This window comes from Dama dama, chromosome 5 (assembly GCF_033118175.1).
Source record: "Dama dama isolate Ldn47 chromosome 5, ASM3311817v1, whole genome shotgun sequence".
Taxonomy (NCBI): domain Eukaryota; kingdom Metazoa; phylum Chordata; class Mammalia; order Artiodactyla; family Cervidae; genus Dama; species Dama dama.
The window spans coordinates 88,010,720-88,145,579 of NC_083685.1; the positions used below are offsets into that span (position 1 = coordinate 88,010,720).

Here is a 134,860-nt window from a genome sequence, read left to right on the forward strand (position 1 = left end):
TTAATTTTATTGTTTATTCATCAAATATTTATGGAGCTCATATTATGGATCTCAAACCTGGGATCTTAGTTTCCCAGCCAGGAATTGAACCTGTGCACTCTTCAGTGGAAATATGGAATCTTAACTACTGGACTGCCAGGGAAGTCCCATGAATTGCTAATAAAAGCAATAATATTAACAAAAAATTCAAATAAATTGTGTGCTGTGTGCCAGATATTGTACAAGGTGTTTCACATTTAGTATTTCACTTCATCCCATTTTAAAGCTGAGAAAACTCAGGCTTAGAGGTTGAGTAACTTGCCCAAGTTCACAGAGCTAGGATCTAGTGCTATAGCTAGAACTCCAATTTGTTCCAGAGCCCAAAATCCTAACCAGTATGCATATTGCCTGTGGTAAGGCAGCCAACACACAAAAAGCATTATCATCATACAAGGTCAAAAGTGAAAAAGGAAAAAGGAACTCTAGATAATAAAAGACATTCAAGAGGACATTTCTTCCAAGTGGTTGAGTAAGGAATGGCTTTGTGAAGCAAGTGATATTTACACAAATTTTTATGGATAGAATCTGGCTGTACAGAAAAAGGCTATGAAGGATAAGATGTAAAAAGCATGGGTGGTGGAAGGCATGTTGCACTGGGAATTGGAAAATCAGGTTCAAGTTTACTCCTTTTCTTAACTGTGTAACAAGAAGTGAGCCACTTACCTCTCTAGGCTTCATGTTATTCTTATATAAAATGTCCAGTTTGGCTCCTTAAAAAAAAAATACACATGCTATATGCAGGAAGATAGTCACACAGTAGAGTCATTTATAAAAGTAAAACCTAGAAAACAACTTGTCAAGAAACAGATAAATAGCCTAAAATTATTATGCAGCCTTTCTGACAAAAATTGTGGATAGTGCAGCAGCACAGAAAAATGTTACAAACAGCAAATTGTAAAAATTCTTACATAATTGCTCTATTACAAACATACATGTGAACAAAGACTAAGGCATAATATACAGAAATAAAATTTGAAATATAAAAATACACATGCAAACCTGTTCCCCAGACCTCTTGAAGTAAAAAACTCTAGGGATAAGACTTGAAAATATGTATTCTTAAAAACTTTCCAAGTGATTGTGATGTATGCCCAGGATTGGGAGTCATTGATAGGACACTCAATATTTCTTTCACCTTTAACATTCTAATTCTTTAAGTGCATTTCATGCACCATTGGCAAAGTAGACAAATGCCAAGAAAAGATTATATAAGTGTACAGGGAATAAAACTTAGTTTGGGGTAACTGTACCATAGGATATATCAAACAGCATGAAGGAGCATGAAGGCCATCATAGGCTAAGGAGGGGTTTGGACATCATGCTGTAGGCCATACGAGGTTATTTACAGCGTCTGAGCTAAGTAAAATAATGAGAGCAGCACCAGCTCTCTGGAGTCTGGACTCAGCACTCTTAGGGTTTCTGCTGCATCACTGGATTTAAAGAGCTCTCATTGATCTCCAACAATGTTCCTAAGTTTCTCTGAGGATGATCTAAGATAGCTCTCAGAGACAGCAGGGAGGTGAGTTACCTGGCATATTAGATATTACTATACTCTCCCTCTTTTCGGACATCCGTCTGGTCAAAGTTATGGTTTTTCCACTAGTCATGTATGGATGTGAGAGTTGGACCAGAAGGCAAGCTGAGCGCCAAAGAATTGATCCTTTTGAACTGCAGTGTTGGAGAAGACTCTTGAGAGTCCTTTGGATTGCAAGGAGATCAAACCAGTCAATCCTAAAGAAAATCAGTCCTGAATATTCATTGGAAGGACTGAAACTCCCAATACTTTCGTCATCTGATGGAAAGAACAGACTCATTGGAAAGACCCTGATGCTGGGAAAGATTGAAGGCAGGAAGAGAAGGGGACGACAGAGGATGAAATGGTTGGATGGCATCACTGACTCGATGGACATGAGTTTGAGCAAGCTCCAGGAACTGGTGATTGGGAGGCCTGGCGTACTGCAGTCCATAGGGCTGCAAAGAGTCGGACGTGACTGAGTGACTGAACTGAACTGAACTGAATACTCGCCCTAATCAGTCACAGTTCAGTTCAGTCGCTCAGTCACGTCTGACTTAATCACAGTACTCTCCCAATAAAACTAGCTAGACTCAAAATAATTCTGAATACTTCTCATAGCACTCCAGGAAGTTAGCAGACCCTACTAATGGCAGAAAACTTTCCACTTTCCTACTGTTGAATCTTAGGACCAAGATCTACCTCTTCAATCTAGCTAAAAAGTGCTCCAAGGGGTTACTTTCCTGGTGGTACAGAGGCTAAGACTCCAAGCTCCCAATGCAGGGGACCTGGGTTCAGTCCTTGGTAAGGGAATTAAATCCCACATGCTGCAACTAAAGACCTGGTGCAGCCAAATAAATAATTTTTTTTTTTTAAGTGTGCTCCAAGGGGACTTCACTGGTGATCCAGGGGGCTAAGACACCTGTGCTTCCACTGCAGGGGGTGCAGGTTCAATCCATGGTCAGAGCCTGCATGATGCAAAGCCAAAAAACAGAAGAAAAAAAAGCTCTCCAAGGATTGGACAGGAACTCTGATAATTCTAACTTCCTTTTGTGTTAGTATGTCACGGGGGGAAAAAAGACAAACAGGAACATAGATCCTGGTTAAGGTAGTGAACTTTAAAGATTAGAAATAAATCATGTAAGTACAGATAAAAGTCAATTTAAATGATCTATAATGGAGAGGTGTAGGGGAAAAGCTGGTTTTAGTTTCCTTCTTGGGTACATCATGTCAGTAGGTACAAAACTTAGAGAATATTGATGAGAATTCTTTATCCAGACTAATTGTTGGCCATGTTTGAAGGCAACAGAAAAATGTTCTCAAATATGCAGAAAGTCGAGAAATACACCAGCTATACATTTCTGAAAAACATACCTGAACACATCATCCAGCCAACCAACTCATGAAACAAGAGAATGTGCTTTTGATTTGGAATTTGTGATATGAAAGGACTAACAGTTACTATTTGAACTCTTAAAGCTAAGTAGGAAGAAGATAAGAAATACAATTGTGGTCATTTTCTTACATTTAATAGAGTGAACCAATAAATTTTATCCTTGATGAACCAAGAAATATATGCTATTTAAAAATACAAAAAAGAGATACAGAGAAAGCATCAAGGATTTACTGTATAGCATAGGAAATTACATTTTGATATCTTATACTGATCTACAATGGAATATAATTATAGAAAAAAATAACTGAATCACTAAGCTGTATAGTCCTGAAACTAACACAATATTGTAAATCAACCATACTTCAACTAAAAAAAATGTATGAAGAAATATGCATCAAAAATATTAACATGTTGTCTCCCGGTAGTGTTAAGTTCTTTTCCCTTCTTATCCTTTAAATTATACCAGAATTCCCCATCACATGACCTTAGGACTTGCTCCTTCCACCACCTGAAACACTGTTAATCTATCTTCTTCACATGTTTAAGTCCTTCACATGTCGACTTCTCATGTCTACAGGGCTGTCTCTCTCATTATTAGATACAGCTCACATATGAATTATTTCCTCAGGAAGCTCTTCCTTGATCAATCAATCCACAGGAGTCCCATCCCCACAAACCACTATTATTTTACTGTCTTTTTGTGTTCATGGCACTTTATCAGTGTCTGAAATTTCAATTATCTTGTTATTTTTTCTTTGAATATTGTTAATCTCTCACACTAGAATGGAAGCTCCATGAGGGGAGGGGCTTGTCTTTTCTATTTCAATGCTGTATCTCCCTCTAGGACCTTGAAGCATATTTGGCACATAATATTTCTTGAATTTTGTAATCAGAACAAATATAGTTATTTACATTTGAGAAATAAAAGCAGGGAGAATTAAGTTAGTTAAAAAATGAAAAATAAGACCATATTGAGATATCATTTTATTCACACTTATTGGCAAAAAAATGAAAAAGTGTGAGAACCTTCAGTGTTAGAAAGGAAATGAATCAATGGGAACTCATATGTCACTGGTGAAGAATAAATCAATTCACTGACTTTGGAAAATGTGACATTGTCTTATGAAGTTTATCTTTGGATATCCTATTACCCAGCAATTATTCAATAAATATATAATTTCTCAATGAATAATAGGTTATACATAATTGAAACACTATTAATACTCTTCATACATATGTACCAGGAGACACAGGTTATAATGTTCACAGCAACACTGTTTGTAAAGGAGAAAGACTGGACTCCTAAATGGCCATCAGAATGAAAATGGATAAATAAATTCTGGTATATCAGACAAAAATGGATATGAAAGTAATGCAGATACACAAAACAGCATGGATGAATCTTAGTATGATTTAGCATAATTTCCATGATTCCAATTTTATAAGGCTTAGAAACAAAACTCAATGTGTTGTTTAAATATAAGTAGATGTACAATAAAATTAAAACAAAAGCAAAAATACAATAAAAACATTTCACACATTTTTTGTATGTGTCAGCTGTTATGTTGAAAAAGTTAAATAAAAAAATTGGACCTCATTTTGGAGTTGACCATATCCAGCATTCAAATATGAATACCACACTGTATGCAATTTTGGTTATAAATAATGAATTCTTTTTTAAATGTCATATTAGTTCTAAAAAGAAAAACTTTAAAAACTACATGAAGCCTCTGACTTAAAGCTAACCATATTTTACAACTATATTTCCCACATATAGCACAGTAGGTCTTCAATAAATATATAACTGCTCAATGAATGATAGGTTATACATAATCAAAACACCACTAATAAAAACAGCTAAACTTTATTGATCTAGGAACAGTTTTAAACACTTCACATAAACTATTCCATTTAATCTTCAGAACAATCTTGAAGCAAATTATTATTATTCCCACTCAGAAGTACTGTTAAGTTCCATGAGAATATAGAGGAGTGCCTGTCTCAGCCCCAGAGAGTCAAAGATTATAAAGACGTCCTAGGAGCAAACTGGAACAATCAAACTTATTTCAATAAAATTTAAGTTTCTGCATCACTTCTTTTTCTTTCACATTTTGATGTAGTTTATTAGCAATAAAATTAAGGCAAATACATTATTAGGCTGATGTAAATTTTAAAAATTCTATCTTGTTCCCTTCACAAATCTTAAATTCAAAGTACAGCACTTTCAGGAGAAGGAAATGGCAACCCGCTCTGGTATTCTGGCCAGGTAAATCCCATGGACAGAAGAGTCTGGTGGGCTACAGTCCATGGGGTTGCAAAAGAGTCAGACACTACTTAACGACTAAACAATATTTTACCACAATTTAAAAAATTAGGTTGTGGCAATGTTTGCACAATTCTGAGTATGCTACAGCTATTGAATTGTACAATTTTTATAGGTAAGTTGTATGGTACATAGATAAGGGTATTTAAAAAATTCTTTCCAAAAAAAAAAAAGTACAGCACTATTTAATTTGGAGAGGAAAAATGAAATTTCTAGATGTCATTTAGTGGCATACAAAGTTTAATTAATGAAAAATCTGAAGGTGTGTGAAGTATAATAAATTGGTTCATTTTCAGGAAGGCAGGAAACTCTTCATAAAATTCAAATGCACAAAATTTTAAGGAAAACATCTAGAATGAAAAGGGGCTTTGTGATGACAAAAAGTTTTAGAAATTTGCATTACAAATTACCAATATAAAGATGAAAAATGTCAATACCATCACGGGAACCCTCTCCTTCACTTCTGAAAGAATTTTAAATAAACAAGACCACAAAATGAGAAACATATGTATGTTTAAAAGTCAGCAAAACGTGTCATACAGTGGCAGCATTTTGAATTATTTTTCAAAGAATGCTGTTCATATGTGTTGTTTTTGTGTTTCAAACTAAATACTGGCAGTTTTGTTCCAGCTGCGATATTGTGCACACCATATGGACCATTTTAAAGAAACTTTTAAAATTGCAAATAGATTCAACAATTATATTACTTGCTTTACCTTTTTAAAGGCACTTAAAAAAAAAATCTACTTCTTGTAGGTTTTGCAGCTAGGTGGCTATTTAAAAAAATCTGTCCCCATTTGACTGACTCTTATTCTATAATCTCTATGGTAGAAAGTTCCATGTACCCAACAGAAAGTTTCTTTGATTGAAAGAACAGTATTTTGTAAAACATTTTTTTTTAAGTAAAAATTTTATGAAACTTGGTTTCTAAAAAAAAAAAAGTCAGCAAGAAAAAAAAAGTCATTAAAGAAATGGTAGCCTAAAATATATTTTTAAAGAACTAAGAAGCACTTGCAGGGACTTCCCTGGTGGTCCAGTGGTTAGGATCTGCCTCCCCATGCAGGGGACGCAGGTGCGATAGATCCCGGGTTGGGAAGCTAAGATCCCACATGCTAAGAGGCAACCAAGCTCGAGTGCCACAAAGAAGACCCAGCACAGCCAAAATAAATGAATAATTTAAAAAAAAACAACAACACTTGCTACTAATTTGGGTGGGCTACAGGTTCTAATTTGCCCCATCCTACACATACTTGAAATAGCTGCTTCAAACAGTTCATCTCTCTACACCTCTGTAAAATGATCTTTAAGGTGCCTTCTAATTCTATATCTTATGGGTCTTCAAAGACAGTACTTTTAAGCAGGATAATAAAAATAATTCCAATCTTCAAATCAGATACAGCAGTTCTGATTCCAAATGTAAAACTTCTTACCTTGCTAAGCTTAAACTAAAAGACAAGCCAAATGTGTCTCCCTTTCCCGGCAGGGAGCTGGGAAGAACCCATTCAGGTGCCTTGGGTTTCCTAGGACTAGAGCTTTCCCAGCACTGGAGTGTTTCTTAATAGTTCCTTATTGAAGAGAGAAAACACTAAGGTTGGATCAGAGAAGCAATCCAAAGAGATCATATGTGAAGAGGGTCAGGAAAAACAAGAGCAGAATAATGGCAATATGGATAAATATTCAAGTAAATTCCCTAACAAAGATTTCATTTTGTAGATATCAAAACTCTTAATATTTGTATCCCTTTTGACTACTTCCTACCCACCTTTTCTAAGTTTTCTTTAGGTGAAAACAAAACAACTCAAATTTAGCTTTTAACTGTGCAAAGGGGCTCATAAACATTTTTTAATGAAAATCAGAATTCTGTCTCTATCCCTAAAACAGAGATCATAAAAAAAAATTTTTTTTTTTCAGTAATACAAGAAGCCTGAAGGTTCTTGGTCAAGACAACATTGGTCTAGAATTTGTACTAATTTTTATCTAAAAGTATAATTAGTTTGATGAAATTTATATAAGATGATACACAGTATCTATTACAGAAGTATCTTTATCACCAACTTGATGAGGCATATTACAATACAAAAATCATATGTACACAGTATATTTCATTTCCAAATTGTGAACTGCTTTTGATAATAAGTATGTACACTGAAAACAAAATTCTAAATTTGAAAAATAAGTATCAGAGCAAAGCTTCACTACTTGCAATAATAACTAAGGTAAAAAATTATTACCTAGGTTTTCAGCCACTGAGTATGAATCCCAGAATAAGACTCTTATGTTTCATAAGAAAGAACACTTTCCAAAGAGGGGGGAAAAAAAAACAGAAAAAGACATAAAAAAAGAAAGAACACTTCCCAGCAAAAACTGTCACATTTTTTTTCCAGTCACATTTTTAATGATTGATTAAAAAAAAAACCCAGAAGATATAATAATAATGATGAGACAAGTACCAAATATTCTTTACCCAATTCTCTAACTTTACCATAATGAAATCCTCAAGGAAGTACTTGAGTATTGAAATACAAATACACATTACTGGTGTTTTTGGCATCTTATACTTTAAAAAATTAAGGATGGCCAGATGAAGTCAAGAAAAAAGTGTAATTTACTTTAAAATATTTCAGTATTTGCAATGTGGTTAAATGTATTATTTAGGTTAAGCTATAATCCAGGTGCTAATCAAGAATGCAGTCTCCGGGGGGTCTACCAGTATTCTAATTAGGAAACATAGCCAGAAGCTGCACTGGCAGGCCAAACTGACATCTTTAGTTATGCAGATCAGCTACACTTAAACACTGCTTACTCTCGCAAAAACAGGCTGGATAAGAACTTTGTGAGGCCTGTATCCTTTACTCTTAGATGTGATACTATAGGCTAAATTTCCATAGGATCCTGTATTTTAACAGTTAATTTTTGGTTGATGTTTATTGAATGCTGTCTGTAAGAGTTTTGGAAAGCTCCACCTCTGAAATTTTATAACTTCTGAATTCACTTTTCATGGTAGATGATGGTTGGATTACCTAAAAGACAGAGAGCTGTGAATTGCTTAGATCAATTTTCTTTTTTTCATTTAGACATGAGATAAATGTCTGCCACGCAAACTGTAGCCATCATATGCTGTCCTCTCTGCAATGGATTACCTTTCTCCCACTCCATCTACTGTCTGTGCAACATCCTTCAAGGCTCAGGCATCACTTCCAAACAAGTCTTCTCTCTTCAACAACCACTGCCAGGCTGAGTTAAGAAATAATCCACTTTTATTTTTACAGCCCTTTGCATACCACACTATTATACCACATTTTACATTGCTGAAAACATTGTTTTTCCCACTGGACTGTGAGCTCTATGAAAACATGTGCTATTTTCTTATAAAATATTATAAACATATATATTCACCACCTAGCTTTAGAATTCTGCTGTATTTGCTGCAGATTTTTAAGAAATAAAATACAACAGATAACAGTTGAAGCACTTTGTTTACCCCCACCCCCAACATGAGGTAATTTCTACCCTATTTTGGGTATTGACCATTCCCATGCAGGTCTCTATCCTTGTTACACATATCTATATGAAAAAATACTATAGTGTTGCATGTTTCCAACATTATTTTCCATAATATTGTGTATATATTTATACAACTTCCTCTTATCACAAATTATATTTATCCATGTTGACAGTTCATTTTAACTGTACTTTTTTTGTATTTACCTATATTCGAATGATCTGTTCCTCTATTGATGAACATTCAGTTGCTTCAAGTTTTTCGGTTACAAATAATACCACAGTATTTCTGTGCATCTCCTTGTGTATACTTTCTGCTTTCTATACGACACAGATTTAGAAGTGCAAGTGGTAGATCTAGGAATATGTACAACTTTACTGATAATTTTGCCAAATTGCTTTCCCAAGTAACTGAACTAGTTTCTCTGTGGCAACATCTGTAGAGGTCCAAAATATTCTATTCTTTCTTTAATAACAGATCCTCCAAATTTTAGATGTATACATAGCTGACGAGAATAGATATCACTTATCATTTCTTGTAACTATCTGTGGCCATGGGCCAAAGTCCTGGCCAATAACATGTAAAATAGAAGTTGGGCCACATCTTTAAAAAGATGAAACAGACCTTCCCCCTTATTAACTGGTATATGGACATGACGGCCACACTGGAGAAGCTATCATGAAACCAAAGAATAAAGGTGCCTACTAAAGTTGACAGAAAAGAGCCTGTGTTACAAATACTCTTATCAGCCCTGTACTTGGGACTCTTACGAGAGGAAAAACTCTCACTTAATTAAACCATGTTATAGTTGGATTTTTATTACACCAGAATATGTATACTAATGAAACACACACTCATTTGCAGTTCATGAGATGCTGTTCCACATCTTTGTCAACATTTTTATCATCAGACCTTGTATGTGTGCTCAGTCACGTCCTACTCTCTGCAGCCCGCCAGGCTCCTCTGTCCATGGAATTTTCCAGGCAAGTACACTGGAGTAGGTTGCCATTTGCTATGTCTGGGGATCTTCCCAACTCAGGGACCAAACCTGCGTCTCTTCCATCTCCTGCATTGGCAGGTGGATTCTTCCCATTGCGCCACCTATGAAGCCCATCAGACCCTAACTTCTGCCAAACTGATACAGGCTTTTGAAATGATATTCTATTATTTTAACTTTAATTTTTATGACTACTAGTGAAGCTGAGTCATCTTTTCATATTTATTGATCATTCCAGTCTTCTTTGTGAAGTGTCGGTTGATACCCTTTGCCCATTTTCCCAATGGATTATACTTGTCAACTAAATGCTTTAGATGTCCTAGATATATATACACAAGACATTGCAAACTACTTTTTCTGACATAATCTTACTGTTGTGGGCTTACAGTTTTCCTGTCAAAACAAAGAGGTTAACATGGCTTTACAGCACTTGTCACATGACAGGAGGCTGGGAATTCTTAATTCTAATATGAAGACATCTTTCAGAAGGCATCCAGGATTTGCAAGCAAACTTTTAAAATACTACATGATGGATTTTTCTTAGAAAAGGCACACAAGAAAAAAAACAGCAGGGGGGGATCCCAAAGGTTGACACTGTCCTCAAAAGCTAATAACCAACAGATATAATAAAGTAGACAAAGTGAGAGAGAGACACACACACAGGGAGAGACTGACTGACTCCAGGTAAAACAAAAAACTTTACTGGAAAGCAAATGTAATTTACACCTCTTGGCCTTCTGAGTAATACTTACAGTCACAAGAAATCTATTTCCAATTTTAAAATCAATCTATACACAAAACATGTTTATAAAACAAAATGCAAATATCTGAGCTTTGACACTACAGAAAAGCATACATGTAAAAAAAATGAAAGGTAGAAAAAGAACGGAAGAGTAATGATGATATACTTATGTTATTAAGGGATTGAGATACTGGGTTTTGTTTTGGTTTAAGATACTGCTTTTAATTGATGGAACAAGCAATAAAGATATTTTACAGAGGTAACAACCAGTGGAACAAAGTGATAGAACTACAAATATGAGAGAAGAGCTAAATCATTACCTATCAGTAGAAATCAACAAATGTTAACATTTATGTCAACAGCAGACGGATGTTATTCACGTATACTTGGGGGAACCCAAATGAAACACTATTAAAAGTAGTTTTTCCTTGGGACTGTGACTAGGGGTGGGGCAGGGAACCACTGCTTTTTAATTTTTGGCTACACCATGCAGCCTGTGGGATCTTCGTTCCCTGACCAGGGATTGAACCCAGGCCCACGGCAGTGAAAGCACCAAGTTCTAACAACTGGGCCACCGAGGAAACCCCCTACTACTTTTTCATTTGATCCACATTAGACTTTTTGAAAAGTGATACCCAACACTTCAAACAAAAATTTACTCTTGAAAAAAGCAATAGTAGGAACTCTGTATCAATTTCCAAGGATCAGGTAGAAAATTACATGCTGTTAATTATGAACTTGGGGAGGTGTTTTTTCACCTCACCACTATTTACTGATTGAGACAAAGAGATCTGAGGTAAAAAAATAAAATAAAAAATAAGAGTAAAAAAGGTAACAAAAGAAAAAATAAAAAAATAAATTAAAAAAAACAAAAACAAAAAGAAAGAGATCTGAGGTCCATGTGTCAATATCCTGATGGTGATCAGAGGTTTTTTTTGACGAGATCAGAGATGAACATACTCAATTTAACAAACATTTATTGCCCACTATGTGCCAGGCACTATGCATCAAAGGCATAACTTCTTTCAAACAGTAAGGTAATATACTTATCATGACTGTTTCCAAGATTTGCTTTCTTTCACCAAAACACATTCACTCTGGTTGTTCTGGTTTTACTTTTGTGTTCTCAACCCTCTTAGGGTACTGCACTGCACCCAAAACCCTTCCAGGAACTGAAATCCTGATGCTGAACACTAATTTCGGTATTTATTCCCATCTAAAATCTGCAGCTGGGTCATAGTCGCCAATTATTGGTAATTCACTTTTGTTCTGACATCACACTCCATCACGCGGACAGATCATGTGTTTCTTGGCCAAACCTTCCACTCTGGGACTGTCTGGGTTTCTTGGTATTGACAGCTGTTAAGCAGATCTCCACAAATACCAGCTTTATCCAAGAAGTCCCACACTGGTGACCCACAGAACTAGCCTGCAGGTGTGTTTGGCTCACAGTAGTTTTTATATCTTTTTGCCAAATTCAAAAATATTTCTCACTTTTCTAGGAAAATGACATCTGGCAACCCTGATCAAATATTACACATGCATAAACCTCAAGGGCCATAACTTCGACACTCTCCAATTGGCTCATCTTATTTCTACTATGTATCTGGTTCTTCTAGGCATTTTAGTTTGCAATCCCTAGTCCAGCCTCTCCTGTAAAGTAGAGCTAATCTTTCACCATGTAGGAAAGGGGAATTTTTTTATTCTGATAGACATCCCACAGGAAAAGTTACTTCTAAAAAAATTTTTCCAATCTTCCTGAAAAAAGCACAGATTAGTTTCTCAGTTTTGTCCAAGAGACCTTTACTATTGGATAGGGTTATTCTTTAGCCAATCAATAAGTACCTTCTAAAGATCCTGCTTTAAAGGAAAAAAAAAAATTCTTGCTCAAAAGAACAGGTCAGACAGATTTAAGTTGCACAATGCTCAGATAAAGGCACATGTCTATCTGGACTGCTTCTGTTCTGACAAAATGAACTAACCCACTAATGGCAAATCTAATTAAAATTAGCAATTTAGTGCCTCTCTTTTAAGTACCATGCAGCAGCATTTTAGGTTTTGGGGGTGTAATGAACAAGACACATACCTGCATTCAAGGGGGTTGCAGTCCAGTCCACATAGGCAACATTAATGGTTGAGTACTTGGTTTAATGAAAGCATATATATGAAGGTCAGGAAGGCTCGGGGATTTATAAGAGGAAATAACCTCTAAATTAAAATTTGCTAAGTGTAAAGATGAGAACATGAACCAAGACAAGAGGAAAAGGGTGTTCAGGCAGAGAGAATTTAGAGTTTGAACTGACTACCATGGGAAAAGGGAAACTAGGAAGATAAGCAAGGGTCTGCTTATGAAAATAAAACCCGAGTATCACTCTTGATGTCTATCATTTATGCCACTTTCCATCATTCAGACTTTATCCTGAGGGAAAAGAAGAGTCATTAAATGAGAACTGGGAAAAGCAGCTGCTGTTATTGTTCAGTTGCTAAGTTGTGTGTGCGACTCTTTGCCACCCCATGGCTCCCCAGGAGCATGTCAGGCTCCTGTCCTTCACTATCTTTGCTCAGGTAAGGGAGCCACTCAATTTAAAAATGGTCCAAAGACCTTAACAGTCAAAGTCCAGAACACTGATACTACCAAATGTCAAGGATGCAGAGCAAGAGGAACCTAAACACACTGCTGGTGAGAATGCTAAATGGCAGCCACTCTGGAAGTTTGGCATGCATCTAGAAAACTTTTTACTGTACAATCCACCAATTATGTCTCTTCATACTTATTCCAAAGGAGCTGAAAACGTCAGTGCAAAATCCTACACATGGATGCTTATAGCAGTTTTACTCGTAATTATCAAAGCCTGGAAGCAACCAAGATGTCCTTCAGTAAGTGAATGGATAAACTGTGGTATGTTCAACAGTGTTTTATACAGCACTAAAAAAAAAATCCACGAAGACATGGAAGAAACTTACACATTTTACTCAAACTTAAGTGTCTATATACTGTATCATTCCAATTGTATGACATTCTGGAAATGGTAAAAGTATGAAAACAAAAAGAAAGACTACTGATTGCTAGGGGTGGACGTAGAGAAGATAAATAGGCAGAGAATTTTTAGGGCAGTGAAAATATTCTATTTATTACAATGATAGATATGTCACTATACTTTTATTCCAACCCATAAAAAGTACATCTAGAATGAACCCTATGGTTAACTACAGACCTATAGACTTTGGGTGGTTATGATGTATCAGTATATCGTCATTCATGATATACACACACATATATACACCACTGTGGTGAATGATGAATGATGATGACAGGAGAGGCTTTGTTGGTATTGGGACAGAAGGCATCTGAGAAATTCCTATACCTCCCTTTCAATTACTGCAAACCTAGAACTGCTCTAAATCACACACACTTCACAGAACTCCACAGTAAAAGACGTTAGCCAAAAAGAATTGAATATGGAATACAAAATGATAGAGTACAAATACAGTTTACTTATAGATATGATATCTAAAGGGCTTCCCTGGTAGCTCAGCTGGTGAAGAATCCACCTGCAGGAGACCCCGGTTCGATTCCTGGGTCAGGAAGATCCACCGGAGAAGGGACAGGTTACCCACTTCAGTATTCTTGGGCTTCCGTCGTGGCTCAGCTGGTAGAGAATTTCCCTGCAATGTGTGACACCTGGGTTTAATCCCTGGGTTGGGAAGATCCCCTGGAGAAGAAACAGCTACCCACTCCAGTATTCTGGCCTGGAGAACTTCATGGACTGTATAGTCCATGGGGTCACAGAGAGTCCAACACAACTGAGCAACTTTCACTGACATGGTATCTAAAAGTAAAAGCTTTTTATGTCCCTCCTGAATTAGGAAGCAAAACCATGAGAAAAGTGCCTGTGTGCTAGCAGGGCAAAGAAGCTGACAAGGATTTGAAGAGATATGGAACCAATCAGTGGAAAAGGAGTTCTTACACAGAATTTCTTCACAGCATCATGGGCCCAGTGAAGGTTCAAATGGTTTTGTTACATCCACATAAGTAATATATCCATAGTATTATACACTATTAGACACCAACCTGCAAAATTGTGACTGTCTTCAGTAGTATGTCATTATAACCAATATTCTTCAAAGAATGTTTTTTCTAAGGTTTTATTTTTTATTTTTATTTAAAGCCTAAACGTTGTTAAGAGACTTTATTTTTTGGTTTTCTAAGGTTTTAAAGTTTGATGTGTCCTTGTCAAAGGACACTGACATCATTTTTGTCTTTTCACAGCTAAGCATCCACTTTTATGTAATTTAAGATCATAGTTATATATCATGCTCTTCCACATATCTCAAATACAGGTATTTCAAAGAACCAAAGCTATGAGTATTTCGACAACCAAGAAAATACTGTACCAACTCAACCGAAGTAAAAAAAAAGAAATTGTAATCCTGCTTTTCTGGGTGACAAAAATTTCAGAAAAGACAAAAAAATCAAACAAACCTCTATCTTCAAAAACAAAAAAACACTAAAAAAACAAAACAAAACCCCAAACCCTAAACAACCCAACTATTGAGCACTTACTAGTGTGCCAGACTTCAATAAAAGAGAATTTTAAGGAGTTAGTAAATCACAGGAGTAAGCCATGGAACCAATATATTTGTAAAATAATGGTTTGTTTCAGTCACTGATTCTACCTCTCAAATTCCAGGTACAGATAATCTGGAAGAATAGCACACTCAATTCTGTACCTTTACAGAAAACCAGTTATCAGAAAAGTTAAAAGTTCAGATTAAGAGTTCAGTTATACGAAATAGGATTTACATGGGCAAAAATGGCTTCCCTGGTGGCTCAGAGGGTAAAGCGTCTGCCTGCAAGGTGGGAGACCTCGGTTCGATCCCTGGGTCAGAAGATCTCCTGGAGAAGGAAATGGCAACTCACTCCAGTATCCTTGCCTGGATAATCCCATGGACAGAGGAGCCTGGAAATCACAACCCACGGGGTCGCAAAGAGTCAGACAGGACTGAGGGACTTTCACTTTCACAACAGCTTTTGAAGTGAGAGCGCAATGCCTTGCTACTTAAAACTGCTAGAAAAAACGAGGTATTTACAGGAAGATGACCAAATAAAGGTCTGAGACAGAATGTTGTCAAAACATTTTAAGCTAGCCCTGGAGAAAAGAAAGGAATTCTAGTTTTTAACTCGGTCAATAGTGGTCTGGCCCAATTATGGTTCTTCAGCCCTAGTACTCCACATCATGACAATAGCAGCAATTGGAAAAATGGTGGCAGCGTCTGGTGATCTGGGAGAAGTTGCTTCTGAGAGTAGTACAGAACCACAGCTCTCATCAGTAATGAACAAAGGCACTTCAATTCCTAGGAGAATGCATATCCCTAACATGGCATTCAGCAACCTTTGTTTATCTCAAATTACTTTATCTCATTCTCTTACATTCCTCTCCATATTGATATATATCTCAGAGGGCATTTTCACTTTGTGTTAATCATTTATCCTTAAAACCAAGACGACGGAAGTTTTCTCAATGCCTTATAAATTCTCAGTATTTCCTAAATGAAAGGTCAGGTGTGGGCTAAACCATGCTAACTATCCAATCTTAACTCTTCTGTGCTTAGGCTTGGCATAACTTCTTCAGTGATTATCCAGCCATAGCAATTCATAACTTCAGTTATCTTCAGAGTTCTGTTTAGAGGTAGGCTCTTGCCTTCTAACTAGTCCCTATAATGCCAACCCCACTCACCTTCACACACCTTAGAATGGGCTTTTAAAAGTCATATACTCCTCACCAGCTCAAAGTCTTTCAATGACTTCCACTAGACTAAAACTCAAACCATGATCTGTGATTGGCCTACCTACTTCTCCAGTCTCCACAAACACGGTCCCAGCCCACCACTCGCACTTCATTTTTTGTTCCTCCAAGAGGCTAAGCTTTCCCATCTGTTTCTGCACCTATTGTTCCTTCTGCCTGTAACACTCTCCCAAAACTTTTTTGCAAGGGCTGGCTTCCTAAACCCTAAGCTCCAAGGTCCCTTTTGGGATCTATCTCCTGTCTACCTGTATACAGGAGAGTATCCAAGAATATAATAGTCATTCCTAAGCATTCATAAGTTTTAGGTTTTCAATAACTGCCTATACCTAGACCCTAACCTTGCCATTTCCACTGGTCTGGTAGACATGGCTAAGTTCTATTACAGTAACTTTTTCTCAAAAAGCCTAGGAAAATTATTACCATCACTTTAGAGAAGTTAACTTGCTCAAGTTAGCTACTACTAAATGATGGAGATGGATGGGACTGCAAGGTTTAATTTTATGCTCATAGCCTAAACCACTATGCTACTTCTGGCTCCATCTACTTGTTCAACCTAACCACCACCAATTACTCCATACCCACAGTATTAAAACTTATTTACCATTTAAATACTTTCTTCCAATAAACATTTCATATTTAGTAACTGTGGATTCCATTTCCCAAGGCACACCAAAACCTGTTCAGGACAGATGATGTGTATAATTCATTCTCAGTATAATCTGTTCTGGATACAACTTAATAAATAGGGCTCAGACAAGTATCATTAATTAAGAAATGAAAAATTTTATTAATCTTTGTAAACAACAGACACTCAAATGTTAATGGTCAATCATTACCCTGGAATAAAAAGACACTTGCTTTTAATAATGCAGAAGCAAAAATCCTTCCACCTTTAAATGAAGATCCAACCCAAAACTTGTTTCATATCTGAAAATAAAGCACCATTTTCCAAATGGTAGTTCTGGCTTTTTCAAAGCCTTGCAAACACTTCCAGACAAACAAGAGGGGAGGAAAAAAAAAAAACAAAACCACAACTCAAGGCTTTTTGTGAGCTCCAATTATATGGTTCCACACACAAACATGTATCCGGGAACACCTCTTCCATTCAAACCCTACCAGTAGGCTAAAATTTAATATAAACACTATAAATGTGGTCATCCATTTCATTTTTCTTATGCTCTAGCTTTCAAGTGGTATGCCAAGGCAACAAATCGCACTCTTATGCAAGAAAGCTTTAATTTAAAAATACCCACCCACCTCCCCACTGCCCTGCAAATCCTAGTATTAATTGCTAGCGTCTTTCTTTTTTGATGTTTTAAAAGTCAGAAAAAATAAATAAAAGTCAGTAAAAATTCTAAGCTAGTATTTAATCACAACTTTTAAATCAGTAAGTTCATTTAGATTAAAAATTATGCTACCAGTCAAAAGTTGTTTACCTAGACCACTTAATCATATACATGGACTAGCACTTATCCTCCTTTGTTTCGTTTAGGTTCTTCTTACCATCATATCCCTTGTATGACTTGCTCTTCTTCACTTCCCAACTTGCCAGTACAGTGCTGAGTGAAGCCTGGAGACGGAATGGAGGGAACCCATCTGTTCTCCCCACCCCTTTGAGATCTTGTACCATATCACAAAATGCTACATCACTTTGGAAAGCAGACATGGTGTTCAGATGTAAATCACCTTCCCTGCTGTAGCAATTCAATGTTTTCCCTTGAACCTCCATTTACCCTCTTTTTATTAAAAGCAATGGTGTACCAGAGAGGAGAGATTCCAAAATCTCACCACCTTTCTCTCTTAATTTAAAAAACACTGCTTCCCTGAAAATCCACTGTTGCCTTAAGTAACATTTTACTATTATACAATGATTCCCACAATACTCCAGAAAGAGCACAAAGATTTCATTCCCATTTTTGATTATCTGTTGGATCTAACTGGAGCTGAAAGAACAGAAGCCTTAAGGTAAACAGAAGGTCATCACTGGGTTTTAAGATGGGGACATTTAAATAATTCTTCCTTGAAGATATTCTTTACCCGCCACTTATTTCTACTCTGAAAAAAGTGTGAAATATGAAATTAGTAAAGCACCATAAAAATAAAAACAAACGAGACAAAGAAGTAAGGTACCTTTCAATTTAATCAGTGTACACACAAATTTGTAAAAATGCTAGAGACATTAAGTCGCAAAGGATATTCAAGAATTCTTGTTCATGTCTAGATATTACCTTAAACCATGGAAATTTAGCTATTTATTCACATAACTATTACATGCATTTAAAGTTACATACTTACCGACTTTTCAGCGTCTGCTTATCCTTGCTAGGAAAGGACAGAGTTCCTTAGAAATATACTTCACTTTAAATCTTAAAGACATCAATTGAGGGTCCACACTTTGTTTAGTGCTTATCTAGAACAATACATCACCATTATCACATACTCAGATATCAATTTTCAGGTTTTAGAAGACTATCACTCTTCATACTAAATAAAAAGCAAGAGTTGCCTCTTTATTACTGACTTACAAAGATCACAGCAGGAAAAACAATCTGAAAACATCCTCAGCATACACTGACATTAGCTAGGATGTGACTAAAAGCTAAAGGGGAAAAAAAAAATCCATGTGTTACAATGATCAAACAGGGATCAAGTAATTAGAAACATACTCAGGCTAATTTCCACTGGTATACACAGTCCCAGAAATCAGTACTCCAACCAAAGCTTTTCATGCAAGGTTAGAATGATTTAAGAGTACATTTGAAATTTTCAAGCTTCACTCAGAGACTTCTGTGTAAGTGATTAGTCTGCATGACCATTTTGGGCAAACTTTCCTTAACTCTACTCTCAGTTAACTGTTCAGGAATCGCTGGACAGACAGAAATTCTGGTCTTTAAATTTTATACCTATGTAAAATGGCAATCAAAAAGCACTGAGAAAAAAATTTTCTGTCAACTACAAAAAAATCTGTAGAAGATTTTCCTTAATGTTAGTTTTGAGCAAACAAACTAACAAACATTTTTCCTATCTCACCAAAAGGAAATAATTTACATGTTAAAAGTTTCTGCAGTTATAGTCTAGTAAGTGAAGGTCAGAAAAAAAGTGAGCCCCAATTATTAGGAACTGTGAGGAAGTAAAATAATCACCTTAACACTCTTGATTCAGATAATAGTTGAAGAACACAGAAACTCAAGACACTGCCATCAAAGTGTCCAACTTTAGAAAAATAGTAATATATATAAGCATAAAATAGTAAGTACTCACCAGCAAAGCAGCTTTAAAGAGATGGTTTTAAGGAAAACCATTTCCACTGTATCTACACCATTTCTTATACAGATTAAACTGTGAAAGGCAATGAAACTTAAGCCCTTAGGCAATTTTATATATAAAAAACCAAGTGAATATCTTATAAAAAATATTATCAGTTGCTAAATCAAGGTCATTAAAACACTTAACTGAAAACATGACTTCCATATTAACATTGAGATGATCCATTTTCAGTGGCTCATCACCATCCCAGTTTAATAGGAATAAAAGATCAGCTAGTTTTATGAACACTGTCCCATTATTATACAACTTTACACTTAAGGTGAAGAGGAAGCCATAGACTGGAGAATGGTTCAGGCTTGTATAAACTAAATTGTACACTTGCTTCTTCTCTCCTCAGTATTTAAAATTTTTATCAACATAAAAGCATATTTAAAGCTTAAAGGAAATCTCTGAAGGATGGTTCAAGTCAACAATGAATCCTGGTAGAATTAATGAAACTAACAAAAACTTTAATGTAACTTTCATAAACAGATATGTGCTCACTGCCCCTCAAAAGGAATACACAAAGAAACCTGTCTAGACTTCCTGATAGTCAGCATTCATTTGGTCATTAAAATATTACTTAGTTCAAAATAAAACAAACCCACAATAGTGGTGCACCAACAGAATAGGTTATAGTGTACAAAAAAAGATGAACAAAATCAGTACTTAATTACAGCAAAAGTTGCTAAAAACATGTAAGATCAAAAAAGGTATAAAAAAACATTTTCTAGCTTATGATTGCACGCCACTATCACTGCTAGAGGTGAGGAAACGTGACTTATTGTCTGTTATTCATATTGTAAAAAGTTAAAAAAGTATGAATTCCGCCACAGAAGTGGCTTAAGTAGGAGACCCTGAAGCCAAACACCTGCACTCTATATACCAACATGAGCATACAGCCAATTGAAACTTCCATTGTCTTCCTCCTATGCACAATTTATCTATTTAGGTTCAATCATAACCAGATAATAAAGGAGCAGTATTACACCTTTATTACAACTAAGGTGAGCAAACCTAGAGCTACTCTGGCCCAAATATTGTGTGTGTGAAAGTGTTCAATGGATCTCTATTATACTCACATTTAATAACTGCACAGCTTTCTTCCTTGTGTGGGTTATATGGATATGTTTGAAAAAAATAGGAACATCAGGTACTTACAGATTAAACTAACCTGTACTGGCAGGGCTGTGGGATTTTTCTTCTCTACCAGTAAGTAGCAAATGCTGAAATTCTGCTGCTAGTTAACAAAAACACAAATTGTATTAAACTGAGGAGTTCAATTCAGTTTAAAAAGTCAATGCGCATAAAATTTCCTCAGAGTCTGACATTAATACAGTTAAAAATTTTTTTCCCTAAGTCTTAAAAAATTACCTTATGTTGGCTATTAAATTTAGAGTGATCTTACGAGAATGAGTTATTAATACTGTATATCTCTTGGCTACATCTCAATTTTAATAAACTATTTTGGTATGTGTACTACGAAAACACGGGTTACTCTAAAAGGGTAAACTTGAATATTTTAAAATTCAACTTTTAAAATACTTGATTTCATTTCCTTATACTGAAGATTTTCAATTTTAAGAACCTGGGCAGAAAAGTAAATTCTATTGTTTCTCCTACAAGTATAGTAACAAGCTAATAACTAAAAGGGAAGGCTCTGCTCAGTAACTAAAATATCCCATTTTTCTAACTCAAACGTCCAGAAACTTTAGTAACTCTTTTCTTGGTCCACTTGGGTACTTAGGCAGCCTTGTTTATTAATAGAAACTGGGAAATGATGCAGCAAATCTTGTTTATTTTCATCTTTGACTGACCACCAAACTATTTATGAATAAAATGTTAACAAGCTACATTGTAATAAATGATCTGGTGAAATCTTTCATAATGAATGTAAACCAAGGCCAGAATGCTGTCACTTTTCATTACATTTAAGGTTCTTAAAAAAGTCTAACAACACTATACAATGGCTTCTCCCAAATAATCACCACTGGTCTCTTGTGTAGTAAGCTGGGTAAACAACATTCTTCATTTTTATCCAAGCTGGGCATCAATGAATTTCATTGCCAGTTACTTATATTTAAACCAAAACTGAACATACAATTAAACCAAAACAAAACATACAATTCTTAACTATGATAATGGTTAAAAAACAAAACCCAGACACAGTAAGAATGCCACAAGGCCTAGAAAATTCCAATAAAGGACTTCCCCCTTTTTACACACAAAGCATTACAAAAACCCCTGACCCAACACAGCACATTACTGAAGCTGTGCTGTATCACAACTTTACAAAGCACTCCAGTATTTGGAATTAATGGCTGAGATCCAAGTAATCAATTGTTAGAACAGTTTACTCATATGTATTTTCTCTACAGTTAATTTGACAAAAATTACAATACACATATTTTCATAATAAAGCTGGTGGTTATTTGCCTCCTAAAGAACCTAACTATGAACCAGTCTTCATTTACAATACTTATGTTCAATTTGCATCAGAAATAAATAGTTCAAACTAGCTTCAGTGAAGATCGACTTTGGGTCTCCAATTTCTACCTTAAATTGACTTCTATATCCTGACTAGTATAATTTCCCCTGAGAATACATGAGATTAATTAAATTTAAAGAGAGAGGGTTCAATAATTTTAAACTAGTAAGAGTTTCAAGCTATTCTTTTTTGAGTTCAGAAGAAAATGAAAAGTTTTTCCTTTTATGGCCAAATTACTATGCAGAAGTATATAAAACCTAGGTCAGGAAAAACAATGCTTATAAAAAAGCAATTCTTCTCCAAGCCTTACTGAAGAATCTAGTTTCTTTTAAAAGCTGTATTTTCCAACAAAATGCCAAGTAAAAACATGAAAACACTTGGAAATATTGGAGATATTTTAACCACAAAATTGTGAATATCCAATATGCGCATAACACTATAAGTAGCTGCTTATTTTGCCAAGAAATCACACAGAAATGTTAGATGATTTATACGCTATAAAAACAAATGGTTATTTATTAAAATGATTCAGATAACAGAAAATAAAATATTGAAAAAGAAGGTTGAGAGAGGAGTAACCTACACTAGTATTCAAATCATGAGGATTGCAAGCAGAAGTATAATTGGGAGAATGTTTACTTACAAAACTCTGCCTTATAGTCAATAGTCTTATAATGAATCCTTTCTTTTAGAAGACTTCCATAAAAGAGTGAGAGAGAACCAGTTTCATTTTGGAATAACATACAAAAGTTATTCAATATGGTAGATAAATACCACCTTAAAAAAAAGACATACCTGATTTACACAAATTTTAGGTTACATGTTTCCTACTTTAAAAAATCTCATAACCAACACAAGTGTCAGTTTAAACAAAATTTTATCTCAGAAAATAAGTGACTTCAACATTTCCTTTCAGTAATTTACCAAGTTTTACCAGTGGACATGATAGACACCTGAGAGTTAAGTAATTCTTAAAATTGTTATTTGTCTGAATCACAGAACTACAGAGCTCAAAGAAACTACATCTTACCACCTTCAATAAATTATGTCACCCTTAGAAAATTCCTCCCATCCCAGCACTCAAATATACTTAAACAAGAGTATATTTCAATTATAATTATTTCAATGATCACTATTAAGAAATGGGACAAGCAACTTCACGCTTGAATACTTCAATATATTGGGGCAAGGTGGCTCTAACAGAAAGCACCTCCAACTAAGGAGTCTTAAAAGGTGCAATTATTGAGCAGGGAATAAAATATTCCAATGTAATTTTTTCGTGGTGACACATTCTTTTTTCGAACATTGTTATCTTCTTTCCATGATTCAGTTACAGAGAAAAGCATATGTTCTAGTTACAGACACGAAAATTTGGAATTCACTGAATGTGTATTTCTTTACGCTTCCAAGAATTAAAACCACATAGAAACACAAGCCTGAGTTTGCTAAACATTGTACTATACGTTAACTGTTACTGTTCAGAGGAAAATGCTATCTGCATAGAACGATGGCTTTAACACAGGAAGAACAAAAGTAATCCAAGTTAATGTTTTGGCCTCTCTTCCAGTTCCCCCTTTACTTGCCCCCTACAACATATACACATAAATACTTTTCTTAACCAAATAAAAGCAATTTTTGGTTGGAAACAAACATAGATGCTTTTCGTGTGTGCATATTGCATCAAATATTGCTCAGTAAAGATAAAAATGAAACTCAAAATTATCATTCCAAAACCACAGTTCAATATACTAACTTTACTATGTGATACAATTTCAGTTTGACTGCTTGAAAATAATCACCCATACTGTAAGTCGTTAATACCCAAACCTTTTTTATACCAAATGTGTAGTGTATACGCATACATACCACACATACACACCATCTTCCCACTTTTCACAGGGCTCTACATTAACATTTGCTCTAATGTGGTGAGATTTATATATATTAAAAATCACAAGCATTTCCAGATGGCTTTTCAACCTTCAATACGTATCTTTGCGATTAAAAAAAGCAGATTTCACTATCCAGTGGCATGTCTAATGATTAAACTTATCCTTGAGGTTAAATTTAATAGTTTGAGGAGAAAATAACCAGTCAGATTTTCCTAAAAAGTAAAAGGGAAAATTTGAATGAAACATATCAAGCCTCCAAATCAACAATGTCAAATTTTGTCAATTTACTAAAGTTCAAAACAAGTTAATACCAGCTTTACTGAGGCTGTTAAGTATTATGTAACACAAATTACATGTCAAATATTTTGTTTATTAACACCACAGTCAAACGTGAATATTAATATAGAGCCTTCTCTGCCAAGAGAGTATAAAAACCCTAAATTTAATTAAATTTAGGGGCCTTCACCAAACTTGCTGCAAGTTTGGGGACATGAATATCCAACAGCCATAAAGCTGTGAAAGCCCCTATAAGGAATAAAATAAATCCCACTTGCCTCAGACTGAACAGGGCAACACTGAGACTCAGCCTCAGCCTGTCCTATGGCAGGGCTATAGGAAGAAGAAAATTTTAATTTTAGAAAAACATTACCCAATTAATTTAAAAGACATGCATTAAAAAAAATCCCAATGATCAAGCAAGCATAGGAAAAAAGGAGTAGCTCTTTAAAAAAAAAAAAATCTATTGTCCACTGTAATTCCATTCTGAGTCCATACTTTTATTGGGACTCTCCCCCACCCCCACAAATAACTAAATTTAATTAAACTGAGTTTAAGTTCAATTATATAACTTGATCAGTGGAATAGGAGGGCTCAAAGAATATTTACCCCATTTCTAATTGGTAAATGTGTGAGAGATTGCTAAGACAGTAAGTATTCAAGTCAAATGATATTCCAGCAGTCACTCAAAAGTTGATCCTCACCTGCTGGCCTTGTTACTGTCATACAGTAGTAAAAGCTACATAATAGAAACTAGTGCCAGACAAAAATGGTGGTTCTTTTTTTTCTCAAGTGGTGACAACAGATGTATGCTAGAGCCAAAGCTGGCAGTCTCATTAATCTGACAACCTCCTAAATTATGTTAATCACAATGCCTGCTTGTATATAACTGGGTCCCCAAAGCTGTCTTCTGTGAAGGAAGATGAGGTTTACTTAAACTGAACTCCATCCATTATTTAAGAAAGTTAAGTCAAAGAGTTAAAATTACTTCAACATAATTTGTTCCACTCATTACTGAACCATAATATGGACCCCAGAAGCAGTTAGGTAAAAGGTATGTTCTAGAAGCTTATTATGCTCTGATGCATGCACAAACTATACATTAAATATACCATATGGTCACCATCTGAGCCATATACATACAAACATAAGAGATGATGTGCCTAAGTCTAAGTGCTGTGCATAACATTTTGAAATAACTTATAATTAGAGTTCTACCCCTTATTCAAAAGTAGTAATGTTTTCTCCTTATAGATCTCAGAAAGCAACCTCAATATACTGGTTCTCTTTGCATTAAATGCAAATGAAGCTTTGCAAAATTTCTGAAGTATTACTAACCCATTTTTACCCTCTTCCTGCCCCCTCTGCCCCACTGCTATCATCCATTCCTGGTTTGTTGATGACCCTGTAAATGAAATGCTTGGGAGACACTTGGTTTGGAAAAACATTTCCTATTTAATAATTCTAAATTTAAATTATGCCATCTTGACCTTAAAGATTCTCAACACAGGTCTTTGGCAGTATGACATACGTACTGCCAAATCTAAGAAGTATATGATAATTCCAAAACTATGTAGGTAGACATGTGTTTGTTAAGAAAAGGGGTAGAGAAAGAAATACTTTCCTGGTGATAAATAGCACAGGAGCTATACCACCACTGAAGCAAAACAAATGGCACTTAGCTTTGTAATTCTCAGTATTTTCTTTAAATCAATGACTTTACTTGTCACTTATATATAGGTTCTTTTATGATAATTAAAACATCCTTTAGTATTTTGTTATATGGTTAAACTTTTTTTTTAAACAAAACTTCAGATTCTGACACCTACACCTCCACATAAGGTTATAGAGAAATGTTATTTTCTTAGCTGTCTTAACTAAAGGAAAACTAAACTTGAGTTCATAATATTAATAATTATACTTTGTACAGGTCATTTGATACTTAAATAATCATAAAAGTATTCTACAGAAGATTTAAAAATAGATGCCAAAAAGTGGTCAACGAGCTATTATTATTAGACTTGCAACACAAGATACTGAATAATAGCAGTCATCTCTACAGAAAAGTTCTCCATAGAAGAGTTTTAACATTCAAATTTCCAAGGATGAAAAGGTTAACAGCAAAAAGCCATTTAGGCTTAATAACAGAAGGCAGCCATTTAATCAAAGAAATAATGAAATCTTCCAGGAACATAATAAAAATTTTCAAATCCATCTGTTAACCATTTTGAGAGGCATATTTATATTCTCATAATTACACTTAGAATACATACCAGTCATTAACAGCACAAAAGGCTATTACTGCATGCACCTAAGCTTCTAGAATTTTGCACCTGAAAAGCTTCTGAGGTCCACTCGGTACCACAGTTTCAAATATAATCTAAAGGAAATGAATGGGTCTGGCACTAGGCTCTAAACATCAGCAGCAGGAAGAAGGGAATATTAGGATTTACATTTTAAGTCTCTATATCTAACATGTACTGACAGCAAGGGGGTGGAAAGGTGACACAATATAAAGATTTCATACTCATATAATGATCCATATATATATATATATCTAAGTTTTTTGTCAACTGAAGGATTAACATACAATACCACATATACTGTCCAGTTAAAAACATGCAGCTAATGAACAACCTACAATTCAATGACAGAATCCAATGACATATCAAAACTGCATTGGTAACTACAAATTTTATTATGTGGACATCTACTCTGGCATGCATTTGTACAAACCTTTCAGGCAGTGGTCCACAGCTGGGTTATGAATAAAAAGGCATAAATTTTTCTCTCATTTTATTACAATGAAGTTTAACAGTACAGAAAAGTCACATGACCTTGGAGGGTCAGATTTCTTAAACCCTGCAACATGAGGAACTCTAAATACATTAAATATTGTTACACATTCAGACTTCCAATGTACAGGTACTTGGAGACAGTTACAGCCCTCACCAAGCTAGGTTGGGGACATGAAGTCCAACAGCATCTGAAATGCTGTGAAGGCATAACTTTACAAATAGCAATGTAAGCTTACAGAACTTGCCTTTATTAAGGTGGTATGTTCATGTAATTCCAGCGCCTTCACAATATAACGAACCAAATTTACTATACTTCACTTCTAAAAACCTAGATGAAACATGAAAAAGAAGCCATACAGTATAAATTGCAACTTCAGGAAAAGTTCCTGCTTTATTATTCCAAATAAATTTTCCCATGTAAAATAAATGTCCAATAGTTCCTGGTATGTGGGAAGATAATGTTTTTGTTAAAGTCACAATGACGCCTTATTGACGGAAGCTTGGCTATATAAACAGCACAAGTTGAGAAAAGGTTTAATCTCCAAACCTATTAGACTGGATGAAGTAAGATCAGTAACGGCCACCTTGCGACATTACAGGAGGTCTCATTCCCATCGGAGGTCGAGGAGGCCCACCTTGGTAAGGGGGCACCATTGGCGGTCCCTGCCCATATGGTGGCATAGCACCAGGAAGGTAACCCGGCATGCCTTGATGATGACCACCATACTGACCTAAAAAACACATTTAAAACACACAAAAAAAGATTCAGTCTGTGCACCATACTTTTAAATGTAATGCATTTTGCATATAAATTTGTTTTATGTGTATACTCAGAAAGCCACTAAATAAAAAAAACATAAAAAAGAGGAATACCATGAGGTGGCATGGGGGGTCTCATTCCTTGTTGCTGTGGGATGCCTGGCTGCGGTGGCATCATACCTCCAATTGGTCCAACAGGTGGATTACCAATGGGAGCCTGTCCTGGTCGAGGAAGATTACGTTGATATTTAGGTAACTGTGCTCTTCTCTCTTCCTAGGAATAAAAATATGTGAGATGTGAAACATATGAACACAGAGAGTTGTTAAGCATGAAGGCAAGAAACTAAAGTCCTTATAATCATTTTTAAATGTACTTACATTCCAATTACTTTCACAACACAAATCAATCCAACTACTTAAAGCCTTGATGCCTTAAGAAACGTCACCTAGTTTTATATTTGCAGTATGTTATGTTTGAACAACTTTCCAGGAATTATAAATTGCTTCAGCAAGAAACTGTGTAATGAAGAAGGTGTATGTACAGTAAGCAATCTGCAGATTAACTTAACTGCTTCTTCAATTCATTTACAAGTTTATGTCCAACTAAACTAATTTTTAAGAGTAAGAACCCAACTCACTACCTTCTTTTAGACATAGTGTTAGGGGAGGGGGAATGCATCTAAGATCAAAATATGCAATATTCACTTTGTTTTGTGAAGTTAGAATGGTAAAAATAAATTTGAATGGTAAAAATCACTTAGCATTCAATCAGATCATAAGACCATTGGTACACAAATTAAAACTTTTTCAAATGAACAAGTTGCTACAATAGTACTCAATCAAACTCTGCTAGTAAAAAATTGTAAACAACTTACCAGTGATATATCCTCATCTGGATGGATCAACTTACTGGTTGCACTGGTTGTGGTAAGTGTAGCAGGCTTACTTGTAATGGAAGCTGCTGGTTTAGCTGCAGTGCTATTTGTTGTACTAGTGGTTGAAGCTGTAGACTGTGTATACGCAGGGAATGTAGGCTTTGGTGGTTCTGTAGTTGTTGCAGGGGTACTATTTAAGGGCTTGAAATCTGTACCAACAGGTCCCTGGACAGCTGCCTGAGCCTGTAAAACAATCTTTCATCAATAAAACCTCAAAACTGAAATATATCTACTACCAATTTAACTTAAAAGCAATACACTAGCATTCAATAAGGGACAAAATTTTAAATGAAAACTAAGTTAACATGATCAATCCACAAAATTTAAGGTAACATAAAATATTGAAAGATGCTGAATCAAAGTACAACTAAAACACAGCAGGGGAAACAAGAAACAAGACTGCTTATGTAATTTCTCAGACAGCATATATCTCCTCACCAAAAATTAATTTACAAAGCTTTGTATTATTCCTAATTGATGAACTACTGTACTGTATCATGAAATAGAGTATGTTCAATTTTCATTACTCTAAATTACTTTTTAAAAAATTGATCTACCAAACAAAAAAATAAGAAAAAGTCAAATTATAGAATACAAAAAAATGTTTGCATAAATTTCAGTTACTAAGGCTACCTTAAACAATCATCAATGGTGACACATTAAAGACATGGCCTTCAGAAATATTCTTTATATAGTAATACAGTGTCCGCTCAATTAACAATGTCTGTATGATTATGATGGACAAAAGGGTTCAGTAGAGCTTTTAAGTATAAAGTTACCAGTAATATATTTGTTACTTTCTGTAACACTATGCATCTGAAACATGTAAACTAGGCCAATTTTTAGAACCAAATGCAGAGTACTAGATTTCCTTACGTTATATGTGATGCATTAAACAGCATAAACAGAATAGCTTAATCATGCATCAAGCTAACCATTGGCCACTATAATGCACTTACTGCTTACATGCTTTTAACCCTTTAGAGCCATAGGAGTTTGGGGTACATTTTTTTTCTATTAGTATGTGGTTCAAATTTTCAAATACCATTGATTTATAAGCCATTAATTTCTTTTTTAAAAATTAAATAATATATTTTTGGGAAAAGATTAAGTTTTTAAGTAGGGTCCAAAGGGTTAAGTTATAAAGCCATTTTAACAATTTTAAACTGCAACTTCCTGCGTACTTGTGCTGTGCTAGGAAACAGAGCTTTAGAAGATGCAGACAGACTTTCTGAATTGGATGAAGCTGTACTTGAGCTTGTTACAGGTGTCCCCATCTGTAGCATAAAAGAAAGGAAACAATGAAAAGTCTCCAAACAAATGGGTGAAAATAAGCCATGTGGTAGACTTTTTTTTCCAGTATAGATAGACTGCATTTCTGTAAATGCAAAATACAATGCAATCAAGACTGTTTTATATATAGAGGTAGGCAGTTAATGCATTTACAATAAACAGAGTGACAGTATGAGTTTCAAAAAAACTTTAATTCTATATCAATAAATCTAATTAACCATAGTTTTTTCTTCCCCCTAAACCTAAGGTGTTCTGCACTATGGTATTTCAAAACTGATACCTTAAACTGAGAATTATGATGCATTACTTAATTCTCTCAGTTAACAATATTTGCCAAAAGTTTAATAACATCCCTCAGGAAAAAGATCACCCCCAATCTCAAAAGCATAAGTTAATATGCCTTAAAAGGCACTTAAAAAGTAATGCTTGTTAATTTAGCAACTACAAATAGGAAAAAGCTGAAAAAAGAAAACATCTAATAGATCATTTTAAGGTGAACAATAAAGAACATAACATACATCCTGATCTTTTGAATTCTGAATGAATTAAATACACCTGCCTAATTCAGAATGAAACTGGGGTAACAACCATTACATACGTACTACATATAATCTTTTGCTTCCGAGTTCTGGCAAGGGGTAGAAAAAAGATGAGTAGAAATACCAGTTTGACTAGGTCAAAATCCATTAAATGATGCCCTTCCTACAACAGTGCAACATTCTTTAACAATTCTAGATTAAAGGAAGAGCCCAAAAATAATTTGCTACAGGTTTCAGGATTTTACATTTTTGTCTTTGGTTTCATTCTACCCAGAGCTCATTATGTAAAAGAGGAGTTCTTAACATTTTTACTTAAGCTCCCAGAAATTAAATTTTCATTTCTAATAAAGTGAAGAATAACCAGCATTAACTATTATGAAAAAATAACATACAACACTATTCTCTGGTTTCAGTTAATCTTTTATGAGTAGAGAAAATCAATGTGTGCAAACATGGGAGAGAATAGGCCACTCCTTAGTACAATAAATAAATTATATTAAAAAGATAAAGAACTACTTAAATAACCTATGACAAACTTAAGGATTTCAGTAAACTGCACTTTACCTTTAAATATTAATGCACTCCTTTTTCAAGAATTTCGCCTTACCTGTCCTGCACTGGGGAAAAGAGGCTTAGTAACTGGAGGCTGCGGAGCCGGAACTGTTGCTGTTGGTGCAGGTGGTCTGTTAAGAATACCTGGAGCTGAAACAGCCTGTGCCTGAGTCATTGGAGGAATTCCAGGACGTGGAACAGGAGGGGGCATACCTGCAGAGAATTAAAAAAAATTCGTAGCCAATTAAAAAACAAAACAAAAAACCCTATACTGTAAAATTACTAACTCTTGACTCCTGAACTCAAAGAGGCCCACAGAACCTAGGCATTTGCCACTTGGAACAACTCTGCCTCCAACTTTCTACATGACTTTGTTCCTCTTTAAAATTTTTAGATGTTTAAGATACCACGAGAAAACCTATATATGGGCAGAGCAACAAGTAGGCCTATTGATATTTACTAATGTAATAAAGTTTTCAAACATACAGAATTATTTCAATCATCTAAGACAGATGTTTCCAGAACTCTAATGCAAACTGCAATAAAAACTATTAATAGGTCATATACTCATAAAAATTATTCCAGAAAGGAAGTTACTCCACCTAAATACTTTAATACATACATTTTCCTAAATGCACCACTAGCCGTTCTTTCAAGTGCCTCAAAGTAACTTAAACTTTTACTGACTTCCTATTAGCAAATGAATACAGGTTATTTTTCTTTATTCCTTTAAAGGTCTAAAGTTATGTCAGATCATAATGTATGTGAAGCTGTTGCCTAAAAATTAAAGGTTGCGCTAGCTATGATTCAAATTTTGCTGCTGCTTTATTTTTCCTGCTCCTTTTATACTATCACTTGAGTACATGTGACTCTGTTATGGATTGCAAATCAAACGTGCTAGGACTAAAAAACCAGGCAACAGATCGAGTCTCATGGAAACCTGTGTGGCACACTTATTTCTTGGGCTAACCAAATCCCATCTCCTCACATTATAGACTTAGTCAAGATATTTTAATTAATTTGCAGGCTTCCTTGTACCTAGGGGGTCCATTAGACCTTTTTCTGGCAAATGATATCTAAGAGGCTAAGAGCTTCTGGGAAAGTTACTTTGCCATAAAGTAAAAGAAATAAAAGCATCCTTTCTTGCCTGAGTCATCTTGGAACTACTGAGTAACATGTCTGAGGAACAAAAGCTAAGGCTGGCAAAGTGGCAAATTTAAAAAAGTATGGGTTCTTGTTATCACCGTAGTCATCAAATCTACCACTTAGGGTTGGATTTTTCTGTTACGTGCTAAGGGTCTCCATTACTTGTCTAAAATATTCCTAATATATATAACCACTCTTTAAGTCACAAGTTCAATGACTCATTCTGGTTGCTTTGAAGACTACTTTTACTGTCTATTAAAACACACACACACACACACAAAAATAAAACCACAGTAATTTCTCACAGTAATTTTAAAAGAAGTCGCTAACCTATGGAAAATTTAAAATCACATTGTACCAATGCTCATAAATTTGTTATTCAAAATACTTAAGAATAAAACATGCCTGTCATATTAAAAAGGAAATTGTCTAACATTTCATACCTGGTGGCATACCAGGCATCAGAGGTGGTATTCCCGGTCCAGGTGGCATCATTCCACCCATTGGCATCATTCTATTAGAAAGCAAATTTCAAGAGACAACTAAAGTTAATTAACAGCATAAAACATTAGAAAATATTCTAGCTAAAAGCCTGAAACAACAATAAAGACTTGAATTTGACCTCTAATATTGAAATCTATCGAAGTGAAAGAACATACAACACACTAAAAACAATCCTATCAAAATAAATCCCCTAAAGCCCAGCAAACACTCTGGTTTACCAGAAGAGGGGGAAAAAAATTCAGTGTCTGTTAAAAGAACATTTTAATACATTTAAAGTTACTGAGAACAAATATTTTACTCTTCTTAAAAACAAGAGGCCTTATCTAAAATGTGTAACTGGAAAACAAAATCACTTTCTGTCTCACTTGGAATATATCCACAGAATATAAATTAAAAAACAAAACCAAAAAACCTCCCCCCTTAAACAGAACCCTCCATTTTAGAGCCGTCAGATTTTTTCCAAAAAGAAAAAATACTAAGTGTATTCTATGGAGTGAAAAGTTTTCTTTTTTGGGGGATGGGCACACATAAACCACCATCAAAATGAAAGATAACCAAAACTAAACTCACAGCCTCTACTTTTTATGTAGAAAGCTCCTAACACTAAACCAGGACTTAAAAGCATAACCCTTATTTTCCTTTCCTTAGAAGAGCTCACCTTCAAATATCAGTGTCCAATTCACTTAAAAAATCACAAGTTTTGTGAATTTTTGATTTAGGATTCTTAAACAGAATAACTTCTATATATAGGTTTTATTAAAGAAAATTCAATTACTTTCCATAATAGAGCATGTAATTTCACAAAAGAATATACTCTTTCTTAAATATCAACCCTCTCTACTAAGTCTCGTAACTTTTAGCAGCTCGGGGAAAACAGCTGCAAAATTAGAAAATGATTTATGTGGGTCTATTACTATTTCCTCAGATGTTTTTTAGTTCCCTCCTTTAAGAGATCTGTGTCAGTTTGCAAATTTTAGAAGTTTTAGTGAGGAAGGTTAGAAAAGTTTTGAAGTCAACTGAATAGATACCATTAAACACACAAAAAAATGACATTATGATTATACCTCCTGAATTACATTATGAATGAGATGCTTACATGTTTTCACCGCAAAATGACTGGGTGTATTTTCTCTGATGATGCAATCTGTGAAAATGTATGACAAAATCAAAATCTAACTGTGATTTTCAAAATACAGTGGGAAAGTGTATTGTATACCTTTCACATCCAACAATATTTTTAAGTAAAAGTGATGAGCACGGGCACCTCATATTCATTTTAGTTCTTGAAGACTTGACAAATCATTTACAGAGTTTGCTTCTGTCACAACTACAAAGTGTCATGGATAGTTCTGAATCTCAAAAACTCAAATCTACAACCAACTACTTTAATTACATCAGATGCAATTGAAGCAGATGGCTGCCTACATTTATCCTAAAACCCAAAAATCTATTCTCTCCAGAGGCAAATTTATATTCCTTAAATTTATTAGTAATTTCTTTATTAGATAAGTTTAATAATTAATAGAGCCCATACCTTTTAGAAGCAAAAAAAAACAAAGAAAACCCCACAAAGTAACATTTAATTGATGTAAACACCCAAGCTGAGAAAGATCACTACTAGGCACCAGCTCACAAGTTAATTAAAAGAGTTTCCTTACCCAGGTGGCATTCCTGGCATAACTGGTGGCATTCCTGGCATCAGAGGAGGAACACCTGGCATTAATGGAGGTATGCCTATAAATAAGAATTTTCACCACAAAGAAAACATACAAACAGAAGGAAAAATTAATACTTCTAATCTGTATCAATGAAGACTTGAGAATGTTAAATTGTAAGAGGCCTTAGGTGCTACCTGGAGGCATTCCTGGTGCTCCTGGAACCGGTGGTAGTCCTGGTTGTGCCATTGGGGGGATATAACCTTGCTGAGGCTGAACAGGCTGTGGTTGAAATGAAGTCGAAGCTGCAGAGTCATCATCATCATACTCATCAGAATCATCTTGCTGCTTCTTTTTTTGACTCTCTGCTAAAAAAGGTTCAATTAATTTTTCCCATAGAGTAAAAAAAAGAAAAACAAAGCAAGTCTAAGACATTCAACATTTAAAAACTTTATTTCGGTGCAACTAGCTCTTGAGATTTTTTTTTTTTTGCAAAAAAATTCGTCCAACACTGTTCTTTACTCTTTAAATGGTTTTTCAATCTGTATTAAGCAAGAAGGTTAATATCCCCTCCCTATTCTATGGCAAGCAAAAGTCATTTTCCTAAATCAGCTATACTTTACATAACAAGCTTCCTATTCCACTCTAAAAGGTAAATTATGACAAAGCTGTCTGACCTCCCTGTAATGCTTTTCAAAATAAAAAATTTCTTAGGTTATTAATAAGATTCTATCATTTGGATAGAAGAGGGCTGCAAATACCAAGTCAAATACAGTACTAAAAATTTACAACTAGTGATTTCATAAATCTAAACAAGGTACCTTCATTTTTAAAGGCCTTAACACTTGCTATATCTACCTGGAATTCAGTTATGAGCAAAAAAATAATGTATGAAATTATCCAAACAGTACCATGTATACAAAACAAAATCTATTAATTTCAAACATAAGACAAAAAAACTCAAAACTGTGGAATTCTGAATAGATCTAATGTGCGGTGCTATGCTTAGTCGCTCAGTGTGTCTGACTCTTTGCGACCCCACGGACTGTAGCCTGCCAGGCTCCTCTGTCCAAGGGGATTCTCCACACAAGAACACTGGAGTGGGTTGCCATGCCCTCCTCCAGGGGATCTTCCCTACCGAAGGATCAAACCCAGGTCTCCTGCATCACAGGCAGACTCTTTACTGTCTGAGCCACCAAGGAAGCCCGAATAGATCTAACACCGACCATTAAATTTATACTTTACAATAGTAATAATACTCTCATTAGTGAAGCTTCATTAAGAAATTTATTTATTAAGCGTATACCTTAGTATTTACCTTGTGTTTTTTGTTCAAGAAGTCGTCTTCTTTCATCCATATCTTTTTCTGGAATACCTTCCATACCATATATTTCCAACTCTATGTCTGTTCTCCCAGGTATTGCATTTGGTACTGCATCTATTGTCTCTTTATGCACCTAAAATTAAAAAACAAACAAATCCACACAAACAGAACACAAGCCTTCCATTAGATAGACAAAACTGCCTCATGAAAGTCTTTTTTAAAAAAGAATTTTAAATTACTCATAGACCATTTAGTATAAAGGTAAAGAATAACTTGTTCTATAGTGAGACTGAATTCAACCCCCCAGCTTTTCAGAGTCTGGGCAAATCATTTGACCTAAGCCTCAGTTTACTTCACCTAATTTACTACCTAACTTCTCAGGTTATTTTTAAGATAAAAAAAAAAAAAAAACTGTATATAAAAAGCACTTGGCAATGTGTAGCTTATAATCTTGTTTGAATTATTAGCAATGAAGTAACAGTACTACTCAAATCAGGGAAGTCTGAAGTCTGAATTAAGTAATGCTTATGAAGCCTTATTATATTAAATAATAAATAAATAAAGTGAAATTTCCAATGATGTACTTGACAAGCTAATAATTACAAACCACAAAGTGACATTTATAATTAGCATTACCCACAGCTAATGAGTCACCTAAGGAGCTTAACACTGCCATAGCAGAGAACCTGTCCCTATCTCTGCATGTATTTGGTTGATCACAAAAAGAAGTTCTTAAGATGTGTTACTGTATAACACTGAGGATTCAGGACCTTTTTTCACTGTACCGTCTTTGCTAGATCAAACATTTCTAACCCTCAGTGAGTAACTTCTGCCAATATGGTAAAACCCTGGTCAGTCTTGGTTCCTTCAGCAAAATGTTTTAACTTAGGTTAAAGGATGTCAAAGTAGTTTGCCTAGACCACTGGCTTCAACTGGAACCTTATCAGAAATGCAAATTCTCAGGGCACACTTGAGTCCTACTGAATCAGAAACTCTTGAGTACAACCATGAATCTAGGCCTTCAAGGTGATTCCTTTGCATGTTCAAGTTTGAGAACCGCTTTTATACGGTAAGGGTAATGACTTTGATACAGGTGTCCAAGTAACACATTTTTCTTTTCCTTTAAGACTCTTTCACAGAACAGAAGGTAAAGAAAACTTTTTTCTTCCTAGAAGAGTATCTCAAAGATTTAAAAAACTGAAATGCAAATCAAACTTAGAAATTATATTATTAAAAGATCCATGAATAAAGCTACTCAATAAATCATGTAATTATTCCCCCCCCAAGTTTTTTAGAATGTTACTTTTCTTGATGATGAACATGAAGTCATCTCTATGTTCTCTAAAGAAATATAGCTACATCCACAGACACAGTAACTAGTTTTCATTACGCTTCTAAGTGCTGAGGGGAAAAACATCTTTTATCTATAAAAACTGGAGCATGTGTCTAATTTAACTGCCATGCCTATGTCACAGGCTGCTATAAGAATATATAAATAGACTTTTTTTTTAATAAATAGACAATTTCAATTAAATACATTACTAATAGTCCTTCCAGCTTTCATTACATTTCTTTGCTCTTCTCTTATAGTACAACTCCCTGAAACAGTGCCTCTACTTTCCCTCCCATTTATCTTGCAAGCACTCCAAACAGCCTTTCATCTTCTTCATCCTAGGAAAGCACTCCTGGCAAGTAATCAATGACCTCTACTTTGATCAAACCACTCTTCGTCCTGTGCTTTCTTGACCTACCACTAGCTTTGACTTAACTCTCTCCTTAAAACACCTCATTTGGCTTCCAGGGCACTAGTCTCTTGGTTTTCCTACCTTCTCAATCTTGATAGGTTTATTTCAATCATCTGGTTTATTTTAATCAGCATTACCTCTAAATGCTGGGAGACACCCAAGGTGGAGTCCTTGCACCTCTTTTCTATCTATACTCCCTAAGGACATCTAGTATCATGGCTTAAAATAGCCATCCTTATACTGTATCCTCCCAAACTTCCATCTCTAGCTCCAACTTCTCTAAACTATAGACCTGCAGATTCAACTGCTTATATGCCATCTCCATCTGGATATTCAGTAAGACCTTCTCAACACTAAAATACTCAAAATTAACATAAGATGATTTAGTATTCTCACCTCTAAGCCTATTCTTCCCAAAGCTTTCTAGACATCAGTGATCATCCCTTGGTATCGAGGACCTGGTTCCAGGACTACCCATCTCATACCAAGGATGCTCAAGTCCCTCATATAAAATGGCACAGTACAGTCACCCTCCAGTATCTGTGGATTTCTGCACTTGAGGGTTCAATCAACTGACTCCCAACTGTGGTTGGTTGAATCCACAGTGATACCAAAATACCAAGGGCCAATTGACTATCACTGTATTCAACTCACTTTTCACAGTGCTCAAGTCAAAAACCTTCAAATCATCCTCCACCCCTCACTTTCTCACCTTTCACATCTAACCCATCAACAAATTCTTATCTCTGTCACCATCACCTCTTGCCTCCAATACTCCTAAGGCGGTCTTACTGCACTCTACAGTCTATTCTCAACCTTACAGCCAAAATGACCCAAAGTACACCAAACCATGTTACACTTCAATTAAAACCTCCCATTTAATTCAGACTTAAAGAAATACAGCAGCCAACAAGACCTCCTATATAAAGTAGCACATTGCTGCTCTTCCCTCAATATAAACTCCTGATGTAACAGTTTCTCATTTGCTGTTCCCTGGAATCTCTCCCTCACCCTCTTTGATCTCCCTTCAGATGTCAGCTTGTCATTCAGGCCTTTACTATCTTATGGCCCTTCCCTATTCCCCTCTACCTAGTTTTAGTTTTCTATCGTGTATCAGCATAAGACTAAGTAAACAATTATAGGTTGTTTTCCTCCACAGTGTTGATCTAAACTTCACAAAAATGACAATTTTATTCATTGCTATATATATGGTGCTTCAAACACTGTACAATGCTGTCTCACATAAATGGTAAAGTCCTACATCTGTACTATACAATAGTCATCCACCAGTCACATGTGACTAAGCAATGGAAATGTGGCTATAATATGACTAAGGAATTTAACTTCTCTTTTTTAAATTTCTTTTAAAATAGTCACAGGTAACTAAGTGACTGGGTTTCCCTCATGGCTCAGCAGTAAAGAATCTGCCTGCAATGCAGGAGACCTGAGTTCAAAGTGGCAACCCACTCCAGTATTTTTGCCTGAGCAATTCCAAGGACGGAGGAGCCTGGCAGGCTACAGTCCAGGAGTCAAAGAGAGTCAGACAGGATTTAGCGATTAACAACCAGTGATTGCCACAATGGAAAATTGCAGATGTAGCAGGCACTTAGATTTCTGAATGGATTTCAAATTACTGACTGGCTTGATAGAAGTGAGAAAGATCTACAAAAACTTATTTTTAAGCTTGGGGAAGCAATAATCTTGTTTTAATTTACCTCCCTGCCTCCTACCAACAGTAATTTCCAATGGGGATTCCTTCATCTCACGCCTCTCTAGGGTCCAATTACACAAAAATTCAGGCAGCTCTAGGACTGGCAAAGTAGAAGAAATGTTGAATAAAACAGATCTTCAAAAATAAAACTTGCTAGATCTTCAGAAGTATACATTACAAAGCTCCCCCTACTTAGAAATGAAAAAAACTTAAATTTTAAATGAAATACAGCGCTACCCTTCCATGGAATAAATGGTGGAACTAAACCTAGCCCCAGGCAGGCAACGGGATTGTAACAAATCCTTCAATGGCAGAGTAATGGCAGTTAATTATGTACTAATTCTTTTTTTTTTTTTTTTTCCAAAGGTTTATTCACTGAGTGACCCTTTTTTCAAAGGCTTATTGACTCAGTCATTTTCGACCCCATGGACTGTAGCCCACCAGGATCCTGTGTCCATGGAATTCTCCAGGCAAGAAGACTGGAATGGGTTGCCATTTCCTACTCCATATGTACTAATTCTTACAGGAGTAGAACTGGTCAGATTGTCTACAAAATTTAAATCACTAATCTTTGTTTTTTTGCCCAAGTATTGAGGAAATATTTTGTGATTTCAGCCTGTCACGTATCTAACTAGGATGAAGATATCAATAATTTAAAGGCAAATACTAATAAAAATTCTTTAAACATAGAAAATCAATCGTTTATCTTCTCCATGGCTAAACCACTTTTTTTTTTTTTTTTAAATTAACTGGTCATCTTATCCAATCTTTTGCAATGAACAACAAAAAACACCCTTGGGTTTCAAGAAGAAATTCAAGGTTTTTCCTCCATGTTGTTTCCAAACTACAAGAGAGCAAAAATTAAGAGAACAAAACTCCTTACCTGCATGCAATGAATAGCTAAGCCAGGTCCTGTATACAATTTCTTGTGACATATATGGCATTTAAAATGCTTTGCTTTTTGGTGCTGTATAAGGATCTTCTCATCATCAAAATCTCTATTACAATACCTGATCACTATTGTTAAGGTACAAAAATATAGCACAATAACATTACTTACAGAAAATAAATATGCAATTAAAGAGAACACTATTCACTACTTAACATTAAAAACGGAGAACAGCTAAAACCAAAAGTACTTTGTATAAACTCTGCCTTTGGTATTATATAACTCGAAATAAACCTGCCACTAATTTTGGAATTTTCAACGTCCCGGAAGCCCACAATCTCTCTTCACCAACCCTAAACACATCTCCGTAGACAGTAGGCCATATAGCTTTGTCAAATTTCAGCGTTTACCAGATTTATGTGAAATTAACTTTTGTTCAATCTCTCAACATTTTACAAACGCACGTTGTTAACTGCAAGGGATCAATGTTTATTAAAGAACAACACAGTTTATATCGACAAAACTTCAAGAATTAAGTAGAACATAAAAATAATCAGATTAAGAATTTACATTTAGAATTTAACACTAATTTGGGATCTGAAAATAAGTTCACTGCGAGTAAAAGTAACCATTTCCTATAAAAACCCATAAAGTTGCCTGCAATTCCGAATTTATGTTGCCAAAGGTTTCATTTAAACTCACATAAGAGTTATGTTACCGAGCATTAACTCACCAATTAGATTTTCCTAAAAGCACTTTAACAAAACTTGTAACCATTTTTCAACTATTACAAAAATAAATTCAGTTCTGTAGCCAAGCTTTTTTAGGTACAGGACAATAAATAAAAACAACTGGAACGTAGTTTATTAACGTTTCCGGGGGGGGGGGGGGGGGGAGACGCCACGTTTTATTCCTAAAATGCATTTTTTCACTACTAGAAAGCTAGGTATAAACATAAGTAACCCCACCCTGTTACTTCTCGAAGATTAAGGGGCCAGAGGGTGAGACGCGGAAACTAGATCTACCGCCCACCCCCGCAATAAAAAGGGGGGAAGTGGGGGGGGGGGGGCGTCGAAATCAGGGTTGACTAACAGAAGCCTTTACGAAACCACTGATTCCACCAGAAAAAGAAAGTGGGTGACAGACTCCGGAAGCTCTCTCCTAATCCTCCAGAATCAATCAGCGTATTATACTCGAAGTCCCTTTGTGGAATCGTCAACAAAACAACGGAGTGTGGCAGAAGAGTCCTCAGGGTATTCTGTCCTTGGTGATGGGGTCCGAGCCGCCTCAGGGGGTCAACGCTCGCACCAAAGCAAGAACCTCCTGAGTCACTAAGTTCCACGACCCACAACTGCCAGAGCCTCTCGCCCCAGGGCACCTACTTTCTGACGAGTCTTCACAAATCCAAGTCCAACCACCAAACCACCGACCTCGAGGCCTAAGATCCCACTCTCCGCCATAGGCCGAAACCAGGCCTCTCCTAGCCAGTCATCACTAACCGGCGCCCCCGCTTGGCCTCGACTTCAAACCGACAAAGGATACCAGCACCACGGCTTCAGCTGCTTCTTCTTCTTGCGACCCATAACTGCGCTCTACCGACAAAAAGAGGAGAAAACAAACAGGAAAAAACAACGTGAAGAATAGCTCACTCTTCCGACCCAACCGCCACCACCGCGTCCCACAGGAAACATCCACAAAATGGCCGCCGCTTTCGCTCGCCGCTCTGTCTCCCGTCAGGCTCTGCGGCCGGAGGCGGTGCCAAGCCGGGGAGGGTCACGTGACGCAGGCCTCCGCCCTAAGTGGGTGGAGACTCGCGGCCGCGTCGGGCTGGCGGCCATCTCGTCCGTGCTTGCCGTCTCGGCTTTCGTGTGCGAGCGAGTTTCTCAGAGCTTATTTTTCTTTATAAAGGATATGGTGACCCATTTACGCCGAGACGCTCGCGAATTGGAGGGGTGAGCAGGGGGTGGAAAAGCGGAAAAGAATCCCCAGCGTAATTCAGGGTAAATTACAAATAAAGGATAACTGAGACAGCACCCAGTTTTTCGTTTTGTTTCGTTACCCTGATTACTCTTTGTAGTAAGCGGTGGACGTTTTTCTACTACTGAATCAAAGAAGTCGCAACCTCAGTCTAGTAACTCACACATTGGTGATAGGTGCGTAAAGTACGCAGCGTGGTCACCGAGGTGATGGAAATACGAGGTGTTGGCAGGCCTCAAAGGAGGGGAGCCTTTTTATAGAGCCTTGGCGGTCATCAGGGTATCAAGGAAGGTTGCCGGAAGAGTGAATGGGAGCAAGCGAGGTGGAGGAGAGGGTATTTCCCTAAGGGTGCAAAAAGTGCAAGTCTTTGAGCCTGAGCACCTGAAAAAAAAGCTAGAGGTAGTAAGGTTGGAGGTGGTAGTGAGGGGGCTGATGGCAAGAAATGATGCTGGGGAGGCTGGCAAAGATGACTTCTTGAGATTCTCAAGCAGTCTGAGAAGTTGCGTTTTATGCTGAAGTCCCTGGGTAGCAACATAGGAGTTTTAAGAGGACAGTTAGAGAATAACACAAGTAAGTAAGTTGTTTTAGAGTCCAGGTGCCTGGGATCGTTTCTACCGCCTATTTGCATGACTTTGGGCAAGCCACTTAAACTTCTCTGCCTGCACTTAGAGCACAGTTTGTCATAGAGAAGTAACTAGTAATGTAAATTACATGTTCCTATTAAAAGGAAAAAATAATAGCGGATATCCATGAAGCATTTGTGTGCCAGACAAGGCGTAAGTTTCACATTACTTGTCTCAACAAACATGTGATGTAGGTGCCACTGTTATCACCCGGTTAATACAGATGAAAAAAGAGAGCTTAAGGGAGGGAGTCGTCGTCCAGTGGTTAGTGGACCCTTAAAATCTACATAGCATAAATAAATAAATAGAATTATTTTTTGTTTTAGGAAGAATGAATAAAATGCTTTTCTGCAACTAATGTCCTACTTCAGACCAGTTTGATCTCTTATCCAGGTTACTGTCACATTCTCAGTCTCCAATCCACTGTTCTCACTATTGAGCCAAAATGTTTTATAAAAAACTCAACTCTAACTCAGCTCCATACTTACTCTGTGACTTTGTGTAAATTACTTCAACTCCCCCACCCCACCCACATTTTTTTCTGGCTGCACCCTGCCTCTTGGAGTGAAAGCATGGACCACTAACTACAAAAAGGGATTTTTTTTTTTGTAAGACTCAGAGTTAGGCAAAGAAGGAAAACAATATGAGGAGATACAGAAGACAAACCACCGTAAGTCAGGGAGAGAAACTTAGAAGACTCTTTCCCCGCAGCTCTCCAAAGGAACCAACCTGGCTGACAGCTTGACTTTGGACTTAAAACTCTAGAACTGTGGGATGATAAATTCTGTTGTTTAGGGAATTCCTTGGTGGTCCAGTGGTTAGGGCTCAGCACTTTTACTGTCGGGACCCCAAGGTGCACAGCGCCCCAAAAAAATAAAATTTGTTATTTAAACCACTCAGCCTTTGGTACTTTAACTGGAACCCTAGAAAACAGAAACACCTATATATAGAAAATTCTAAGGAATACATTTTTTAAAAATCTAGAGCTAATAAGAGTTCAGCAAAGTTCACAATACAAAATCAATATACAGTATAATATTGTAAGGCAATTATCCTTCAATTAAATAAAATTTTAAAACAAAGGTCAATATACAATAATCAATTGTACTATACACAAGCAACAGCAATCTGAAAATGAAATTAAGAAAATTCCATTTTTAATAGCATCAAAAAGAACAAAAATTTAACAAAAGTTCAGAACTTATACTCTGAAAAACCAAAATATTGTGGTAAGAAGTTAAAGATCTAAAGTGAAAACAAAAAAACCCTGAGATTAACTGTCCAAATAAATGGCTTTAAGACATAATTTTAGGTCAAGTCATCTTCAATTTTGTGGTCTTGAGTTCTGGAGTCTGGGTTTGAAAGCCGACTCTGCCACTTATTAGGGCTTCGCAAGTGTCCCAGTAGTAAAGAATCTGCCTGCCAATATAGGAGATGCAAGAGACGAGAGTTCCATCCCTGGGTCAGGAAGATCCCCTGGAGTAGAAAATGACAACTACTCCAGTGTTCTTGCCTAGAAAACTCCATGGACAGAGGAGGCTGGCGGGCAACAGTCTACAGGGTGGCAAAGCATGGAACATGACAGAGCACTGCCACTTACAAGCTTATTTTACAGTGGACAAGTCCAGTAATTCTGGCCTTGGCTTACTCTTCTGTCAAATGGGATAATAAAGATATCTACCTCATGGGGTTGTGAGAATTAAATGAATAAGTATTTGTAAAGCACTTAGAAAAGTCCTCACACAGAAAACGCTCAATAAATGTTAGCTACTATTTTTCTATATAAAGTTATGGGATGTAGGTGTACTTTATTATCTTTAATATGGTGATAAGGTAAAACGTGCAAGAAAAAGATGCCTAGGCGTTACAAAAATCTTTTCTTTTTTCTGACGTTACAAAATCTTAAAACTAATTCAGCAGTTTTTGAGCCGCACAGGGCACGGGCTAGGACAGAGAATATAGCAGTGAACAAGATGACATTCTAGTAGGAGAGACAGTGAACAAATACATATTGTCGGGGTGATAACTGGGATGAAGAACTAAGCAATATAAGGGGATAGGATAGAGATTGATGCGACTGCAGTGGAGGTGCCAGGGGGATGTTTTGCATAGGGCGGTTAAGAAGTCTCTGAGGAAGTGACGTTTCTGCGCAGACCTGAATGATGTGAGAAAAAGAAGACAGAAAAATCGAGGCATTCCAGCTTTTTCGACCAAGAGCCCGGGAAACCAGCGGAACGCAGATGCGCGAGGACGGGGAGCCGGACGAGCCCAGCCACAGAGGACTGTACGGCAGCGGGGGAGCGGTTTGGCGGGAACGCAGGGCCGCTCAGAGGCCGCCGCGATGCTCCCCTCCTTGCAGGAATCGCTGGATGGGGATGAAAAGGAGCTAGAGAGCAGCGAAGAGGGCGGCTCCGCCGAGGAGCGGAGACTCGACCCGCCGCCCAGCAGCCACTACTGTCTCTACAGCTACCGCGGAAGCAGGTGCAGCGCCCGGGCGCCCTTGTGGCCCCGCCCCGGCCCCGCCGCCCGGCCCCGCAGCCCACTCCGGGTTCCGCAGCTTGGCGGCTCCCAAACGCCGTCTTCTCCCCTCCCAGCCAAGGTCTCTGGCCCTCAGGGCCCTCCTCGCCTCACGCCGTACTTCCCGGCCCCCAATCCTGGACTTTTGCGCCTGATCCTCCCATGCCTCAGCGCTGTGTCCTTGACATCTTCTCAGCCCCTTCCTGTCACCTCTGCCTTTTGTTTAGCGCAGTGCTTCGCACGGTCAATAAAGTCAATCCCCATCCCCCCTGTCCTTCCTGTCATTGTCTCCCCGTTTTCCTCCGTCCCCACCCCCCTTCCCTACCCCCATCTTCTGGTTACCGTCTGTCCTTGCTGCCTCTTTTCCCTCCGCCCGAGCCGACTTCCTGGGGCTCTTTTGGCCCTGTAAAGTCTGTTTTTGTTTTTGTTTGGGCTGCTTGTGGGATCTTAGTTCCCCCCGCAGCGAAAGTGCCTAGTCCTATGTGGACCGCCCGGGAATTCCCTGTAAAGTGTGTATTTAAGAGAAAATTTCCTTGACATTTCTTGATATTTAATTTAGGATTTCTTCTAGCATTAAGTGGCTGTTTTATGGGTTTTCCCTGTCACTGAAGCTAGGCGGAGGAGGACGGGGTTCAAGCATTTCTACCTTGCAGCATTTTTAGTGGACTGTTTGCCCCCTTCCTTGCTTGCTGGGGGAGGGAGGACATACTCCGCTGGACTTAGAGCCCATAGTTCATAACTGAATTGGTTTTGTGGCGAGCAGATTGGCACAGCAGCGAGCGGACAGCGATGATGGAAGCCCAGGTGGCACAAATGCAGAAACTCCCTCTGGTGATGATTTCAGGTAAAAACAGCTTGGCCATAAGCCGTGTATGTACTTTTCTCTTAAGGGCATCTCTGGCATGCAGATGTCAGTGGGTACCTTATCTGCCCTCAGCTTTCCCTGAATGAGACCATCAAGCCCACTTCACCCCTAGGAACCTCATCTTATTTTCCTTTATTCATTTATTCAAGGCTGGGGCAGATCCACATACCCTGGTGATTAGCACCATGTTGATTAGCCAGTTATTCTGAGTTTCTTGATTGAACTCCAGTAAATATTCAATATCATATGAGTATCAAGAAATTTAAAATCCTCCTCTCCCTACACACCCCCCCGCATTGAATACCCTTTCATAGCTCTGCTGCTGCATACTGCAATGTAAACCCCAAGCCAGCAATGATTGCTGTCTTTTGTTCTTTGATGTCTCCGTGCCTAGAACCTTGAGTGATAGGTACTTGGCATAGGGTCGACGTTTAATATATATTTACTAAGGGAAGGAATGAATGAACCTCAACACTTGATGCAAAGTAGGGTATAGTACAAAAATATTATGTTCACTGAGAGGCTGGATGATGGATGATTTAAGAAATTTTTCAGGTGCTGTAACAGTATTGTGGTTATAGATACATACATATATATTTTTTAAATCTTCATTTTTTAGAGATATGTAATGAGATGTTTAGGGATGAAATAATATGATGCCTGGAACTTGCTTCAAAATAAGTCTGGGACTTAAGAGAACAAACTTATAGTTCACCAGAGGGGAAGGACTGGGGGAAGGGATAATTAGGGAGTTTGGGATGGACATGTAATCACTGCTATATTTAAAATGTTTAACTGACAAGAACCTACTGTAGAGCACATGGAACTCTGCTCAATGTTTTTTTTTTTTTTTTTTTTTTAACTCTGCTCAATGTTATGTGGCAGCCTGGACAGGAGGGGAGTTTGGGGGCGAATGGATACATGTATGTGTGTGGCTGAGTCCCTTTGTGGTTCACCTGAAGCTATCACAATAGTGTTTGTTAATCGGTTATACCCCAATACAAAATAAAAAGTTTAAAAACAAAAAAGCCCAAAATAAGTCTGGGAGGTAGAGGGTATGGACAACATGGGGAGTGCAGATGAAAACGAAGATTTTTATAATTTTTATTGGACTATAATTGATTTACAATGTTGTATTAGTTTCAGGTGTACAACGAAGTGGCTCAGTTATGCAGATACACACATCCACTCTTTTTTAGATTCTTCTCCCATATAGGCCATTACGGAGTAGCGCTGTACGTAGGTCCTCGTTAGTTCTCTATTTTATATATAGTAGAGTGTATGTGTCAATCCCAGTCTCCCAGTTTATCCCTTTCTTCCCCCATAAGCTGATCATTGTCAAAACTGGGTGGTAGGTACATGTGGGTTCATTATACTATTCTTTCTACTTTTCAGTGTTTGGAATTTTCCTTAATATGGAACCAAAGATGTGAGGCATATTGGGTTCATATTCTCTGTTGGGAAATTTGGGGATGGAAAATCTTACATATTCAAATTACAGTTTCTGTTCATATACTAATCTCAACCAAACTGAAATGTTTGTGTTTAGGTTATAAATAATCACTGAGCTGGTGTGTTTATTCATGGGCAGTGGGTAGTGGGAGGCTTGAGGAAAGGAGAGGAGGCATGAAACAGTGATGTAGAAGAGAGTGAACCAGGAAATGGCATGAGAGCTGGGCAGCGGTAAGGGCCCACTGGTGGCTAGTAGTCGTTCATTTAAAATGAGACTAGCCGCTGTGGTTGTGGGGTTTTGTCCGGCCACATTCAGCTGCATGGGTGCAGGTGCAGGCTAGGTAGAGAACTGGACTAACCAGGGCTGAAGGTTTGCTAAGCAGATACCAGGAGGTGAAAACAAAGGGGTTGAATGAAAATGTATGCGGGGCGGTGATCATAATGACTGACCACGGAATTTAAGCTGGGCAAGAAGGGAGGTGAGGATGAGAAACTTGAGGTTACTGTGAAAAAGAGGGAAGGTCCGTGGGTTTGGGGGGGTGGTCCTACTGGAGTCATAATACTAAAGAGAATGAGCTAGAAAGATAGGACCACTTTAAACGGATGAGGCAGATTGTACTTGGTGACATACATCCCTAGAAGCCTCACCAACAGGAGTCAAATGGAAAACTCTGCTGAGTCCTTAGTGAGGGCTTTTAGCAATGTTGTGTCTGACTTACGGGGTATAAATGCAGAGTCCACTGCTAAGGAACGTGTGTCTTTCATTTGTCAAGCCTCTCCTTGGTAGATACTAGTCTACCATCTGAAGTGGAACCAGAACTACGCAGTTTCATTGCGAAGCGTCTTTCTAAGGGAGCAGTCTTTGAAGGGCTGGGTAATGTTGCAGCTGTAGAGCTGAGGTAAGTGTAAAATGTGCTGTGTCCTGAGATTTTATTTCTGAGCTAATATGGGAAGCGATGAGAAACTCCAAAAGATCAGCTCTGGCTAGACCTGCAAAGATCATCTTTGTCTCCTGGCAGCTGAGCCCTGGGCCTCACACAAACACACACACACACTTTTGAGGAATGGAATTAACTGAATGGCAGAGACCCTTCCTCCTAAGGGTACATATTTAGTCTTGTACTTGGGAGAAAAGAGCTTATTACCAAAACTGAAATTGTACAGTGTACAGTTGTGAAGTGCTTTCACAAGCTTCAATGCCTTTCTCCTTACAAAGGGGTGATAAAGCAGAGACTCTTACTTCCTATTTCAGATGAGGAAATAAACTCAGAGAAGTTAAGGTCCTAAGGCCGGTCACACTGATGGAGTTCAGGCTTAAATATAGGTGTCCTTGGTTGAATTCCAGCCATCTTTCCATTACACCCCGTGACTGTAGTTCACTTCAGACCATGATATTGGCATCAAGTCCCTTCAGGAGTATGAGGCCACATCCCAAAGGTAAGACCACAGGGTCAACACTTCTCATCTTCCTGGCGCTTCAGTGATTCATGTATGTTTATGGGAGGGAAAACACAGGTAAACCATGTCAACATGGGTAAACTGTGAACAAGAGTGAAATTTGTATGAATTTTTCACATAAGACAGAAGAATTCAAAGAAATTCCGTGTTTGTTAGGTGCTGCTTTAGCTAAAGCCCATTATGATGTATGTTCACTTTCCTCTGTTGTTATCAGTAAACCAAGGAGAAGTCTGGGAGCTTCTGAACTACAAAGCAGTCTAACGATATTGCCAGATCAGGATGACCAGGGCTCAGAGGAGCCTACAAAACTACATGAATGAGTTATCAAAAAATGCATTTTAGCTTTTTCTTTCTTTTCTAGAATTCCAGGTTGCCGAGTCGGTTGTTATTACTGCCTTTTCCAACAAGAAAAACCGCTTCCCCAAACAGCATCAATGGACTCTGAGCAGAAGTCTTCAGAGTATGTGGTCTGTTTTTTAGGAGGGTCTGAAAAAGGACTTGAGCTATATCCTTTCTTTGATCTTTGAGGATATCAGGAAGGAAATGCTGGCAAGCAAGTAGAGTATTATCACTGCCAACCTCCAAAAAGCCTTTCTACCTCTTATGCATGAACTTCAATTTCATACCTTCACATGACCAGTTTGTCTTCACTTGTTTTATCATGAATTTATTTATTTTTGGCCACTCAGCTTGTGTGATCTTAGTTCCCCTACCAGGGATTGAAACTGAGCCCTCGGGTGGTGAGAGCATGAAGTACTAACCACTGGCCTGCCAAGAAATTCCCATGACTTGGCTTGTTTTAACTAACAGTCATTTAAGAGATTTTCCTAATACCCTTTGAGAGATAAAACCCTGTCTTGATTCACCCTTTATCACTTCCTTAAGAACATACTTTCAGGCTTGAATTGGATAAGTACATTCAAGGGCTGAAAAATAACATGAACTGTGAGGTAAGATGATTGCATTAATATTTTTATTTTTTTATTTTTTGCATTAATATTTTTAAAGACCCAAATGACTAACATTATGTGACTGCTGTTCTTATCAAATCATCCAAGTGGGCACAGACACTTAAATTCTGAAAATGTGCTACTTTGTGGGCTAGTAGGAAAGTGCTTGTTAAGAGGAGCAGGGAACACAGTCCTCTAAGTTTCACAAGACTGCTTGTGATGTTTTGTATCTATGAAAAATTCAACCCATTAAATTCAAAGGTGTATGGTAACATGCCAAGCAAGGAAGAAGATGCTCCTTTCCTGATTTCTAGACACGTAAGATTTATACTCTGGGCAGAACTAATGGCCTGCGAAGCTGCTGGCACCGGAGACATGCTGTGCAACGGGATGACTGTCCTTGAACTCAACCTCAAAGATATTTAGAAACATCCCGTTTTTCAGTAATCGATCTTTTGTGAATTAGATACATCCATATCGATTCGTTTATCCATACCTTTTAGATACTATGCATTTGGTTTGTGGGAGTTAAGTCATAACTCATAAATTTTCTACCCATTACAGGTGGTAATAATTCCTTTTGCTTGTCGTGCATGTGCTTACAGTGCAGCACAGAGGGGAGTGATAGCCTCGGAGTGAGCCGGGGATACGAGCGCGTCTAGGGTAGCTGCTCTCCCAGGATGGGGCGCTCCCACCAGCCCCTAGGGAGCAGCAGAGCCGAGGAAGCTGGATGGGTCCCCGGCAGTGTGTCTGACCACAGCGGGGCGGGCTTGAGCACTTTGATGTGCTGGCCTGTGTCCTCCCCTGTTCACTTTCAAGTGTTAGTGAGCTGTCTGCTTTCCTCAGTGGTTCAACAGGCACTTTATAAGCTCATCCATGGGTGTTTCAGAAACTGTACCAGATGCTTGGGAGTTGGGGGTGAGGATTTTTTTTCCCTCCCCTTAAATGAAAGAAGTTTTATTCATTAATTTTTGGAGATAAGGATTATTAAGAGAGTATTTCCTGGAGTTCACAGCACAGTGGGAGGAGATGGACATGTAAATGCCCTAACTCCTTTCAGTGAAGAAATAGCATGGAACCCTATTAAGTCAGTCTCTTCATTTTATATAATGCATGTCTTTGTTTTTTTTTAATGCAGTACTGAATTAATCCCCTCTCTGCCTAACAAGCCCAGCAAAGTTATATCACAATTCCTTTTTTTGTTTTTTGGCTGTACTTCTCTGCTTGTGGGATCTTGGTTCCCCAACCAGGGATTTAACCCAGGCGCCTGGCAGTGAAGGGCAGAGTCCTAACCACTGAACTGCCAGGAAATTCCTACAATTCCTTTTGTTTTAATTGGTGGCATTAGCTTAAAAAAGAAGGAGGTTGTCAGTCCCCGTTTCTTTTCACTGTCAAGAGTATCATGAAGAAAATGTTAAGTCCATTAATTAAGGTGAGGGCTTAGATCAAAGCAAATGACATTCTCTCTTAATCTAGGAAAGCAGTGGGGAGAACCACATCCAGTCTTACCTGAGCAGCTGGTTTGCAGATGTTGTTTGCCCCATCCAAAGGGTGGTCCATCTCTTTCAGGAGAAGCTCACCTTTCTGCTACATGCTGTAAGTATTGCCCAAACGAAAGTATTTCCTTTATTGAGGATCACTTTGGCAGAGTTTGGTTTATTTAAAGACATACTTATTTTCTCTGAATATTATTTATTACTTCTACCTGCCCTCTGAATATTCATTGAGATTATGCTTGCAATAAGGATACACTGCACTCTATTTACACAGATTCAGAAAGTTATACTACGAAGGCAGAGTTGCGAATACTATCTTCTAATACAATAAAACATTTTAATCACTTTTTCTTTTTCTTTTTGGCTGTGCCATACGGCTTATAGAAACTCGGTTCCCTAACCAGGGATTGATCCCGGGCCACAGCAGTCAAAGTGTTGAATCCTAACCACTAGACTACCAGGGAACTCTCTAAAATAATTACTTTTTGAAGTGATATGGGAGAGATGTGATTTCTAAAACAATTTGAGAAGGAAAACGGAAATCCAAAGTAATTTTTAACTATATAAAAATGTCCAAATAAAATATTCACTAAAATATCGAGTAAATGGCTAGGTTTTTCATTTTTCATGTGTGGGTGGATGCAGCTGAGGCTGGACAGCCTCTCAAGCCCAGGTGGTAAGGCTAGGTTCCCGACCGTCAGTGAGCAGCTGAACACAGCTCTGGAGAGCTCTGGGGCGGTGCCCAGCAAACATGGTCTGGTGCGGTGCTTATTGGGGGAGGTGACGTTCAGTCACTAGCTACTCTGCAAGGAAAATTGGCATACGTGTATCAGCTGGGCATTGTTTTTCTCTCATAGGCTCTGAGTTATACTCCTGTTGAGGTTAAAGGATCAGATGAAAAAACAAAGAGAGACATTCACAGGTAAAGAACAGTTTTGCAAAGAGAGAACCTTTTCCACAGGCAGTCTGATATTTCTGTTTTTAACTCCCCTACCACGCAATGCAGAATGAATTTGCTTTCTCCCTCCCATCCTGTAATATAGTTTGTGGAAAAAGATTTTGTGTGTGTGGCAGGTTTCTGAGCGTGGCTAGTCTCCAAGGCCTCATTCACGAAGGCACCATGACGTCGTTGTGCATGGCCATGACGGAGGAGCAGCATAAGTCTGTGATCATCGACTGCAGCAGCTCCCAGCCTCAGTTCCACAATGCAGGTGAGCCGCAACCCTGGGAACAGCCTGAGAACAAATGACGCAAAGTTATCCTCCCTGCCTCGTGCAGTTTTACATGTTTGTCCCCAGATCACCAAAAACAGTAGCATTTCTAGAAACATGGAAATCATGACATGTCTAGCAATTCTACTCCTAGGTATATAGAGAAACTCTTATGTATGTACACAAGGAGACAAATACAAGATGTCCATAAGGGCACTGTTTGCAATAGTAAAGAACTGAAAGCAACTCAAGTGTCTGTCAACAGGAGAACTGATAAGCTGTTATACAATGGAATACTATACAGCTGTGACAATGAGTGAACTAGAGCTATATCTCTCCATATAGCATCCAAACATACTATATAGTGAAAGAGCCATTAAAGAAAAGTACAGTTTTAACATATGCAAATTTTTTAATACTATATAGGGCTTAGAGATAAAGTATGTGGCAAAAGTTTAAAGAAAGACATGGGCGTGATAATCCTTTCTGATGGGAAAATAGGGGGATGCAGCTGGGAAGACACACGTGGAAGCCACGACCATTTTGGTATTTCTTAGCCAGGTGGTGAGTTAAGGTTTTTTTAGACCGATACAGAAGTCTTAAATAATTCATTGTAAGCGTTTTATAAATGAGGACAGAACATTGTGATCTATACAAATATTGAGTCCTTGTGCTGTGCGCTTGAAACTAATGTTATATGGTTCAATTATACCTCAATTTAAAAAAGAAAATACAAAGAAAGGCAGAATAAATGTCTTATGATTTTACTTTTATTCATTTTTCTAAACTATTTTATAGGGAGCAACCGCTTTTGTGAGGATTGGATGCAGGCTTTCATGAATGGTGCCGAAGGAGGTAACCCTTTTCTTTTTCGACAAGTCCTGGAGAACTTTAAACTAAAGGTAACTAATTGGCTGTGTGCCAAGTGCCATATATAGTCTTTGTCTTAAAGTTTAGTTAGTACCAGTGACCAGGAAACAAATCTGCTTCACAGCTATGTCTGTTAACTAGGACACTTTCAAAACTATAATCCTCAATTTCCATTTATACCAACAGCATTGAAAGTGCCAGCTTCCCCAAACCCAGACACCACTGGGTATCTAAACTTTTCATCTTTGCTAGTCTGACAGGTGACAATGGTGTATCACAAATTTTATTTGTATATAAAAATTTCAGTTTATTTCAACCAAAACCAGAACAGTCCCCTCATTTCTCCCACTCCCTGTCTGCTGCCTCTGGTGGCCCCAGTCTGTACTCTTGAGTCCATGAGTTGTTTTTTTAATATATACATAAATATATATATATATATATATATATTTGGATTCCACATGTAGAAGAGATCATGTGGTATTCGTCTTTCTCTGTTGAATCCGTTTCACTTGGCATGAAGCCCTTGTTGCAGAGTTCATCCTTTTCACTGACTGAGTGGTATCCCGCTGTGTGTATTTACCGCAGTTTCTCTGTCCACTCACCCATCAGCTCACACTTGGGTTTCTTCCATGTCTTGGCTGTTGTTGGTGATGCTTCAGGGAACACGGCACTGCAGATATCTTTCTGAGTAGGTGCTTTGGTTTTCTTCAGAGAAATGCCCAGAAGGAGCATTGCTAGATGGTATTTTTTTCATTTGGATTATTACCTTAATGTATATTCCCAAAAGTGGGATTACCAAGTCAAAGGGTTTGAATGCTTTGGTTTCTATTACAGATTGCGAGCTTGCACTTCAAAAAAAAAATGGGAACAAATTACAGAATGTTCAGCAATGTGTATGGGTTTTCTATGCAGAACCTAATATAACAGTTTTTTATCAGTCTTATTTATTTTTATTACTTTAATATTGGCACTCCATAGCTATTCAAATCTGTCTTTAATTATTATTCAGGCTGAACATTTTTTCATGTTCGTTTACTATTAGCAAATAAACAGAAAGACATTTTGATGGAGCAAATGTATCCACTATAGTAAAGGCAATACTAATGAAAGGTATCACTTGTCATTCTTTATATATAAACAGTATCTTTATATTTTTTGATGAATTGTCAAGTAAAGTCCAAGTCTTAAACATAAATTTGCATTATTCTGTGTTTTTGCACTGTAAGCCTTATTCATAATAATTAAAATAATGTTCTAATTTTTGAAAAACAAACAAGAGCTAGAATCTTCAGAAGGCATTCATTTATATTTTTCAGTGGCCTCTGTATGTATCATTGCATTTCCAATAAATTGAATTGAATGCTTACTTATATTTTAGGGACTTCAGTCTTATAATTTATGGCATATCTTAGTTGGGAAGCACAAAAAACGTAGTTCCACGCCTAAAGGTTCAGAATTTTGTTGGGGAGGCATGTTGTCACCTTATTTAGGAGATTTGTATTTTTACTTTATGTAAAAGATTTTGTTCTATCAAGGGCAAAGCATATTAGCAATTAAAATATTTGAAATAAAAGGCAAACATTTCATTAACATATAGTTGAGTTCTCAGCTGGATAGGAGATCTTTTGCAAGCTTCATTATTATCTCACTGAACACATACTTAACTGGGTAATCTTTTTCTAGGCCATACAAGACACAAATAATTTGAAGAGATTTATCCGGCAGGCAGAAATGAATCATTATGCTTTGTTTAAATGTTACATGTTCCTAAAGAACTGTGGTAGTGGAGATATCCTTTTGAAGATTGTTAAAGTGGAACACGAAGAAATGCCGGAAGCCAAAAATGTGGTAGCTGTCCTTGAGGAATTTATGAAAGAAGCTCCTGCCCAGAGTTTTGGATGACGTATTTGGAGATGACTGTGTTGTGAAGTCATGCAAGCTGTGGTGTTTAAAACTGTGGTAGTTTTTATAACTGTCATAGGATTGCTATTTCAGATTATTTGAAAACACATTCTAGATTTTTTCATTTTGTATTTTCAAGATTAAGCCTAATTAGATGTATAAATCTGAGGCACATCTTCACAGTCATAGATAGATGTATGTTAGAATTGTGAAATTTTTACATTGCTGGTCCCGTAAGTTCTAGCTTCAGGGAATTGTTGCTTAAAACCTTCAGAGGTGATTTTGCGGCTTCTCTGAGAAGTTTGCTGCAGTATTTAGCAACTTTCCCTCACAGAAAAATCATAATACTTCTTTCTCAAGGTACTGTTGTTGTTGTTTAGTTGCTAACTCATGTCTGACTCTTTTGGTGACCCCATGGACTGCAACCCGCCAGGCTCCTCTGTCCATGGGATTTCCCAGGCAAGGATACTGAAGTGGGTTGCCATTTCCTTCTCCAGGGGATCTTCTCGACCCAGGGATCAAACCCTCATCTTCTGCTTTGGCAGGCAGATTCTTTACCACTGAGCCACAGGGAATCCCTCAATGTACTATAGCTTCTTTCAAAAAACTTATTCCTAGTTTTAGGACAGATTAACACCATGCCACCATTTCAAAGACAGATCTCTGCATCCTGTGGGTGCTTGATGGATTTTTTTTGTCCAATTGATAATGGCATGGATGATGAAGGCAGCTTTTATGTCAATATGCAAATAAATCATGTGTGTAAGAAATTAAATGAACTTTAAAAATAGGTGCACTAGCTTCAAGATAAGACATTATCTCTGATGGAAAGCTACTGCAGAAGTGGCCCGATCACTTTTCTTCATTCTTTTGTTCACAGGTATTTGCCAAGAGCCTATAATTTCTCTTTTTCTTTTATATGAAAATGCTGGAGTTTTTAAAAAGAGTGTTAAAAAAGAAACAAATTACATCAATTTTACAAGCAAACATAAAGAACTCACACGGAGATTCTTCACATTGATTTTAGTTTTCTGTACATGTGTTACAAGCCTTATATTGTTTTACTCTGAATCAACTGAAAGTGCCCTGTGTTAGAGCCATTTATAATTCCCATGGAAGCCAACTGTAGCTACACACACATGACTCCAGTTTGTTCTGCATAGCTCTTTAATAAATCCATTTGATAATGATTTTTGTTTGGAAGATCAGAAGTCTGTTCTCACTGCCCTTAGGATGCTCAGAGGAACAGAAGCCCGTAAAACTCTCCTAAACTCATCTAAATTCACATTAAGTGCTGAGTTTTAACTTTCAAGATGACTGACAACGGCCTTCTGCTTTCTCTTCTACAGAAATCTAGAGACATGACTCACTGAGCCATTTCTTTTCTTTAATGAGAAATACAATTCAGGATCCTCATAAAGGCTTTCATATAGTTTTAAACTTTAATAACTTGGATTGTAGTCAGTGTAGAAAAAAATCCAAGTACCATCTTTTTTATAGCATTCAGAATGACTATGGGAAACAAGCTATTTTATAGCACAACCCTTGAATCTGACTTTTTCTAAGGTAGGGTTGCCCACTTGGAAATCAGTTTTTTAAATAAATAACATTAGGACATCAACATTTTGAGTCTGGAAAATATGTTTTTCATTTTCAAATTCACATATCATTCAAGAGTCCATGTTGTAAATAGCATTTAAAAGCAAATTTATTACCTGCTTCAAATCATTGATGGATAGAGTCAAGGCATAATTACATATTCTTTATATGTACTTTTATATATATTTTTGGTAATGTAGGCTCATGACATCACATAGTTATATACAATACAGTCTTATTTTAAAAGTGTGTGATAAACTGTATATCACTGCTGTAGAAAAGGAAAATAGTGACATGGAGCTGACTGTCTTGTGGGCCATGAGAAGAAACTCAGAGCTCGTGACCAAAAACATGTATTATACTCAAATTTTAATAAGCTAATATATTAACTTTCAAAGTTTTAAAAAGCATTTGTTCAAGTGTGGAATACATTGTGTGTTATCTGTGTGCTATACACACAGGAAGTGTATGTTTGCCATGGATCAAAAATGGTCTCAATTTACCTATAATTATATTTATAATAATAATAATAAAACTTAGCTTCTCAGCAACACAGTCATTTTTATTCAGTGGGCTCAATTCTCCAGCCTGACATTTTTATTAATTCACAACAAGTTTTGGGGGAAATTATACTTGTTAGGCTAAGGAATTTGTTGAAAAAAATCAAATCGCCTGCTAGGAGACATCTTTCTGCAACCTACAGGAGGTATTAGGTAGAGTATATGAACAATTTCCATCACAGTGTTTTACTCATCGTCCAGTACGCTTACACCTGTCTAATTCAATGGCCTAAATTAATTCTTTTCACTCTCATTCATTATTAACCATGACAGAATGCCTGTCCTTTACCAGAGGATTACTTACACCAAATGCCAGGAAAGCCTGCAAGCGTCTCAGAAATAAGATTCAGTTACCAGGACTACCTTTCTCCTAACCATGTGTCTTCTCTGTCATGGAAACCCCACTGGCTTCAACGAAGTCTTTCCACCTGGAGGCCTAAGAGGGCAGCTCCAGTCCTATACCTGCTAAACTTCTTAAGTGTGCCTCACAGATTTCATATCACTCTAAGTTAGTGTAAATGCTACATTTCGGAAGTCAGGTTTGGTGGGGCGGTGATAGGGAGCAGTAATTAATTGATAGCTGTGAATTTTCTTGTGCACTACCTCTGGGAGGGCTGACAAAGTGGAGATCCTGTTAAGTGAACACCAAGCAAATACACCAGGGTTCATGACTGTAACCAGATGGCCCCAGGCCTGGGGCAACTAGACTGGATCTTTATTTTTTTTTTAGACTATATCTTTAAACAAACGCCCTGACGCTTCTACAAACTTAAGTGTCCTTAAAGTTCTATACAAACACCCGAGAGCTGAGCACATGAACTTTGGAACCAGGCCGTCTTGGCTGTGATCCTCCTGGCAAGTTACTGAACTTCTCTAAGCCTTCCCTTCATGTGTAGAATGGGTGTACTTATACCCACTTCAAGTAGCTGTGCAATTAAATAAGACTGAAAGTGCCTCGCCCAGTACCCTGGCACATAGTAGGTACCCACTAAGTGGTCTGTATAATTAGCCTTATTATCGGTAATTTTTAAGTTATAGGAAGAATGAGAAGCTGGTGGAAGGGAGGAAGCAAGAGTGAAGAGCGGAGTGGTAGGAGGCCAGAGGCAAAGCTGGTTTAATGACTGCTGGCTGCAAGAGAGCTTACCTTTGGGAACTGAGTCCCGGGACCACGGCTGCTGACAGGGTGCAACTTTCTGGACTCTGTTCCCCACACTCCAAACAGGTCCTAGATCTTGAGCCTGAACCATGCTCTAAAATTTGTTCTGGGATGACTTCTGCCATTCCGGAAAGCATTTAGAAATATTTGCAAATGATACACAAGAAACTGATGTGAAAACATGACAGGAAACAACTCCCACCATGAATTTTAACAGGGTAGTTTAATCCTCCACCGAAAGCTATGAATGGCGAAACTACATACACTGCCATTAGCTTAGAGAAACTGATGAGAATGATTCACCTTCTCAGCCTTCACCCAGTCAAAGCCCACTTGACTATTAAACGTACCAAGCACCAGACTACCTTTAACATTTGTGCTCCTCTTGTTTCCCCCTTCTGTATGTGAGCTGTCTGTGCTCTTTGACCCTGAGGACATTCCTATTCCTTTTTTAGGATCAGGGTGCTGACAGCCCCTAGAAAGCCCTAGGGACTTTCCTGGTGGTCCAGCAGTTAAGACTCCGTGCTTCCAATGCAGAGGGCATGGGTTCAATCCCTAGTCAGGGAACTAAGATCCTGCGTGACAAAAAAAGAAAAAAAAAAACACCGAAAGACTGGGCTATTGGGGTAATGAAGGAAGTATCTAGGACATTTTGAAGGAGACTCATCCAATAATAATAGAATATTAAGTTCTCATCGGGGTACAGTGTAAGAGTGGAAGGGGAAGGGGAAGAGCCACCCACCAGGATGGCTGGCACAGAGGTTCATGACCGGAAACCCTAGATGAGTTTCCATATTCACAGTCCTTTCCCTCAAAATTATATATAGAATTGTCTGTCTGTGCATTTTTATGGGAAGAAAAATCATAGCTTTCATCAACCACTCAAAAGAACTGTATTCAAGAAAGGTCAAGAACTACCAAGCTGGGAAGACCAGTGCTGAGCACGGATGCCCCATCCGTAGGGCACACATCACAGACCCACCCCCACCGTGGTCCACTCTCCCTCCCTCCCCAACCCTAACCCAGACCGAGATGAAACAGGCTCCAATGCCAGCCCTTCCTGAGTAACTGGTGGAACTGGTGAGAATAACTGTATAACCAATGCCTTAAAGAAAAAAAAAAAATCTTTAATGGAATCTGTGCTCAAATAATATGTTACAACAAAAATATACAGAATGTACACGATACAAAAATATTTAGAAACAAACACTGCAGCTTGGGATTAGTTTTGTTTCCACCTACTCCAGTCCTGGGGGGGAAGACAGGTGTTGGGTTGGGCAGTTTTTTAAGGCAGAGGAGTTTTGGAGCTTTCTGGCCAGCACTGGGACCATGAATGATGCCAGGAAAGGGTTTTCCACTGTACCCAGGAATCGGCATTATTTTCCAACGAAACTGGACACTGCAGGGAGGTCTGGGCTTGGTGAGAACCAACTCCCCTAATCCTCCGGGCAAGAATGGTTCTCGTGGAAATTGAGAACCCTATGAGCTGGCAAAGCCGCCTCATCCGGGAGCTTTTCCTAATTAAAAAACTAATGATGAATGGTGTCATTAGAATGAAATTTCTCCTTGGAAGGTTTGTTTTCCTTTCCCCAGTTTCTGTGATTGTTCTTCCATATAAGGAGGGGGTGAGTCCGGGGCTGCTGTTTGGGGAACCTTCAGTTTTCAGTCTCTGAAGCCTGTGGATAAAAGGCTGACTGGCTTCTACAGCCTGAAGATTCAGTCCACCCTCTGCTGCTCAGCACCCGGTCAGGTGGCCATACTGGATGAGGAGGGAGCGTGGGAACAGAGGGGCCTGCCAGGGAGGAAGCCAGACCCCCAAAAGTAAGCCTTTCTTACCGGACAGCTGTCTGCCGGCCCTGGGCTGGAGACCTGGAGGGCGTCTGAAGTGACCCCTGCCACCACTCTGTGGTCCTGCTTGGATGAGGTGGTCGGAAGAGGCGGCAGAGGTAGGCGCTGAACACAAGGAAGAACTTCGAGGTGGCTTGTGGACCAGCAGCAGCTGGGGCTGGCGGCAGGGGGTATAGAGAAGGAGCCCTGAGCGCCTCCCAGGCCTCACAGGGCAAGACTCCACACCTCCGCCTCACACAGTCCTTCTCAGTAACAAGCTTCCATCTGAAGCCCTGAAGAACTGGGTGCTTCCCTGACGGGCTTTCTAGACTCTTCCTGTTCACAGTCTTCCCACGCCTGAGACAGGAAGCCCCCCACTCCAGACCACAGCAGATAAAGGCAGAAATGTCTCCACTTCCTCCACCACATCCCAGAGCGCCCAGGTGCCAGGATGGAGGTGATGCCCTGCCTCCCAGCGGGGCACAAGCAGCCTCTGTTGCTCCCAGAAGGGACAGCATCACTCAGGGTTAGCAGGGGTGACAGCCCACGACGGAGTCCCTCCCACCCCCGTCCTTGCCCACATCTTCTCAGCCCCCTTTCCAGCTCAGAGTCCCCTCTCCTAAGAAGCTCACTCTTCCGGCCACACCTAGCTCTCAGGAGGGCGGACGATGGCTGGCAGGGACAGACTGGCACGGCTCAGCCAAAGACCTGGGCCCATCGCCCCAGGGTGTCCTGAGCACAGTGTGGACACAAGTGCAGCGTGACCTCGGGAGCCATACGTGGGGACCAGAACAATCTATCGTTGGGCCAAGACAGGGCAGGGCTTGGCGTAGCCCAGGGATGAGTAGGGGTGTCCCGGGGTAGGAGGACCCTGCCCATTTATGGGTGATCACAATGGCCCAAGACTCCCCAGTACCTGGCCTGGCTGACTCTGGACCTTAGCATATGTAAGGACTCTGACAGGCTTGAGGCGGCCCCATTCCTGTAGGAACGCAGCCCCCTGGGCTGTCAGTGTTTGGAGTCCCCAGGGCAGCATAAAGAGACAAGGCCATCCTCCCCACACCCTCCCCTTGGGGTGGGCACCAGCTCCTGCAGGGGATCACTGCCTCAGCCCTGTTTTGCCACTTGTTTTGGGGTGGGGGCACAGATTTGACCATCTCCTTGTGCCCTCCCGGCTCTGAGCATCCGAAGGCTGCCCTCCTCACCTACAATATTCCAAGCACCCACCGATTCTTCTCCAGGAGCAGCTTCCTGTCTGAATTGGAGGCCCTGTGCCCCCCAACTTCAAAAGGACACTTGGCCCCAACATTCCTGCTCCAGCCTTTCCTGCACCCCCAAAGCTCCTTCCCTCCTAAGGGAGACAAACAGAATCTTTTCAGATAGGAAGGCTCTTCTAGGCGGGAGTCAGACCAGAACGTGGCAAAGGGGAGGGAAACCTCAGCATCCTCAAGGTCCCTGGAAGGGCCTGAGGTCTCCCTTGACCATAGCACATCTCCCGCTGGTCAGGGATTCTCAGGGAGGCACCGGGAAAGAACGAGGGTGGGGAAGAAGGGGGCGAGAGTTTCCTGTCTCTCAGTGCCCTCCATCCTCTCAGGCAGACTCCCCCACAGCCCCCACCCTCTGCAGGCTTCCCCTGCAGCCTCCAGCTGGCCTCACATCATCTTTCCCATCACATGTGCACCTGCCCACCAAACCATGCATGTGCACACACACGCATGCACACACATACATGTACACACGTACCAGAACATGGGCTCTGCAAGCAGAAGGCAGGCACACTGGGGGCTGTGAGCAGTGGAAGGGGAGGAAAAGACCCTGAACAAAAGGGGATGGATGTCCGGACACTGGTGTGAGATGTCAGCACTCGGGAGAAGTCCGAAGCCAATACCCTTCCCTTCCCCCAGGCGCTGGGGGTAGGGGGGCACGTGGTGAGGAGGGGAGTGAAAGTGAAAGTCGCTCAGTCCTGTTGGACTCTTTGTGATCCCATGGACTGTAGCCCACCAGGCTCCTCTGCCCACGGGGATTCTCCAGGCAAGAATACTGGAGTAGGTAGCCATTCCCTTCTCCAGGGGATCTTCCCGACCCAGAGATCGAACCTGGGTCTCCCGCACAGCAGGCAGATTTGTTATCATCTGAGCCACTGGGGAAGCCCTGAACAAAGTTATTGCCTCCCTCTCGGGCTCCTCTCACAGGTACCCTGAGGGCAAGGGGGGGCCTGGAGCCATAGGATCTCCCTCTGCTCTCTCCAGGCCTGAGAGGCCACACCCCAGTGCCCACCAACAGGCATGGGAGGGCATCCTGGCTTCCCCCAGCCCTGACCAAAGTTGACCATCCTCCACCACCAGGCCCCCTTCCACTCCAGAGCTCCATACCCAGTAGCTTTGGAGGGAACAAGTCCTGGCCCATAGTGACCTGTGGGCTGGACAGGGCCTGCCTGGCTATATAGCCGCGGGCCTTCCTTCCCCTCTTAGGTACCTCTGGGTGGCGGGTGAAGAAGGCTGCCGCCCAGTCTGTGTCCCTGAACACATGGGACACGGCCAGCCCCAAGGGACGGCCACTCTCACCTCGCCCCAGGCCTTCACCCTGGCCCGAGGTCCTCAGAACAGTCTTGAAAAACTACAGAAGCCATATCCAATTCCTCCAGTGGGTGCCTTCAGAAAAAGGCCTCCACTGCCTGTTCAGATCTGAACACAAATGTTACAGCAGCGCAGCCTCTCCTGTCCTCTCCTCTCTGGCCTCACTGAGCTGGTGATGAGAAAAAGAATGCGGCTGCTCCTGGCTGACGCTGCTTCTCCCTTCTCTCCCGGACCAAGGTCCTCCAGGTCTCTAGGGGGGCGGCGGCAGCTTCAAGTCCAGCAGGGTGTAGGCAAAGATGTTCCAGAAGACAGCGAACAGCACAAAGACGGTGTACATGGCCACGAAAATCCACCACAGCGACTGGTCCTGCAGCCTCTGCTCGTAGTTCCTCAGGACCACCACGCCCAGGGTGATGCCCACAGCCACGCCACCCAAGTGCGCCACGAAGCTCGGGTGAGGGCAGGGCGGGTAAGCTGATGGGTGGAAGCGCAGCCACACGGCCCGCCCAAACTCCATGCTCACTGCGAGGGGAGGAAGCACAGTCAGGTCACCGGAGGGAACAGGGCGGGAGCCGAGCGAGAGGTCTTGCCCTCCAGCCAGCCACCCAGTCATCCAGCCACTAATTCTTTCACTACCCAACAGGCCAGCACTGTTTGCTGTGTACACTGGGAATACAATCATGAAGACGGCAGACACACCACTGTTCTCCCAGGGCTTACAGAGTCTGGTCATCAACCAGCATATAATTACATACGTAAGATAATCCGGTAAAAGGCCAGAATACTGGAGTGGGTAGCCTTTCCCTCCTCCAGGGGATCTTCCCAACCCAGGAATCTAACTGGGGTCTCCTGCATTGCAGGTGGATGTTTTACCAACTGAGCTATCAGGGAAGCCCAAAAGAAACCCTATGGGAAGAGAAAAAATAGGTGATTTAAAATCAAGGCTATGTTTCAGGAAGGGGATTCTTTAGTTTGGAGAATCAGGCCAAAGCTTCCTAAAGGAGGGACATTTGAATATCAAGAGAAGACCCAGAACTTCCCTGGTGGTGCAGTGGTTAAAATTTCATCTTTCAAGGCAGGGAGTTAAGAGCCCACAGGCCTTGTGGCCAAAAATTCAAAAACACAAAATACTGTAACAAATTCAATAAAGACTTTAGAAATAGTTCTGTATCAAGAAAAAAAGTCTTAAAAAAAAAAGAGAGAGACAAGATCTTAAGAAGAGTGCTTCAGGCCAAGGGGACAGACAGCTCTGTGCAGAAGCCCAAAGGGCCTGCACCCCTGTAGTCATGAGTCCTGGAGGCTCAGTCTCCCCATCTGTATAAAGTTTCAGACTCTGTGTACCAGGCTACACTGCTGGGACATTAATAAGGATCTCAGTACGTGTGAGCCCTTTATAGTCTACTAAGTGTCTTCATGTACTAAACCCTGGAGAACCCTCAGAACTGGTGCTTTTGTGGTTGAAAGGAAGCGATGAAGGGAGAGAAGGGCAAAGAAGGAACAGAAGTAAATAATCTCAACAAAGTGTTAGAATGTAATCTTAACAGAGTCAAAAGTGCCCCCATTTTGTTCTCCAATCCATCCTTCTTGTGCAAACTTGGCTTGGCCAATTCAACAGGGAAATACTCTCTTGAAGGGATAAGTGCCATTTTATTACCTATCACCCAAAGGACCTTATTAGGTTACCATTTAACTAACCAGGATGCCTCTCTCCACCCTAACCACCCCAGAGATGCCAGCACCTCCAAGGATGTTCATTCCCTGGGGAATTGCCTAAGCTTCCAGGCCTGGGCCCTGCAATCCCAGGGATGGCCAATAGATGGCAGAAAAGGAGAGGCGAGGGACACACATCCTTACCTCCTCCTGCCTCCCCAGGTCCCAGGGCAGCTTCCTGCCTTTGCCTTGCAGGCCCTGCAGTCCACAAGGGAGGTTGGAGGGACATTGGTCTCAGTTCCAAAATAGCATTTTAGATTTTATAACACTTTTAGTTAGATTCTTTTATTTTTAAAAAAAATGCTTTCTTTGATGTGGACCATTTTTAAAAGCCTTTATTGAACGTTACAATACTGCTTCTGTTTTATATTGTTTCTTTTCTTTTCTTTTTTTTTTTTTTTTTTTGGCCAGGAGACATGTAGGATCTTAGCTCCCCAACCAGGGATCTAACCTGCAGCCCCTGCACTGGAAGGAGAAGTCTTAACCACTGGTTCACCAGGGAAGTCCCCAGGTTGTATTCTATTAAACAGTAAGACCCATGACTCTGCTCCCTTTTCTACAAACAGGCAAATTCAGTCTGAGCAGATGAGGAAGCTACGCTCCCCACAGCTCCTAGCCCACGGCCTCCCATAGCCCCACCCCCGCCCCCCGCCACTCCCAGGCCCTGACTCAAAGATTCTGTGAGCTTTAGAGCTGGAAGGTCCTCTCTGGGATTAGAAATCCTCCAGCCCCATCCAGGAAACAGAGACCAGAGGACCCTGAAAGCCATGGGGTACAAAGGATGTAGAAGTGGATCTAAGTGAAGCCCACCTGGGCCCCTTATCCGTTCCATATCTGTTCTCGCTCAGTTCTTCCTCTTCCCCACAAACCAAGTGGCTGACCCAGACAGAGACAGTCCCGGAGCTCCTGCCCAGCCTGGCGAAAGTGCAGCGCATTAGAGATGGCACAGGCTCACTCTGAATTCTGCCTCTACCACCTGTAGGGGGGGACCTTCACGTTCTGAGCCTGTAACTTAAGCCTAAAAACAATCCGCTCCTCGTAGCCATGTTCTGGGGACTGAATGAGACCTTGTGTGGCCCTCTTCTCGCTCCTGTTCAGACTCGTCTCTTTCCACCTCAGAATGAACCTCTTGGCCTCTGGTCTCATCCCCCGCACACACCTGCCCCTCCACACTGCATCCTGATGAGTCACTGAGAACTCAAAACTGTCAACAGCTCCCTCATTTAAAGCCCCCCACTGGCCTCCTAGAGCATCTGGGGATGAAGCCCAATCTTTCTCTTTTTTTTTTTTTTTTTAAATTTCATTTTATTTTATTTAATTTTTGGCTGTGTTGAGTCTTCATTGCTACTCGGGCTTTTTCTCTAGTTGTGGTAGTGGTGGCGGTTGGTGGTTTAGTCACTGAGTCATGTCTGACTCTTGTAGCCCGCCAGGCTCCTCTGTCCATGGGATTCTCCAGGCAAGAATACTGGAGTCGGTTGCCACCAATCTTTCTCTTTGCATTTAAATCGCTCCACGGTCTGACTGCAGTGATCTCTTACACAATCACACACAGTCCTAAACCTCATGGGCCAGTTTTGTTAACCAACTTGCCAGCCATTACCCTTCACTCTTCTGCACCTTTGTTTCTGCTGAAGTGGCCTCTTGCATCTTGTCTACCTGGTGAATATCTGCCTTGTCTTTCACACTCAAAATGCCCTTTGCAGGTAGACTGACTTCTCTCAACCAAGGCCCTCATCACACCTGTTCACAAGGGTTCGTGGATTAGCTATAGCTTGTGAACCTGCCTAACGGCAAGTTTTAGAGTGTGTGTAGGTGTGTGTGTGTGTGCACATGCCCATGTGAGCTTGCTCATATGTGCCTTTTTCTGGAAAGTAATCCTGAGTTTCCAATAGGAGATCGCAAAGGATTGACTCTGTGACCCAAAAGGTTAAGAAATTACTTTTCTCACAAGGAAAAAAAATTTTTTTTCAATTTCTTTAATTCTGCATCTATACGAGATGATGGATGTTCACTAAACTGATGGTACTAAGCATTTCATGATGCATATAAGTCAAACCATCAGGCTGTACACCTAAAACTCATGCAGGGCCGTGTGTCAATCTTATCTCAATAAAACTGGAAGGAAAAACATTCTTAAATAAAAACATTGAAACCAGAAATTTTTTTAAACCAAAAGGAATAAAAGACAAAAAAAGGTTATTTTTCTTGATCTGACCATTGAGCTGGAGACTTATCCCATGTGGACTTTCCTATCTGCACAGTCTATGTCTGTGAAAAGTAGAAGGCCAGGGAGCAGCACTGTAGGTCTGACCCTCCTGTAACCCCCACTTCTGTGCACATTGTGGACATGTCTCCCTTCTCTTTTGGACCACAAGGCCCTAAAGAGCAGGGACTATGCCATCTCTATATCCCCCAGGACTGGTCCAGGGCCCCCCTCCCCCAGCCAGCCCTTAGAACTTACTACAGATCAAGGCCACAGCCATCCGCAGCAGCTTGAATTGACACTTCATGCCTGACCAGTTCTAGGGACAAAAAAAGAGAGAGTTTCATTAGTTCCAGATCAGACCACTTCTCTGCAGAGGTAGCCAGCCTAGGAAAAGCTGACATTTAAAAGAGTCATCTCCGGGAATTCCCTGGTGGTTCAGTGGTTAGGATTCCTCACTTTCACAGCCAAGGGCTCGGGTTTGATCCTTGATCGGAAAACTAAGATCCCACAAGCTGTAGAGTGAGGCCAAAAATAAATTTAAAAATAAAACTCATGGGGTTTTCCTGGTGGCCCAGTGGTTAAGACTCCATGCTCTCAATGCAGGGGACCAGTGTTCACCCCCTGGTGAGGGAACTAGATCCTGCATGGTACAACTAAGAGTTTGCATGCCACAACTAAAGATCCTGTATGCTGCAACTAAGGCCTGGCACAGTCAAACAAATAAATGTAAAAATAAATAATTTTATAAATTAAAAAAAAATAAAATTTGTAAACAGAGGAAATGCTAAAAGAGTTGGAGTATAATAAAAATAAAGATGGAGTTTAAAAAGAAATCATCTCTATTAAATCCTGAATGAGGTGGTGGTGGCATACTCCCAGATCACAGCAGCACGGCTTTGAGATTTTAGGGGTTGGTAGGTTGGTTACTGTCATAAAAACTCTGGAGCTGTACCAATATAGGAAGAGAATCTAGATCCTGGGAGATGCGAGTCCCTGTCTCCATGACACAGACAGATATCTGAATGTTGCCCCAGCTGCTAGGTCTCGTGGTTACAAAGCGATGCAGGCCAGCAAAGCAAGCCAAGTCAAAAGAGAACCATCAGGATGATAGGAGAACTCAAACTCCTGCACCTGAGAAACAAATGAAGAGGGGACTTGGGGGAGGTCAAGTTCACTGTGGTCAGCTATCAAGTGAGTCAACACAAGCAAAGGGCATATTTAGTGCAACCTGTAAGCAGAGACACAGATAAAACTTCAGAGAGAGACTTTTCTTTTTAAGCTCAGGATAAGCTTCCATTTCTAATCAGCTGAGCTGTCCAAAGATGGAATGATCCATGGGATGGTGAGTTTCCCATCACAGAGGGGTCCACATGGGGGCTTCGCATCACTCAGAGCGGGTGCTCGAGAGAATCAAGCATTGGAAACGGGGTGGGCCAGATGGCCTTCAGACAAATCCCTCTTTCCCCTGAGAATCTCTGAACACTCTGAACCTCCAAAGCAGATAATCAGAGCACAATTATTCACCTTACAAAAGGGCTGTTCACTTTACAAAAGACTTCGCCACAGGGCTCCTTTGAGGGGCACCCCTGCAGTGCTTTCAAAGCTCCACTCCATTTACCCAGAAGCAGAAAGGAGCCCGGAATCTCCCTGGAAAACATCAGTCTTGGGGGAGGAGGCAAGCGGGGATGCTCCGGCTTCTGTTTGCCCCCACCCACCTCCCCTGCCTTTGCTGCCTGGCCCAGGCCCAGCTCAAGGGCACATCTTGAACTCCTCTGAAATAGCGGGACCCATGCATGAAATCTGACGGGGCTCCTGAACACTGGCACAGACAGCAATGTCTATGGAAGCTTCAGTGGACCAAGTGGAACGGAGGGACGCTGTCCCAAAGACAGAAGTCCTGCCACATTCAGCTCTTTGCCCTTGGCCTCCCTCTTCCCCATTATTCCTCAATGATCAGCATGTCCTTCCTCACAGAAAGCAAGGTAGTCCAGTGGCTAAGACTCTGGGCTCCCAATGCAGGTGGCCCACATTTGACCCCTAGTCGGGGAACTAGATCCCACGTGCCACAACTAAAGATCCCACGTGCTGCAACCAAAAAAAACCAAAGAAAGATGAGGTGAGTGATACACGGTCCCTCTTCAGGTGGGAAAGTCTGATCTCTGCTTGCCGACATGTTCTGTACTAAGAAGCAGATGGCAGGACGTTGTCCCCTGCCGGGGTTTGCCCGCAGGGGACTCTCACTGGGGGCCAAGGACCAGAACAGGAGTTGGTACCTTCCATTGGATCTGGCAACCCAGTCCGAGCTGGCTCAGTTGGTTGAAGGTGGGGCACCCCTCAGCTCCTCTCCAAGAGGAAGCCTTAGGATGGGAGGGACCTTGGGAGTCACCTGATGGGCCATCTCCTCCCAAAGGGACACCCCCGGGAAGGGGTTACAATCACGGAAAAACTCTCCCTGCCATTGTCCAGCCAGGCTTTGCCTCCCTGTGATGTCCACCCACGGGTCTCCATTCATCTCTTAAAAGTGACACCCACATTCACAGCAGTGTGATTCACAACAGCCAAAAAAATGGAAGCAAATCAAGGGTCCACGGAGAGATGAACGGAGAAATGGAAGGTGGGCTAGCCACACAGTGGAATATTACTCAGCCTTCAAAAGGAAAGAAGTTAAGACTCATGCCAAACTTGAATGAACCTTGAAGATACTATGCTGCTAAGTGAAATAATCCACTCCCCGAAAGACAAATAGCATTTGCTTCTACTTACAGGAGGTACAGAGGAGTCAAATTCACAGAGATAGAAAATAGATTAAAGGTTGCCAGAAGGTGGGAGAGAGAGGAATGGGAGTTGTTGTTAAAAGGGTATAGAGGTTTCATTCTGCAAAATGGAAAGAGTTCTGTAGATAGATGGTGATTTGTATCACACTATGATATGAATGTACTGAACATACTTTAAAAAAAAGTGACATGGAACACTTCTAATATCCCTTTTAATCATAAGAGCCCTCTGTGGGTTCTGACTGATACTATGGGGAAAGTAAGTTTAGAATGTATTGGTCACGCTTTCCTTCAGCTGAGGTCCACACCCCTCTGGGTCCTACCTGGGATTCACCTTAAAAAGTACTGTCTGTATTTTTGGTCTGGCAAGATCACCACTGGGATGACTCAGAATTCTTTTTTTCCAGGGTCCTTGCTTATAAATTTGAGGTATTGGTATGTATCTCATTGCCCACCTCATGGTTTGTAGTGAAGGTGAGATGAATCAATATGTGTAAAGAACACAGACTGGAACACAGTTAGAGTCATCTATTTAAATGTCTGACAGTATCTAGACCTGAGGCAAAGATAGTGAGTTTGCCTTGCAGAACGGTTTTAAAACTTTGGAATCTCTGCTAAGTGAAATAAGTCAGAGAAAGACCAACACTGTATGATATCATTTACATGTGGAATCTAAAAAATATAACAGACTAGTGAATAGAACATAAAAGTAGACTCACAGATATAGAAAACAAGCTAGTGGTAACCAGTGGGAGGGGCAAGATTGGGGTAGGAGAGTGGAAGGTACAAACTACTGGGGGTCAGATAGGCTCAGGGATGCTTTGTTTAACACAGGCAATATAGGCAATACTTTGTAATAACTGTAAATGGAAAGTAACCTTTTAAAATTGTACAAAAATGGACTTCCCAGTGGTTAAGAAGTGTGCAAGTCATGTCTGTGTGCTCAGTCAAGTCTGACTCTTTGCAACTCCATGGACGTTCACCCACCAGGCTCCTCCGTCCATGGGATTCTCCAGGCAAGAACACTGGAGTGGGTTGCCACTCCCGCAGGCAGTGAGTCCATCTGACTCCAGGATCCTCCTCCAGGGGATCGTCCCGACCCAGGGATTGAACCTGCATCTCCGGCACTGGCAGGCAGATTCTTTACCACTGCGCTACCTGGGAAGCCAGGGGTTAGGAACTCTCCTGCCAATGCAGTGGACATGAGTTCGATCCCTGGGTTAGGAAGATCCCACATGGAAAGGGATGACTGAGCCCGTGTGCCGTAACTACTGAAGCCCGTGCACCCAGAGCCCGAGATCCACAGTAAGAGAAGCCACCACATGAGAAGCCCGCGCACCGCAACTAGAGAAAGCCTATGTGCAGCAACCAAGACCCAGCACAGCCCCAAACAAAATAAATGAATTAACTGCAAAAATTGTATAAAAAGTTTCAAAAAAATCTTTAAAGGAAAAAAAAAATCCTGCAGAATCTCAAGGACCTTGGATGAAGCCAGGGAACTCCAGTTTTCCCACATGGATGCCCTGCCCCAACCCCAACCCCAACCCCCACCCCCCAACCCCCGCCGCCGACCAGCTTCATCCACCACACCTGCCTGGCCCTGGAAGATACTGGCGTCTGCCAAGCTGATCCAGTCACACCCTCTCATCTGCACTTGAGGGTCAAGGAGGGCTAGGGCAAGGTCACCACGAGTTAAGGTCGAGCTTGACAGGGTTCCCAGTCCAGGGCCCTGTCTGCCCACACTTCCGAGGCAAGGTCATGTTCTGTCTGTCCCTGCCGGCTGCCCCCAGCTGCCCCCAAGGCTGAGTGAACAGTCAGTGAGTGACCAGCCTCCCAGCAGCTGAGGGGTTAAACTAGAAAGTCCACTCCTTTGCACCAGCTGCCTTATCTCCCACCCCCCTCCCCATTATTCCCTCCAATAAAAAAAAAAGCACAGTGAGACAACAGAAGGGAAAAAAACCCTCACACAGAGCCAGCACTGCTGCTGCTATAAATGTTGAAAAGCCTGCAGGCCCCTGGAGAATATAAACTTTTTTCAGGTCCTTTAATTTCATTCTCTCTCAGAGCCTTGCAGGGTGAGATGGTAACTCACCAACAGCAAACAAGGCGGTTACCCGTCCCCTCGGCATCTTGCTCATCCAACCAGCTAAGAGCTCACAGGCTGAAACCCAGGCGGGAGGTTCTGTTCCCAGACTGCTTTACACACCCCCAGTGGAAACAACTTCTTGTCAAATCACTTCACAAAAACCCAACACAGGAAACAAGAAAGCATGACACAGATAAAATTAGATGTCATTAAGTAAAAATCCTACAGCAGGCTTTTTACTTAATAAACGGAGCCTTGTAACACAGCAACCTTCTTTGACTTTCAGATAACAATCTTTTCTGTGCTTTGACAGTACAGTTCAATTTGTGAAAATTTAGATCTCAAAACGTTTTAGAAAAACATCTATTGAATGGGGCAAAGTATAAGAAAATATCTTGTATATTTAAAAATGAAACTCTGCTCTATGGGCTGCAGCAAAAAGCAATTAATAAATTATTCAATTATGTGTGTCTTTATACTTCTAGAATTTCAAATAAGAAGTCCTGATTGCAGGTCTTTAATGCCATCCAGATGGTTTGTTGAAATGTTTTCTAGATTTAATCCCTTGATGTAAACAAGCTTTTTGAAACTCGAAGTGCTTTCTTTTTTTTTTTTTATGAAAAATAGGACACGCTTTCATTTCAGGCAGAATCTCTCACTTAAGTACAGTCCTGAGAACAGAAGGGTTCGACATTTTTCTGCTATGTATCTGAAGCATAAAGTACACATTTTCAGATTACTCCCTGTGCAGATATCTGGTGGAATTTATAATTAAAGAATATTATAAAATATACATACAGGAATGAAACTACCATATGACTCAACAATCCCACTACTGGGCATATACCCTGAGAAAACCATAACTGAAAAAGACATGTTACCCTGATGTTCACTGAAGTGCTATTTACAATAGCTAGGACATGGAAGCAAGCTAGATGTCCATTGACAGATGAATGCATAAAGCAGCTGTGGTACATATATACACAATGGAATATTACTCACCCATAAAAAGGAACACATTGCAGTCAGTGCTAATGAGGTGGATGAACCTAGAGCCTATTACGCAGAGTAAAATTAGTCCGAAAGAGAAAAACAAATATCTCATATTAACGCATATACATAGAACCTAGCTCAGTCGGTAAAGAATCTGTCTGCAATGCAGGAGACCCAGGTTCAATTCCTGGGTCGGCAATATTCCCCGGAGACGGAAACGGGCAACCCACTCCAGTGTTCTTGCCTGGAGAATCCCACAGACCGAGGCGCCTGGCGGGCTACAGTCCACGGTGTCGCGAGAGTCGGACAGGACCGAGCGGCTCAGCAGAGCACACACAGAGGATCCAGAGAGAGGGCCCTGATGAGCCCGTCTGCAGGGCGGCCATGGGGACGCAGACACAGAGGACAGACTTACGGACACCGGGGCGGGGATGGGGCGAACCGAGAGCGCAGCACGGGAACACACACTACCGTATGTAAGACAGACTCGGGGAACTCAAACCAGGGCTCTGTGACAACCTAGAAGAGTGGGGGGTGGCAGGGGGGAGGGAGGTTCAAGAGGGAGGGGACATCTGTATACCTATGGATGATTCATGATGATGTATGGCAGAAATTAACACCATATTGTAAAGTAACTATCCTTCAATTAAAAAATAAAGAAAAAATAATAAATAAAATCTAAATCAAAAGAGCTCAAATAAAATGATGACGCTATTCATCGTTAAAATTATTTTTTACCTTTATAAAAAGTTTCAGGCTGAATAAAGGAACAAATTGTTAAAAAGAAAATATATATATATATATATATATATATATATATATAAACACTTTTGAACTGTGGTGTTGGAGAAGACTCTTGAGAGTCGGTTGGACTGCAAGGAGATCCAACCAGTCCATCCTGAAGGAGATCAGTCCTGGGTGTTCATTGGAAGGACTGATACTGACGTTGAAACTCCAATAGTTCGGCCACCTGATGCAAAGAGTTGACTCATTGGAAAAGACCCCGATGCTGGGAAAGATTGAGGGCAGGAGGAGAAGGGGACGACAGAGGATGAGATGGTTGGATGGCATCACTGACTCAATGGAAATGAGTTTGGGTAAACTCCGGGAGCTGGTGATGGACAGGGAGGCCTGGCATGCTGCTGTCCATGGGGTCGCAAAGAGTCGGACACGACTGAGCGACTGAACAAATTAACTAATATAAACACACATATACCTACAGGATCTCCCAGTATGGTAATCTGCCACATAAATGACATTTTCACATGCATTTTTTTCATGTCTTTCTCACAACTACTTTGTGAAGAAAGGATTACAGATGAGAGAACAGAATCCTGAAGGAGTTAAGGAACTCACAGTATAATATATGGTAATACCAGACCTCAAATCCACATTTCCTGACAGGTGCACGCTCTTTCTCCTCTGCTCCAATGAGGTGCTTTATTGGCTATATATACACAGACCAAATCTTCACTTTGGAATTAAAGACCAACAGTCTAAATAAATGTGCTCAGTCACTCAGTCGTCCTGACTCTGCAGCCTCATTGACTGAAGCCCGCCAGGCTCCTCTGTCCATGGGACTCTCCAGGCAAGATTACTGGAGCAGGTTGCCATTTCCTACTACAGGGGATCTTCCTGACCCAGGGATCAAACCCGTGTCTCTTGAGTCTGCTGCATTGGCAGGTGGATTCTTTACCACTAGCGCCACCTGGGAAGCCCCCTAAACATATATACACTACTCTACACAAAATAATCAGCAAGGACCCAGTATGCAGCACAGGGAACTCTACTCAATCCTCTGTAATGACCTAGACGGGGAAAGAACAGAAGAAGAATAGATACATGTATATGTAGAACTAAATCACTTTGCTGTACATCTGAAACTAATACAACACTGTAAATCAACTATTTGTTATTGAGTTACTCAATAACATCCAACTCTGTGACCCCGTGAACTGCAGCATGCCAGGTTTCACTATCCTTCACCATCTCCCAGAGCTTGCTTAAACTCATGTCCACTGAGTCAGTGATGCCATCCTACCATCTCAACCTCTGTCGTCTCCTTCTCCTCCTGCCTTCTATCTTTCCCAGCATCAGGGTCTTTCCCAAGGAGTCGGCTCTTTGCATCAGGTGGCCAAAGTATCAGAGCTTCAGCTTCAGCATCAGTCTTTCCAATGAATATTCAGGGTTGACTTCCTTTATGATCGACTGGTTTGATCTCCTTGCAGTCCAAGGCACTCTCAAGAGTCTTCTCCAACATCACAGTTTGAAAGCACCAATATAAAATAAAAATAAAGAAAAAAAAAAAACTCTCCTCTTACGTTTGCTAACATTCTGGGGAGAAAAAAATTCGTCATCTATTAGGCAGAACCACATGAAACTGCCAAGGCTGAAATGCTTCTGACCCACAGAAATACCAATTTCACTTGGCTTGTCCTAATGCATCTCAGAATTGCTGGGCGCTGAGCTAGTTTGGGTAAAGGTAGCCTCTCGGTGAAAAGAAACTGACCTTTCTAAGAAGGAAGTGAGTGAAATGAGCATTCTTCACTGTCCAATAAGCAGCACACAGCTTTTTAAAGGAGGGCTACCAAATGTCATGCTCCAGGGGACCCCAAAGCTCCCTGTTGGCCAGAGAAAGCCATGTCCTTCTGGAAGAGCGCTGGGCTCTCGGATGGGACGGCTCAGCGGCACCACCGCGGGCTACTTGCAGAAAGAACTACAAACTGGTAGAAAACTGCTCTCAAACACCCCCTCCTCACCCCCACGCCCCACCCCAGGACCTGGGTCTGCCCTCACCATGGGAACTTCTGGGAACACCAGAGCTACTTCCCAGGTGGTGGCGAGGGGCGGAAACAGGACAGCGTTTTGAAGTCCTGCTTGCCTCTTCCTCAGTTGGGCTGGTGCATGTCCTTCCACACAGACGCATCTTGGTGGGGAGAGCAGGGGGAGGGTGGCATTTCCTCCCCCTGCAGAAAGGAATTGGGGCAGGGGGAGGGGGGGAGTGGCGGAAGCAGAATTCAGAGGAAAAGCTGTGTCTGGGGAAAGCGGTGGCACTGATACAGAATGACCCATTTAAAGGGCCATGTGAGGCGGCCCTGGGCTCCCAGGTGCTCAGCAGACAGAAGCACGCCCCCTGTGTGTAAACACACTTACCGCCCCCAAACCACCCCCCCCCCACACACACACCCTCACATGGCCTTTCCAGCCTCTGCAGCAGTTCTTTCTCTCTCAGGGTACAAATGGGACTTTGGTGCAAAGAGAGAGAATGGTGTTGAGGAGCAGGACAGCTGACAGTAGCAATGATGAAGAAATGGAGGAGAGTTCCCGGTGGTCAAGTGGTTAAGACTCCGTTGCAGGTGGCACGGATTTGATTCCTGGTCCTGGAACTAAGATCTCACATGCCTGGCAGCGCGGGCAAAATAAATAAGACATGGGGGAATTTAGGAACTCTATGAACTCTTGTAACTGAGCATCTGAATATCTGCCACGTGGGTGAAGACAGTGATGGGGGAGGGAGGTGTGAACAAGAGGATCCCAAAGAGAAGCCATTCCTTTCCTGGACACGGTCCCTGCTCCCCTCCCCCAGGTTCTTCCTTCCTTCCTGCCGCCAGATTCAGTGGGTACCCTCTGCCACGCATCCAGCCCTATTCCAGGCACTGGGGAAAAGATGGGTAAGACCTGGGCTATGCCTCTGCGGGGGGCACCAGGCAGAGTGAACCGAGCACTGCCAACAACTCCTCTTTCAGCCTCCAAACTTCAGACTGCTTCCAAAACAAGGAAGCTGTCTTTCTTGGCCTCCTCTAAGACTATCAGATGGCTTTCAATTTCTTGCCTTGAAAGTCCTGTCTCTACTCTGAGTCCACCCCAGCCTCTTCTGTGAGGAGTCAGGAATGAAGATAACACTTACACCAAGTGGTTATTTTCACTGTATCTCATTGGCCCCCACCCCATCCCATTTCACAGATGGAGAAACTGAGGCACTGAAGTCATCTGCTCAAGGTCACTCTTCAGGAAGTAGGTAGCTGCCACTCAGATCTAAGCTGAAGAACAGCCCCTGCTGTTAGCTGGTTCATGAGAGTGCCTTTCAGGAAAAGCCGAGGAAGAGTGTGAGAAACGGGATGACAGTGTCCAGACGCCGTGACGGGCTGGTGGAGGACAGCGACACTTAAATGGTTGCCAGGAGATGTGGGTTCAAGACCCCATTTTGCCACCAACTTGATTGCGACTTTGGACAACTCATTTAACCTGTCAGGGCCTTCTTTCCTATTTGAGAATTTTGATGAGATCATCTCTAAGGTCCCTTTACTTCTTTTTTAATAATTTTATTTATTTTTGGCTGTGCTGGGTCTTCATTGCTACCAGGGCTTTTCTCTAGCTGTGGTGAGCAGAGGCTCCTCTGTAGTTGAGGTGTGGAGGCTTCTCATTGCGGGGGCTCCTCTTGTTGCAAAGCAGGGGCTCTAGGGCATGAAGCCGAGAAGGCAGTGGCACCCCACTCCAGTACTCTCGCCTGGAAAATCCCATGGATGGAGGAGCCTGGTGGGCTGCAGTCCATGGGGTCGCTAGGAGTCGGACACGACTGAGCGACTTCACTTTCACTTTTCACTTTCATGCATTGGAGAAGGAAATGGCAACCCACTCCAGGGTTCTTGCCTGGAGAATCCCAAGGACGGGGGAGCCTGGTGGGCTGCCGTCTGTGGGGTCGCACGGAGTCGGACACGACTGAAGTGACGCAGCAGCAGGGCATGAAGGCTTCAGTAGCTGCGGCACATGGGCTCAGCAGTTGGGGCTCCCGGGCCCCGGAGCACAGGCTCAGCAGTTGTGGCACGTGGCCTTAGTTGCTCCGTGGCATGTGGGATCTTCCCAGATCAGGGATCAAACCTGTGTCGCCTGCATTGGCAGGCAGATTCTTTACCCACTGAGCCACCAGGGAAGCCCCTAAGGCCCTTTACTTTTACCAAACTATGAGAAACAACGAATCACAATTTTGATGGGTGCTAGTGGTCCAGAATTTTAACTTTTTAAAGCCACCAAGTAGCAAAGAGTTGGAATAGGGAGCCGGGCAAAGCCAGGCTAGAGAAAATTGAAATCATATATGGAAAGGACCCACTGGAAGTGGCCCGGCAGAGGGTGAGGAAGTGTCCTTCAATTTGGCTATTGGCCAAGGCCATCTGGGGCTTGCTGAGCCCAGGCTGGAGCATGGAAGAGAATCTAAAACCCATCTCTGAAAAAAAAAATAATAAAAAGTAAAAAAAATAAAAGTAAAACCCAACTCTGGTAGATTAACATCCAGGCCCAGGGACGGTGGGGAGGGGGTGGGGTGGGCCAAGAAAGGACTTTGGGGACGGGGGTGCTCACCATGACGATGTTGGCCAGATGGGCAGAGACGAGCGCATACACCCCTCCAGAGGAGCCCACCACCGGCGCGGTCATGTCGGCCACAGACACCGCCAAGGACCCTGGGGCAGAGAGAGAGACGGAGAACTCAAGGACGCTGGAGTTGCTCCCCACCCCCAGTCTTAGGCGCTGGGATGCTGCAGCCTCAGGGCTGAGACTCCAGCGCGAAAGCTTCCTCTCTTCCTCCTGGGATTCCACATCACCCTGGAGCTTCCTGAAAAATTCATCTACGACCGAAAGGACCGTTTGGTTCAAACTTCTCCTTTTACAACTGGGAAGCAAAGTCTCAAGGAGAGAAGTGACTTGTCCACAGTAGAGCTCCAACCCAGATCATCTGCCTGGCGACCTGGCTATCTCAGGGTTCTGAGCAATGACGAGAAAACCACAGCAGTTTTGCAGAAACTGCCACCGTTAGGGGGCGCTATGTGTCAGACACCTGCCAAACATTCTGTGCCCACTCTCTGAGGCAGGTGCTAACAGCCTCATTGCAGAGACCAGGAGGCTGAGGCCTCAGTCATCTGGCAGGAATGGCTGGAGCCAGGACATGAGTCCAGGTCTACCTGACACAAAACCCATGTACTCTTGGCCTCTCCAGCAGACACTGCCAAAACTGTCAATCTCCACCCTCTACCCTTCTTTCTCAATAGCACCCAGAAACCTGCCGTGCATCACCTCCAACAGAGTGAAACTACAACAGGCCAACAGGACCTCTAGAGCTGGGCATCTTTTTAGGAAAAATGTCCTTGAGAAGTCCCGGGGAAGAGAGAAAGATGATGTCATACCCCCTGGGGGAAAGGAACGGTACAGACTCTTGGTCTGGAGGATGAGAAACTTTGGTCCTGGGAGGGAAGCTGGGCAGAGAGGAGATGGGCAATGCATTGTTCTGGTCTCATTTAAGTGTGATCAATGCCTTGGCTTCCAGGGAAGGACACAGGAGACTAAAAATAACTGGGAGTTAGAACCCAGGGCTCAGAGGATGAGAGGTGGCTGGCGGGGTGAGTGTGCAGAAATCACCACTGGAAAATGCCCGCAGGCTCCTGAGCCAATTAGTCGCTGCCTGGGTGGAGAGAGGAGGGCGAGGCAGAAGGCCAAGTTCTGCAGGCCCTACGGGGGTGGAGGGTCAGCTCCTAAGGGAAGAGGCTGGGGCCCACCTGGGAACCAGGGTACCTGACACCCTGGGCCTGGAGAGGTAGCAGCAATGTCATCTGCTTACTCCCCTCATCGCTTGCCATCCCCACCCCAGATTGCTCTCAAGGCTCCGGGCTCACTGAGATCCTACCAAGAAGAGATTCCCCACAACAGAGTCTTCGTCTCCAGGGGGATGTCATCTCTCAAGGAAAACACAAACTGTCATGAGCTAAGAACACCAGAGTCCTTCTCCCTTCCCAGGGCAACTATAAATCTTTCCTCTCCCCTTTCATGCTTGCCCTTCGGCTTTAATTAGGTATTGATCTATTGTCAGATAACTTTTTTTTTTTTTAACTGCTGAGCCACAGGGTCAACCCTATATAACAGGAGGGTAAAAAAAAAAAAAATCCCAGGGTGGCCCGCAGGCAGGCAGAGATCTGCATGACAAAGAATTCCCACGCTCCGGGCTGGGGCTGCTGGAGAAGGCTGCATTGCAGGGCTGGACAGGGCTGGCAGCCCAAGCCGCTCCTCGTTACCGTCTGGACAGAGAAAGCTCCCGGGCTGGCCTCTTTTCTCTGCGTGAGTCCCTACGGACGGGCCCAGTTTCTACTCCTTCGGGCTCCCCGTGGGATCCATCAGGGCAGGGAGGCGGCAGGGTCCAGCCTCCACGCACTGACCTTTCCCTCACCCAATCCAGGGATGGGAGTCCTGACCCTGGGCAGGGCCACGGGTCAGTCTGGGTGGTGGGAGGACGGTCGACTGGGGGCGGGACTGGCTACTTCTGTGACCTTGGACACAGCCCCTGAATTCTTTGGGCTTCAGTTTTCAACTCTGTGAAATGAGGAGGTTAGTTCTAAGGCTGTCCAATGTTCGAGCAGTGAGACTCTCTTTTCAAAGAAACCATGACACACCCCTATCCCACAGCTCAGAGGGCCACTCAGGCTGAATGGGGGTGAGACATGGGGAGTAGAGTTTGCCATTCACTGGGGGGGGGGGGGGGGGGGGCGGCGGACCTCCAGGGTTCCTTCCAGATCAGAAATACAATAATCCAAGCCTTGGCCGAAATACAGGGTCTGGGGTTTGAATATTGATTTTAGAATCTAGAAGGTAATGATCTGGAACCACTTGCCCTCCATTTGTGGCAGAAAGACTTTCTTTAAATGACTGCAAATTAGTCCTGGACTATGGGCTTCCCTGGTGTCTCAGATGGTAAAGAGTCTGCCTACAATGCAGGAGGCCTGGGTTTGATCCCTGGGTCAGGAAGATCCCGTGGAGAAGGGAACAGCTACCCACTCCAGTGTTCCTGCCTGGAGAGAATTCCATGGTCAGAGAAGTCCGGTGGGGGAGAATTCTATGGACAGAGGAGTCTAGTGGGCTGCAGTCCATGGGGTCACAAAGAGTCACACTGGACTGCGTGACTAACACTCTCATTTTCAGAGAGACTGAGAGAAGTCAAGTAGAAATGTGGGCTGGTATGCATATCAGCAGAGTAAAGCCATTCCAGGGTAGGAAGCCAGGGCCAGGAAGGATTGCTGACAAACCTAAGGGATGACAGTTCAATAAATGTCCAGTGTGAACCCACGGAGGTCAGGAAGGCAGAAGTCAGAGAAGCAAGCCCCAGCGACAAGCCACACCTCTGCACAGCGGCAAACCAAAGGGCCAATGCGAGTCAGGGCTATGAATTTCCACCCCCCAAAACCCTGGGTCCACGCCAGAACGGTGATGAATCGGCGACTTTGCCATAACGCACAACTGTGATAATGTTAGCCTGGAAAATTTAAAGCAGGTGTCCTCCATCATCTCCCTTGGTCGCTAAAGAAAAGCAAATCTAAATAAAAATTGCCAGAACACCTACCTTTAAGCAGTAGAACGTTATTTACTCTTTCCTTTAGTGCTTGCCATGTGCCAAAGCCTGTGCTAGGCTCTGGGGGTGCACCCATGGCTTCTGATCTACAGAGTTTATAATCAAAGTTGGGCAAAACAGTGAAAAGACTGGGCTATTTTTATTTTTTTGGCTGAACCACATGGCCTGCGGGATCTTAGTTCTCTGAGCAGGGATTCAACCCATGTCCCCTGCAGTGGAAGCTGAGAGTCCTAACCACTGGGTTGCCAAGGAAGTCCCAAGACTGGGTGTTAAAGTATTTAAATTCAGCCCTATCATCATCAGCGAAAGTGAGATACACCTTGGCTTCAAGCATTGGCTAGAGGCACAGGTTTGGGGAAGAGTTTCTACTCCAGTTCTAGGATTTCTTGGCTGAGCAAATAGGGTGATTCCAATCCTTTGAACTATAAAATGTGGGTGTCAGTATCCACTTCAGAGGAATGTGATGAAGAGCTAACACACGTGAACCCTTTATCACTTGCCTGGATCATCAGACATGCTGAGCAGAGATTAGTTATAATTGTTACAAAACGCGATGGCCTTAGATTTGGAATATTTTCATTGGGCAGGAATTAGACAGCAGGGCTTAATGTCTATGAAGACCGCCCCGCCTTGGAGGACTTCCCTGGTGGTCCAGTGGTTGAGACTTCGCCTTTCAATGCAGGGGGTGTGGGTTCAATCCCTGGTCTGGGAGCTAAGATCCCATATGCCTCAGGGCCAAAAAACCAAAACACAAAACAGAAGCAATACTGTAACAAATTCAATGAAGACTTTAAAAATGGTCCACATCAAAAAATCTTTAAAATAAAAAAAAAAAAGACCTCCCTTGGTTTCGGATAAATTCCATGCATAAAGGATAAGTCTTGCCTCTGGTTCTCATAAAGCTAAGGTCGTGTTAGAGCACCGCCTTTGGGGTCAGACAGCCTGATCAGAGCCCAGCTCCACCACTTAATGACTGTATCTTCTTAGGCAAGTCACTTTGCTTCTCCAAGCCTTGGCTTCTGTAACAGGTGAAGAGTAATGGCACCTGCCTCAGGGGGTTGTTGCGGGGATTAAATACAGCCTGCACAGGACAGGCATTTGGCTATCTGGTCAGAGCCCGACTGTCTGAACGGGCACCCCCTCTCTGAAGAGGGAGGCACACAGAGGAGGAGGAACGGGTGCAGGCGGATCAATCAGCTCAATCCTGGAGATCAATGACGTGACATGTGGTGACCAGAATGCCCTCTGCTCTGAATCAATGGCTCAAATAGGACAGCGCACGTCGTTTGCTTTGCAGTACAGCCCCCCACCCTCGGGTTCAGCTGGCAAGCCCCCTTCTGCCTGTACACCAACCCCTTCTGCACTGGTGTCCCTGGGAAGTAATACCCGCACTGCCTCCCTGCTGGGACGTCTGGTTTGGACGAGGCCTGAGTCATCTGGAATCTGTGTTGTCTTCCACGTTACTCCGGCACTCCCACTTAATTGACTACTAACTGCAAGTGTTACGAGCACTTCCCTGTTCCTCGCCATTAACCATCTGGGTCTCTGAGTAGGTAGGTATGGAAAACGTGGCTCTGAATCCCCAGATGTCGACACTCAGGGGTGTGTGGGTGGCTGAGGAAGTCTTGCACACAATGATGCTCATCAGACCTTTGTTCAAGGATGCAGAAGGTGCTGGATTCTGGGAAAGGCTGGCGTGGGCGCTGTCCAAGGTGGCCAAGTTTTCAACCTCAGCCCAGGAGTGAAGGAGAACGGCGCTGGGCCAACCTCCCAGGCTGAGGGTTTACAAATTAGCAGACCAGCCTCTCCTGGGATGGACAGGTGTGTGGGTGGGGTGGGAGCCTTCCGGAAGCTCTCCCATTCACTCCCGGGGTCCCTGCCTGCCCACTGTTTACAAGGCCGACACTGCCCTGCTCTCCTGATGACAGCTTTAATGCCACTCAGAAAGGATTAAGATCTTACTTAAACACACACGCAAAGCTCCCTTGGGCACTGCTGTCAAGGTGAAGAGCTGAAGCAGCAAAGCTTGTAAAGAAAAAAGCCAGCAATAAAGTTGGAGACATCACCAGGGAGATTCCTCTGTTCAGAAACCCAGTTGGTGCAGACTTCTGCAGAAATCTCCCCGCACTCCTCACCTCACCCCAGTCCCCCACCGGGGTGGGGGACCAGGAGCTGGGACACTGTCCTCAAGGCCACAGTGATTACACTTATCACCTGCCACGTGGGCTGAGTCAGCCAGGGCCCAGACTCCGCCAGCTGGCACAAGTGCTCACGACCTCTTGGGCCAGACTCTCTCCTGCCCGCAGTGGGTCAATCAAGGGCTGGCCCAGGGAAGAGGCAAGACCGCCCTTCGGGTTCAGGTGGCCCCCCCAGCCCTGAGATCTCACTACCATTGCTTTACTTCATTCTTCACCTCGCCCCGCCCTCCTCACATCCGGCATGCATATCTCATTTTTTGTGGTTCAGTCGCTAAGTCGTGGCCGACTCTCTGCGGCAGATCTCATTAGTTCCCTCTTAAAAGCTTGATGGGGGCCAAGAGAAGGTAAGGAATTTCCCCAAGTTCACATGGCTACGACAGTGTAGTGAAAGACAGAAACCTCGGTCAGTCTGCCGGCTCCAAATCATGTACCCTGCCCCCGCTTTGCCATCACACGCCTCCCTGTCTGGGTGGCATCCCCGTCCGGTCTCCCTGGGGAGGTGGGGAGAGGTACCCCGAGAACCCTAGCAGTCAGGAGCCTGGGTGATGAGTGTCCGCTGGAAGCCTGGGGCCTGCCTGACGGCACAGGGTCTCATCAGCCGCCCCGCGGAGGTTCACCCCTACGGACTCTGGGCCCACCTGCCTACCTGCCACGACACCGGCCACATAGACAAGCCCAATGCGGGTTGCTCCATGCACCATCTCCAGAGGTACCCCCACCAGGAGCTGGAGTACCACGTTGAGGCCCAGGTGTTCGATCCTGTAGAGAGACCACGGTCATTCACTCAGCATGTCAAGAGGCTGGGGACCCAGCAGTGGACAAGACCCTATGGCTGAGAGCTCCCTGGTGGCTCAGTAGCTAAGAATCCTCCTGCCAATGCAGGGGACATGGGTTTGATCCCTGGTCTGGGAAGATCCCCACATGCTGCCAGGCAGCTAACCCCGTGCGTGATAAGTACTGAAGCCTGTGCTCCTAAAGTCCACACTCGGCCACAAGAGAAGCCACTGTAATGAGAAGTCCGCATGCAGCAATGAAGACCCAGTGCAGCAATAAATAAATATTTAAAAAGAAAGATAACTTAGTAAGTCAAAGCTATTTCCCCGGTTCCTGTTGAGTCCACATCTTAGCGCATGAGGATATCCAAGCATGAAGGGCCTCCCCCTCTCTCCTCCTCAGCCCTGAAGTTGACGCCAGGACACAGCAGGCCAGGCTGCCATCCCGTTAGGCTCAGGGTAGGACATTCATCAGTGGCCATCAGAGAAGTCTCTTCTCCCCAAAGCAGCCTCCCCAGCAGGTGCAGCCAGTTGCAGGAGGCTCTGTGGCCCCTTTAGCAGCTCAGCAGGAGCAGAGGTTCACAGTGGAGCTTCCTCGTGGCCACTGTGGGTTGTTCTCCCAAGGAAACAGCCATGAGGGCCTGGGTGATCTTCTTCCCACTGGCATCCCCAGGGACAGGCACCCTCAGGGCTTTTCCATGCTTTCCCTCCACTTCTCTAGCATCTGTAGAAGACACCGCAGAGGTCTGGGGTCCAGGGACTCTGACTTTTCAACTCCACGCTTCTACTATGTAAAAACTGTCTCCAGCCAAGATCATGCATTCAAGACACCTGGACCTGGGTGGTCACCTGGCCAGCTAGCAGGTCCTTATCATGGGGTGAGATGCACCCATGAGAACTGGTGACACTCCAGGTCCCAAAAGAGGGCACATGGCTCTGCAAACAGAAATGTAACACTGCCAGAGTTCGTCCAGAAGACTCATGTCACCATATAGGTAGACCTCCTTTCCACAAACCGGTGCTTTATTTCACTTATAGGGGCACTCACACCTAGTTTATGGACAATGAACCTGGTGGCTGACCACATTTCCCTCTTTGCTTTGGCCACCAGGAAGCTCAGAATACATTTGTAACCTACTTACAGCAAATATAGAGATTCACATGCTGTATGTGTGTGCTGATCTCACTTTGCTTTCCCTCTCCCATACACTCTTTTTTTGAAACTGTACAGTTTATATACACATATAAGTTTATTTTTGGCTGCACTGGGTCCTCATTGCTTTGTGCGGGCTTTCTCTACTTTCAGCAAGCGGGAGCTACTCTTCATTGAGGGGTTCAGGCTTCTCATTGCAGTAGCTTCTCTTGTGGCAAAGCACAGGCTCTAGGCGCATGGGCTTCAGTAGTTGTGGTGCACGAGCTTAGCTGCTCCGTGGCATGTGGAATCTTCCCCATCAGACTCGTGTCCCCTGCACCGGCAAGAGGATTCATATCCACTGCACCTCTAGGGAAGTCCCCTAAACTGTATAGTTTTAATGGAATGTTCACAGCTATGTACAAACATCACCACCACCAACTGTAAAACATTTTCATCTCCTATACACTCCTAATAATTTACACATACAATTTGGTATTAGATAAGTTTTAAGAAGCCATCTCAAATCCTGTGGCCAGGTAGACAAAAAATAAACTAAAAAAATATATTTCGATCCAGGCTCTCTGGACCAGTTATTTTTCTGCAAGGATTCTCGATAGAGAAAGAACACCAGTACTCACCCCGCATGCATGAATATGTATGTCAGGTAACGCCAAGCCTGTGCTCGGAGCTGTGGATGGTAAACCAGTGAGTTCTTCAGGTATCGTGGGTGGGTTACCTGCAGTACAAATTGGCCCAGCGACACCCCATTATAAAGGAAAAAGGCAACCTGGAGGAGAGCAGAGAGTACAGAGAGGCTGTTAATAGGCGGGAAACTGCCAGGAAACCCTCCTGTGCCTATTATCACGTGGAATCCCTAGGGAAGATGCCATCTGTCCTCACACCCCTATGACCAGCACCCAAGCTAGCTCTCCACCACCTCTCACTCCACTTCTGTTCATTCTGTGTTCAGTGTTCACAAAATGGTCTCAAGGTCTCTGCCCACATTTCCTTGGTGCTAAGCTGAAAGGGTTTGGAGGATTTTAAACTTTAATTCCAGTAATAACTCACATACCCACTTGGGGGCTGAGGCAATGCCATATAAGTTGATTTCAAAAAAAAAACGAAAAACTGTGGCAAAAGCCATGTAACATAAAATTTACCGTCTTAACCATGTTAAGTGTGGAGTTCAGGGGTATTAAATATATTCATAATGGGCAGCCATCACCACTACCCATTCACAGGATTCTTTTCATCTTGTAAAAGTGATGAGAGAAACTCTATATCCATGAAACATTAATTTCCATTCCCTGCCCCCCAGCCCCTGGCAACCACCATTCTGCTTTCTGTCTCTATGAATGCGACTACTCCAGGGACTGTGTGGAAGTGGAATCACACAGCATTTGTCTTTTGTGACTGGTTTATTTCACTCGGCATAATGTCATCAAGATATATCCACGTTGTAACATATGTCAAAATCTCCTTCCTCATATTACACTGTATGTATCTACCAAATTGTGTTTCTCCATTCATCTGTCGATGGATGCTTGGGTTGCTTTCACCTTTTAGCTTTTGTGAACAATGCTGCTATGAACAGGGGTGTATAAATACCTGAGTCCCTACTTTCAATTCTTTTGGGTATACATCCAGAAGTGGAGTTGCAGGATCGTATGATAACTCTGATTTAATTTTCTGAGGAACTGCCATACTGTTTCCCACAATGGCTATACCGCTTTACATTCCCACCAACAGCACACAAGGTTTCAATTTCTCTGAATTCTCATCAACACCTCGGGTAAGTTAATTTGTGAAGATGACTGAAGCATACTTGTTTAAGCCCTAGAAGAGTGTTTATTTTAACTATTTCTCCCTGGAACTCTTTCTACATGCATAATTTATGTCCCTAGGTTCTTAATTTTAAGGATGCCTCAGGTATTGATCTGGGCTATAGGAGCAATGTCTTCCCCAGTAATTGATGGGGGTTTCGCTCCTGTACTAAATGATCCCAAATTCTTGTGTTTCTTTGTGACTCAGGTTTACTTGGACATTTTCTTCTGTCCTCTCGCCATGCCTGGGTGTCAGCAAGTTGTTAACCAGTTACCACAACCAGGTTCTTACTTCCTCTTGTTGGCAGGGAGGAGGCCCTCTTCCAGTAGCTTCCCATTATGTTCACTGTTATGGAATCAGAAAGTTAGGTTACTGGAACTGGATGTGAAACAAAACGCTTGGGCTTTGGTATAAGGACTCTGAAACAGTTATTTCATCATTTTCTAGTTTCTTCTAGATTGGCGGCTTGAGTTTACATAGCTGAGGTTTTGGAAAATTGGAAACCAATCTGGACAAAAGATCTAGCTCCTCTGGATGACCCTGGGCAAATTGTTTTAATTCACTGGTCCTCCATTTCTCTGAGGCTTCCCGGGTGGCACAGCAGTAAAGGATCCCCCTGTAAGGCAGGAGATGTGGGTTTGATCCCCGGGTCGGGAAGATCCCCTGAAGTAGGAAATGGCAACCCATTCCAGTATTCTTGCCTGGAAAATCCCATGGATAGGGGAGCCTGGCAGGCTACAGTCCATGGGGTTGCAAAGAGTCAGACTGAGCACATATGTGGTTTTCCCATTTGGAAATGGGAATACTCATGTCTACATTTCCATGGTGATTGTGAGGTTTAAAAATGATGAATTATAAAATATTTTTTTAAAAGGTGGGCTTCCCACCAGGGGCCTCCCTGGTGGTCCAGTGGCTAAGAATCCACCATGCAATGAAGGGGACCTGGTTCTATCCCTGGTCAGGGAATTAAGATCCCACACGCTGTGGGCAACTAAGCCTGCACACTGCAACCAAGACCCGATCTCTCTCTGCATGCTCAGTCGTGTCCAACTCTTTGTGACCCCATGGACCGTAGCCTGCCAGGCTCCTCTGTCCATGGGATTCAGCATGGATTCCCCAAGCCAGAATGGGATTCTCCAAGCTAGAATACTAATGTGGTTGCCATTTCCTACTCCAGGGGAGCCTTCTCTTGAGGGATTGAACCCACATCTCATGTTTCCTGCATAGGCAGGCAGATTCTTTACCACCAGTGCCACCTGGGAAGCCCTACGACCCGATGTGGTCAAAATAAATAAATAACGTGTTTTTTTTTTTTTTAAAGATAAAGTACATGAAGAGCAAGCCCTGTGAGCAGCATCAGCTGAGGGAAGGCAGCTGTAATTAGCTTGGGGTTAAGTCCTCCTGGGCTAAGCCTGGGAATGGCTCAGGGCTCCCGGCAGCTGGACTCCCTGGGAGCCGAATCTGTTCACCTAACATCATGCGTGCGGGTGGCCTGGCAGCAAACACAGCTTGCAAGCCAACTCGTTATTATTGGTCCTCAAATAGAAGTTAATAAATAGACCAACACAGTAAGCGCTTGGAGAACAAGTCCAAGAATATCTCAGAAAAATCGCAACTTCAACATGTACTTGGAGGAAGCCAAACAACAAACCGAGGAGCTCTGGTCTGCAGTCCAGATATTCTGATTTAAGAAAGGAAGAAGCAGAACGCCATGAGGCTTAATGATCCTGCAGTTTGATTCAGCAGGAATTTTACAAGAACGTTCGCAGGGGTGGTAATTAGGCCCCTAGCTCTGGAAGAGAAACAGTGGAGATTATAAAATGCCAAAAGGAAGCCAAACATCAGTTTGAGAGCTGGCATTTGAGGTGGGGGCCCGCAGGTTCTGGGGCTAAAGAGCCGGAAGAATTCAGAGTCCCTCATACAGGAACGCTGATTCAGAAAGTGGTACTTTGGATGGTGTTGCATAAGATGAGACTTTTAGAATTACAATAGGTAAGGATGATCCCCTAAGGGGAGAATGTTCCTGCAAAATATGTGAAGCCCACATTTACCTGTTCATAAACACTCCTTCCCATATGTATTGATGTAATGCTCTTGTGCTCAGAAAACACCACCAGCCATTCTCTGGCTCTAAACAGAGGAGTTGAGTGGGAGAAGGAGGGCAAGTCTGGTTATTCCCACTTTCCAGGTGGAAGATGGAGTCCAGGGGGAACAAATGACCCATCCACGAGGCTCACTCCACTCACTCTGGGAGGAACTAACAGAACTTGCTTTAATGAGTTCGCCTGGTGAAATGCCCCCAGTCAATGACGTTCTGACACCGTTCTTGTTGCTGTTGGTTTGGGCGGGGGAGGAGGGTCATACAGGGGTTTTGTTGCAGTGCATATGATTTCAAGTCATGATCTTTCTAATATCTCTGTGGCCGAGGGGTTATAATACCTGCATGCCCTGCACCAGGGCCTGACCTGCCGTGACAACTGCCATTTGATCCTCAACCATCACCTTTCGGTGGTGAAGGTGCTGCCCTTCCCCTTGTGATCTCAGATATCCTCCTGGAATTTCCCTGGTGGTTCTGTTAGGATTCTATGCTTCCACTGCAGGGGGCACCGGTTCGATCCCTGATTGGGGAACTAAGATCCCACACGTCACATGGTGCGGGGGAAATAAAATGATATCCTTTGACCCTCCAGCAGCCCCTTCACCACCCCTGTCCTTGCCTCTAGCAGTGTGACCGTGATCATGAACCAGGGCGGGGGGCAGCAGGTATAACTGTCGTAGTACCACTTCCGGTCAATCTCCCGGGGCAGGGTCTCGTAGGCCACGTGACGGATGAGTCGCTGGGAGAGGTTCAGCCCCTTCTCCTCCAGCAGGGCCTTGCTGCAGAGCCTGCGGTTCCCCTGCAGGATGGCCTGGCGAAAACTGTTGGACCGCTTGTTGCTCATCTACATGGGAAACAGGGTGGGGGAGGGGGGTCAGAACCGGGGTCTCAGGGGACCCCCATCCCATTTCCCAGCCAGCCAGTTCCTTAGACCGCCCAGGCCTGAGGCCACCTTCCTCTTTCTTCTGTATAGTTTGCAAGGAGTTAAATGTAAGTTAACAAGAAGCAACATTCACCAAGCTCTTCTGTGTCAGGGGCTGTTCTAAGCACATCACAGCTGAGCTCATTTGATGCAGCTAGTCTACCTGCTAGATAAAGACCATGAATATCCCCATCCCACCAGATGAGGAGCCCAAATTCTTAGAACCAAAGTTCTAAGAATCCATCAAGTCCAAACCTAGTAAGGCTCCAGAGCCTGGATTCATATCCACGATACCTCTTCGCACCCACCAGCCTGTCATCCCTCACAAGTTCCTGAGCAACTATTAAGCATCAGGTGTTTCCAGACACCAGAATACAGAGGTGTCAAAGGCCAACAAGTGAAAGTGAACAAAGTGTGAAAGTATTAGTCAGTCAGTCGTGTCCAACTTTTTGGGACTGCGTGAACTGGAGCCCACCAGGCTCCTCTGTCCATGGAATTCTCCAGGCAAGAATACTGGAGTGGGTAGCCATTCCCTTCTCCAGGGGATCTTCCCAACCCAGGGATGGAACCCGGGTCTCCTGCATTGCAGGCAGATTCTTTACTGTCTGAGCCACCTAAGTAACCAGCAATCGTGGTTCACAGTGAAGCCTGCTGTGGGACCACCCAGGAGGGAGGCCCAACCCGGTCCCAAGGTGATCAGGGAGGACTTCCTGGAGGAGGTGGCATGAGTGAGACCTGCAGGACAAGTAGGAGTCAGCATCCCCAGCCCCTGGAACCAGAACCCAAAGCTGTGCTTGTGGAAGGTCATCAGTCCTGAGTGACCCCAAAGGAACTGTGATACTCAGGGAGCCCCAGGACGGGCCCCTCCCCCACAGAGCCCTGGCAGCCTGACTCCCAGAGGCAGACCTGCTGACTTTCAGCCTCCAGAGGCCTTTGCTACCTCACATGCACTCTCCCCGGCCACACCCTAGACCCTCCATACAGGGAAATATTCTAGAGACACAGCTCTCCCAACCAGAGTCCACAGTGCTGCCCAGGGACTGCCCCATGGTCGCTGGGTAGGGATTATCAGTGTATTTCTGGGACTGTGGGCCCAGCAGTGGACATCAGGCTAAATCCAAAGGCAGGAGTCCAGGCAGGGCTGTAGAGGGGAACCAGCCAAAGGCATAGGGGTTTGAAGCCCTGTGGGGGGCAGGGAGCTGGGGAGGATCTGCGGTCAGACCAGGCCAGGACGAATGAGTCTCCATCAGCAGTGCCTATCCCCTCTCCTGGGTTCTGCACACACCTGAAAAATCTGGCTTAAGGCTCCCCGCTCTAGCAGGCCTTCCCGGATGAACCCCTTCCAACAATTCCCTATTCCCATCCCCTCCATGCCTGCAAAGCTTGGGCCTGGTTTTCAGTGGCTTCAGCTCTGTAAATTCAGGCAGGGCTCAGGGCTCTGCGTTCACTGCAAGCGCAAGACAAGACCATGTGATCAAATCAGTTTGTAGCCATCCTCCCCCCCTCAATCTCCAGGTGTGTACACGCACTCACAAACACACAGCTGCAAGACTCATGGTGGGGAGGAGCTCAGCGTGAGTATGGCAGAAGCAGGGCATGCACACACACACACTCAGCATTCACCTTTGCCCTGATGTGCCCAGAACTGTGCTGGGCACAGCAGTGGCCATGGTCTCTGGCCTCACGGAGCTTACAGGAGAGACAGAGGTGTAAACAGCAGCAAAAGATGATGTCTCCTTTGTTACCCAGTGCATTGTGTTATCCCGGTGATATAAAGGTGGAGATGGGAGCTTGGAGAGTAATTTTCCTTGCAAAGTAATTTTCTCAAGGACCCATAGTTAGTAAATCATGGAGTCAGGATTCAGATTCAGATCTGCCTGACTCTGGGGCCCATGCTGGCCCATATGGTGCTTTCATGCCAGTTAGATAAGGGAGCCTCTTCTTCCAGGTGGATGCACCCTTTCCAGGCCTTGCTGAACAAAGCCCAGGCCAGATTTCAGCCCTCATTAATCTCTCTGCCTGGCATCCTTATACAGTCCACAACCTGTACACCCATACATGACAACCCTGACCACTCAGCTGTAATGCAATGTGGTCTGTGTTAGAAGAAAGGCTTGCACAAAGCATTGTGCGGGCTCAGGATAAGGTTAGTTCATTCTGCCTGGGTTGGCGTGGGAAAAGGCTCACAAAAGATGCCAAGGAGTTAACCGGGTGGAAGAATATTAAGAGGCAACAAAAACTTTCACACATTTCCTCTTATTTAATCCTTGCCACCATCCTGAAGAGGCTTCCCAGGTGGCTCGGTGGTAAAGAGCGTGCCTGCCGATGCAGGAGATACAGGTTTGATCCCTGAGTCAAGAAGATCAACCAGAGAAGGAAATGGCAACCCACTCCAGTATTCTTGCCTGGGGAATCCCACGGACAGAGAAGCCTGGCGGGCTACAGTCCATGGGATCACAAAGAGTCGGACACGACTTAGTGACTAAACACCACCACCACCCTGAAAAAGGTTTCCTTTGTCTTCATTTTACAAATGGGCTCAGAGAATCTTTCCCACTGAGTGGCAAAGGCAAAGCAATAAGCAGGACCCAGGTCCGCTCCAGCCCCCGGGCTCTCTGCCCTTCCCAGAACCTTGCTCCCGATGAGCCCCTTCTTAGGCCTGGCCTCGAGGGCAGCCTTGCTCACAGGCATCCAGGCTCTGGCTGGCCACTTCAGCTCAGAACTCCAACAGAGAAATCTTGATGGCAACAAGCAACCTGCTGTTGCAAATTCACACAGATTTCCCGAACCCCCAGCTGGAGAGAAGCCGCTCACTGGCCCTGCCATGCCCTCGCTCCGCCCCGGGCTGAGCAGAGCATGCGTCGAACATGCTAGTGCTGGGCCTGCAGAGGGGCCATGAGCTCGAACCTGTGGCCTGATCTTTGCTGGCACTGCTGGGTTCCCAGCCACGCAACTCACCTCCATGACCCATCCCGTGAATCCCAAATGTCCCCAACTTCCCTGCTTAATTGAGCTCTGCCTCCCACCCTCTAAAAGGTCTGCTCCCTGGGTCCATTCTGAATATCAGATTACTTCATCCCTAAAAGCCTTACAGCTGCTGGCTGCCATCTGTTAATCTCTGGATGAAGGCAGGTCCCCAATCAAGAGGCAATTAAAGCAACACCAAAGCCCGCACATCAGAGCGTGGCCATGGCATGATGGCAGGTCCTGGCTCCCCCATTACTGACGCCTCTGAATTCCAGGAGCCTGGGTGTTCATGAACTGACTGTTCACACCAGTCATTTAGTTCATGGATGACAAGAAGAGAGGTGACTCTTCCATTCCACCAAGAGGGAAACCGCATGGAATCTCCCAGCCTGGTGTTCATCCTGCTAGTTCATGCAGCTTCTGCTCAAGTCTCCTCCACCCACTCAACCCCACTGAACTCCATTCCAATCCTGCCACTGTAGCCCCGAAACAGCACAGCAGTGACCCTAGTGAGGAGGAAGTCCTGACTCCAAGACACCAGACCACTGGGCAGGATTCATGGGCCTCCTGTCTCCAGCCCCTCCGATCACCCAGGACCACCGCCAGCAGGTCTGAAGAGCTTCAGCTTTCACCCACGTGCCCCGTTGCTCCTGAAAGGCCTGGCCTGATTCTCCCAACATCCACTCCCCAGCTCTTCTTCTGCCAGGGATGACTTCCCACTTCCAGCCCTTCATTTCCATGGAAATGACTCCACTCCAAGCCCCCGGGGTGGGCACTGATTGGTTTGAGTCAATCAGCACATCTCACTGACCCAATCTAGGCCAATGTGGGGAAGGAAATCCCAGGCCTCATGTGGGAGCTCCCATAAAAAGAGCTCCTCTGCTCTCCTGCGGGGTGAGGCCTGAGGGCGTGAGGGCTGGAACAGCTGCAGCCACTTTGCTGATATCATAGTCAGGTCTGGAATGGTCAGGGGATCTTCTGAGTAGTGCTGATGCTATGGAAAGCAGAACCCAGAGATAAAGAGAAATCCAGTCCTTGGTGATTTTCTTTCATCTGCTGAAGCCTGGAGTTTTTCAATGCTGAAGACCCACCAATCCCAGTCATTAATTATCCAAAAGGGCCCTCTAAGCCACACCCCCAAACAGGCCACTCCCAGTGGCGAAGGACCCAGAGTGCTCACCAGGTTGACAAAATCCTGGTAGCAGATCTGCCCGTTGGCATGGCTGTCGGCGAGAGCCAGGAGTACCTCCCTCTTGTGTGGGTCCAGCTTGGAGCTGTGGCTGTCCAGGAGGCTCCGGAACTTGCCTGTACTGATGAAGCCTGTGTTCCCAGGGTCACACTGAGGGAGAGACACACACAGCAGCAGGGTCAGCAGGGCTCCGTCCCCCGCTCTGCGCGGCCCCAGGTGCTCCATCACTGCCACCACTCACGGCTTTTGTCCTCAACCCCCTGCTGACCGAGGACCAGAGGGCAGCTGGACTGTTCCCAAGGCCCCCAGGGGAAACATGCAAATAGGGCAGACAAGCACGAACAACCCTAGAAGGCCCTGGAGACCTCTGAGATCACCCAAACCAACCACCTGATGCACAGAGAAGGGGAACGGAGGCTCAGAGAGGTGACTCTCTGCCCTATTTCTGACCCAGGACAGTGGAAAGTGGGACTGAAGAGGTGATGAGTAGAGGAAGAAATCTGGAACCTGGGCTGGAGGGGCTGAGCGGGGGAAGGCACAAGGCCCTGGGCAGTGGGGAGCACAGCCTGGACGGCCCCTCTGCATCTGCCTGCCAGCTCCTCTCCCATGCCCAGACCACATGCACACCACACCCTACACACAGGGCTCCCCAAAGACCCTGCGCTCTGAACGTCTGGTTGGGTTTCTGATGCTGCCCTTTTGCCCTCTGCAGCTTTTTAAAAATTCACTACAACTTCTTTTTAAATGTTTTTATTTTTTGGCCACACCATACAGAATATGGGATCTTAGTTCCCCAGCCAGGGGTTGAACCCCTGCCCCCTGCATTTGAAGCTTGGAGTGTTAACCAAGGTTAGGACTCCAAGGTCCTTAAGACCTTAACCAAGGCCCAACTTAACTGGACCACCAGAGAAGTCCCTGCCTTCTGCAGCTTTGCACAAGTGGGTACCTCTGCCGAGGGATTCCCCCTCACCCCTCAACTCCCTGGGAGACTCAGGTTCACCCTTCCAACTCCTCAGATGTCCTGTGTCCAGCAAGCCTTCCCCCAACACACAATCTGCTTCCCTGGAACCTCCAACAGCCCTCCAGCCTCCACCCCACTATTTTCAACTCCTCTCTGGACACTGGTTCCTTGAAGGCTGGCATCACAACTTATCCCCAGGGCTCAGCACAGAGGCTGGCATAGTTCGACACTCACTGAAGATCTGTTGGGTGAATAAGTGGATGTTTGGGTGAAAAGATGGGCACTCATTTTCCAAGGAACGGCTCAGGGGTTCCGTTAGAAAAGGGGCTGGGACTTCCCTGGTGGACCAGTGGTTCAAGACTCCGCTTATACTGCAGGGGGTGCAGGTTCAATCCTTGGTAAGGAAGCTAATATCCCGCGTACCACTCAGAGTGGCCGAAAGACAAGAAAAGGAAAAGAAAAGGGGCTTATTCGTCTCCCCCAGAGAAGCCCGTGACCCTCTGGTCCCCCTTTCACTGCCCCTTCTCTTTCCCCACTGAACGCACCCAGCGTCCCCACCCAGCGCACACTAACTGGCTTTACAGATGCCCAGAGCAGTTCCTGATCACAAACTGTCCCCACATGAACTCACTGCACTTGGAGATGCTGCTGCGGGTCACTTCGATTTTAACAGGCAAACAGGGACTTCCCTGGTGGTCCAGTGGCTAAGACTGTGCTCCCAATACAAGGGGCCCTAGGTTCAATCCCTGACCAGGGAACTAGATGCTACAGGCTGCAACTAAAGAACCCACAGAATGCAACTCAGACTCAGCAGAGCCAAATAAATAAATAAAACATATATATATTTTTAAAAGGCATTTAAAAAATGAGCAAACAGACATTTCAGACATCTGCACGTGCACGACAGGGAGCCCAGAAAATCAAACCCACTTTTCCGCCTTTCCTGGATAAGGTCAGCGAAGACTATTTTTGGAAAGGTTGATTCTGTGTGCAGCCTCTCTAAGACAACCCAGGAGATATGACTCCTTCAATCCTCCCCAGAACTCAATGAGAGGGGACATCTCGAAGGAGGCCTATTGAAAAGTCTGCACTTGTTCCCCACCCTCCACCCAAGATAACAGATTTCAGGGATGACACTTCTTTAGGTCCCACCAAGGAGTACTGCAGGAAACTCACCTCCACCCTGCGCCAGAAAGATCTCTATAAGCAAAAACACCTACTATTTGCTGAATGTTTTTATGGGGCTAAACACCATTCCAAGCATCTCATGTATATGATTTACTTAACCTCCTACCACAACCTTACGAGTACGTCGTATAATTATCTCCATTTTGAAATGGGAGGGAAGGGGGCAGGGCACAGCCTTTAAGAGAATGACATAGCCAAACGACACGACGTAAACTGACGAGAACTAAATGACTTTGAGACGGCCGATGAGTCAACGTCCACTAGACCTTGAGCCTCAGGATACCCTCACTGTACCACGTCACAAGCTAAGTGACACACCCACAGGCAGCATGACGGCTCCAAGGCTGACTGTCAAAGACCGAGAAGTGGCCGGTGGCCCAATTCCTGGACATCTCCACCCATTCCCCCAAATAGCCGGGCTAATCCTCCCACGCGTTAGCCTGTGAAATTAGCCAGCCCATAAAAAGTAGCTCCACTCTATTTCGATGCCACTCCCGCCTCCTGAGATGGCCCACACTCTTGTCTGTGGACTGTGTTTCTCTCCAAATAAATCCACTTCTTACCTATCAGTTGGCCTCTCACTGAATTCTTTCTGTGATGAGACATCAAGAGCCTGAGCTTCCTTAAGTCCTGAAAGCAGGTGTGGGATCTCATCTGCTGGGTGGGTTCGAGTCCCGGGACATGGGTTCGAGTCCCAATCTGAGTTACATGGTTTCAATCTCACAGATGAGGAAGTGAAGACTCAAGAAGATGAGCGCAGAGAGGTTAAGTGACATGCCTGCAAGCCACAGAGCCGAAGACCCCAGAATCCCAGGCCCGGACAGCCCAGAGCTGCCATCACCACTGGCTGCAGCTGCCTTCAGCCTTCAGAGCCTGCCCTGCTGCTCAGAAGCCAAGTGTAAGGATCAAAGAGGTGAGCGCAAAGCCCAGAAAGGAGGGGCTCCAGGAGCCTCCCGGGTCCACTCTAAACAGATTTTTAAAGCAGGAAAGCGCCCACAAAGCAACAGCTCTGATCTCCTTACAGCTCAGACAGGAAGTTATGCCTGCAGTGGCAAAGTGGCAATGGCAGCAGCTGGGGCGGGGGTCTCCCCCTCTGCCTGGGCCCCAACCCTCCCCTCCCCTCCCCAGGCTGGCACGGGGCGACAGAGACTCACCAGCCTGGCCCTGCCTGGTTCCCTGTGGCCCTCGTCCTGGGTGGGCTGATGGGGGTTGGGGTGGGGGGGGGTCCAAGCAGGGGGTGTTCAGAAGCAGCCCTGAATCCTGGGAACATTCACCCTTCCCCACCCCTCCCCTGGTGAGCACCGCAGGGGGCATCTCCTGCATCAGCCTGGGGTGGAGGGGAAGACAATCCTTCTCGGGGGGCCCATCCAAGGCTCTCCCGAGGGATGGGGTGAAGGGGCTGGGATCAGGCAAGGGCCCCTCTCCTTCATTCCGGCTCCAGACAAAGAACCACCTGCTCCCCTGGTCTCCCCCCACCCCGCCCCCCGGGCTCCCTGCCGTCGCCCCAGTGACAGGGGCTGCCCTGTGGCTCCTGCCCCATCCCCCAACCCCGCCCTCCCCACCCCCCCACCGCCGGTTCTGCCCCCAGCAGGCTGCAGAGAAGGAGCTGGAAGCTGGCCGAGCTTCCCCTTCTCTGCCAAAACTCTACCTTTCGTGCCAGGGCCAGACAGGCCAGACAATGCGGGGTCACGGCTACCCTAATAATGAGGCCTCAGGGATGAAGGAGGGTGCCTGGGTGGAGGCAGAGGCAGGGAGGGGGCCAGATGTCTGGGCCCACGGGAGTGGACACAGGACACCTTCCAACCACCACCCCCGACACCTCTGAAGAGGAGGGCATGGATGGGGCAGGGGGAGCCGGGTAACAAAGGGAGCGAGTGAGGGGCAGCCAGAAAGAAACAGAGAGAGAGGACTCATGCAGAAGGCGGAAAGAGGTGGACACCACTGCCCGGGAGGATGCTGAGAACTTCTAAAGGAGGCTGCGACGAACAAGGCAAAATCCCACTCTTGCCTAGGCCACCGAGCGGTTTGCGTAATTTCGGGTCATCATCTCGACCCATAATTGCCTCGGCCTCACTTATCAAGCAGAGCGAGCCTCCCCGCAGGGGAGTGGGCTGAAGCAAACGCAGGGCTGGGCTCTCCAGGGTCCAGGGTCGCCCGGACTCAGTGTCCAGCTCCACTTGCCTCATTCAAAGGAAGGGACAGCAGCCGTGTTACGGAGGCTTGGCCGACCCTCCTGGATACGATTCCCACCCTGGGCCTCCTCAAGGGCAGCGATGGGGACAGGATCATATGAGCACCGTGGTTTGGAGCTTTGGGGGAGACAAACCCTATCAATGTAGTTTCCGGGAATTCCTCGGCAGTCCAGTGGTTATGACTCCTTGCGGCCAATGCAAGGGGCAGGGGTTCAATCCCTGGTTGGGGAACTAAGATCCCACAGAATACATGGCCAAAAACAAACACACCAACAAACGAATGCAATTGCATTTCCTCATCAATAATGTACCGAACGGGGCTCCCTGGCAGCTCAGTGGTAAAGAATCTGCCTGCCAATGCAGGAGAGGCAGGTTGGAACCTTGGGTTGGGAAGATCCCCTGGAGGAGGAAATGGCAACCCACTCCAGTATTCTTGCCTCATTCAAATTCTGGGAAATCCCATGGACAGAGGAGCATGAGGGGCTACGGTCCACGGGGTCACGAAAGAGTCAGACATGACAGAGTGACTGAGCGCACATGGGATGTACTGAAGGCCCCAAAGCTCCAGGTCCTGGGTGCTCCAAGCCCAGATTCACCCACTTTGAGTGGGGCGGGGTGCTCTCAGGGTGAGGTCTAGGCTGGGTGGGCTGGAGACAGCCTGACTGGGGCTAGTCTGAGGGTGGCGGGGCTGTGAACAGGCCCCAGGCAGGGGGCCCCCTGGGAGTCAGAAGCTGGGAGCACCCTCGCAGCTGCCTCCTGGATAGGCCCGGCTGTGGAGGTGGGTGAAGGGGAAGCCAAACCCACATTCAGCCTGTGTGGGGGCTGCTGGGGCAGAAAGAGAGGAAAACACAGAATGAGGAGTGATCCTCCAGCGGCTCCCGCCCACCTGCCTGGGCCTTGAAAAGAGCTGCGAGACTGAGATGGTGGGGCGCTTAATCCCAGAACGCCCAGCCCCCTGGCCCCTTAATCCTCTGGGTTGCCGGTTTCTCCCCTGCCTGGGGCCCTACGCACACTCAGCCGGCCTTAGGTACCTATATATCCCTGTCTCCCGCCCTGGGCCCCCTCCTGGCTCACTTACCACCTCGGCTCTGCAAAGTGTCAGCGGCTCAGTCATGTCCAACTCTTTGTGACCCCATGGGCTGTAGCCCGCCAGGCTCCTCTGTCCATGGAATTTTCCAGGCAAGAATACTGGAGCGGGTTGCCATTCCCTTCTCCAGGGGATTTTCCCGACCCAGGGATTGAACCTGTGTCTCCTGCATTGTGGCCAGATTCTATACCGTCTGAGCCATCTGAGCCACCGGCGAAGCCGACTGTGGGAAGGACCCACCACATTGTCTCTGAATCGTCACCACCTAGGGCTTCTCCCCTCCTCTGGGGCGAGGAGCTGGGGAAGAGTTCCGGAAAGAACCCCACCCTCAGCTGCTGTGCCATCTTGGGCCGAGCATTAGCCACACTGCCTGGATTTTTTCTATCCATCATGTGGGAGGAACTCTCCCCTCTTGGAGGGAAGTAAGGGGGTCTGTCCCCGGCCCTGCACACATAAACATACCATATGCAGATGACGGCCGGGGAAAGAGAAATTCACAACCCATACAGGGCATGGAGCGGCTGATCTTCAGTTCTGCATCTTTGCTCGGTCAAAGGGTTGATGGGAAATCTGGACTCAGGATGAGGCAGCTACATGGTCAGGGCGGGGGCAGGGGTGCGGGTTGAGGTCTGTGCTGCATGAGGGGCCTGGTGCCACTGTGGAGACAGGCAGCAGATGAGGAGATTGTTGGCTCATGGTCCAGGGGAGCTGAAAGGAACCTCAGTGGTTTTCAAGCTGCTCTGCAGAGTTCTAGGAGTTGGGGAGAACCTCTGAGGCCCAGAGAGGTGGGGAAGGGTTTGCTGAACGGCCCCCTCTGCCTCCTCAGCCAGAGAGGCCCCTGAGTTTGTTTGTTTCCAGTTTTTTGTTTCTTTTTATTAGTTGCACTGAGCAGCTTGCAGGATCTTAGTTCCCCAACCAGGGATCAAACCCATGCCCTCTGCCTCAGGAACTTGGAGTCTTAACCCCTGGACCACCAGGGAAGTTCTGCGTTGTTTTCTCTGTTGGTCTCCTGCAGACTCCCTGGTTGAAGAGCAACGCGATAGTAGCTGCATATGCAGAGTTCCTGCCAAGTATCAGGCACTACCTCGTGGAAATCTCAGGTCACCCTATGTCCTGGTTTGTTTGCGACAGTCCTATTGTCTCAGCATGTTTCAGAAGGAATTGGGTGAGCAGGAAGTGGGGATGACAGGATGATTTATTTATTTATTACAGCTTCTTCATCTGGCTGCGGCACGTCTTCGTTGCGGCACGTGGGAACCTCACTGCTGCGTGCTGCCTCTCCAGCTGTGGTGCTGCAGACCGGCTTAGCTGCCCCGAGGCCTGTGGGATCTGAGTTCCTTGACCAGGGATCAACCCCACATCCCCCGCATTGGCAGGTGGATTCTTAACCACTGGACCACCAGGGAAGCCCTTCAGCATGTTTACTAACAGTGCCCCTTTCTCAAAACGGTCCCAATTTGGATAATAAATTATGTGGTCCCCCCATTTAAACCTTACAACAGTTCTACGAGGGAGGTGCTATTTTACACGGGAGAAAAATGAGGCATCCAGAACAGAGCTGCCCAGGTTTGATGAGCTGGTAGCTGGGCAGGTGGACTCATATCCAGGTGGAGGGGCCAGAGCCTGCCCTCATCCAGTTTCAGGATGCTGTGGCATCCTGAAGGGTTTGAGAGATCCCAATTCAGTCTTCTCATTCACTCATTCAACAAATACTTGCCAAGGATCAAAACTATGTGTCGGGTATCATGCTTGTATTATGGACAGGGAAACAGGTGCAGAGAGCAAAACGAACTAGTTCAAGGTCACAGAGCAAGTTAGTGGTCAAGATGCAAACAGTTCAGGGCTCCTCCACGGGGGCTGGCGGGTGCAGCTTTGCTCTTCCTTGTTTTTCTCTGTCCTGTCCTGTCATTTTAAATATAACTGCCCAGTGTCTCCCAGTGTGTGTTTCAGGAAACACCAGGCCCAAGGTGGTGCATGTAATAAGGCTGTTGTGGTCCTATAAGTTTGGGAAACACTTGGGACTTGCCTGGCAGTCCAATGGTTAAGACTCCATGCTTTCACGGCGGGTGTGGGGGGGCACAGGTTTGCTCCCTAGTCAGGGAACTAAGGGGCTTCCCAGGTGGCACCAGTGGTAAAGAACTTGCCTGCCAGGCAGGAGATGGAAGAGATGCAGGTTGATCCCTGGGTCGGGAAGATCCCTGGAGGAGGGCACAGCAACCCACTCCATTATTTTTGCCTGGAGAATCCCATGGACAGAGGAGCCTGGCAGGCTACGGTCCACAGGGTTGTAAAGAGTCGGACACAACTGAAGCCACTTAGCACACGCACACACACAGGGAACTAAGAGGCCACATGCCGAGCAAGGTGGCCAAAAAATACAATATTTTTAAAAATTGTGGGAAACCCTTTTGGAAGGGCATGATTCATAAAACCATATAAAGGGTTCTTCAAGATCTTATAAGTGAAAAAACCTGTCTGAATTGTCCAGCCCAGCATTTTCTAAACTCATTGGATCTTTGATCATAATATTTTTTCACAGCAACACACTTTTGGGAAAATGCATGAATCCATAACGGAGCTGCTTTTCCCTTCTATGAAACCAGGCCCCTTTGTCGGTGGTTCCGAACCAGCCTTTTACCCCCACCTCATGAATGGCAGGCCCTTGAGGCAGCTGACATTGTTTGGTGTCCTCCAGCCAAGTTAGAAATCTCCCCAATCCTGGCCCCAGCCAGAGGGCTGAGGAGGGTACCAGACCCTGGGAGAGAAAGAGGAGGAAGTGATGGGCCTGATGGGCCGCTGAGCTGAGATCTGCCTGCTCAGCACCCAGGACAGCGGCACCACTTCCCTCCCTGCCGCAGGCCCAAGAGCCAGGCCGAGCTTCAGCAGCAGCAAAACATAGGAGAAAGAGGAAGGAACACGTCTACTGGATGGCTCATATATATGGGTGATCCAGGCTCCTCCGTCCATGGGATTCTGCAGGCAAGAATGCCAGAGAAGGTTGCCATGCCCTCCTCCAGGGAATCTTCCTGACCCAGGGATGGAACACTGTTTCTAATGTCTCTTGCACTGGCAGGCGGGTTCTTTACCACTAGCATCAGCTGGGAAGCCCCACCTGGAGAGCCATCCTGGTACAGACCTCTCAGACCCAGAAGGTTAGGACCTAGAATCTAAGGAAGGCTTCCATCTCAGGCCCCACTGTCCCCCGTTTACCGAGACAAAAGGATCCCTGGGAAAGGACCACATGATGTGAGTGCTGGAGAAAGGGAGGGTGTAGACAGCACCCCTCCCCACGCAGGGGGTTATCACAGCTCCTCTGCTGGCTCCTTGCACCATTACCCGGCTTCTGGGCTGAGCAGAATTAACGAGGCTGCCCTGGGGTTTCAGGCTCAGCAGAGTTGTCCCCACTCAGCAGCTACAGCCCACCAGGGAACTCTGGTCCATTCATGGATATTTACAGCCCCATAAATTAGGTCCAGGCCTGCAGCTGCCGAGGTCAGGAGGCGAGGTAATGGGAGTAGCAGCTTTCCCTAGCACTTCTGCCTTGCAAATGAGGATGCTAATTTGCCCCATAGAGAAAGTCACCTCACACCATTCCCTGTCTTTCCCCCCTGACCTGAAATACTTATTTTCACAATAATTTCATGGTTTTGTTTTTTTCCTGGCTGTCCCACACAGCTTGTGGGATTTTAGTTCCCCGACTAGGGACTGAACCTGGGTGCTAGGCAGTGAAACAGAGGAGTCCTAACCATGCTAACCAGGCCTAATCACAGAATTCCTCTGATCACTTTTATTCTCACATCAACCCTACAGCGTAAGTGTGATTAGTCTCATTTAACAGATATGGAAACTGAGGCACACCAAGATGAACGATCTGCCCAGAGGCACTTCAGTGAGTAGAACAGGGTACCCCTCTGGCCTGCTTTAAAGCAGCTGAAGCTAACAGTGGATTTATGAAGACCTCAAGCCTCCCTGGGAAGGAGAGACCAGTTTTTAAAAGCCTGGTTCTGACCTCTCCTGCCCTCCAGTCTCCCCACCTGGAGGCATGAGGGGCGCTCGTGCTCCCCTGGGGTCTGGCCAGGCATCTGATGGCTAGTGAACCTTCTGAAATTCTAGAATTCCCAGTTACATTATTTCTGTCCTTCCAGCTGCCAGCCCAGGGCTCCATCCCTCCCAAGGGGCTTCTCCCAGAAGCTGTAGGCCAGACTCCTGAACATCACCCCCCATTAGTCAAAGAGCTGATCCCCCGGATCTGAGGTTGGCAGGCTGATTAGGAAGCTGGAACACCTTTCCCTCAAGCAGAGACGCCGAGGATGTCCTGGCCTGGATCCAGGCTGAGCTGCTGGGCAGTTGGTCTATTTCCAGAAAACTACCCAGCTCTCTCTCTCAATACCTGGGCCGTGAAGGGAAGATGAGCTCTCAGACCTCCCTCAAGGTGCAGAAAGCTAGGGTCAGGTGGGTGCCCAGGCGTGGGGGCCACCTCTTCCCTCCAGGCCCTCCCCAACTCACCCTGAAAGAGAGCCTCCTGGAGGACCCCGCTTGTCCCCTTCAGTAGCCCCCTCCCCGCAGAAGGCCTTGGAGGTGCACTGGCCCTGAGGGGGCAGCTGGGGGCTGGAACTCAGAGGCTGGCCCCTTGGGTCCCAGAAGCAGACAGAACACCTGTGCTGACTCATCCAGGCCCGGCCATCAGGGCCTCTGGGGGACTGAGGCCGAGTCACAGCCATAAAGGCAGGCGGGCCACTGGCAGGGAGAGTGGGGAGGGGGGTCTTACCTCTGCCCCACCCCATCCGCTTCAGCCTAAAGCCATTTCCTCCAGCTGTTTCTCTTGGAAACCACCAACGGTCCCGCTGGATGCAGGGAGGGGGGAAGTGGATGCAGACCTCTGACCGGGAGCAGGGTGGGCAGGATGCAGGGTCACCGGGCTCCTTTGCCTCCTGTGGCCCTGGGCCCCAGTTCTGAGGCCACCCAGGAGACTCGTGTCCACACACACAAACCCCTCTACAGAGGGTCCTCATTTGCTTTGTGGCTTGGGCCCTGCCCCCCGCCCCCTCCACGCCGCAGTTTCCTCCTCTGTGAAGAGGGGATTGTACCACTCACCTCCCAGGGTTGTTAAGAGAGCAAAATGAGACAACCTGTGTGCACAGAGCACGTGCTCAGTGTTTGCTCTCTCAAAGGAATACTTTGCAACTCAAACCTGGACCATGCTTTTAAGAAAGGTGATGGGAGACTTTCCTGGTGGTCCAGGGGTTAAGACCATGCTTCCACTGCAGGGCACTCGTATTTGATCCCTGGTTGGGGAATTAAGATCTTGTCTGCCATGTGGCGTGGCAAAAAAAAATAAAAGATAAAAATAAATAAGTAAATTAAAAACCTGGTGGGGGACTTCCCTAGTGGTCCCGGGGTTGAGGATCCACCTGCCAATGCAGGGGACATGGATTGGATCCCTGGTCTGAGAAGATGCTACATGCCGAGGCTAAGCCCATGTGCTGCAACTATTGAGACCACTCTACAGTCCGTGCTCTGCAACAAGAGAATCCACTGCAATGAGAAGCCCGAGCACCACAACTAGAGAAAGCCTGCGCACAGCAACAAAGACCCAGTGCAGCCATAAATAAGTAAATTTTCAAAATAAATAAAAAAGCCGGTGGAACAAGGCTGGCCAAGTTGTCCACAACTCAAGACGCTCACCAGCTCATTTCCATAACACAAAGCAGAGACCTGTGCCCAGGCTCACCAGGGACTGTCAAATGGGAACCCTGGGTAGAGGAGGCCTGCCCTGGGCTCTGATCCCCTGGTACGTGATGCCTCGTTCTTGCCATGGACTATCCCACAGCCAGTGAGTGGAGGGAAAGATGCTTGGATGTCCACCCCCTAACCCCCACCCCCAGCAGTCTCTATCCAAAAACTTCTCTCCTCTCTCTGTGGAAAGTTCAGAGGGAGCATGGTTTTTCCATCTCCTGCCCCGAAGAAGTCAGCTTGATAAGCTGGAAGGAACCGCAGAATGGGGATCTGGACACTTTGATTCAAGACCTAGAACTATTACCCAGAGGTAACTTTGAAAATGGTGTTAATTTCTTCAAATTCCAGGAATGCGGTAACAACCATGTATGTTTTATCAGGGGCTCACTACACACCGCCACATGCTATGCACCCAGCATGTCATTAGGCCCCGAAAGAGCCCTGAAGGCAGGCAGCAGACAGATGAGAAGACTGAGGCTTGGAGACGTTGCCCAGCTGGCCTCTTGTCACGTAGCAAGCGAGGAGGATCAGAACTGGGACTCAAGCCAGACTCCGTGTCCTCACCTATCCCTGAGTCACTTGGGGTGCTGAGGAAGCGGCCAGAAGTCTGCATGGCCCGGCGGCAGGAACACAGGTCAGAGAGAAAGCAGAGCTGGGCTCTCATCTCAGTCTGAGACTCCAGCACCAAGTGACCTCCGAAGGTCACAGACTTCTGTTTCCTCATTTGCAAAGTGAGCAGACTGGACAAGATGCTTCCATTGACCTCCTGATGAGCCGAGGTCCTCGAGGTGGCCGCAGCCCCAGAGGGGCCGACCGGGGAGAGGTGGCCCACAGCCAGGGCTGGCGCCTGGAGCGGACATCAGAGCCAGAGACGGTGTGGCAGGGAGGTAGCTGGACCCGTTTGCTCCCACATGTGTGTGCCTGTTCCATGGCAGCCAGGCAGCCAGGCAGCACTGCGCCTCAGCTCCCTCAGCCTCACGGCTCAACTGCCATCCAGTGCCTTTCTGGGTGTGGTCAGGGATAAAAGGGTTAATTCAGCATGACCACTGCGGTCCCTGGGGGCAGGGGAGGGGAGCAGCCTTTGTGATGGAGGAGAGTCCAGAGACTCTAGGGACCTGGACACCACCTGATAAGGGGCTGGAGGTACTGAGCCCAGCAAGGCAACCCCTCTCTGCTGGTTAATTCTGTGTCCCCAGGGGCGCCGCCAAGGCCCCTGAGTCTGTGGCACGTGTTTTCTCTGCAGCTCCTCACTAATCCATACAGCAGTCTCATCTGCACCTCTTTTCAGCTCCCAGAACCGTCTTAAGCCAGCCAGCAGGACTGTAAATGAGGTTGGCTTTAGGGTCAGGCATAGGCAAGACCCCAGGCTGGCGGCAAGGGGACCGGGCAGAGGAGACATTTGGGCAAAGCAAGCAGGAAAATCCTCTGAGCACACAAGTGGCTCTGTCTCCAGGAGCTGGGGCTGAGAAGGTAGAGGCAGAGACCTTCCCTATGGAGGTGTGGATCTCAGAAACGACCCTGGGCTTATTCTAGCAAATTCTGATTCCCCATCAAAAGACAGCTGTCAAACCTATACTGTGGCTTAAGACTTCAAGCTTCCACCACAGGGGGCGTGGGTTCAATCCCTGGTCAGGGAACTAAGATCTCGCATGCCACTCAGCATAGCCAAAAACAAAACAGGAAAACCCAAACAAACAAAAACACCAACCAAAAATGTCCACTGGGTATCAGACATTATTAAGAGTTTCCACTTCCATTTAACTCCCACAATCATCCCTGGACTTAAAGATTATCCTCTCCATTTTAGAGATAAAGAAATTGAGGCTCAGAGAGCTAATGTCACTTGTCCCCAATCTCAAGAGTCAGTAGGGCTTGAACCCAGGACTATTTGCCCCACATATGGGGTTTTCTCCAGCAGCCCACCCAAGCATAGCCTCCTGTTGTGGTTGCAACATGTTTATAATTTTGGAAGGAGAGTCAAGATTTGTCTGCTTCCCTTCCGGGAGATTAGCAAAGTTAGGGGTCTCTTCTTGGAGACTGAAAAGTGCATGCTCCCCAGTGGGAAGGGGAAAACAGGAAACATGATCAAGTTCCTTCTAATTCTCCCTTTTCCTTCTCACATGCTTGAGCTTGGAAAGCAATTGTGCTCTGTTGACTTAACAGAACTCTGCTCCAAACAGTTTTGCTCATTAAACATTTGGAGATCTTAGAGGCACTTGTATGTGTGAATGTGGCAATGGTTTTCCAACCCCAGAGCCTTTTATGAGTTAGCAGACTCCAGTCCCATGTCTGCCACGGACCTGCTGCTTGACCTTGGGTCCTTGAGGGTACCTGGAGTTCAGGAAGGGACTGGGAGACTATCAAAGCATAACCTGAAACAGAGAAGCTTGGAGGAAACCTATGGAAGAAATGTAAAGCAATAAATAAAGGGTACTTTACCTGGGCAAAATTGTAAATATCAGGGGAATAGATCAGAAATAAAAAACCCCACCACATATGTTAATAAAAACTTACCAAATGATAAAATTTCTCAATAAATAAAGGAAGGCTTTCTTAATAATTGATGCTGGTGTAATTGGATAGGAATTAGATCTGGAGGGAGTAAAGGGTTAGAGGATTTTTTTTTTTTTGACCTGCTCTGTTTCCGACCTGGGCCGGTTCACCCCTCCTTAGGCAACCTGGTGGTCCCCCGCTCCCGGGAGGTCACCATATTGATGCCAAACTTAGTGCGGACACCCTATCGGCATAGCGCACTGCAACCCAGAACTCCTGAGCTCAAGCGATCCTCCAGCCTCAGCCTCCCGAGTAGCTGGGACTACAGGCGCGCGCCACCGCGCACGGCGATTTTTTTTTTTTTAATCAGAGAAAAAGAAGTAGGAAATAGAAGCACCTATTTATGAGATCCTAATGGCAGAAAGCAAAGAGGAACTAAAGAGCCTCTTAATGAAGGTGAAAGAGGAGAGTGAAAAAGCTGTCTTAAAACTCAACATTCAAAAAACTAAGATCACGGTATCCAATCCCATCACTTCATGGCAAATAGATGGGGGAAAATGAAAACAGTGAAAGACTTTATTTTCTTGGGCTCCAAAATCACAGCAGATGGTGACTGTAGCCATGAAATTAAAAGATGCTCCCTCCTTGGAAGAAAAGCTATGACAAACCTAGACAGCATATTAAAAAGCAGAGACATCACTTTGCCAACAAAGGTCCGTATAGTCAAAGCTATGTTTTTTCCAGTAGTCACACCAAGTATGGATGTGAAAGTTGAACCATAATGAAGGCTGAGCACGGAAGAATTGATGCTTTCAAACTGTGGTGCTATTTGAATCAGTTCTAATGAGGTGGATGAAACTGGAGCCTGTTATACAGAGTGAAGTTAAGTCAGAAAGAAAAACACCAGTACAGTATATTAATGCATATATATGGAATTTACAAAGATGGTAATGATGACCCTATATGTGAGACAGCAAAAGAGACACAGATGTAAAGAACAGACTTTTGGACTCTGTGGGAGAAGGCGAGGGTGGGATGATTTGAGAGAATAGCATTGAAACATGTATATTATCATATGTGAAACAGATCACCAGTCCGGATTTGATGCATGAGTCAGGGTGCTCAGGGCTGGTGCACTGGGATGACCCTGAGGGATGGGATGGGGAGGGAGGTTCAGGATGGGGAACACATGTACACCCATGGCTGATTCATGTCAGTGTATGGCAAAAACCACTACAATATCATAAAGTAATTAGCCTCCAATTAAAATAAATTTAAAAAAAAATTGTGGTGCTGGAGAAGACTCTGAGAATCCCTTGGACTCTCAAGCAAGGAGATCAAACCAGTTATCCTAAAGGAAATCAATCCTGAATATTCATTGGAAGGACTGATGCTGAAGATAAAGCTCCAATACTTTGGCCACCTGATGTGAAGAGACAACTCACTGGAAAAGACCCTGATGCTAGAAAAGATTGAGGGCAGGAGAAGGGGGTGACAGAGGATGAGATGGTTGGATGGCATCACCAACTCAGTGGATGTGAGTTTGAGCATACTCCAGGAGATAGTGAAGCCTGGTGTGCTGCAGTCCATGGAGTTGCAAAGAGTCAGACACAACTGAGCAACTGAACAACAAAAACACTTCATGAGATCTGAAGAGGGAGGGAAAGTGTCTCAGCTCTGAAACAACATAAGGAATCAAGAAGGAAAAGCCCAATAGATTGAACTGCAGAAAAAGAAGACATTTTTACCATTATTTTACACCATAACAACAGGTTAATATTTAAATTTTAAGATCCAGTATTTGGGAAAACCACTCCAATTCCAAGGCTATGAAAAGATCATTCCCTCAATGAGAAGTTCAAACAGGAAACAGGCACCTTGAATACCTGGGGGTTGAAGTGATGATCTTCAGGCCTCCTGCCTGTTATAACTTCTGGGATCCACAGAGAAACATAGGGGAGGGGGTGAGGTTGGGTGGCGTGTTGCACTCCTACTTGAACAGACCAGACAAACACCCAGGATGCCAGTGGGGACCAGCTGAGTAAACTTCCATGGGGCTGGGGTCACCTGTTTTCTTCACCTCCAACCCCCCAGAAGGCATTCTGGTGGAGGGGTATCCCCATAGGATCAAAAGGCCAAGGTCATGGTTTCTAGCTCTTGGCTCCAATCAGCATCATGTTGGGTCAAAGACACTCTACATGCTGAAGAACCAGACAGCACAGAGAGACTGCTCCAAAACCATCCCTAACAGTGGAAAAAGGTCCCAGCAGATCCCAGATTGAAACCAGGTGACCCCTGGTATCCCCTTGACCCAGAAAAGGAAGGCAGACTAACTGGGGCCAGCCTCCCCATGCCGTGACCTCAGAAAGGTGAATTCCAGGGCCACATTAGCCAGCAGGGATTCTGACAAGTGTCAGGAGAACCCCACCCCATGCAGCACAGGTTGACCCATCGGGGCTATTCCTGTCAGAAATTGTGGGGAGGCTGCGGGTAACCCCCAGCCAAATATTCCTTCCTGAGTTCACCAAGTTCACCATCACCAAATCCCGCTTTAAGTAGGCCCAGAGGAAAAGTCAGAAAGGATAAGACCCCCCAGCTCTCCAGGGGCCCTTCTGAATTTGTACGACCATTTATGAAGCCTCACACCTGCTCTGCATTCAGCCCTATCAGGGGGATGGTCCAAGAGGAACTGCACAAAGGAGGGGGGACAGACGCAGAAGGATGGGTATCTGCCAGAGGTCGGGCGCCCCCGCTCACGCGCAGCTCTCCTAAAACAAAAAGCACCAATAGGAAGGAAGACAACAGAAATGGGCTTCTAAAGCGCTGGGGAGTGAACATAAGGCAGAACTTATAGCGAGAAAAAAAAACCTGTCCAGCGTAAGCTTGGGGAGTTTCTTTCCTAGAATTGTGTCTGTCCAGAATGGTTTCCGGGTGGGCCTTCCCAGAAGCAGGGGGATGAACTCTGTGACACTCGGGATCTCCCTCCAGTGGGAAAAATTGGATTTCGTAGACCACCCACTGCTATCAGGTATGATGCATTATCTCTGCTCCCGCTAGTTCCAAATCCTTCCTCCTAAAAACTTCCCTCCATTCGTCCAAATCGCTGGTTTCACAATGTAAACACATAGGCAGGGACTGGCGAAGGAAATTAATCCAATGAGAAAGACACAGACAGAGGGGAAAAAAGAACGATACACTTTGTTCTAGGTTTCGATTCTAAATCTGGCAGGAGGTGTGAAGGGTTGGCAGCTTGCTGGTCGTGGCATCGGTGGCAGCAGGCGGCTCCCTCCTGCCTCAGGGCATCAGGCCAGCAGCTGCTGTGCTCTCAGAAGCCCGAGGGGGAGTCGGTCTACCCCAGCAGGACCGGAGCGGTGGGAAGCTCCCCACGTCACAGTCAGGCCTTGTGTTAAGGGGATGACGCCCCCCAAATCTCCTCTCCAGGCCCACCCTGTCTTTCCAGCTGAATTCCATGTTTTCTCTTTTTAAAGATTTTTTTGATGTAGACCATTTTTAAAGTCTTTATTGAATTGGTTACAATGTTGCTTCTATTTCATGTTTTGATTTTTTTTTGGCCCAGAGGCATGTGGGATCTTCGCTCCCTCATCAGGAATAGGACTCCTCCACACACACACTGGAAGGCGAAGTTTTAACCACTGGACCCCCAGGGAAGTCCCCTGAATTCCATGTTTTCAGTCCCACTCGGCATCTGCATTTAGCTGACTCAAATTGAACTGGTCTGAAATCAAAGTTGTCAGTTTTACAAACCCTTACTTCTCCTTCTCCTCTCAGGTTCGGAACCTCGATGTTACACACGTGGTCGAACTCATTTGTTCGGATCTATCTTCGATCTTCATTGCAGCATGCAGGATCTTTAGTTGCTGCATGGACCTCTTAGTTGTGGCATGTGGGACCTAGTTCCCCAACCAGGGATCAAACCCAGGTCTCCTCCATCGGGAGTGCAGAATCCTAGCCACTGGACCACCAGGGAAGTCCCAAAACTACATTTAGAACCTCAAGGTGGGACGTCCCTGGTAGTCAGGTGGTTAGAACTCGGTGCTCCCAACGCCGAGGGCACAGGTTCAATCCCTGGTCAGGGAACTAAGATCCCACATGCCAAAAATAAAATAAAAATTAAAAAAAAAAAAAAGAACCTCAAGGTAATACATGTGGTTCACCTCATCTATTCCAGTCTAATAAGATCTTCCAATTCTCCCATCACCATATCCTTCTTCCTTTCCATTCCCACTTTTCCAAGTCAAGGTGCTTGTCTCCATGCATTGCAGTAGGCTCCTAGCCAGCTTCTCATCTCTACCCCACTCTCACACAGCATCTTCCCAAAGTACCCCCTGGATCTTGTAACAAACTTGCCAAAAATACTTTGAAAGGCTTCCCCTGCACTCAACAGGATGAGGTCTGGTGCAGGCTACTTTTTCAGCTTTATCTGCCTCTCCAAGCCAACACCTTCCCTCTGACCCAACCAGACTGGTGTCTTAGAGTCGCACACACTTCATGGCATAATCGTCTTCAGCCCAGGGCACCACATTCACTGTTCCCCCACACCCGGGTCAGCTCGTGAAACAGGGAGGGAGAAGGAAACACACACAACAGCATGCAAAAGCAGTTCCCAACAAAGAAGTGAACCATTTCCCTGCTGAAGGTCAAGTGCCGGTCTCCCCATTCCAAAGCCAATGCAGGGCACTTCCAACTCCACCTCCCACACCTCCACTTGAGGTGCTGCAAACAATCACATAAGTGTTTTCCATCTATAGCTCCCCCATCCCTGAGGCAAAATCAAGAGTGGTCAACTTTCAAATAGGGCTCATATTTGAGTCACCCACCAAGGATGGCAAGGATCTGACCTCAGAGGTGGCCGTGGATCTGTGATGGTGGGAGGAGAAAAAAAAAAAAAGTTGCGGGGGGGGGGGGGGGCGGGGAATGTTCACCTAAGCCCTTCCCCCACCTCCCCAGCCCAAACGTGCCATCCCCTTGCACACAGAGAACATCCCAGGCTTTCAATGCGTATTGTCGGATTTCTCCCTGGTATAAAGCTGGTTCCGGTGGAGTGGCATTGAGAGGAGGAGGCAGGGAAGGATCTCTTAAGGGAGCTCCCCCCCGCCCCCCACCTCCTCCTGAAACCTGGAGAGCAGTGGAGAGCAGTACCATTCAGACCCAGAGCTGCCTTAGGCCACACCCCCACCCCACGTCACCGTCTCTGGAGTGCCGAGCTGGGGAAGCCCACGCAGGCAGGGAGACTGAGGAGTGCTGGCAGGGAGGGAGGGGGCATTTAACTGCTCACCTACCTGATCAAACAGGACTTTCCAGTGCTGGTAGAGAAGGAGCCATGCAGGAGAGGAGGAAGAGGAGAGAAAGAAACACACTTATCACCAAGGCCTCTGCAGCCCCCTGCTGTTTCTGACCTAGCCTCCCAGCTGCGGGCCCAGGCTCAGGGACCCGAGGCCAGGGAGCCCTGGGAAGAGTTTCCCAAATGAGTCTACACCTAGCAAAGGTGGGAGAACTCAGACTGGGGAGGGAGAGCATCCCTCATTCTGGGATGCGCAGGAGGGGACATGAGCAGAGCAAGGGTGATTCTCAACAATTCCTTAATAAAAAAAAAAAGCGTGTCATTCTGTCCAAGGGCCTCTAATAACTTCTGCCCCTTAGCTCCTATCTCGGTGTCTACTCCCAGGCCTGGGAATGCATGCCCGGATGCATCTCCTGCAATTCCATCAGACGGCTGCAGCCGTCTCCACCTGCTGGGGGGTCAAAGACCCCCTATCCGGAAAACACATCTGGGCATAAACATTAAGGTTTGGCCTCTACTTTGGGAGGAGGGGGTTCCTGCATGCTCTGAAACCCACCCCTTTTTCTTTGCAGGCTGAGCCTAAGTGAGGAGCCCCTAAGAGTCAGCCAAAGCGATGGGACCAGAGCAACAGAGGGGGTTTAAGCACAAGAGCCAGAGGGGATACAACCCTATTCAGACTTCCCGGCTGAGGCTGGGTAAACCGTCGGGGGGCCGGGCTTCACTTCCCAGTCCCCACCCTGAGAGGTCAGGGGCAGGGCGGAGCGTCTGCCCAGTTTTTCACCTCTGCGGAGCAGGTTAACCTCGGGAGGGAGAAGCTTAAGAAACTCCAGTTCCCAGGACTCCCCGGTGCCGGCTTTGCCCATGGCTCCCAGGACCGGAGGGAGGCGGGGAGACTCCGGCAGCAGATGGCAGGGAAGCCCTGTGGGGCACCCCTCCCTATCCTCTCCAGGGGACCGTCGCTGGCACCGACGCGGTCTGGGACTCCTAAGCCCCCCTCTGGGAACGAAAGCTCTCCCGGCACTCCTCCTGTCCGTCCTCCAGCCGGGCTGGGGGCCAGGGGCCAGCTAGAATTTCGATCAGGGTCTTGGACAGGGCAAGTGCCGGGCCGGGGCTCATCAGCGACCGGAGAAGGGGTCGCCAGGGCGGTCTGCGCCGCCGGCTTCCGGGGACTCTGCGGCGCCCGCTCCTTCCCCGGCTCCGAGAGCCCGCAGGTCGCGAGTGGGAGGGGAGGGGAGCCACTGCTGTGACGCGGCCGCCTCTGCGGGAAAACGCCGTGTCCCGGGCACTGCACCAGCCGCGAGGAGGGGGCTCGGCGGCCGGCGGGTCCCCGGCGCAGCGGCGGGCGCTGCGCTCCGCCGGGAAAGCCCCGGGAGCCCGAGCAGGGGATGGCGCGCGCGCGTTTCGGGGAGACCGGTTCCCTCCGCCCCCTCCAGCCCGCGGGGACCCGGCCAATCCGGGGCGCTCCCGCGTCACCTTGAAACCTCCCAGTTACCCCGCGGGGGGCGAGTCGGGGGCAGCGGTCCCCACCGCGGCCCCCGCCCCCCAGAAAGTTTGCCCGGGCGGGGGAGGGGGCACTCACGTCCTCCGCCGGCGGCCGCTCCTCGGCCTCGGGTTCCAGCTCCTCGATGCGCTCCGCCTCGGCGCAGGCGGCCACCGCTGGGCCCGGGCTGGGGTGCTCGCCCATGCCGGGGCGGCGTCCGGGGCCCGGCGCGGCTGCGGGGCTCGTCCCGGGGCGCCCGGCTAACTTTGCGCCGCGGCGGCCGCGCCGCTCTGGGCTGCCTGTGCGCGCCGCGCCGCCTCCGCCTCCGCCCCCATGGTCCCGGCCCCCGCGCCGCCGCCTCGCGACCCCGGGACGCCAGGCCCTCCGCCGTAAACTTCGCGGCGCCCGCGGCCCCGCCGGCCTCCGCCTCCACCCCGGCCCCAACGCCCGGGTCCGAGGCGAGGGCGCCCTTGGGCCGGCCTCGGCCCCGCGGCTCCCCGCGCGCTCCCTCCTCGCCTCCCGCGGCCCCCGCTCTGCGCCCGAGTCTCCTCCTCCCCGCGGACTCCTCGGGGGCGGTGCGCAGGCGGGGGCGGGGCTGCTCCCGGGACGGCCGCCCCCAACCCGCCACCCCCGGGCGCCCCCGCCCGGGCCCAGTCGGTCAGAGCGCCGCGGCCCGCGGAGGAGGAGGGCTGCGGCGGGCTCGGCGGGGAAGTGGCTGCTTGGCCCCGGGCGGGGGTGGGGCTGCGCGGGCCCGGGCCCCATCGGCACCTGCCTCCGGCCCGGCCGGGGTTTGTCTCTCCGTGTGGGACCGGGTGGGGTGAGGCATGGGGGGTGTGCAGTCTCTACTCGCCGAGACCCACCGGGCTAACTTGACTTGGAGGCAGCAGACGCGTGAAGGTGGCACGGGCGAGGTTCTCGCTAAGTTGGCAATGTCGGGGTTAACTGGGAGTGAAATGGGGGCAGGATGCTAGGAAGACAGGATCCCCGCCCCCCACCGCCACCCTTCCTTCACTAAGGTCCCGGATCCTGGGAGGTCCGGGAAGGCTCAGGTAGGGAGAAATCAGAGGAGTCCCGGACCCCAAACCCTGAAATCTTGCCCTCCGCACACCCAGAGCTTTGGGACAGTGCCCTGGCTTCACTGAACCAGGTAGACAAAGATAGGACCAGGCAAGATGAGAGGTAAAGAAACTACAGCAAGTAGGAATCGAGTTAGAGCCAGAGGAGTAGGGGATCTTCTAAAGAAAAAAATTGGTGCTGTTTGCTTGCAGGAAAGACCTCCCAGGAGAGGCAGTCTCCCTTAAGCAGAGGCTCTGCCTGTAAACGGTGCCAGTGGCCAGTGGCCGGCTGGGACAGGTGCCCTGCTCTCCCAGGGCCTCAGGGATTTGTTTTTGGTGATGTGCCCCAGTCAGCCCCCAGCCCACACCAAAGGTGCCTTCTTCCGCCCCTCTTACCACCACCCACTCACCCACTGGCCTTTGCTCCTCTCTCTCCCTCTCAGAAATGGATGCTCTTTTCCAGTAGTGCAAGTTGCAATTAATGTGCTCATCTTCATAAAGCAAACACATAACCCCAGGATCCAACCTGTGACCATCTCAGCCGACAATAACTGCTCCCCCTAAACCCAGAGAAGGAAATTAACTCCATTCTAATTAGGTGAGTTTGCTACAGACACCAATTTTCATCTCTGGTTTCAGAAAGTGTGATCATTCCAACTATTTTTGTTTCTCACCACCCTCCCCCCACCCCTACTCTACTAACAAGTCAAGATCCTGCCAAGATTTCCTTGTAAATAAAACTGTCTGCATAGGATGTGATTTTGGAAACAGCTTTCAGGGGACAGAACAGAGGCCGATGGACTCCGTTGTGGAAAGAAGCGCAAAGGACAAGGGGCAGCCGGGGGCCCGGGGGCAGTGGCACGGCCCCCACCAGCCCCGCTCCTCTCACCTGCAGGACCTGCCTGGCTGCTGGCTGTGGTACACTTAGATCTTCCCGGCTGGAGAAGTGGTCAGGAAGTGGGCAGTTCCAGGGGAGAGGGAAGAAGAGCTCAGAGAGGGCTTGGTCTCTGGGCAGTCTCTGACCTCAGTTGCTCTTTGGGTTCTGCCTTTTCTTCAGCCCAGGGACAGCTCTTATCAACCCATCCAATTCTGTCATCCCCTCCAGTGGAAGGGACCTCAGCAGGCTCCGTTCAGTTCCCTGAACCTTGCTGGGCTCCTACTAAGTGCCAGAGAGATAACTTTGGGAATCAAGAGGTGGATAAGATCCAGACCCAGACCTCCAGAAGCTGTTTAATTGGGAGTGACAGCCAGGGAAGTCCAAGGGTATAGAAACCCAAAGGAGGGGGTTCCTGTGGGTCCAAGAGGGCTTCCCAAAGGATATGCCCCCAAACGGAGCAAAGTGGGAAAGCTGGAGGGGAGACCTTCCAGGCGGAGGGAATGGCATGGACAGAGGCTGGGCTTGGGCAGCAGTATGGTTTGGAAAAGGAACTACAATCAATTTGGCATGGCTGGAAATTAGAGCAAGGAACTCAATGTAGAGAACCCAGACTGGGAGACTTCCTTGGTGGTTCAGTGGTTAAAACTTTGCCTTCCAATGCAAGGGGTAAGGGTTCAGTCCCTGGCAGGGAGTTAAGATCCCACAAGCCTCAAGGCCGAAGAAAAGAAACCATAGAACAGAAGCAATATTGTAACAAATTCAAGAAAGACTTTAAAAATGGTCCACATCAAAAAAAAAAAAAAAGAAAGAAAGATCCCAGCCTGGAGCAGAGGGTTTGAAGGTTTCAAGGGCTGTGAGGAGTTTCCTGAGAAAGGGACTTGGACTTTGCCCTAAGGGCAATAGGGGGGCCACCAAAGGATTATGAGCAGGAAAGTAATATTTGAAAAGATCCCTCCAGGGAATTCCCTGGTGGCCCAGTGGTTAGGACTGCACACTTTGACTGCCTTTCTATCCCTGGTCAAAGAAAATCTGTCTAGGAGGCTGGCCTCCCTAACCCTAAGCATAGGGAGATGGGAGGTGCCATCCAAGGACTCAATGAACATGAGTTTGAGTGAACCTCTGGGAGTTGGTGAAGGACAGGGAAGCCTGATGTGCTGCAGTCCATGGACTTGCAAAGAGTTGGCCACAACTGAGTGAATGAACAACAACGATCCAAGGAAGCGGTCGTGAGGGCAGCAGCAGTTAGAATAAAGGGGAGAGGGGGGCTCTGGGAAGTATCTGGAAGGGGATGTTGTTCCTCCATCAGTCCCAGGAACGCCTCACCCCACCTTGGGAGACAGTGTTCCCAAGTCTCCTGGGGAAGAATTCCTGAACTCCAGCAAGGACTCTCGCTTCAGGAGCCTGCGCCCAGTCCCTGCTGGAAGGAGCGCCGCCATCTGGACTTGGAGACCAGCTGTGACATCCAGCAGCTCCTATGAACCTGAGGCCACACGCACCTTTTGCCCTCAGCGTTGCCTCCACCTCACCAGCCAGCCCGTGGCTCTCCTCAGCCCCAGCAGAAAGTGCAGCTGGGGCCAGCCCACCCCCCAGCAGGCAGTGGGACTGGACCTTGGGTCCCAAGGCCCAGAACCCCTGATGGGTAGGAGTAGCCGGGCTCTCTGACAGCTCTGGTCCCACTCTGAGACGACCTGAGGACCAGCACATTCTGAGTCCTAATGGGGAGAGAGGAGAGAAAGGGCACGGTGACCACCCACTTTCACTGGATGCTGCAAGGCCAGGCACTCAGGTTCACGGGCCCCGCCCAAGGGAACCCTGGGTCTGCCTGGAGATGACAGTCAGTAGAGGTGGACTGGCATTGACACTCTGCTCTTCACTGTGTAAGAGCTCAACACCCATGACCTCTTTTGAAGTTCTCCGATGGCTCAGGGATAAAGAATCTGCCTGCAATGCAGGAGACACAGGAGGCGCGGGTTTGATCCCTGGGTTGGGAAGGTCCCCTGGAGAAGGAAACGGCAGCCTACTCCAGTATTCTTGTCTGGAGAATCCCATGGACAGAGGAGCCTGGTGGACTGCAGTCCATGGGGTCACAAAGAGTCAGGCATGACTGAGCGACTAACCACACGACAGCCAGATGCTAAGTGAACGCTGACCAGGATAAGAGCCTGGGAGAAAGCAGTTCAAACCCTGAAGTGTCAGACTCAACTCAGAGGGGCAGGATGAGCGATGGAGATGAACCTTGACAGAGGGGGCAGCTTTGCAGTAGAGTGTGGAAGGGTTTCTCGGGGGACAGAACCAAAGCAGTAAAAGCAGAGAGACAGGAAAGCCACTGACTGTCTTGGGAACAACTTGGTGGGTGAGCACAAACTGGGGGTGGCCAGATGGGTGAGAAGTCGTGTCGAGAAAGTCTTTGAGTGCCAGTCTGAGGAGCCTGGACTTTGCTTAATGGGCGATGGAAGAAGTAAGTGGTGGCGGCTTCTAACTGGAGCGGCATTTTAGGAAGATTAAGTTGGCAGCAGCCCAGGAGAGCAATTCAACTAACACATTGTGAGTGTCCATTCTTTGCCAGACCCTGGCCGAGGTGCTGAGAATACAAAGGGAATAAGATCCAGACCCTGGCCTCCTGGGAGAAAATTAGATAATCCTCTAATTACAGCCCAGTGGGATAAGGGAGGAAGAGCTGCCTGGGGGCTGAGTGTCTAAGATGCACCCACCAAGAGAGGGAGAGGGGGTTCTTTAAGGAACTGATGCTCTGGGAGCACCAGCACAATGGACCTGCTATCAGAGAAGCAGGAAAGCCAGGGAGAGGGAAGGAGGGTGGTGAGGGGGGCCCAGGAGTTTGTTTGTGGACACCATGAGCTAATGAGAAGACAGGGAAGAAACATTAAGAGCTGTAATTACCGCTCAAAGCAAATGGCAGCGCTGAGAAGGAGGGGTAAAAGGGGGTGACTTTTTCTCCAGAACCTCTCAGCTTAGGCCTCGTCTGCAACAGCAGTTTCCTATCCGGATGTCTCCCTCAGCTAGGCCCACACCCCTCAAGGCACTTTTTTTCTCCCCAAAGCAAACCTAAAACTGACCCTCATGGTCCCCGTTGCCTGCATCCAGCTCCATCTTCTGAGAAACCTGCAAACAGCCCCGAGCTGCTTGAGATGAAGACATGAGTTATTTTTGACTGAGATCCAAGCCCCGGCCCTGAATTCTTTTGTCTTCCCGGAATCCCCCAGTCATGTTTGAAGTCTGCAAGTCCGAACAGCGGGTGCGGCTCAGGGGGGAGACAGACACTTGGAATCCAACCCTCCTCCGTCCCCAGTTCCAACATTCTTCCATTATTGCCCGCTGTCTCTGAGATCAAACGCAACAAGGTTGCTAAATGGACTTTTTTTTTCTTCTCGCCTTTCGTCTCTTCCCCTTTCACTCCAGGGCCCCCGATTTTCCAGGGAACTTAAATCACTGGAGACGTCTAGGTCCATAGACACCAGATCCTTTCAAAGAGAGGCGTGGGCACCCAAAAGGAAAAAGCTCAGAAAAGCACAGGGGAAACTTGCCCAGTTCCAAGCTTTAGCCAATCGCACATGCAGGGAAGGGCTTCCCAGGTGGCTCGGTGGTGAAGAATCTGCCTGCAATGCAGGAGCCGCAGGAAATGTGGATTTGATCCCTGGGTCGGGAAGATCCCCTGGAGGAGGGCATGGGAACCCATCCCAGTATTCTTGCCTGGAGAATCCCATGGATAGAGGAGCCTGGCAGGCTACAATCCAGGGGGTTGCAGAGTTGGACTTGACTGAAATGACTTAGCACACACACACACATGCAGGGAAACTCTCAGCTGCTCTTCTGGGTCTCCTCTTCCTTCTCTGCCACCTCCTTGGGGGTAGGCTGTCCCCAGGGTCCCATTTCTGGATTCTCTTTGGGCCGCCAACGCTCTGTGTGACCTCTGGTTATGCCACAGGTAGGCCCTGTGTCCTTAGCAAACAGCACCTTCGAGTTCAATTGTGTGTTCTCTGATGGATGCTTTCTCCTTCAGAAGTCTTTGCTCAACCCTCCAAGCCCAAGTGGAACCACTGCTTCCTCTGGATCACTTTTTCTTTTGACCTTGCATTACATTATTTAAGTTTTGCCTTCCTTGTACCCAAATACATATTCCTTGAAGGAGAGATTATGGCTTATTCAGTGTCACCCCCATCACAATACCCAACACATGGTAGAAGTCGAACAAATGTCTCTTTAATGAAAGACAGAGGATGTCTCTTGATCTGACATGGGGTCTAATACACAGTTACTAGTCTCAGCCCTCAATAATAAACAAGTTTATGTTTTACAGAAAAGATTTCTCTGCATAATAAAAATACAATTGTATCTCTGTTGCCTTTATTTCAAAACACTTACATATTTGTCCTTTCATTTCGTCCTCAAAAAGCTGGCCTTTTTGAGGTAGCAGAACAGATACAAAGGGGGGACAGTAAGACTCCCCAGACCCAGAGGGGGTTTGATTCTCCATCCCTTTCACCAAATTTCTTTTTCTTTTTTTAAATGAAAATGAGGCTTTCTGGGTTTTTATTTTCTTTATTGGCTGCACTGGATCTTTGTTGCTGCGTGGGCTCTCTAGTTGTGGCGAGATGGGGCTACTCTCTAGTTGCAGTGTGAAGGCTTCTCGTTGCGGTGGCTTCTCTTGCTGAGGAACACGGGCTCTAGGGCACGCAGGCTTAAGTAGTTGCAGCACGTGGGCTCAGCAGCTGCGGCTCCTGGGCTCTAGAGCACAGGCTCAGTAGTTGCTCCATGGCATGTGGGATCTTGCCAGACCAGGGATCGAACCCATGTCTCCTGCATTGGCAGGTGAATTCTTTACCACTGAGCCACCAGGGAAGCCCCCAAACTTCTTATTTTAAAAGTGAAAGAGGGACTTTCTTGGCAATCCAGTGGCTAAGACTCCATGCTCCCAATGAAGGAGGCTGGGGGTTTGATCCTTGGTCAGGGAACTAAGATTCTGCAAGCTACACCACATGGCCAAAAAAAAAAAAAAAAAGAGTTAAATACACAGGTCCTGACCACGACCTGCAGTGACCTTCTCCCAGGGCAAGTAGGTGGGGCTTGTCCAGCTGTAGGCTGGTAGAAGTCAGAATGCTGGGAGGGTCTCTGGCTGTGAAGCAGAAGCCATTGGATTGTTTTCTGCTTTGCTGCTGTTGAGCTGCGTGTGTGGGGTCCCCAGGAGGGGAGTGGTTTGCTGTCACCCCCCACTGCAGAGTCAGACGGGAGTTTGTGCAGAGTGAAAGGGACACAGTCTGGAGGCAATCTGCCACAAAGCCTGTGGTAAACTTCCTGCTTGAGCATCTACTCCATGAGGAAAAGCACTTGGTTCTGTTTGCTGACAGCAGAATGTTTGACTTCTAAAATGATTCCTGGCACCTGGAAGGTTCACAGAAAGCACCTGCTCAAATAGATGGGGAAAAAGTGGAAGGAGTGACAGATTTAATTTTCTTGGGCTCCAAAATCACTGGGGACAGTGACGGCAGCCATGAAATTAAAAGATGCTTGCTCCTTGGAAGAAAAGCTATGACAAACCTAGGCAGCATATTAAAAAGCAAAGACATCACTTTGCCGACAAAGGTCTGTCTAGTCAAAGCGATGACTATTTCTAGTAGTTATGTATGGATGTGAGAACTGGACCATAAAGAAGACTGAGCGCTGAAGAATTGGTGCTTTCCAACTGTGGTGCTGGAGAAGACTCTTGAGAGTCTCTTGGACAGCAAGGAGATCAAACCAGTCCATCCTAAAGGAACTCAACCCTGAATATTCTTTGGAAGGACTGATGCTAAAGCTGAAGCTCCAATCCTTTGGCCACCTGATGCGAAGAGCCAACTCATTGGAAAAGATCCTGATGCTAGGAAAGATTGAGGGCAGGAGGAGAAGGGGGCGAGGTTGGATGGCATCACTGACTCAGTGGACATGAGTTTGAGCAAACTGCAGGAGATCGTGAAGGACAGGGAAGCCTGGTGTGCTGCAGTCCGTGGGGTTGCAAAGAGACGGACACGACTGAGCAACTGAACGGCAACAACGACCTGCTCAGTGAATGAATCTCTCCTATTTCTCCTTCTCCATGCCTGGGGAAGGGCTCCCGGATGTCAGAATTCCTAGGAACGCAGCCCAGGGTTTGGCCTCAGAAGACTTTCTCGGCCTCCTTCAGGGAGAATGTCAGTGAGTCCAGCATCTGCTCTGCTGAAGGATGCCTTGGGGTCCTTTCTGATGATGAGGATGTAGCGGCAGCAGCCGACCATCCTGGAGCTCCAGATCCAGGATGGCCAGGGGCAACCAGCGCAAGGGAGACTGGACAGAAACACAGCGGTGGCAACAGCAGCAGGAATGCCAGGCACAGGAGTGAGACGGTGGGCACGCAAATCTGCTTCCTCCATCTCAGCCACTCTGCCCAAGTGAGGCTGTGTGAGAACTTCTCAGTACACATTGTAAATACCATCTGTCACACTGCCTGCCCAGACGCGGCCTTCCTCCCTGGAAGGGAGTCGTGCTTTATCATTTATGCAGCATGCACCCTACTTAAGTGCCGTGCCACCGAGAGAGGGAAAGAAAAGCCCAGAAGAGTCCAGGACTCCAGGGATCCGCCCCTCAGACAGCAGCTGGTCAGGGGGGCTTGGCCATCATCTTTCTGGAGTGGGAGGTTCACTCCAGGTCTCCTGGGGATTAGGAGGCCGGCATTCTTGCCCTAGTTCTGCCACCAGCTTGCTGAGCGACCTTGGGCAAAGCAGCTCAACCCCGTGGGCCTCCGTCTCCTCATCTGTAAATGCAGAGGTCAGACTAGATGACTTGTGACATCTCTTCGGGCTCTGAAATTCAATTGTTTTCATTCTAATCCTTCATCCTCCTGCTGCCAGCTCAGAAGCCTAATCATTTCTGGTCAGCCCTTCTACCCAAGCTGGAGAGGACAAATGCACACGAGGATGGGATTCCTCAGCACTTGCGAGCAGGCCCAGAAGTTCACAGGCCTGGGTTCATGTCCAAGCTCTGCCCACTATGTAGACAGGTGACCCTGGGGGAGGCACAGGTTCCTAACCTCAGTTCTGTCTCTTGCAAACCATGTGGGTGGGACTAGGGGATTTCAGTAGGAAGATCCATCTTTCAATTCTGCGATCTCTGATTTTCCCCTCCAGAACACTGCCGATGAGCATTTTTACAGACTGAGGCTCCAGACACAGAGATGAATTAGACCCTCACTGAGGTCTAAGTCGGGTGGAGGAGACATGCTAAAAAGCTAGGGGGGAAAAAAAATGGTACAATGTGATGGGTACTGGGTAGAGATGTATGCAGAGCATGTGGTGGCAGAAAGGGGGTCCAAGTAAGTGATGCCGAGCTGAATCTTAAGAGACCACCAAGTAGGAGTTGGCCAGGTGGATGAAGCTTGATGCGTTCAAGACAGAGGGAACTGCATGTACTGAGGCAGGAAGGTGTGAATCTGCATAGAAACTGCCCGCTCGTTGTTAGGGTGATGGAGACATTCTGGGAGCTTCTGCACTGACTGCTTCCTCTCCCACCCCTTTGGAACAATCCAGCACTCCCTGAATGGGGGTGAGGGGGGCTTATGGTTGACGACTCCGCTTGGCCCCCCTGTCCATAAAGCATCGTCACCAAGGAGATGAGAGACTCACAAGGCTCCCCTTCCGTCTCCTGCCTTTCTCTATTCTCTAAATTAGAATCAAGAAAGCAGGCTGGAAATAGGGGGCTGGCTCGCGAGTGGCTCCAAGGTGACCCATAATTCTCCAGCCTTGTACACCATCAGGCTGGGTCAGGGGAGGGACATGGCTTTGTGCAAAATGGGGGCCCAGCGGCGGGCTGGTGCGGGCAGTCTGTCTGGGTTTGCTGGGCAGCCTCCCGCGTGCGGCCGGAGCACGTGATCTGTCCTACAGCTGTGGCGGCCTGTTGTGGCTCCTCGGGGAGCGGGCCGAGTCCTCTGCAGAGAGATGGAGTTAACCTGTCCCTTCTCCGTGAAGGACGTCCTGCAACGGAAATGCGCTTGTCCTCCCAGCCGCTCAAGCTGGTGGCTGCGGCGGAGGCAGCTCCGGTCTGCAGCTTGTATGCCTGCTCTGCATACTCTCAAATACACAAGAACAGCAGAGAGGAGACACACAGGCGTCCGAGACATCCGTTAGCTGTGAACAGCCTCATAGGCTGCGAGCCATGGGGTTAACCAGGCTCGGGGAAAGCCAGTGAAGCGCCAGCAAGCATTCTACTGGCGTGGTTCGCTGCAACAATTTATATCCAAGAGGAAGGGGCTGCAAGCCAGGGAAATACCAGAACCGCTGAAGGAGCGGGCACATTTGCCAGATGGCTCCTGGGGCACAATTCTATCTGCAGAGGAACGGTCTGCGGTGGGAGGTCCTTTCACGGGAGAGCAGAGGCGCAGGCTGATGGCTCATTCATTATCTCAGGGCTCCTCTGGAGAAGGCTGGGGGCTGGAGCATACCCACGCTCGTCCTCCCTTCCCAGAACCTTGAGGCTCTGATTGCCTGAGGTTGAGGTGTTGAGGGCAACTGGGCCTCTCCAAGCACTCCAAGCTCTGTGCCTTTAGATGCCCGCCACCTGTATCTTCCTTCCCAGCTTAAGCCCGTCAGTCCATCCTCCCAACTGCCAGCTGTCACTCTCTCTCAATAACGTAACTGCCTTCAGTCAATTTCACAGCTGGGGCTCCTATGCTGTGAGTGCGGCTGTGCCGCCAGGACTGAACTGTGAGGTAATGGGGACGAGACTGGGGGTGGGTTTGAAATTATTTGCTACATTAGCACAGAGTTTGCCAGAGCTTGTTGTTTTCCCCTGATAACACATGTGTCTCCTTTGTCTTCCTCCGTGGAACTAGATTGCAAAAAGTAGGGGCTATGTCTGTCTTGGCTTTGCTATATATTCCAAGTGGATGGATGGGTTAAAGCCTGAATCCTGAAGATGCCCCGAGGGCCTTGGTTGCAGCGGTGGAGGGGGAGGGGGAGTGGGCAGTCCACACAAAGGCGTCCTGGCAGCAGAGCCCGATGGAGCCGTTTGAGTAGTGGTCTGTGACCTGCCCCCGCATCAAGGACAGCAGCAGAGCCTGTGTGTCGTGAGGCTGACCACTTATCGGGGTACCTGTAAGAGTCCATGCTACAGCAGGACCTCCACAAGGAAAGGATGCCTTCAGAATCACCTCACTTTCTCTACCGCTGAGAACGATGCCCTTTGATATGGTATCCAGGGGGTTAGTGGAAAACACACATCTTTATTCATACAGACTTCCATTTGCATCTAGTAAGATAACCTCCAGCAGGTTAGGTCACTTAGGCTCAATGAACCTTAGTTTCTATGGATTTGAATGAGGCTAATATGATGCAGGGCTTCCCAGGTGGCGCTAGTGGTAAAGAATCCACCTGCCAATGCAGGAGACTCAAGAGACGTGGGTTTGATCCATGGGTTGGGAAGATCCCATGGAGTAGGAAATGGCAACCCACTCCAGTATTCTTGCCTGGGAAATCCCATGGACAGAGGAACCCGACGGGCTACAGTCCATGGGGTTGCAAGGAGTTGGACATGACTGAGCACACACACACAATATGACACAGCTTGACACACGTAGTAAAAAGGAAGAGAGCGCCTGGCACAGAGTACCTCTCAATCAGCACCCTCTTCCTCCTGGATACTCGATACATGGTGTTGAATACATGAATAATTATTTCAGAGATTAATACACTTTGACATCTTTCCTGGATCCCTTCACATTCTGAAAAGCCCATATATTGCCATTTTTTGTTTTTCTCCCCCAAACCAAGGAACCAAATTTGCAGTTTACAGCACTGGGGTCCAAAGTGTTATCAAAAAGATGGAGAAGTACCTGGGTTTATTTTTAAAAGACAGTACAAAGAAACTAGCTTGGGAAACAGTGCCACAAAATTTTATGTTTGACCTCTTTCTCCCCTCGACCCAGGAGGCACACAGTTGGTGCCTAATAATTGCACACCAAAGGCTTGGCCTTCTGAGAGGCTTGGGAGTTGCAAGAGTGGCTGGGAACCACATGAAGTCCTGGAGCCACATTGTCCTCTAGTGGGGAAAAGTAGCCACAGCACCCCACAGAGCCAAGCCACCTGCACGGAGTCCCAGGCCGACAGTTTCCTAAAGGGCTCTGGGATGGGCCCCAGGGTGCAGCCACCAAGACTTGCAGGGCTGTCTTCATGACTGGGAAATACAAACAAACGGACAACGCATATTCCAGGAAATGCTTTTCTGATTGTGTTACTCAGAGACAGCCATACTTGTTCCTTAAAATGACGAGGCATTAGTCAGTGAGTGGGGTCTAGACAACGATTCCAGGCTGCCAGCAACACAAAAAGAAATTGGTCATTCGCTTCCTCCGATGGAAGCACATAGCACCTCCTCTGAAGGATGTTTCCAATAGAACTAAACCTGAGTCTGACCTAGTCTCTAGATCTAGCCACCAATTTACAGGAAACACATTGATAGTTAACAAATAAACTTACAGAGGAATATGTTGAAAACCACCACAGGGATGTGGTTAGAAAAATTCAGACCGTGGAAAACTCTCCAGGACAAATGACCTCGTTTCTTTAGCAATAAATTGCAAAGCAGAGAGAAAAAGAGCTGAATCTTTTTTTGGATCCTGATTTAAACAAAATGGGGGGGGGGGTGGACTTTTTTAAACAACTGGGGAAATCTGAACTCTGTATTTTAATGAGAAGTTTATTTTTTTAAAGTGTGAAAATGGTATCATGTTTTGTTTTTCTTTCTAGATTCCCTATCGTTGAGAGGTACACACCAAAACATTTTCAGATGAAATGATGTGCTGTCGGAGATTTGTTCAAAACAATTTCAGAGTGGGTGGGGGAACAGATGAGATAAGACTGGTCGAGTTGATGATTGTTGAAGGTGGCTGATGGGTTCGTGAGGGTTCATTATGCTGTCTGTTTTGTTTCTGTTTTTATTTGAACATTTTCATAATTAAAGGTAAAAAAAAATCCCTACTGGAAAAAGTTTCCCATTAATTCTCAAGAGAACCTGCAGATGGCTCCTTTAGAGCTTTATTCTCTGACTCTACAAGAAAATAGAGACTTTCCTGGTGGCTCAGATGGTAAAGGGTCCGCTTGCAACGCGGGAGACCTGGTTTCAGTCCCTGGGTCAGGAAGATCCCCTGGAGGAGGAAGTGGCAACCCACTCCAGTATTCTTGCCTGGAGAATCCCATGGACAGAGGAGCCTGGCGGGCTGCAGTCCATGGGGTCGCAGAGTCGGACACGACTGAACGACTAAGCATAGCACATGAGAAAACAGGAGCCCACTGTTCGACAACTTCTGTTGGATGGGGTGTTAGGGATTGTTTCACCTGGAACACCTGAGAAATACGATCAGAATCAGATGAACTGCGGTGCTTTACAGCTGTACCATTTGAATGAGCTTCTGTTCTTTAATTTTTTAAAAATAATTTTATGTATTTGTTTTCGGTTGTGCTGGTGTTCGTTGCTGTGCGCGGGCTTTCTCTAGCTGCAGCGAGCAGGGGCTGCTCCTTGTTACGGTGCATGGGCTTCTCGTTGTGGGGGCTTCTCTTGTTGGGGGGCATGGGCTCCAGGTGCACGGGCTTCAGTACATGCAGAACGTGGGCTCAGTAGTTGCAGCACATGCACTTGGGCTTAGCTGTTCCGGGCCATGTGGGAGCTTCCTGGACCAGGGATGGAACCCGTGGCCCCTGCACTAGCTGGCAGGTTCTTACCCACTGAGCCACAAGGGCAGTCCTGTTCTTTTGCTTGCTCCTGGATGATAGGGTGGGAAGAGGCCAAGAGCCAGTGGACACATCTAAGGGACTGCTTTGACAATGCTCTGATATGGGGCGGGGGTTGCTCCCATGCTCTCTACAGTCTCTAGATGATCTGCACAACCCTCTCTCCTCAGTGATAATTCTTGACCCAAAACTCCCCCCAAAAAGGCAGTGGGCATCAGAGCACTGGCAAGTGGATAGATGGACTCAGCAAACTCCTGCCTCCTTCTTAACCCTCATGCTCTCCTCTGCCGCTGGCTTACATAAACACAGCTGTATCAGCAGCCCGCCAGCTGCCAACTCTCCTAGAAGATATTCGGCACTTTTCCTCTTCTGGCTAAAAATAAGTGCCAGGCTCTCCTGAGCATCTGCAGGTGCTGCGCTCTCTCTGTCACGCCGGGTTTCCTTAAGGTGCTCTAATTCGGAAATGTGGAGCTGCCTGTGCCAAGCCCGAGCCAGAAGCTCCGTTCCTTCTTTTGGGATGTGGTCCTAAGCAAAAATTAAAGCTGAAAGGAGCTTAAGAGGGCTTCCCTGGTGACTCAGATGGTAAAGAATCTGCCTGCAATGCAGGAGACCCAGATTTGATTCCTGGGTTGGGAAGCTCCCCTGGAGAAGGGAATGGCTACCCACTCCAGCATTCTTGCCTGGAGAATTCCATGGACAGAGGAGCCTGGCGGGCTCCAGCCCATGGGGTCACAAAGAGTTGGACATGACTGAGCAACGAGCACACACACATGAAGCCACTGCTAACGGGTACGAACCTCAATCAAGGCATCTGACAGAGGACACTGGTTCAGGTCCCAGTCCTGCTACTCAGCTGGATCCATGACTGGTTACCCACAGTCCTTCAGCTGCAGCTCTGTTATATTTTTAATGAGGATGATGATAATACTATACCTCTGGGATATGAGAATTAAATATGTGAAAAGGACTTTGGAAACAGCTCTATAAAATGTGCTAATTTCCCCTCCTTTTTATTACACTCTCCCACCCACCCCCTTGTGCCAACAGGCTCTCTTTATGTATTCGCTAAACAAATATCTGAGTGTTTGCTATGTGCCAGGCACTGTGCAAGAAGCTGAGGATAAAGCCGCAAGCAAAAACAAAAAACAAATTCTGCCCTCACAGAGTTTACTGTGCTGGGGGAACGACTAACAAAATTAATTATACAAAAAGTATAGTATGAAGAGTGGTGATAAGAGTAATAGAGAGAGAGAAAGCAAGAGTTCAGTATAGGAGAACTACCATATGATCAAGCAGTCCCCCTCCTGGGCATCCAGAAAAAATAAAAACTCTAATTCTAAAAGATACATGCACCTCAACATCCATAGCAGCAATGCTTACAACAGAACCAAGATATGGAAGCAACCTAAGTGTCCATTGATAGATGAATGTGTAAAGAAGTTGTGGTATTTGTATATGCAATGGAATATTACTCAGCCATAAAAAGAATGAACTATTGCCATTTGTAGCAACATGGATGGACCTAGAGAAGACTGTTCAATAGGAAAAGGATAGTGTTTTCAACAAATGGTGCTGGAATAACTAAATATCCACATGCAAAGCAGATATTCAGTGTATATAAGCTCATGTAATATAAAAAATTAACTCAAAATGGACCAAAGGTTTCAATGTATATAAGAGCTAAAACTCTTAGAAGAAAACATAGGTATAAATATTGGTCCCTTTGGGTTAGGCAACAGTTTCTTTGATATGTTACCAAAAGCACAAATAACATAACAAATACCTAAATAAATTAGACTTCTTTAAAATTAAAAACTTATGTGTTTCAAAGGTCACTACTAAGAAAATGAAAAGACAACTCACAGAATGAGAAAATAAACTCTTACAACTTAATAATAAAAAGATAACAAAAAAAATAATAAAAAGATTACAATTTTTAAATAGGCAAAGGACTCAGACATCTTTCTAAAAAGGACATACTAATAACCAATAAGCCCATAGAAAGATGCTCAGCATCACTAGCCGTAAGAGAAATGCAAATAAAAACCACAATGACATACCAGAAGACACGGGAGAAACTTTCAAGCAATGCTATTGTAAAGGGGAACAGAAGGCGAGGGACAAGAAGATAATTTTTTTAAATGGCAGAAATAACAATATGTTTGTATGTATGTTCCAGGGAACATCCAGTGGTTACAGCTCGGAGTTCTTAACTGCCAAGGGCCTGGGTTCAGTCCCTGATTAGGGAACTAAGACCCCATGAGCCAGGCAGTGAGGCCAAAACAAACAAACAATAAAATCCAGAAGAAAGGAAAAAAAAAAAAGATGATGACAGTGCGGGGGTGGGGGGGGGTGGAGAGAGAGAGACAAAGAAAAAGAATTGCTGGAGGATGCAGATGAGAGGGGCTGGAAGCTAGTGCTGAAGTAATGGGGCTGCCTTGTGGACATTTTTCTGTAATAACAGGAAAGAAAGGACAACAAATACACACAAAATGCTGGTATATATGGTGTGGGAGCTACAGGAGGTTCTCTTCCAAGTGCCTTCCTTCAGAGAACTCAGTCTATTTTCCTTGACCATCTTGCTTATAGCCTCCTATCTCAACACACACCTTCAAAGAAAGCAAACTAGCTTCAAAGAAAATTAGCAAGCCAACAAGCAAACCAATCCCCAGAAATTATCTGCCCTGGTAGCTTTTTTTTTTTTGCCCTGGTAGCTTTCATTCCACTCAAACTGGTCATCCTTTCACCCTGAATTCTTGCAACAATGTTATTTATCTCTGCTATTTTAATCTATTTTTAAATTAAATTTTATTATTGAAGAGTAATAGTTGCACAAATGAAATTCAAAAGTTCAGAAGCCAATCTCTCTCCTACCTCGAGGCCAGTTTATTGTATATCTTCTAAGAGATAATCTACATATGTGAGACCATATGTGTGTATATTTGCATATGTCTCCCTCATTGCTTTTTTAAACCACAAATGGTATCCAGACTTTCTGTTCTGCATCTTGCTGTTTTCACTGAATATGCATCTTGGAGATTGCCTCATATCAGTACAGATAGCATTGCCTCACTCTTTTACATAACTACTATGATGTGATGGTTTTAAAAAATGTTCACAAGTCTTTGATAGTCCTACTTTCAAGAAGTGGGGCTTCAGGGACTTTGCCGGTGGTCCAGTGGCTAAAACTCTGCACTCTCAATGCAAGGGGATTGCATTCGATCCCTAGTCAGGGAACTAGATCCCACAGGCTGCAACGAAAAAGATCCTGCACGCCACAGTGAAGATCGAAGATCCCATATGCCATAACCAAGACCTGGTGCAGCCAAATAAACAAGTTAATTTTTTAAAAAAGAAGAATTTGAGCTTCTACTGTAAGGGCATGCATGCATGATCCATTGCTTCAGTCGTGTCCGACTCTCTGCAACCCCATGGACTGTAGCCTGTCAGACTTTTCTGTCCATGGGAATTGTCCAGGCAAGAATACTAGAGTGGGTTGCCATGCCCTTCTCCAGGGGATCTTCCTGACCCAGGGATCGAACATACATCTGCTGCATTGAAGGCAGATTCTTTACTGCTGAGCCACCGGGGAAGCCCCTACTGCAAGGGACGTGGGTTCAATCTCCGGTTGAGGAATTAAGATCCCACATACTTTGCAGTGAGGTCAAACCAAACCAAACCAAACAAAAGGTGGGGTTTGATTCTCTTCCCCTTAAGTGTGGGCTGGACTGAGTAACTCTTAATAAACAGAATATGGCAGAAGCAATGTACATCTTCTGAGACGAGGTCATGAAAGAGAGTGTGGGTTCCCCCTTGCTCTCTAGCTCCTGACTCGCTTGCTCTGTGGTGAAGCGAGCCACCCGCAGTGTCACTCAAGCAGCCCTACGGGAAGAGGCCCAAGTGGTGAGGACCTGAGTCTTCCTGCCAATAGCCGTATGAGCCAGCCATCTTGGAAAGGGGTCCTCAGGCCCGAGTCAGGCCTTCAGATGACAGCAACCTAATTACAGACTCTGAAGGACAACTGCCTGACTAAACTGCTCCTAAATGTCTGACCCACAAAAACAGTGAGGTAATGAATATACTTATTTAAGACAAGCACATCCTGTCTCTTCCATCAACATAGTTCAATCTGAAAATCCCTGGTTGGCCATAAAGCCTGTCATGAACATAAAGTTACTGAATATAAGCCTCTCTTGTCCCCTTGTCCGTCCCTGCCTCCCTAACGACCATCAGCATGTACATCCAAGCTTGCTCAAACCAGGCTGCTCTGCAGTAAATCAGCGTGGCACGTGGGACTCTGGACCGCGTCTGTGCTGGCCCCTGTCATGTGTTCTCAGGTGATGATTTTCCCCAGAGAAGGTGGTATTTTCATCAGGGCTCCCACCAGCAATTCTCTGGGTCAGTGTGAGAGCCATATCATTTTAAGTTTTTTGAAATGTTTCCACTTAGTTCAGAAAGTAAAGTCTGCCAAGAAACAAATCTGACTTTCTGAGCTTTCCCATCTCTGCTCCTGACCTGGGCAGGCCTCCCTGCAGTGTAGAGAGAATCTGTCAACTGTACTCTGAAGATGAGGAAGAAAAAAAAAGAAGGATCTAGTCTTTTCCCCGGAGTGGGAAAGCAGCTAATAGCATTCAGATATTTTGAGATGAAACTGTTACCATGGGAATGTTTCCATATCTCTCCCTTAATAATGATGGGTAGAAACAATGAACAGTACAGCTCTCAGAATTCTAGAAATAAAGGAAACAAGGAAAGGAAAACGAAGCTGGAAGAACAGATTCCCAAGAAAGGATTGATGAGTTCAGTCAAAACTCTGCCCTGGGTGCATTTGAGGATAATTTGGGGCTAGGAGTTCGTAGGTCAGCACTTTTTCTCCCAGGATCACAGTTCCCATATAGGCTGGAGGTGGGTAATCTGGAGGTGGGTGGGGGTGATTCTTCAGTACTGCTGGTAAGGGGGCTAAGTTGCTCTTTCCTTCTAGGGCTTTGTAGTGGGGGAGGGGCAGGGAGTGGGGAAAGAAAATGAGACCTACCAAATTCTGATGCTTCTAAACCACGGTTCCATTTCTGATCTGGCAAGAGGTCAAAGGGCTTTGATGACCCCTCCATCCCAGGGCCTCAGACTGGACCCTGAAGGCAGAAGCATGCTGGTGCATGGACGTTCTCATCTTGCAACCCAGAATGTTCTATGCTGTATTGCCCTCTACAAGGAATCAGAAGTTATTTCTCAACCAAGAAGGGCCCAATACCCTTGCTCTCCACCTCAAATTACCCACTGCTTGAAGCACATATCGGGGTCCTGCCAGCTGGGCTCCTGTCTCTCCAGGAGCTTGAGAAATCAAAGGACAGATGACTCACTGATGAACAAGAGAGGTTATCTCCGGGGATAGGCATTTTACCCTCGTCTGCTAGAACCCCACACCCTCTCTCAGAAGGATTTGTTGCCTTTTTTGTTGTTTCTGAGTTTTTTGAGAAGCGGCACCCTAATAGACCCATCCTATCAACAAGATGAATGGGAATCCAACCCATGAGCTGGGGAATTTAGGAATTCATATTGCTAAGTGCGTAAAGATACATGCAGGCTTCCCGAGTAGCTCAGATGGTAAAGAATCTGCCTGCAATGAGGGAGACCTGGGTTCGAGATCTCTGGAGAAGGAAATGGCTACACACTCCAGTATTCTTGCCTGGAGAAATCCATGGACAGAGGAGCCTGGTGGGCTACAGTCCAAGAGGTTGCAAAGAGTCGGACACAACTGAGTGACTGACAGACACACACAAAGATATATGCAGATTGGGTGCCTTCTTTTAAAAAACAATTATTTTTACTTATTTACTTGGCTGTGTGGTCAGGTCTTAGCTGTGGCATGCAGGATCTTCACTGCAGTATGTGGGATCTTTTGTTGTGGTAAGCCGGTTTAGCTGTCCTATGGCAAGTGGGATCAAACCCGGACCCCCGTGGAAGCTCGCAATCTTAACCACCGGAATGATGGGGACGTCCCTGGGTGTCCTCTTAATGTAATCACATTTAAAATACCACACAAAGAGGAAAGAAATAGATACTGCCTCACCAAGCACTCCTACACATGCGGACTGACCTAAGCTCAGGAGGAATGATGATCTGTCCATTTTCCCAGGCCTAGGTTTGTTTGAAATATCGAAATCTAGATTGTCCCTTTCTCTTCTGGCTGTGTGGCTTGTGGGATCTTATTTCTCTGACCAGGGATTCAGTCTGCACCCTCAGCAGCAAAAGCTCAAAGTCCTAACCACTGGACAGCTAGGGAATTCCCTCCATCTTGTTCTTGACAGCCTTAG

At 45.0% G+C, this 134,860-nt stretch overlaps 3 protein-coding genes across 9 annotated transcripts; 1 reads left to right on the forward strand and 2 right to left on the reverse strand.

Annotated features, from left to right (window-relative positions):
- Positions 1–26,956: 26,956 nt before the first annotated feature.
- ZNF207 (zinc finger protein 207) lies at positions 26,957–41,857 on the reverse strand. Of its 6 annotated transcripts, none has more exons than XM_061142817.1 (12): positions 41,674–41,857; positions 40,126–40,252; positions 35,781–35,919; positions 34,660–34,830; positions 34,466–34,541; positions 33,904–33,951; positions 32,747–32,817; positions 31,213–31,370; positions 29,958–30,050; positions 28,714–28,956; positions 27,953–28,112; positions 26,957–27,810 (listed from the first exon to the last, which is right to left on the reverse strand). In XM_061142817.1, the coding sequence occupies exons 1-12, from the start codon at positions 41,712–41,714 to the stop codon at positions 27,650–27,652; spliced, it is 1,488 nt and encodes a 495-aa protein (XP_060998800.1). In that variant the 5' UTR covers positions 41,715–41,857; the 3' UTR covers positions 26,957–27,649. The 6 variants fall into 6 exon arrangements, with proteins under 6 accessions (XP_060998800.1, XP_060998801.1, XP_060998803.1 ...); XM_061142818.1 differs by having other exon boundaries at positions 34,660–34,827; positions 41,674–41,856; XM_061142820.1 differs by lacking the exon at positions 33,904–33,951 and having other exon boundaries at positions 34,660–34,827.
- A 3,018-nt stretch (positions 41,858–44,875) lies between these two features.
- On the forward strand, positions 44,876–57,458 carry C5H17orf75 (chromosome 5 C17orf75 homolog). Its single transcript, XM_061142823.1, has 10 exons — positions 44,876–45,212; positions 46,012–46,092; positions 48,339–48,464; positions 49,385–49,528; positions 49,916–49,973; positions 51,450–51,569; positions 52,327–52,391; positions 52,544–52,680; positions 53,479–53,582; positions 55,234–57,458. The coding sequence occupies exons 1-10, from the start codon at positions 45,073–45,075 to the stop codon at positions 55,450–55,452; spliced, it is 1,194 nt and encodes a 397-aa protein (XP_060998806.1). The 5' UTR covers positions 44,876–45,072; the 3' UTR covers positions 55,453–57,458.
- Positions 57,459–59,873: 2,415 nt separating this feature from the next.
- Positions 59,874–115,074, reverse strand: RHBDL3 (rhomboid like 3). 2 transcript variants are annotated; one of them, XM_061142824.1, is made up of 9 exons: positions 114,970–115,074; positions 113,389–113,412; positions 94,423–94,581; positions 89,973–90,197; positions 86,070–86,218; positions 84,170–84,282; positions 78,295–78,395; positions 67,342–67,402; positions 59,874–63,692 (listed from the first exon to the last, which is right to left on the reverse strand). In XM_061142824.1, the coding sequence occupies exons 1-9, from the start codon at positions 115,072–115,074 to the stop codon at positions 63,421–63,423; spliced, it is 1,209 nt and encodes a 402-aa protein (XP_060998807.1). In that variant the 3' UTR covers positions 59,874–63,420. The 2 variants fall into 2 exon arrangements, with proteins under 2 accessions (XP_060998807.1, XP_060998808.1); XM_061142825.1 differs by lacking the exon at positions 113,389–113,412.
- Positions 115,075–134,860: the final 19,786 nt, after the last annotated feature.

Bases quoted from the DNA above. Each gene is read 5' to 3' on its own strand.
- ZNF207 (XM_061142817.1), bottom strand. From the start codon at position 41,714: ATGGGTCGCAAGAAGAAGAAGCAGCTGAAGCCGTGGTGCTG. The intron at 34,831-35,780 runs GTAAATACTAAG...AACCTTTTTTAG, and splicing joins TCTTGAACAAAAAACACAAG to CAGAGAGTCAAAAAAAGAAG. The intron at 27,811-27,952 runs GTATTCCTCTTT...TGTGTTTTTTAG, and splicing joins ACCCCCCATGCCACCTCATG to GTCAGTATGGTGGTCATCAT.
- C5H17orf75 (XM_061142823.1), top strand. From the start codon at position 45,073: ATGCTCCCCTCCTTGCAGGAATCGCTGGATGGGGATGAAAAGGAGCTA. The intron at 45,213-46,011 runs GTGCAGCGCCCG...TGTGGCGAGCAG, and splicing joins TACAGCTACCGCGGAAGCAG to ATTGGCACAGCAGCGAGCGG. The intron at 52,681-53,478 runs GTGAGCCGCAAC...ACTATTTTATAG, and splicing joins GCCTCAGTTCCACAATGCAG to GGAGCAACCGCTTTTGTGAG.
- RHBDL3 (XM_061142824.1), bottom strand. From the start codon at position 115,074: ATGGGCGAGCACCCCAGCCCGGGCCCAGCGGTGGCCGCCTGCGCCGAG. The intron at 86,219-89,972 runs GCAAGGACAGGG...GCTCTCCTCCAG, and splicing joins TCACGGTCACACTGCTAGAG to GTTGCCTTTTTCCTTTATAA. The intron at 63,693-67,341 runs GTAAGTTCTAAG...CTCCCCTCGCAG, and splicing joins GGCTGTGGCCTTGATCTGTA to TGAGCATGGAGTTTGGGCGG.